General features: G+C 35.6%; 13 protein-coding genes across 23 annotated transcripts; 7 read left to right on the top strand and 6 right to left on the bottom strand.

The window, feature by feature from the left end:
* Positions 1–16630: 16630 nt before the first annotated feature.
* On the top strand, positions 16631–17358 carry PSB27 (photosystem II family protein). Its single transcript, XM_088221207.1, has one exon. The coding sequence runs from the start codon at positions 16725–16727 to the stop codon at positions 17256–17258; it is 534 nt and encodes a 177-aa protein (XP_088077333.1). The 5' UTR covers positions 16631–16724; the 3' UTR covers positions 17259–17358.
* A 3957-nt stretch (positions 17359–21315) lies between these two features.
* On the bottom strand, positions 21316–21663 carry LOC148266141 (uncharacterized). Its single transcript, XM_088220564.1, has one exon. The coding sequence runs from the start codon at positions 21661–21663 to the stop codon at positions 21316–21318; it is 348 nt and encodes a 115-aa protein (XP_088076690.1).
* A 3606-nt stretch (positions 21664–25269) lies between these two features.
* LOC148266140 (uncharacterized) lies at positions 25270–25617 on the bottom strand. The gene has a single exon (XM_088220562.1). The coding sequence runs from the start codon at positions 25615–25617 to the stop codon at positions 25270–25272; it is 348 nt and encodes a 115-aa protein (XP_088076688.1).
* A 39464-nt stretch (positions 25618–65081) lies between these two features.
* On the top strand, positions 65082–69461 carry LOC110816891 (putative protein phosphatase 2C 52). Of its 7 annotated transcripts, XM_088221203.1 has the most exons (8): positions 65082–65247; positions 66270–66356; positions 66509–66601; positions 66667–66985; positions 67072–67419; positions 67523–67640; positions 67719–67942; positions 68736–69461. In XM_088221203.1, the coding sequence occupies exons 4-8, from the start codon at positions 66725–66727 to the stop codon at positions 69201–69203; spliced, it is 1419 nt and encodes a 472-aa protein (XP_088077329.1). In that variant the 5' UTR covers positions 65082–65247; positions 66270–66356; positions 66509–66601; positions 66667–66724; the 3' UTR covers positions 69204–69461. The 7 variants fall into 7 exon arrangements, with proteins under 7 accessions (XP_088077329.1, XP_088077328.1, XP_088077332.1 ...); XM_088221202.1 differs by lacking the exon at positions 66270–66356; XM_088221204.1 differs by lacking the exons at positions 65082–65247; positions 66270–66356 and adding an exon at positions 65265–66016.
* Positions 69462–69982: 521 nt separating this feature from the next.
* Positions 69983–75578, bottom strand: LOC110816984 (NADH dehydrogenase [ubiquinone] 1 beta subcomplex subunit 3-B-like). Of its 2 annotated transcripts, none has more exons than XM_022045373.2 (2): positions 75188–75578; positions 69983–70259 (listed from the first exon to the last, which is right to left on the bottom strand). In XM_022045373.2, exon 1 carries the CDS (start codon positions 75410–75412, stop codon positions 75203–75205), a length of 210 nt encoding a protein of 69 aa, XP_021901065.1. In that variant the 5' UTR covers positions 75413–75578; the 3' UTR covers positions 69983–70259; positions 75188–75202. The 2 variants fall into 2 exon arrangements, with proteins under 2 accessions (XP_021901065.1, XP_021901064.1); XM_022045372.2 differs by having other exon boundaries at positions 75182–75574.
* A 1184-nt stretch (positions 75579–76762) lies between these two features.
* On the top strand, positions 76763–77721 carry LOC110816995 (cell wall protein precursor). Its single transcript, XM_022045381.2, has one exon. The coding sequence runs from the start codon at positions 76822–76824 to the stop codon at positions 77410–77412; it is 591 nt and encodes a 196-aa protein (XP_021901073.1). The 5' UTR covers positions 76763–76821; the 3' UTR covers positions 77413–77721.
* Positions 77722–81891: 4170 nt separating this feature from the next.
* Positions 81892–86361, bottom strand: LOC110817038 (uncharacterized). 2 transcript variants are annotated; one of them, XM_022045432.2, is made up of 7 exons: positions 85841–86361; positions 85401–85541; positions 85167–85280; positions 84905–85078; positions 84166–84281; positions 82554–82638; positions 81892–82331 (listed from the first exon to the last, which is right to left on the bottom strand). In XM_022045432.2, exons 1-7 carry the CDS (start codon positions 86249–86251, stop codon positions 82326–82328), a joined length of 1047 nt encoding a protein of 348 aa, XP_021901124.2. In that variant the 5' UTR covers positions 86252–86361; the 3' UTR covers positions 81892–82325. The 2 variants fall into 2 exon arrangements, 1 of the variants encoding a protein (XP_021901124.2); XR_015819495.1 differs by lacking the exon at positions 81892–82331 and having other exon boundaries at positions 84166–84297.
* Positions 86362–99996: 13635 nt separating this feature from the next.
* On the top strand, positions 99997–102254 carry LOC110816890 (Pentatricopeptide repeat (PPR-like) superfamily protein). Its single transcript, XM_022045238.2, has one exon. It carries the CDS (start codon positions 100081–100083, stop codon positions 102049–102051), a length of 1971 nt encoding a protein of 656 aa, XP_021900930.2. The 5' UTR covers positions 99997–100080; the 3' UTR covers positions 102052–102254.
* A 1736-nt stretch (positions 102255–103990) lies between these two features.
* Positions 103991–107343, bottom strand: LOC148266139 (uncharacterized). Its single transcript, XM_088220561.1, has 4 exons — positions 107268–107343; positions 106710–107183; positions 104319–104358; positions 103991–104228 (listed from the first exon to the last, which is right to left on the bottom strand). Exons 1-4 carry the CDS (start codon positions 107341–107343, stop codon positions 103991–103993), a joined length of 828 nt encoding a protein of 275 aa, XP_088076687.1.
* Positions 107344–109204: 1861 nt separating this feature from the next.
* Positions 109205–117985, top strand: DFL2 (Auxin-responsive GH3 family protein). 2 transcript variants are annotated; one of them, XM_088221194.1, is made up of 6 exons: positions 109205–109358; positions 109914–109951; positions 114557–114926; positions 115287–115388; positions 115686–116521; positions 117256–117985. In XM_088221194.1, exons 3-6 carry the CDS (start codon positions 114580–114582, stop codon positions 117792–117794), a joined length of 1824 nt encoding a protein of 607 aa, XP_088077320.1. In that variant the 5' UTR covers positions 109205–109358; positions 109914–109951; positions 114557–114579; the 3' UTR covers positions 117795–117985. The 2 variants fall into 2 exon arrangements, with proteins under 2 accessions (XP_088077320.1, XP_021901012.2); XM_022045320.2 differs by lacking the exons at positions 109205–109358; positions 109914–109951 and having other exon boundaries at positions 114150–114926.
* Positions 117986–124597: 6612 nt separating this feature from the next.
* LOC110816889 (F-box/kelch-repeat protein At1g67480-like) lies at positions 124598–125750 on the top strand. The gene is made up of 2 exons (XM_088221197.1): positions 124598–124658; positions 124771–125750. Exons 1-2 carry the CDS (start codon positions 124649–124651, stop codon positions 125607–125609), a joined length of 849 nt encoding a protein of 282 aa, XP_088077323.1. The 5' UTR covers positions 124598–124648; the 3' UTR covers positions 125610–125750.
* Positions 125751–126775: 1025 nt separating this feature from the next.
* Positions 126776–131454, top strand: LOC110816946 (uncharacterized). Its single transcript, XM_022045328.2, has 2 exons — positions 126776–127396; positions 131000–131454. Exons 1-2 carry the CDS (start codon positions 127109–127111, stop codon positions 131174–131176), a joined length of 465 nt encoding a protein of 154 aa, XP_021901020.1. The 5' UTR covers positions 126776–127108; the 3' UTR covers positions 131177–131454.
* Positions 131455–133327: 1873 nt separating this feature from the next.
* LOC110810678 (lipoic acid synthase 1) lies at positions 133328–139201 on the bottom strand. 2 transcript variants are annotated; one of them, XM_088221196.1, is made up of 5 exons: positions 138642–139201; positions 137914–138125; positions 137368–137747; positions 136195–136302; positions 133328–135854 (listed from the first exon to the last, which is right to left on the bottom strand). In XM_088221196.1, exons 1-4 carry the CDS (start codon positions 139070–139072, stop codon positions 136195–136197), a joined length of 1131 nt encoding a protein of 376 aa, XP_088077322.1. In that variant the 5' UTR covers positions 139073–139201; the 3' UTR covers positions 133328–135854. The 2 variants fall into 2 exon arrangements, with proteins under 2 accessions (XP_088077322.1, XP_088077321.1); XM_088221195.1 differs by lacking the exon at positions 133328–135854 and adding an exon at positions 135856–136114.
* Between the last annotated feature and the right edge of the window lie 4978 nt (positions 139202–144179).

Raw genomic sequence — 144179 nt, 5'->3', positions numbered from 1 at the left:
TTGAATGACTGAAAAACTGATACTGTATGTTGTCTGTTTGGTATGAATTACGATTTGCTTGTTTAAATGTGAATTGATGATGCTGATTGAGGAAAAGGAAAAATGAAAGATTGTGTAAACTGATAATTGTATTATGGGGGTCAGCCTGACTAGATATCCTGGGAGATGGTGGACGGACCGGGTCCGTAGGGAACCCTACCGGGATTGTGGTCTCACATGCCGGACGGGGTATGGAGATCTTATGGTTTTGGCGCCCATACCGGACGGGGTATGGGGACGGCCCGTTTCACCCTCATACCGGACGGGGTATTGAGGTTCATGGTTTTGGCGCCCATACCGGACGGGGTATGGGGACGGCCCTGGAAACTGATTATGAATGTTAAAGGTTAACGGGTAGCGGAACCCCTATGGACCCCCACGGATACTAGTAGGCTGGTAAATGAGAAAAAAAGATATGTTGTACAATGATTGAATTACAAGAGGCGTGATAAGTGTTATGTTTTACAGCTTAGATTATTCAATGATTATGATAATGTTATTGTTTTTCTCATATTGTTTTTCATAAATTCCACCAAGGTAAGTGGATGGTAAAAGTTTTATTATTGATAAAAGGTTTTGTTGTTAATAAACGAGTTTATTGTAAATTATGCTCCATTGGTCTTTTTGTGGTTTTCTACCCACCTTTATCTCCGTGACGGTGAGATATCGTGATGTTCTTACTGGGCTAGTGTAGCTCACTCCTTAAATTAACCATTTCAGATCAGGAAGACATGGTTCCCGAGCCCGTTCCGCAGGAGGACGACGAAGGGGATGCCTAGAGACTCTGTAGTCATACGCATAGTTTATTTTCGAGTTTTCTTTCTTAGTTAGTTTAACCTTTTATATTTTAAGTACGTTTGTTTGGTTTTTCGTGTAAGGGATGTTAAATGAAATTTTGATCTCGCTTCCGCATTTGATATATTTAAATACTCATTTCATTTTAATATTTTCCGGGGCCGTTACAGTTTAAGCCAACCCGGACGTGATATAGGACATGTACACTATCTGTAATCACCTTGCACATATTTTAATTGATATTGATGCTTCACATTCTTTTTGTTTTGCATGTTTTTGCAAAAAATTGAAGGTGTTACTTGAAAATCTTGATTATGTGTTATTTGTGTCACTCCTGGGAATGAGACACTACTAGAGGATATCATATACAAAGCTTGTATCGTAGAAATAGCTGGTAGAAAATTGAGTGTAGACTTGATAATATTAGATACGGGGGATTTTGATACAATTCTGGAGATGAGGTTAGTGGCGTATCATGCTGCCGTAGATTATTTTTATAATATCCGAGCCCAAAATTTAGTCCGATATCAATTTTGATATTTTATAAATAAATAAAAAAATTAATTATAAATTAATTTCATTTAGTTTTATTAAATTATTGAAAAAAATAGATAGGGATGTATTTGAAAGCAATTTTAAAAAAAAGAGGTGAAAATTTGAATTCAGCAGGTGTTTTTGAAAGGAAAATTAGAAATAGGGGGTCAAAGTACAAATAGAGAAAGTTTGACCATGTAGGACCGCCTAGTTAGTAGCTCTGATGAACTGGAGCACGCCGTGTGGCAAAGCACGCTGACGTTGATGCGACGCGGGAGGCCATGCAAGTGATCTACGTGCCCCATGAACGAACACCCAGGATTGATCCCGAACATGTGGATGACTTGAATTTATTTTTTCCTAGAGTGTGATTGGACGATCGAGATCAATCGCGATAGATGGTTTAGATTTATTTTTTTCTTAAGCACGATTGGATGGATGAGATTAATTGTGATGAACGGTCCAGATCGACGCGGGATGAGTATAAATACTTCACGTCACACGGAAACTCAAACTTTAGCCGCTAGCCCCTGCCGAAAAAGAAGAACCGGGAACCGAAGAAGGAGGTTGACCACCGACTGTTGTCGCATTGGAGCTACCGCCAGCCGCCAAAAATGATAAAAATTCTCCATACCTGCTTGAAATTCGATTCTGAGTACCCCTGTGGCCAAATCGAAGTAAGAGGATGGTGGGTGAGCCAGAAACCGCGAGTAAAGCCTGGCAGAGCTGCCACGACCAAAACTCCAAAATCCCTCCGATGAGCCCTTTTTTGATTCTCGTTTCACATAATTTTTTTATTATTGTGTTCTCCGTCTTTTTCTATGTAGGTTAGCTAAAGAAGAAATCTCAGCCGCGAAGAAGGACCGGTGGTGCCAACATATTTGGTGACCCCTGCTGGTAGATTTGGTGTTTTTGGTATTTTTTGGCCAATTGAGGCCCTATAACGGGTTTTTTCACAGGAATAAGTGTAAAGCTAGCCAAAACCAGCCAAAATTGACCTGACCGAGGTGGATTGCCGTCGTGGGCGGTTGAGTCAGCATCGAAGTACGACGGCGTCTCCGTGCCAGAACCCCAATTTGGTCGGAAAGAGTTTTGGATATTGATTTTAGATTTTTGGGGTATTTTCAGGTACACAATGAATGTTTTGAATTCTGCAAGAAAAATTTAGGAAATTCGGTACTCGTTAGGAGGCGTGGTAGACAGCACGACATCTCAAAATATCAGTCCGAGTAAGGATCCCTCACCCTATTCTCCATTACGGTAAATTAGGACTTAACGATGTATAATTTTATATTTCTGTAAAAAATTAAAAAATCCTAAAAAATAATTAAAAGTTACTAGTAGAGCCGAAATCGGTTAGTTCACAATTGTCTTGATTTTCGTTTTATTTTCCTGTACTGTCCTACTTGTCTGAATTTCATATAGTATATGTTCTTAATTTATAGTTCAATTGTCTTATCAACTTATCTGTGTATTTTGGTTATATATTATCAGTATGAATGTAGTTTAATTGATCTGTGAATGTGATATGAGATATTGGTATGAGTTTATTGGTTGTTTGTTGATAAAAATTTGCATGTGAAAGATTTGCTGGTTACCCAGAGAAATGATAAATGGGTCCGGTACATAGAAAACCCTACCATGAATATTACCTTAGTCAGACGAGACTGAGAAGTCTCTTACCAGAAAGGTTTGGGAGATATGATTTACTCTTATATCGGACGGGATATCGAGGTAGTAGAATATTTGGCACTCATTACCAGACTGGGTATGTGGATGGCTGGTCAGTTGTAAAATTGGATATTGGGTTCACAAGTAGGGAGGACATCCCTATGGACCCCTAGGGGTACAAGTAAGCAGGTAAGAAAGGAAAGTTATTGTTTCTTATTCTCCTATGCGTGAAAGTGAAAAGTAGTATGGATATGGGTCTTCATAGGTCGTTTTAGAAAAATTATTATTGTAAGTATTAAACAAATGTCTTTAAGTTTAAATATATTTAAATAAAGCAATGGCTCTATTAGTTATTTTTTTTTTAAATTTTTACCAACATTCAGTTTTCCATATATGTGATTAGTGTGATATTCTCACTAGACTAGTGGAGCTCACCATTTTATTAACTATTTCAAATTAAGAGGACCAAGATCCAGATCCCTATTAGTAAGAGAGTTGTGAGAAATTCACTATCTGGACTCCCTTCAAGTGCTAGTAAAAGTTATCATAGAATGTTTAGTTATTCACTCTTCGTTTTATTTCTTTAATTACCATTTGTCTTTTAGAATAAACATTCCTTTAGTCCTATTGGACATTCAAAATTATTGTGTAAGGAATGTATACCATAACTCTATTAATCGCTTCCGCATTTAATTTTATGAATTCATCTCTATTTAAGTTCCGAGTCTTTACAGTTGGTATCAAAGCCGCGTTCTTCAGAACCATTCCTTATACAAAGATTTAAATAATTTAAATATAACTCGACTCTCAACCCTTCGTTATGAAAAATAGGTACAAGAACATAAGAAGGGGAAGACCCCCACTGAACAGGACAACCCGAGATGGGTCGCTTTGAGTGGATGTCGATTGGCTATTTGAGATGTTAGAGATACTCATCTCTTCCCAGCAAGTAAGAAAAGAGAGGAGGGAGTTGTTTGACCCTCCACCATTTCCATAATATGAGCCATCCCTACAACGAGCAGATCTAGTGCCACTTCAATACGACCCTGCCCCTCCATTGTATTATCTGACACTGTAACAGTACAATCCAGTGCCCCACCATACAATCAGGTGCCACCATAGGGTCACCTGGTCCCTCACCAGCATAATCCGGTTCCTCTTCAACAGGACGTAGCAGGACTTGCCAACACCACAACAAGGACCATGGGGACCGACCCCACTATCGCCTCAACAACACCTGCCACATTTGCGAAAGTGCCCAGCATTACGCGAGAGAGTGTCTGCGAAATCAAAAATCAGGCCAAACCTCCAGTTCAGGGCGTAATCTATACCTTCACCCCGCAAGATGCTGAAGTCGACTCGGACGTGATACAGGATGAACTTAAGAGAGAAGTTTACATTCAAGAAATCCCCATGGTTCGAGAACTTTCGGATATATTCCTGATGAACTACTCGGACTGTTAGTAGACAAGAAAATTAAGTTCACCATAGACCTTTAACTTGATACCCAACCTATCTTAGTTGTCCCTCACCGCATGAGTCGTATAGAGATGGAAGAATTGAGGAAACATATTAAGAAATTACATAATAGTGGGTTCATCTGAGATAGTGCATCTCCTTAGGTGCTGGAGTCACGTTTGCAAAGAAAGGGGATGAGACCCTAATATTATGCATTGACTACAGGGGATTGAACAATTATTCTCTCTCCAGAATTGATGACCTTTTTGACCAGTTACAAGGTGCACAAATTTTCTCAAAGATAGACTTGCATTCAGGTTACCATTAGGTAAAGATTAGGGTAGAGGATATTCCTAATACAACTTTCAAAACCAAGTACGAATACTATGAGTTTTTGGTCATGCTATTTGGGCTAACCAATGCACCAGCCATTTTTATGGATTTAATAAATATGATTTTTAGATAATTCCTATATCAGTTAGTTCATCATTGTGTTTATCGATGATATCCTAGTATATTCAAATAGCAGAGAGGAACAGGCTCACTACCTGCCTCAGGTTTTACAGGTTCTCATAGAAAAGAAATTGTATGCAAAATTGAGCAAGTGTGGGTTCTGGCTCAAGTAGCCTACCTTCCTAAGGCACATCATATCAAGGGATGAAGTATCAATACACTCTGAAAAGGTTAAGACGGTAATCAGTTGGGAGAAATTAACCTCGACTAAGGAGATTCATAGCTTTGTGGGAATGACAAATTATTACCGCAGGTTTGTGGAAGGATTTTCTAGTGTAGCCGCTCCTTTGACCTGACACACAAAGAAGAACATTAAGTTTGAATGGAACATGGACTGCGAAAGGGGTTTTACAGAACTCAAGAAGCGGTTGACTACTGCACCCGTGTTGGCTTTATGAGTGGGACAAGTGGATATACAGTTTATAGTGATGCCTCATACCTGGGGTTGAGATGTGTTCTAATGCAGCATGGTAAGGTCATAACATATGGGTCCAGATAGTTGAAAAGTCATGAAAAGAATTACCTCACCAACGACTTAAAACTTGCTGCTATTATTTATGCCTTGAAGACCTAGTGCCACTACCTCTATGGAGAGACTTTTGAGATTTATACTAACTATAAGAGCTTGAAGTACATATTCACTCAGAAGAAACTCAACATGCATCAGAGGCATTGGATAAAGCTTATCAAGGACTACGATTGTAATATTTATGTCACCCAAACAAGGGCAACGTAATAGCTGACGCGTTCAACAGAAAAAGTGCAAGTATGTTAGCTCACCTAATAGTTTCTGAATGCAGGGTAATAAGGGTCGCACAATAGATACGAATTCAAGACTTGAAGAGAGTTATATGCTTGGCCCACCTAACTATCCAACCCGAATTGATCCAAAGAATAAAGGAAGTCCAATTAATCGATTCCACTCTAGCAACTCTCAGGAAGGATGCAGAACAGGAAGTAAATTCAGAATTTCGAGTATCTACCGATGAGTTGCTCAGATTTCAGTATAGGGTGTGTGTTTCAGTTGACAGTGAATTGAAAAGAGATAACATGACAGAGGCTCATAGTTCAAGGGTCGCCATGAATTCTGAAAGTACTAAAATATATCAAAGTATGTGTCATCAATTTTAGTGGAGTAGGATGAAAAGAGAAGTAGCTGACTTTGTTTTCAAGTGTCTAGTATGTCAACAGGTTAAAGTATATCATCAAAGGTCAAGTAGATTACTTTAGTCATTACTAATCCTAGAGTGAAAGTGGAAATATATCACAATGGATTTTATGACAGGGTTGCCCAAGGCATGCTCAGAACATGATGTCATTTGGGTAATTATCGACTAGCTCACCAAGTCTTATCACTTCTTGGCTATTAAGATGACCGACCCCTTGGACAAGGTAGTAAGAATGTATATATGGGAGATAGTCAGGTAACATAGAGTTCTAGAGTCAGTAGTATTCGACAGAGACCTCAGGTTCACTTTTTAGTTTTGGTCTAGTTTTCAGTAAGATATGGGAATGAAACCGTCCCTTAGTATCGCATTCGGCCCTCAAACTGATGGACAATCAGAGAGGATGCTTCATACACTGGAGAATATGCTCTAATCTTGTGTTCGCTTACAATAACAGCTACCAGGTAAGCATCGGCATGACCCTATACAAGGCATTGTATGGCTACCCCTGTAGGTCGCCGATCTATTGGGAAGAGGTGGGTGATAGAAAATTATTCAGTCTAGATCTTATGGAGGAGACTACAACCAAGATAGTTAAGATCAGGAAGAACATCTAGACAGCTTAAAGTAGGCAGAAGAGTTATACAGACACCCAGAGGAGGGATTTGGAATTTGAGAAAGGTGATTGAGCATTCCTCAATGTCACTTCTTTCAAGGGAATTAGTAGGTTTGGCTAGAGAAGAAAATTAAATCCCTGATTCATTGGACCATTTGAGATCTTAGACATAATTGGTACGACCACCTACAAACTGGTACTACATCTGGAGCTATCTAAGGTTCATAATATGTTTCATGTATCCATGCTATGCAAGTACAACTTGGACCCCTCACACATTTTGTGCCACGAGTTCCCTTCACTCTAGAAAGATTTATCCTATGAGGAGGTACTAGTAGGCATTGTAGACAAAAAAAGTAGAGTACTCCGCAATAGAAAATTTTCATTTGTCAAGATTTTGTGGCAAAATCACACACAGAAAGAGGGCACATGGGAGCTAGAATAGAACTTCAGAGCCCAATATCCCAAACTATTTGACTAAGTGAGAGGGTGAAAAATTTTAGGGACAAATTTCTTCTTAAGAGGGGAGAGTTGTAATACTCGGGCCCAAAATTTAGCCCGGGATCAATTTTGATATTTTATTTAGTTTTATTAAATTATTACAAAAAAAATAGGGATGTAAGTGAATGCAATTTTGGAAATAAAGAGTGAAATTTTAAATTTTGAGGGTGTTTTTGAAAGAAAAATTAGAAATAAGAGGTCAAAGTACAAATAGAAAAAGTTCGATCACGTAGAACTCCCTAGTCAGCAGCCGCGATGAACCGGAGCATGCTGCATGGCAAGGCATGCTGACATCAGTGCCATACGAGAGGCCACGCGAGCGATCTGCATGCCCCACAATCAGATGACCCAAGATCGATCCCGCGCGCGTGGACAACCCGGATTTGTTTCTTCTTTAGGCACGGTCAGACGACCAAGATCAATCGCGATGGACGATTCAGATTCATTTTCTCCTTAAGCGCGATCATACATATAAGATCAATCGTGATGAATGGCCTAGATCGATGCGAGATGGGTATAAATACTTCATATTACATGGAAACCCAAACCTTAACTGTCAGCCCCCGCTGGAGAAGAAGAACCAGGTGCCGGAGAAGGAGGCTGACCGCCAACCGTTGCTACACTAGAGCAACCGTCGACCACCAAAAAAGGTAAAAAAACTTCCTACCCACTCAGAATTCAATTTTGAGCACCCGTGTAGCCAAATTGGAGCAAGAGAAACGATCGAAAACTATGGGCAAAGCCTGGCGGAGCTACCGTGAATAAAACTCCAAAATCCTTTCGATGAGCCCCTTCTCAATTCCTGTTTCATGCAATTTTTTTGATCATTGTGTTCACCGTCCTTTTCTGTGTAGATTAGCCGAAAGGAACCCTAGCTGCGAAGAAGGACCGGTGAGCCGACGCACCCGATGACCCCCCATCGGTAGGTTTGGTGTTTTTGGTAATTTTTCACCCGACTGAGGCCGTATAACGTGTTTTTCTATAGAGATACGTGTAAAACCAGCTAAAACCAGCCAAAATTAGCTAAAATCGGCTTGACTAAGGCAAACCGCAGCCGTGGGCGACGGAGCTAGCATCGGAGCATGACGGTGCATCGTGCTGTAGCCCCCAATTTTGTCAGAAAGTGTTTTGGACACCGATTTTAGATTTTTGAGGTATTTTCAGGTATGTGATGTGTGTTTTGAATTTTGTAGAAAAAATTTAGAGAACCTAGTACTCACTAAGAGGCGTGATAGACAACTCGACGTCTTGAAACACCAATCCAGATAAGGATCTATCACCCTATTCTCCGTTACGGTAAATTGGGGTTTAATAATGTATAATTTTGTATTTTTGTGAAAAATTATAAAACTCAGAAAATAATTACAAGTTATTAGTAGAGTCGAAACCGGTTAGTTCACAATTGTCTTAATTTCTTATTTATTTTTCTGTACTGTCCTACTTACTTGAATTTCGTATAGTACATGTTTTTAATTTATAGTTCAATAGTTTTATCTACTTATCTAGTTATTTTGGTTATATACCGTCAGTGTGAATATAATTTAATTGATATGTGAATGTGATATGAGATATTGGTGTGCATTTGTTAGTTGTTTGTTGATAAAAATCTGTATGTGAAAGACTTGCTGGTTATCCAAAAAAAGGGTAGATGGGCCCGGTATATAAAAAATCCTACCGTGAATGTTGCCTTAGTTGGATGGAGCTGGGAAGTCCCTTATTAGAAAGGTTTGGGAGATATGATTCACTCTCATACCAAATGAGGTATCAAGACGATGGAATATTTGGCACCCATTACCGGACGGGTTATTGGGACGACGGTCAATTATAAAATTGGATATTGGGTTCACTGAGTAGGAGGGACATCCATATGGACCCCCAAGAGTACAAGTAAGCAAGTAAGAAAGGAAAGTTATTGTCTCTTGTTCTCTTATGTGTGAAAGTAAAAAGTGGTATGAATATGGATCTTCATAGGTCATTTTTAGAATGGTAAGTATTAAACAAATGTCTTCAAGTTTAAATGTATTTAAATAAAGTAAGAGATCTATTAGTTATTTTTATGATTTTTACCAATCTTCAGTTTTTCGTATTTGTGATTAGTGTGATATTCCTACTAGGCTAGTGTAGCTCATCCTTTTATTAATTATTTCAGATCAAGAGGACCAAGATCAAGATCCCAATCAATAAGAGAGTTGTAAGTGGTTCACTATTTGGACTCCCTTCAAGTGCTAGTGAAGGTTGTCTTAGGATGATTAGTTATTCGTTCTTTATTTTATTTCTTTAATTACCATTTATATTTTAGAAGAGACATTCTCGTAGCCCTATTGGGCATTCAAAATTATTATATAAGGAATGTAAACCCTAACTCTATTAATCGCTTCCGCATTTAATTTTATGAATTCATCTTTATTTAAGTTCTGACTCTTTACAGTTTTCATAAGAAGCTTGTATTCAATCTGTCTAATGAAGCGCCATTCACAAATTAATAAAAATTTTAGGTATAATTCCTTCATAGTAACTACATTGTTTATATGATACTTTAACTCAGTTGTTCCTTTCTACATTAGGCAAGCATAAGAAAGAAATTTACATTTAAGAGATTCTTGTGGTCCGAAAATTTCTGAATGTATTTCTTGATGAACTATCTGGACTGCTGGTGGATAGGAAAGTTTAATTTAATATAGATCTTTAGCCTGAAACCCAGCCCATTTCAGTTGCCCCTTATCATATGAGTCGTGTGGAGATGGAAGAACTGAGGAAACAGATCAAAGAATTGCAAGATAGTGGGTTAATCTGACACAGTATATCTCCTTAGGGTGATGGAATCACATTTGTAAGAAAAGGGGATGGGACCCTGAGGTTGTATATTGACTACAGGGGATTGAATAGAGTCATTATAAAAAATAAATACCCCTTCCCAGGATTGATGATCTTTTCAATCAATTACAGGATGCTCAGGTTTTCTCCAAGATTGACTTGCGTTTGGGTTACCATCAAGTAAAGATTAGAGCAGAGGACATTCCCAAGATGGCCTTCAGAATATAGTATAGATACTATGAGTTTCTGGTCATGCCATCTGGGCTAATCAATGTGTCAACCATTTTTATGTACTTGATGAACATGGTTTTCAGGCAGTTCCTGGATCAGTTCGTCATAGTGTTTATTGATAATATCCTGGTCTATTCAAAGAGTAGGGAAGATCATGCTCAGCACCTGACTCAGGTTCTATAGTTTCTCGGAAAAAAGAAGTTGTATGCAAAATTGATCAAGTGTGTGTTTTGGCTTGAGCAGACTACCTTCATGCACATAATATCAAAAGATGGGGTGTCAGTGAATCTCGAAAAGATTGAGGCAGTACTGGGTTAGGAGAAATTAACTTCGGTTAAGGAAATTCATAGCTTTTTGGAGATGACAGGTTATTACCGCTGGTTTGTGAAAAGGTTTTCAAGCCTAGCCGTTCCTTTGACCTGGCTTACGAAGAAGAATGTCAAGTTTGAGTGGAATAAGGATTGTGAAAGGAGTTTTACAGAACTCAAGAAGCGGTTAACTACTACACCAGTTTTAACTCTGCCAAATAGGACAGGTTGATATATAGTGTTTAGTGATGCTTCCTATCTAGGGTTGGGTAGGGTTCTGATGCAGCACGGAAAGGTCATAGCCTATAGGCCCAGACAATTGAAAAGTCTGAAAAGAATTACCCCACCCACAACATGGAACTTGCCGCTATTAACCAAGCATTGAAGACCTGGCGGTACTACTTATATAGGGAGACTTTTGACATTTATACAGACCATAAGAGCTTAAAATATATGTTCACCCAGAAGGATCTCATCATGCGTAAGAGGCGTTGGATAGAGCTATTCAAATACTATAATTGTAAGATTTTGTATCACCCTGGCAAGAACAATTGGTAGCTGACACGCTCAGTAAAAAAAATATAAGTATGTTGGCTCATTTAATGGTTTTTGAATACATGGTAATAGGGGTTGCACAACATATATGACTTCAGGATTTGAAAAGGGCTACATGCTTGACCCATCTAGCAGTTCAACCTGAACTGATTTAGAGAATGAAAGAAGCCCAACTGACTGATTCCACCCAAGTAGCTCTCAGAAAGGATACAGAACATGGTATAAATCGAGAATTATGAGTAGAGGCCAATGGGTTGCTCAGGTTCTAGGATAGGATGTGTGTCCCAGATGACAATGAATTAAAAAGAGATATTATGACAGAGGCTCATAGTTCAAAATTCACCACGCATCTCGGAAGTATTAAGATGTATCAAATCATGCGACTCCGATTTTGGTAGAGCAGGATAACAAGGAAAATTATTGATTCCGTCTCCAAGTGCCTTGTATATCAACAGATTAGGGTAGAGTATCAACACCCAGGTGAACTATTTTAGCCATTACAAATTCTGGAGTGAAAATATGAACATATCACTATAGATTTTGTAGTAGGGTTACCTAAGGCACGCTCGGGGTATGATACCATTTGGGTAATAGTTGACCGACTCATCAAGCACTCTTATTTTCTGGCAATCAGAATGACATACCCCTTAGACAAGCTAGCAAGAATCTATATTCGGGAGATAATTAGGCTATATGGAGTTCCAGTGATAGTGATATGTGACAGGGACCCTAGGTTCACCTCTCAATTTTGGTTAAGTTTTCAGCAAGCAATGGGAACAAAATTGTCCTTCAACACATTATTCTATCCTCAAACAGATGGACAGTTAGAATAAACCATTCGTACACTGAAGGATATGCTCAGAGCTTGTGTTCTAGACTTTGAAGGACATTGGGACAATCACTTATCTCTGATAGCGTTCTCTTACAATAATAGTTATCAAGCAAGTGGCGGCATGACTCCATATGAGGCATTATATGCCTGACCCTGTAGATTGCCAATCTGTCAAGAAGAGGTGGGTGATAGAAAATTGATTGGCTCAAATCTTGTAGATGAGACCACAACTAAAATAGATAAAATCAAGAAGAACATCTAGATAACCCAGAATAGGCAAAAAAATTATACAGATACCCGAAGGAGAGATTTAGAATTTGAGAAGGGCGATCGAGTGTTTCTCAAGGTCATCCCCTTTAAGGGTATCAACAGGTTTGGAAAGAGGAAAAGTTAAACCTCCGGTTCATCATATTGTTTAAGATCTTAGACAAGGTTGGTACGTCAGCCTACAGACTAGCACTACCTCTAGAACTATCCACAGTCCATAATGTATTTCATGTGTCTATGCTACGCAAGTACAACTTAGATCTCTCACATATCTTGTCTTATGAGCCACTTCCAGTCCAGGAGGATCTATCCTATGAGGAGGTACCGATAGATATTTTGGACCAGAAGAGTAGAGTGCTTCGTAACAGAGAGATCTCCTTCATCAAGGTCTTATGGTAGAATCACTTGAAGGATGAGGCCACTTGGGGCTAGAATCGGACTTCAGAGCTCAGTACCTCCAACTGTTTAACTAGTGAGAGAACGACAAATTTGAGTGACCAAATTTTTTCTTGAGGTGGGGAGAGTTGTAACACCCGAGTCTGAAAATTTGGTATGAGATAATTTATTATTAATAAAAAAATAAATTAAATTAATTTAAAATTTAATTTTTATGATTAAAATTGGATTTTGGATGCATTTAAAAATATTTTCAAAAATCAGGGTTAAAGTAGAAATAAGGGAGGGCCTATTTGAAAAACAATCTAGAAAACTAGGATAAAAATAAAATTTTCAAAAGTTTGGCCACGCGGATCGCCACATCAACAGCACGACAGTCTCTATGCACCGCGTGGCAGACACGTGGACACATGTCCACATGGGCGATTTGCATGCCAGCAGATCCAATGGGCCAGATCGCATCCCACGTGCACAGACGACCCAATATGTTTTCTCTTTAAATATGATTAGACAACTGGATTTGATCGCGATAGACTATCCAGATTTGCACACGGATTGACCTAAACGAGCTTCGAATCGGACAGCTCTCCTTACTCTATGTCAGTGCGAATGGACAGCCAGGATCAGGGGAAGAGAGGTATTTAAACCTCTCTTCAGTCGGCTCCCAAAAACCCTAGTCGACACCCCTAACCGGAGAAGAAGAAGAAGAAGAAGGGTAGCTGGAGGAAAGCTCAGCCGTCGGAGGGACACCTTCACTGCGCACTAGAGCCACCATCGATGCCGAGGAGGTAAAATTATTTCCCCTTATGCTTAGAATTGAATTTCGAACCTCCCTACACCCATATCGGAGTCGAAAGTTCGATGGGTGAGCTGGAAAATGCGAGCAAAGCTTGGCTGAGCCACCGTGGCCGCAACGCAAAACCCCCTCTGATGAACCCCATCCTGTTTTCTATTTTTCTCGATTTTTTGACTATTGTGTTCCCTATTTCTGGAGCAGGTTAGCCGAAGAAAAATTATGACCGCAAAAGAGGAACGGCAGAGCCATCGCATCGAGAGAACCCTATGCTGGTAAGGTCTCGATTTCCCCTTTTTTGGGCTGAAAGAGACTCCCTAACCTTATTTTTTGCAAGTTTCCATGCAAAACTGGCCAAAACCAGCTGAAAACAGCTAGCTCGAGAAGAACTTTCATTGTGCCGGAACCCTAAACTGGCCAAAAATTTTTGAAAAACACTTATTTTGGCATTTTTGATGTATTTTTAGATACGTCGTACGTATTTTTATTTTTCACAGAAAAAACCTAAGAAACTCAGGAATTGCCAGGAAGTGCATTGAAAAGAACAATATTTCGTACACCGATCCGGGGTAAGAATTCCTCACCATTTTCTCTCGTTACAATAAATTAAAATCTAATAATCAATGAATGGTGTGTTTTGTAAAAAAATAAAAATTCTTAAAATAATTATAGGTCGCTACTGGAGCCGAAACTGGTCAGTGTATATTTACCCTAGTTTGGTTGTTTATTTTCTCTTATACTGCCTAAAATGCTTACTGTTACATCATGTGCTTTAATTTATTGAATTTAATTGCTTTTTCGTTTATTTAGTTTATCTACCCGTGTTGTCCTCATCTGTTGATTGGTTTGCAATAAATGCCTTGATCACGTCTTCCTTAATTACTAATATATTAATTTATACTACTTGTGTAATTATCACTCTATTGTTCTATAAATATGGAAGAGTTCGTTGCGTGTGATTTGTGGCGGGGGAATGATGTGAATATGTATACTAAAGGACTTTGGGTACCCTGGGTATGGGTGTACGGATCCGATGCATAGGAAAACTCTACCGTGGACGTTACTTCAGTCAAACGGAACTGAGAAGTCCCATACCAGAAGGGGTTGGGAGGTATATATTAACTCTCATACCGGTCGATAAATCGAGGTGGTGGTATGTTTGACGCTCATTACCAGCCGAGGTATGGAAACAGTGGCTTGATTAATAATTTTGATATTGGATTCATACGTAGGGGGACATCCTTATGGACCTCCAGATGTACTGGTAAACAAGTAAGAATATAAGTTTATTGTTATTGTTCATTTGAATTTGTAATAAAAATGTTATTCCGGTTATTGTTTTCATAGGTCGGTTTTGGAAACTTATAAAAGTAAGTATGAAATAACAGTTTTTAAGTTAAACGAATTGATTTAAAAAGAAATAATGGCTCCATTGGTTATTTAATAATTTTTACCAATCTTTTATTCTTCGTGTCGGTGTTAAGTGTGATATTCTTACTGGGTTAGTGTGTTTCATTCCCCTTATTTAACCATTTCAGATCAGGAAGATCAAGATCCAAATCCTGAACTGTAAGAAGGTTGCAAATAAAAGCTGCCTCCTGCATCCAATCAGAGTTGCCTAGTGGAGGTTAACCCAATAGGATCTTTAGTTGCGTCTTCTTTTATTATTTATTTCGTTGTTGAAACTGCCTAAAATGAGCATTTCTGTTACCCTATTGGACACTCCAAATTTATTATGTAAGGAATGTACACCATAAACTCTAAATTACTTATGCTTATAGTTACTTAATTCATTATTTTCATTTTCTTAAGTTCTGGCTCTTTACAAAAGAAAAAAAAAATAAAGACAACTGAATTAACAAGTTATTTTAGTCTACGCAGTGTCAAAACTATCAAGATAAGGTAATTGGTTAAATTCTTTAGATTATAGAAAAATCTTATGGTGCCCCTAGACATATGGTAGCTCTGGTAGGCACAATGGTCAATATAGAGTTTTTCTACCCGATGTATGTGAGATATCTTCATATCCCAATTATGAGCCAACAAGTTTTTGAATTGGGATGACAAGACTTTATCAGACTTACCTGAGCCACTTGACTCGGACAAACATGAAGCGATGAGAGAAAATAAAATTTTTATCAGATGATGTGCAGGACATGTACGAGATAGATAATTTGCAAACCCAATATAACTTAAAATACGTTTAAAAAATTAAAATCAGTATGGGTTCAATCTAGTTTTTAGTTTATTATACCAAAAAGTAGGACATGTTCAGATTCGGTAATATCTATCCCAAATTGACTATGTTGTCCATTCCTAGTATGAACTTACAATAATTGTCTTGACTATCATGAGCAATTCTGCTAGCAATCGCACTACCAAGTTAATAATTTCTTTTTTCCACATAGAACTTTTTCTATTTATTTTGTCATTCCAACACGACATTAGTCTTCACATTCCACATTTAACATGCGCATTGTTCGGTCCCTTTAATTGTGTACGTAGATTCTGTTATGTTTATCATTTTCTACTTTTTCGCTATCACCCTCTCATCTAGTTTTTGAATTATATGAAAATTTGTCTATTCTACTAATATTCTATTTTTAAAATTTTAATGAAACATAAATGATAATGTTACTTTAAGGTCAAACTTATTTTATTATATTTTCATATAATTATTAGATTTTAATTATTTAATATGTGTAAGTCTATGATAATTTTCACAATTTAATATACAATTAAATCAAATCAATTTCGTTAGTTAATTCTACTAATTTTATATTCATATATGTGAAGGAAATAATTAACAAACTCCTTAATCGAAAGTGGACATAGACTTAATTTAGAATAAAATATTATTTTTATCTAAATTTCTACTTTATTTATATTATATTTTATTTAGAGTCCGTAAAATTAGAATTTAAAATTTAAGTTTTGAATTTAAGTTATGATATTAATATATACTATATTATATTAAAAAATAATTAAATTATTATTAAATTCCTCAAAATTATTTTTTTTTATTATTATTTTTTAAAAAGTACACTTGAGCCGGAGATCTATCAAGCTAAAATACCATTGGGTCTTCTCTCATCCAAAATACCAAAACTGAAGATAAGGCGATAAGCCCCTGTCCACGTGTCAAAAACCCATTTCCCCCTCCTCTTCCCCCTACTACTACCTTCCCTCTCCTTCCTCACAACTCCATTTCCTTCTGCAAAAAAGAAAACCTCCCATGGCCTCATCACCATCACTCCTAACCCCTCCAACAACCTCCAAGCCCACACCGTCACCTCCCCGCCGCCGCATTACTCCATCTGCCGCCGCCTCACCATCCTCGCCATCGAAACAACAGCCTCTTCGCCGGCATTTCCTATCTCTAGCCACCACTGCATCAGTCATCTCTTCAGTGTTCCCCGGAGTGATATCCCCTGCGCCGGCGTTGGCTGCTTTCGACGAGGAATACGTGAAGGAGACGGAGGAGGTGATTAACAAGGTCCGGAACACGATCAAAATGGATAAAAGTGACCCGAACGTGGCGGCTGCGGTGGCTGACTTGAGAGATAGCTCGAATTCATGGGTGGCTAAGTATCGGAGAGAGAAGGCTCTTTTGGGTAGAGCTTCTTTTCGTGATATTTACTCGGCGTTGAACGCCGTGTCCGGCCATTATATTAGCTTCGGGCCTACTGCTCCGATTCCGGCGAAGAGAAAGGCTAGGATTCTTGAAGAGGTTGACACTGCGGAGAAAGCTCTCTTGAGAGGAAGATAAGATCAGCTGCTTTGTTTTTTTGTTTTAAATTCTTTTTTTTCTTAAATTTTAAACGCTATTTTGTATTTTAGTAATTATAATAATAATATAATTAAGGTGAGAGATCCTCAAAATGGATAATTTCCTAGAAATTATAAAAAGAAAAATAATTCCTCCGAACAAAACTATTAGAAATGTTAATTGTTTGATGCGGTAATTAAGAGAAGTTATGTAATTTTTATTTGTTGTCCTTTTCCAATAGTTTACATAATAGTTTTTCAGCAAAATTATGATAAATAATTAGTAATCATATGTATAATTATATGTATATAAATAATTCCTACACATATCTAAAAAGAGGAACCATAAGAAATATTATAGCAATCCTTCCAAATTTGCTCGCCATTAGCAAGAATTTTAGATCTTTCGCCTTTAATAACGCGATTGTTGAGAATGTCTTGAATAAATGCATCGCGACAAGGTTTATCCATTGCTACCAACTTAAAACAACAAACAGGAGTAACTGTTCCTTTGTCAAACAGACTTGAATAGATCTCGTTTCCGCAAAATGCATTCATCGTTGACGTACATCCGTATTTTTCTATCAATTCTTCTTGCGTAAGTACACGAGAAATTAGTGTTAAAACACTTGTGAGAAATTCTTCTTGTCATATTTGGTAATTAGTTAAAACTCTATTTTTCGTTACATTTTTGTTGTTTGTTATAATTGAGACACTCGAAATTAATAAAAATAGAAATTTATTTATATATGACAAGAAATCATAAGATTTATTTAGCATTAATACTTTCAGTTTCTTCTTCAATGTTGATATAAATGAATTCGCTGCAATTAATAATTTCTTAATAATATTAATTGTAATTAATAAGGACTTTATATGCCTTTAAGTTCAGATTTGTTTACATAGATTTACTCACAAATTTACACAGATAACTAATTATATGTATATATATCTATCTCAACTTTGAAAAGTTTTAACAAAAACAAAAATTAATAAAAAGTTAAACAAAATTTAAATTCATTGTGACAATCACTTGAGAGAACTTATTGTTTAAAAATGACAAATATCATCTTCAATCTACATATATTATATACATTAGTTAATAATAAGATAGACGTTAATATTTATAGTATATTAATCACAGTGACACTAACATTTACATAATTATAATGTAACGAGTTTCAACAATAGAATATTTTAAGATTTTCTTTCATTTCTCAATTTTAAACTTCCACAATTGTTAATGATTTTGTGATAACCTCCACTTATAAAAATTTCAATTGATAGGGTTCTAATGTTAGCTACAACTTGCAATTATAACCAGATATATTCAAGGCTTCTACAGCCATCATGACGGGAGTTATAGTCCTTTCTATTGAACATGGTAAATGATTATTTGCATCTATGACTACAGATATTTTTTTTAGTGCTATACTACTTAGGCTTTAATGAAGAGAGATGGTAACGGGGCAAGCCCGAGGTGGGGTTTTACCAAAATTAGACTCATCTTGATAAAGAATAGTTTACCATGAAACCTTCCTGAACTCGAGGTAGATTTTTCAAAATTAGTTTTTTTTTTCTTTAACTGCACAAGTTTATAGTGAAATCCAACTTGCCTCGTCGTGGTTACCTAAAGATGAAGATGGAAGACTCTCTGGCAAGTCGCAAGTATGAAGATGGAAGATTCTCTAGCAAACAACAAACTTGCAAAGATGGTGCAAAGGATTGTCGGGTAGGCATTAGAGTGCCGAGCGTAAAGCTGCAAAGGAAGTTGTGAATCTCATGAAAACCTTTCGATTTGTGAAGCTAAAGATGAAAATGATTAAAGGAAAAAATATAGATGATGCCATAAAAGGAAGAGGATATAGATGATAAAATGAAGAAAAAAGATGATTAAATAAAGATGGAAGGAAGAGGATATTGATGTCGTGTGTATCACTATAATCTTATATCCCCACCACTATTTTGAATTTTTTAATGATATTTATATACATTAACCATAACATTTTTTTTAATAAGGATGGTAAATTTTGATTGAATATGATTATGTATTTAGCTTGATTTTTTATATCCCCACCACTATTTTGATTGAATTTTACTTAAATGGTTTACGATAAAGTATAGTTTTACTGTAATCACAAGCCTCCTATATTGAGAGAGAATTCAAAATGAAAATGCTTACGACTTCACCATAAAAAAATAGATCCTAATCCTTACCAATAAGCTAACACTCACTTATCAGTAGACTGATCCCTTACTAACTTATCTTAGAGAAAGAATAACATATTTTTACATGCTCCATCTACATGCAAGTAAACATATGCTTGCAATTTTTTTTTTTTGGCCGAACCTTCTTGTGACTTTAGATACTCTAATGACAGATATGAACCAAAAACTATGGATAATGTCATCACATATATAAGGAGATAATTTTGCTTATTAATTTCAACCCACCATTTAATTGACTCAGAGAGATAATTTGCTAAAAACTATAAAAGGAAAAAGAATTCTTAAGAGTAAAGCTATCATGAACTTTAATGAATTTTAATGGTTTGATCTAATAATTAAAAATATTTTTTGTAAGAATTTTACATTATTTGGTAAAATTTTAATAATCAGTTGTTGTATATATATAAAATAAATAATTTACACATGTATTTAATGAGGCGAATTAGCAGCAATTAAAGCACAATCTTCCCAAATTTTCTTGCCATTTGCAAGAATTTTAGACCTTTTTCCTTTGATAGTAGGGTCATCGAGAATTTCCTTAACAAAAGCATTGTGACAGGTTTTATTCATTTCTACGAGGGTTAAACAACAATCACCACTAATTGTTCCTATGTCAAGTAGACTTGTATATATCTCATTTCCACAATGTGCAGTCATCCTTGATGTACATTCGTATTTCTCTATCAATTCTTCTTGTGCAAATACATGAGAAATTAATATTAAAATATTTGTGATGAACAAAATCATATAAAAAAATTTGAGTTGCGTCCTGCCATTGTGATCGGGCATAATTGCAAATTTAGCTTGATTTCTAATTGTGATATGGATTTATTTATACTTCAGTGGTTTACAACAAAGTATAGTATTACAATAGTCACAAATAATCCACCTTGAAACAAAGAATTCAAAATCAAAGTACTTAAGACTCCAGCAAAAAGAAATTGCACCATAGTTTTGACCAATAAGTCAACATTTGCTTATAAGTAGATTTATTCTCACATTTATGTAGATAATGATCTGACATTGGAGATGCACAATCTAACTTAAAGAAAGAATAATATATTTTTACATAACCCATCTTGATGCAAATAGACATACACTAGTGATTTTTTTTTTCTTTACAATAACATCATAAATATCATAAGATCATGCACACTCTGTAACGTAACACATATCATGCTTTTATATTTCAATCATCAGACAACAAATTTTCTCTTTTATCAGCCTATTAGTATCCATGGGGATCCATTGGGGGTCCCCGCTACACATGAACCATTCACATTAATAACTTAATTCCAAGGCCGTCCCCATACCCCGTCCAGTATGGGCGCCAAAACCATAAACCTCAATACCCTGTCCGGTATAAGAGTGAAACGGGCTGTCTCCATATCTCGTCCGGTATGAGCGCCAAAACACATAAAGTCTCCATACCCCGTCCGATATGAGAGACCACGTTCCCGGTAGGGTTCCCTATGGATCCGGTCCGTCCACCATCTCCCAGAATATCTAGTTCGGCTGTCGACATTATCCATTCAGATACTTTAGATACTTCAAAGATAGAAATTGATCAAAAACTATGAATAATGCCACGACACATGTGAGGAGATAATTTCGCTTATTAATTTTAACCCTATTATTTTCTGAACTCAGAGATATAATTTTTCTAAAAACTATAAAAAAAAAAAGAATTATTGGGAGGAAAACTATGATGAAATTTAATGATTCGATTAAATAATTAAAAATATTTTTTATAAGAATTTTACATTACTTAGTAAAATTATAATAATCAATTGTTGTATATATATAACATTGATAATTTATACACGTATTTAATGAGGCGAATTAGCAGCAACTAAAGCACAATCCTCCCAGATTTTCTTGCCATTGGCAAGAATTTTAGACCTGTCTCCTTTAATAGTAGGGTCGTCGAGAATTTCCTCAATAAAAGCATCGTGACAGGTTTTATTCATTTCTACGAGTGTCAAACAACAGTCACCGGTAATTGTTCCTATATCAAATAGAGCTGAATAGATCTCATTTCCACAATGTGCAGTCATCTTTGATGCACATCCGTATTTCTCAATCAATTCTTCTTGTGCAAATACATGAGACATTAGCATTAAAGCACTTGTGATAAACAAAATCATATAAAAATAATTTGAGCTGCGTCCTGCCATTGTATTTAATAATTAGCAAAACTCTAGTTTTGTCTACTCTTTGGTTGCTTATGATCTTTCAGATAGTTGCAATTAGTGAGAGAGAAATTCCATTTATACACGACAAGAAAGAACACAATTTATTTTAGCATTAAATTTTTTCAGTTTCTTCTTCAATTTTGATGTTAATTAATTCATTGCATTTAATAATTTCTTATATGTATTAGCATCAATTAATAAGGACTTTTCACATCTTAAGCACAATTATTTCCCTCCATATTGACTTACAACACACACAAGACAAATTGCTAATATATGGACACGTGTATATACGTATTATTTCAACGTTGGAGTTTTTTTTTTTTTTTTTTATATTGGAGTCTTGCACATACAATTTCTTAAATATATTGGAGTCTTGCGCATACAATTTCTTAAATATATTGGAGTTTTGTTCATAGAAAAGGCAGTAACAAGACTAGTGATAGTAGCAAACTCTAGGTTGAAGATGGTCAATTTCAAAATACCAAATGGATTACTAAATGCTTTGGTTAAAGGAACAGTGAAACTCACTGGTGTCATACTTTTATTTTGTACATTATTTAAATAGAAAAATAGAATTTTTAGAAGTAAATAAATATAAAATTAAATGAAAGTTTTTATGTAAAAGTCCAAACCGATACTTGAGATCCCGAGAATATAACCCAGAAGTAGCATAACAAAAATATACTGTAATTTATATTTTAGCATAAGTAATTTAGAATTTGGAGTTACATTCCTTACACAGTTTACTTTAAATGTCCAATAAGATTACGAGAATACCCTTGAAAAACTTAAATGAAATTGACTAATAAAGAAAATAAATGTGATCGACCTCTGCTCAAAACTGGGGAAGCAGAGAGGAAATCTCCTAACTAGTTTTCTTGTTGTTCAGGATCCAGGTCTTGATCGCCGTGATATGAAATTGTTAATAATAAAGGGTGAGCTAAACTAGCTCAGTAAGAATATCGACGACTTACCACTGATCCGAAAAATCAAAGGGCTGTAGAAAACATAAAACAACAAACGGAGTTCGTTCTTAATAAAACTCGTTTAACTGAAAACGTTAATATTTTCTCAACTCGCCTGTAAATTCCTAGATGTCATTTATTAAGGCAAGCATTCGAATAGGAAACTATAAACCAACACTTGCTTGTAAGTAGATTTCCTCTTACATTTATGTAGATAATGATTTGACATTAGAGATGCACAGTCTATCTTAAAGAAAAAATAATATATTTTTACATAATCCATCTAGATGCAAATAGACATATGCTTGTGAATTTCTTTTTTTTTTTTTTTTTTTACGAATCTTCTCGTGACTTTAGACACAATAATAATAGAAACTGGAAAAAAACTATGGATAATACCATGACGCAAGTGAGGAGATAATTTTGCCTATTAATTTCAATTCTATTATTTACTGGACTCGGAGATATAATTTTTCTAAAAACTATGGAAAAAAAAAAGAATTCTTGAGAGCAAAACTATGAAGAAATTTAATGATTCGATTAAATAATTAAAAAAAAATTTATAAGAATTTTACATTATAATAATCAATTGTTGTATATATATAACATGGATAATTTATACACGTATTTAATGAGGCGAATTAGCAGCAACTAAAGCACAATCCTCCCAGATTTTCTTGCCATTGGCAAGAATTTTAGACCTGTCTCCTTTAATAGTAGGGTCGTCGAGAATTTCCTCAACAAAAGCATCGTGACAGGTTTTATTCATTTCTACGAGTGTCAAACAACAGTCACCGGTAATTGTTCCTATATCAAATAGAGCTGAATAGATCTCATTTCCACAATGTGCAGTCATCCTTGATGCACATCCGTATTTCTCAATCAATTATTCTTGCGCAAATACATGAGACATTAGCATTAAAGCACTTGTGATAAACAAAATCATATTAAAATAATTTGAGCTGCGTCCTGCCATTGTATTTAATAATTAGCAAAACTCTAGTTTTGTCTACTCTTTGGTTGCTTATGATCTTTCAGATAGTTGCAATTAGTGAGAGAGAAATTCCATTTATACACGACAAGAAAGAACACAATTTATTTTAGCATTAAATTTTTTCAGTTTCTTCTTCAATTTTGATGTTAATTAATTCATTGCATTTAATAATTTCTTATATGTATTAGCATCAATTAATAAGGACTTTTCACATCTTAAGCACAATTATTTCCCTCCATATTGACTTACAACACACACAAGACAAATTGCTAATATATGGACACGTGTATATACGTATTATTTCAACGTTGGAGTTTTTTTTTTTTTTTTTATATTGGAGTCTTGCACATACAATTTCTTAAATATATTGGAGTCTTGCGCATACAATTTCTTAAATATATTGGAGTCTTGCGCATACAATTTCTTAAATATATTGGAGTTTTGTTCATAGAAAAGGCAGTAACAAGACTAGGGATAGTAGCAAACTCTAGGTTGAAGATGGTCAATTTCAAAATACCAAATGGATTACTAAATGCTTTGGTTAAAGGAACAGTGAAACTCACTGGTGTCATACTTTTATTTTGTACATTATTTAAATAAAAAATTAGAATTTTTAGAAGTAAATAAATATAAAATTAAATGAAAGTTTTTATGTAAAAGTCCAAACCGATACTTGAGATCCCGAGAATGTAACCCATAAGAAGCATAACAAAAATATACTGTAATTTATATTTTAGCATAAGTAATTTAGAATTTGGAGTTATATTCCTTACACAGTTTACTTTAAATGCCCAATAACATTACGGGAATACCCTTGAAAAACTTAAATGAAATTGACTAATAAAGAAAATAAATGTGATCGACCTCTGCTCAAAACTGGGGAAGCAGAGAGGAAATCTCCTAACTAGTTTTCTTGTTGTTCAGGATCCGGGTCTTGATCGCCGTGATATGAAATTGTTAATAATAAATGGTGAGCTAAACTAGCTCAGTAAGAATATCGACGACTTACCACTGATCCGAAAAATCAAAGGGCTGTAGAAAACATAAAACAACAAACGGAGTTCGTTCTTAATAAAACTCGTTTAACTGAAAACGTTAATATTTTCTCAACTCGCCTGTAAATTCCTAGATGTCATTTATTAAGGGAAGCATTCGAATAGGAAACTATAAGCCAACACTTGCTTATAAGTAGATTTCCTCTTACATTTATGTAGATAATGATTTGACATTGGAGATGCACAGTCTATCTTAAAGAAATAATAATATATTTTTACATAATCCATCTAGATGCAAATAGACATGCTTGTGAATTTCTTTTTTTTTTTTTTTTTTACGATTCTTCTCGTGACTTTAGACACATTAATAATAGAAACTGGCCAAAAACTATGGATAATGCCATGACGTAAGTGAGGAGATAATTTCGCCTATTAATTTCAACCCTATTATTTACTGGACTCAGAGATATAATTTTTCTAAAAACTATGAAAAAAAAAAAGAATTCTTGAGAGCAAAACTATGAAGAAATTTAATGATTCGATCCAATAATTAAAAGCATTTTTTATAAGAATTTTACATTACAATAATCAATTATTGTATATATATAACATGGATAACTTATACACGTATTTAATGAGGCGAATTAGCAGCAACTAAAGCACAATCCTCCCAGATTTTCTTGCCATTCGCAAGAATTTTAGACCTGTCTCCTTTAATAGTAGGGTCGTCAAGAATTTCCTCAACAAAAGCATCGTGACAGGTTTTATTCATTTCTACGAGTGTCAAACAACAGTCACCGGTAATTGTTCCTATATCAAATAGAGCTGAATAGATCTCATTTCCACAATGTGCAGTCATCCTTGATGCACATCCGTATTTCTCAATCAATTCTTCTTGCGCAAATACATGAGACATTAGCATTAAAGCACTTGTGATAAACAAAATCATATTAAAATAATTTGAGCTGCGTCCTGCCATTGTATTTAATAATTAGCAAAACTCTAGTTTTGTCTACTCTTTGGTTGCTTATGATCTTTCAGATAGTTGCAATTAGTGAGAGAGAAATTCCATTTATACACGACAAGAAAGAACACAATTTATTTTAGCATTAAATTTTTTCAGTTTCTTCTTCAATTTTAATGTTAATTAATTCATTGCATTTTAATAATTTCTTATATGTATTAGCATCAATTAATAAGGACTTTTCACATCTTAAGCACAAATATTTCCCTCCATATTGACTTACAACACACACAAGACAAATTGCTAATATATGGACACGTGTATATACGTATTATTTCAACTTTGGAGTTTTTTTTTTTTTATATTGGAGTCTTGCGCATACAATTTCTTAAATATATTGGAGTCTTGCGCATACAATTTCTTAAATATATTAGAGTTTTGTTCATAGAAAAGTCAGTAACAAGACTAGTGATAGTAGCAAACTCTAGGTTGAAGATGGTCAATTTCAAAATACCAAATGGATTACTAAATGCTTTGGTTAAAGGAACAGTGAAACTCACTGGTGTCATACTTTTATTTCGTACATTATTTAAATAGAAAATTAGAATTTTTAGAAGTAAATAAATATAAAATTAAATGAAAGTTTTTATGTAAAAGTCCAAACCCATACTTGAGATCCCGAGAATATAACCCAGAAGTAGCATAACATAAATATACTGAAATTTATATTTTAGCATAAGCAATTTAGAGTTTAGGGTTACATTCCTTATACAGTTTACTTTAAATGCCCAATAAGATTACGGGAATACCCTTGAAAAACTTAAATGAAATTGACTAATAAAGAAAATAAATGTGATCGACCTCTGCTCAAAACTGGGGAAGCAGAGAGGAAATCTCCTAACTAGTTTTCTTGTTGTTCAGGATCCGGGTCTTGATCGCCGTGATATGAAATTGTTAATAATAAATGGTGAGCTAAACTAGCTCAGTAAGAATATCGACGACTTACCACCGATCCGAAAAATCAAATGGCTGTAGAAAACATAAAACAACAAACGGAGCTCGTTCTTAATAAAACTCGTTTAACTGAAAACATTAATATTTTCTCAACTCGCCTGTAAATTCCTAGATGTCATTTATTAAGGCAAGCATTCGAATAGGAAACTATAAACCAACACTTGCTTGTAAGTAGATTTCCTCTTACATTTATGTAGATAATGATTTGACATTAGAGATGCACAGTCTATCTTAAAGAAAGAATAATATATTTTTACATAATCCATCTAGATGCAAATAGACATATGCTTGTGAATTTCTTTTTTCTTTTTCTTTTTCTTTTTTTTTTACGAATCTTCTCGTGACTTTAGATACTTTAATGATAGAAATTGACCAAAAACTATGGATAATGCCACGACGCAAGTGAGGAGATAATTTTGCCTATTAATTTCAATTCTATTATTTACTGGACTCGGAGATATAATTTTTCTAAAAACTATGGAAAAAAAAAAGAATTCTTGAGAGCAAAACTATGAAGAAATTTAATGATTCGATCCAATAATTAAAAAAAAATTTATAAGAATTTTACATTATAATAATCAATTGTTGTATATATATAACATGGATAATTTATACACGTATTTAATGAGGCGAATTAGCAGCAACTAAAGCACAATCCTCCCAGATTTTCTTGCCATTCGCAAGAATTTTAGACCTGTCTCCTTTAATAGTAGGGTCGTCGAGAATTTCCTCAACAAAAGCATCGTGACAGGTTTTATTCATTTCTACGAGTGTCAAACAACAGTCACCGGTAATTGTTCCTCTATCAAATAGAGCTGAATAGATCTCATTTCCACAATGTGCAGTCATCCTTGATGCACATCCGTATTTCTCAATCAATTCTTCTTGCGCAAATACATGAGACATTAGCATTAAAGCACTTGTGATAAACAAAATCATATTAAAATAATTTGAGCTGCGTCCTGCCATTGTATTTAATAATTAGCAAAACTCTAGTTTTGTCTACTCTTTGGTTGCTTATGATCTTTCAGATAGTTGCAATTAGTGAGAGAGAAATTCCATTTATACACGACAAGAAAGAACACAATTTATTTTAGCATTAAATTTTTTCAGTTTCTTCTTCAATTTTGATGTTAATTAATTCATTGCATTTAATAATTTCTTATATGTATTAGCATCAATTAATAAGGAATTTTCACATCTTAAGCACAATTATTTCCCTCCATATTGACTTACAACACACACAAGACAAATTGCTAATATATGGACACGTGTATATACGTATTATTTCAACGTTGGAGTTTTTTTTTTATATATATTGGAGTCTTGCGCATACAATTTCTTAAATATATTAGAGTCTTGCGCATATAATTTCTTAAATATATTGGAGTTTTGTTTATAGAAAAGGCAGTAACAAGACTAGTGATAGTAGCAAACTCTAGGTTGAAGATGGTCAATTTCAAAATACCAAATGGATTACTAAATGCTTTGGTTAAAGGAACAGTGAAACTCACTGGTGTCATACTTTTATTTCGTACATTATTTAAATAGAAAATTAGAATTTTTAGAAGTAAATAAATATAAAATTAAATGAAAGTTTTTATGTAAAAGTCCAAACCCATACTTGAGATCCCGAGAATATAACCCAGAAGTAGCATAACAAAAATATACTGAAATTTATATTTTAGCATAAGCAATTTAGAGTTTAGGGTTACATTCCTTACACAGTTTACTTTAAATGTCCAATAAAATTACGGGAATACCCTTGAAAAACTTAAATAAAATTGACTAATAAAGAAAATAAATGTGATCGACCTCTGCTCAAAACAGGAGAACCAGAGAGAAAATCTCCTAACTAGTTTTCTTGTTGTTCAGGATCCGGGTATTGATCGCCGTGATATGAAATTGTTAATAATAAAGGGTGAGCTAAACTAGCTCAGTAAGAATATCGACGACTTACCACCGATCCAAAAAATCAAAGGGCTGTAGAAAACATAAAACAACAAACGGAGCTCGTTCTTAATAAAACTCGTTTAACTGAAAACGTTAATATTTTCTCAACTCGCCTGTAAATTCCTAGATGTCATTTATTAAGGTAAGAATTCGAATAAGAAACTATAAGCCAACACTTTCTTATAAGTAGATTTCCTCTCACATTTATGTAGATAATGATTTGACATTGGAGATGCACAATATATCTTAAAGAAAGAATAATATATTTTTACATAATCCATCTAGATGCAAATAGACATATGCTTGTGAATTTCTTTTTTTTTTTTTTTTTACGAATCTTCTCGTGACTTTAGACACATTAATAATAGAAACTGGCCAAAAACTATGGATAATGCCATAACGCAAGTGAGGAGATAATTTTGCCTATTAATTTTAACCCTATTATTTACTGGACTCAGAGATATAATTTTTCTAAAAACTATGGAAAAAAAAAGAATTCTTGAGAGCAAAACTATGATGAAATTTAATGATTCGATCCAATAAGTAAAAACATTTTTTATAAGAATTTTACATTATAATAATCAATTGTTGTATATATATAACATGGATAATTTATACACGTATTTAATGAGGCGAATTAGCAGCAACTAAAGCACAATCCTCCCAGATTTTCTTGCCATTCGCAAGAATTTTAGACCTGTCTCCTTTAATAGTAGGGTCGTCGAGAATTTCCTCAACAAAAGCATCGTGACAGGTTTTATTCATTTCTACGAGTGTCAAACAACAGTCACCGGTAATTGTTCCTATATCAAATAGAGCTGAATAGATCTCATTTCCACAATGTGCAGTCATCCTTGATGCACATCCGTATTTCTCAATCAATTCTTCTTGCGCAAATACATGAGACATTAGCATTAAAGCACTTGTAATAAACAAAATCATATTAAAATAATTTGAGCTGCGTCCTGCCATTGTATTTAATAATTAGCTGAACTCTAGTTTTGTCTACTCTTTAGTTTCTTATGATCTTTCAGATAGTTGCAATTAGTGAGAGAGAAATTCCATTTATACACGACAAGAAAGAACACAATTTATTTTAGCATTAAAATTTTCAGTTTCTTCTTCAATTTTGATGTTAATTAATTCATTGCATTTAATAATTTCTTATATGTATTAGCATCAATTAATAAGGACTTTTCACATCTTAAGCACAAATATTTCCCTCCATAATGACTTACAACACACACAAGACAAATTGCTAATATATGGACACGTGTATATACGTATTATTTCAACGTCGGAGTTTTTGGAGTTGCTTCTTGCAAAGGTACCATGGTCTTTTGGTTCTTCTCTTCAAAATATGGAAAGAAATTGTAAGCATTTTCTTGTTTTTTAACTCAAATCCTAGTAGCTTTTTTCTTTAAATTCAACATCTCTATTTACAATGATCTTGCCATTGCTTGGATTATACAATTCATACCCTTTTGAGTTTGTATCATACCCAATGGAAATATGTTTGACACTTCGATCATTGAGCTTAGATCTCTTTTGTTGTGGATGAGCATATGCAATACTTCCAAAAACTCACAAATGATTGACATTAGGTTTCATTCTGCTCTATGCTTATTTGGGAGTCATGTCTTTCAAACTTGATGATGGAGATCTATTAGAGAAATACACTGCACAAGAAATTGCTTCAGCCCAAAATTCTTTGGGCATGTTTTTTGTTTTCAACATGCTTCTAGCCATATTAAGAATAATTCTGTCCTTTCTTTTGGCAACTCTATTTTGTCGTAGTGATATTGGAACCGTTAAAGGGTGACGAATTTCATTATATTCACAGAAATTATGGAATTCTTCGAAAGTAAATTCACCTTCTCTATCTGTTCTCAAAGACTTTATTTTACAACTATAATCTTTTTCTACAAGATCTTTGAAAATTTTAAAAGTAACAAAAGTATCTGATTTTTGCTTTAAAAAATATACCCAAGTCTTTCTACTAAAATCATCAACAAATAGTAGAAAGTATTTGTTTTTACCAAATGAGAGTGGATTGATTGGCTCACACACATAGGCATGCACAAGTTGAAGTAGCTTGGTTGCTCTTATAGTAGCTTCTTTTGGGAACTCCTTCTTGAATGCTTTCCAAATAGACATTCTTCACATAATTGATTAGGATGGTTGATTAATGGCATCCCTTTCACCATTTTTTTCTCCCATCGCCTTTAGTGCGCCAAAGTTCAAATGGCCAAATCTCATATGCCAACATCATGTTTTATCTTCCATACTAGCCTTCAAACATCTTGCTTCAATAGTTTTGAGATTCAAGATAAACATTATATTCTTTAACATGTGCACCTTTGTAATCAAATTAGCACTTTCATCTCTAAGCCAAAGACAATAATTTTTCATATGAATTTCATATCCATTTTCAAGAAGTTGGCCCAAACTCAAAATATTACTTCTTAACTTTGACACATAGTAAACATTAGTAATAAGTATATGCCCACCATTTTTTGAAGAGATTAGAATTGTACATTTTTCTTAAATTTAAACTTTTGAAGAGTCTCCAAAAGAAACATTACCATTAATCTTCTCATCAAGCTTCACAAATTTTTCTTTATTGACGCACATGTGATTGCTTGCTCCATTATCCAAGTATAATGAATTATGTATATCACTATTTCCTTCTTTACATGCTAGCAACATAATTGTTTCTTTCTCATCTTGTTTATCATTGACAAAGTTTACTTGTTCGTCCTTCTCATTTAAAGTGTTACGATATTCCCAAGCATAATGTCCATATTTATGACAATTGTAACATTCAATATTTGATTTATTAGAATTTCTATAATTACTTGTTCCTCTTCCTCTTCCTCTTTCACGACCTCTATTTGATGGTTGACTTTTGTCTTCGTTATCGACATCATCTTGAGTTTCATTTCTTTTAAATTCTTGACCATGACCACGACCACGATCTCTACCTCTTCCTCGTCCTCTTTACTTTCCACCATCATTCAAAGATGCCTTTGATTTGAGAACTTGTTCTAAAGACTTTTCTCATCTTCTCTTTATTTTTTCTTCATGAACTCGTAGAGATTCCTCTAATTGTTCAAATGTCAAAATGTTTAGATCATTTGATTCTTCAATGGCACAAACCACATAGTCGAATTTTGGTGGCAATAATCGAAGAATTTTCTACACCACACGAACATCTTTTATCATCTCACCAAATCTCCTCATTTGGCTTACTATAGACTTTACCATTGAGCAAAATTCAACATCCTTCATTTTCAAAGCTTCAAACTCGCATCGTAAAGTTTGGAGTCATACCTTCTTCAACTTGTCAACTCATTGGAGGGAATTCTTCAAAATCTCCCAATCTTGCTTTGCGTTGGTAGCATCGGCCACCTTTAGAAACATAGATTCATCCAAACCTTGATGGATGAGTGCGAGAGCTTGTTGATCCTTCTTATTTGTTCTTGCAAAAGCATCATTCTCATTTTGAGTTAAGGATCCTTCATCTTCGAGTGGAGTAAAGCTTCTTTCTATAATATCCCATACATCTTGTGAGCCAAGTATGGCTTTCATACGAAAACACCAACTCTCATAGTTTTCTTTTGTAAGACTAGAAAATTGGAAAGAAAATAGATTATTGCTAGCCATTTCTAGAATTTTAACAAAAAAACTAAGCTCTGATACCACTTTGTTAGAGATAGGAGGAAGAGATTAGAGAGACTAATGAGAAAACTTAAGATTTTTTATTATGGTTCTTTTTAAAAAACTTCAAGTACATGCCTATTTATAGGCACTATTACAACTACTAGAATTAATTATAACCACTAACAAACATAATAAATCTAATTTATGACTCACAACTTCTACCCAACCTAAAGATATGTATAAACTCTAATTTATGAAGTTCAACTACGGACAAACTAATTAATTATATTCTAATTTATAAATTAATTTTTAACAAATCTCACTCTCAGAAATTCAAGTGATGGGGAAATGAGATCAATTCCAGAGACTCAAGGGTTTGGAAATGGACTGTGTTTGGTTGGGGAAGAAGCGGGAAAGAACCATCCATCCATTTTACACGTGTTTGCACCCACAGATTTTCATAGTGGAGGATGAATTCTAGCCGTTGATCTTTGGTTGCTTATTATCTTTGAGATAGTTGCAATTAGTGAAAGGGAAATTCTATTTATACACGACAAGAAAGAACACAATTTATTTTAGCATTAAATTTTTCAGTTTCTTCTTCAATTTTGATGTTAATTAATTCATTGCATTTAATAATTTCTTATATGTATTAGCATCAATCAATAAGGTCTTTTCACATCTTAAGCACAAATATTTCCCTCCATAATAACTTACAACACACACAAGACAAATTGTTAAGATATGGACACACATGTGTCGGCTAGGGTTTGGTTTTGGTTAGAAGAGAGGTTTAAATACCCTCCCCTCGATATGGGCCGTCTATCCCGGCCCGTGTTGAGCCTCCTAAGCCTTCCAATCGCGTTTATTAAGAAAAAAGATCTGCGTCGTTTAATAGAAGGCATGTGGGCCGTCCGATCTCACTTTTTTGGGAAGTCAATCCAGGTCGTTCGTGCGATCGAGAGTGGCACAAGCCGTTTGATTGCTTGGCATGGGGATCGCCCGCATGGAGCCCGTGCCAGCGTGTCTGCTTTGCGGCGAGTTCTAGCTCACCGCGCTATTGATGTGGTCGTCCTACGTGGCAGTAATTTCTATTTTTGCGATTCGGCCCTTGTTTTTAAACTTTTCCTTCAAATACGCCTTGCTTTTATTTACAATTTTTCTATGTTTTTTAAAATTATTTTCAAACTCATCCAAAATCCATATTTCTAAAAAAAATTTAAAAAAAATTAAAACTAACTATTATTATTATAATTAAAAAAATTAGATTATGTCATCCCGAGCCTAGATTCTGAGGTTCGAGATATTACATTTTATTTTATTTAGAATAAAAAAATATATTTATTCTTTTTGTTATTATCATTCTATCAGTGATAAAAGAAAATAAAAAGAAATTGAAAAAAAGGGAGCTTTTTCTCTTTTTTAAAAAAATAAAAAAGAACATCAAGCCAAAATTTTTAATTGCATTTATTGACAAATTCAATTAAGTTATCTAAAAAAAGGAAGCCCAATTACAAAAACCAAATTTAATGAAAAATTAAACATATTGGGAAGGCAGCTTGACGCTTAAATCCACGTGATAATTACTTGAAACTCATTGTTTACTTGAGAACAAATATTATCTTATATCGACATATATATATATACATTAATTAAAAATAAGATAGAAGTTAACATTTATAATATATTATTCTTTTATAAAGGACATTCTCGTATCCTTATTGGGCATTCTAAATTATTGTGTAAATAATGTAAGCTCTAATGTTTCGCTTCCGTATTCAATTTATGTCTTTATCTCCTTTTAAGTTTCCGGGTCATTACAACAAATATTAAGATGGAAGATCTCTAGCAAGCAACAAACTTATAGAGATGTTGTGAAAGAGTGTTTAGTGTGAAGCTGCGAAAGAGGTTGTGAATCTCTTAACAACCCTACAATTTGTGAAGCTGAAGATGAAGATGATTGAAGAAAAAATATGTAAATTATGAGATAAAGGAAAAGGATGTAGGTGATGAGATGAACGAAAAATATGATTAGATGAAGATGGAAGGAATAAGATAAAGGAGGCGACTCACCTACTATTGGTTGTTGTTATATGTATATTGATAGCATTAAGATGTGGAGTTTAGAGCAGTTAAGTGTTTTAAAGTTTTTAATTTTTCTTATATATTTTTTTATTTTTTAACTAATAAACATGTTGGATTGATTCAAACTAATTTTTTTCAAATTAAACTTGTTGCTATACAAATTTCAAAAAACCACTTCCATCCAATGTGGTTCAATTTGGTTTTGGTTTAAATCCACAATGGTCTATATTAGGAAGGATAGTTTTGACAGGCAATAGATTTTTTGCCACCCTTCAAGATGAAAGAGGATTGAATAATCTTGGATATTATCTCATCTTGTATGTATTATTATAATCTTACATCTCCTAGAATATTTTGAATTTTTTACGTGGCCTTTATATACATCAATTATAACTTTTTTTAACAAGGATGACAAACTGTGATCGGGCATAATTGCAAATTTTGCTTGATTTCTAATTGTGATACGGATTTATTTTTACTTCAATGGTTTACAAAAAAGTACAGTATTACAATAGTAACAAATAATCCACCTTGAAACAAAGAATTCAAAATCAAAGTACTTAAGACTGTAGCATAAAGAAAGTGGATCCATAGTTTTGACCAATGAGCCAACACTTGCTTATAAGTAGATTTACTCTTACAGTTATGTATATAATGATTTGACATTGGAGATGCATAATCTATCTTAAAGAAAGAATAATATATTTTTACATAATCCATCTACATGCAAATAGACATATGCTTGTGAATTTCTTTTTTTTTTTTTTTTTACGAATCTTCTCATAACTTTAGATACTTTAATAATAAAAATTGACCAAAAACTATGGATAATGCCACGACACATGTGAAAAGATAATTTTGCCTATCAATTTCAACCCTATTTTTTTAATGGACTTAGAGATATAATTTTTCTAAAACTTATTAACAAAAACTCTTGAGAGAAAAACTGTGATGAAATTTAATGAATTTTAATGATTCGATTCAATAATTAAAATTATTTTTTATAAGAATTTTACATCACTTAGTAAAATTATATTAATCAGTTGTTGCATATATATATCATAGATAATTTATACACGTATTTAATGAGGTGAATTAGTAGCAATTAAACTACAATCCTCCCATATTTTCTTGCCATTCGCAAGAATTTTAGACCTTTCTCCTTTAATAGTAGGGTCGTCGAGGATTTCCTCAACAAAAGCATCGTGACAGGTTTTATTCATTTCTACGAGTGTCAAACAACAGTCACCAGTAATTGTTCCTCTATCAAACAGAGATGAATAGATCTCATTTCCACAATGTGGAGTCATCCTTGATGTACATTTGTATTTCTCAATCAATTTTTCTTGCGCAAATACATGAGAAATTAGCATTAAAAGACTTGTGATACACAAAATCATATAAAAAGAATTTGAGTTACGTCCTGCTATTGCATTTAATAATTAACTAAACTCTAATTTTATTTACTCTTTGGTCGCTTATTATCTTTTATATGGTTGCAATTGGTGAAAGAGAAAGTCGATTTATACATGACAAGAAAGAACATAATTTATTTTAGCATTAAATTTTTTAGTTTCTTCTTCAATTTTAATGTTAATTAATTCATTGCATTTAATACTTTCTTTTATGTATTAATATCAATTAATAAGGTCTTTTCACATCATAAGCACAAATATTCCCTCCACAATAACTTACAATAGACACAAGACAAATTGCTAATATATGAACACATGTATATATGTATTATTTCAACATTGGAGTTTTGTGCGTGTATCAGTAGTGAACTATAGGTTATAAATAATCAATTTCAAAGTACTAAAAATTTTGGTTAAAAATAACAGTGAAATTCACTAATATCGTACTCTAATTTTGTACATTATTTAAATAAAAAATAAGAAAAAATAAATAAAATTTCAGGATTAAATAAATAAAAAAATTTATTTAATTTACATAAAAAAATAATATACTAAAGGTATCAACTTTCTTATTATCATCGTATCACTAAAAAAAGAAAATAAAAAGAAGTTGAAAAAAGAAGCAATTAAATTTTTAATTGCATTTTCTTAGCAAACCCAATTACATATTTTTCCTCTTCATTTTCTAAAGACAACAACCCAAAAACTTTTTAAAATCCTAATTTCATCCCAAATTTATTCCTTAATAGCAAATCCACCCCATTAAATCCAGTTCATTTAAGCCCATCTAACCAGCCCAAAACCCTTTAAGAGCTTAGCGAAATTCTCAAACCCGTACGCCCATTCGGCCCATCTCATCACCAGGTGAAATGACGTCGTTTTGAACCTTCCTGTTAAAACTTCTTTGTTTCTCGGTCGCAGAACAACACAGAGCTAAAGTAGCAAGAATGCATTAGGAAAGCAAGACAAGCAATCGGTGGCTTAAATTATGAAACGAGTCACATCAACACGTAACGTAAATGACCTGATTGAATATTTGAATGCAAGATCCGACACAAGCAAGCCAAATCTCAAATTCATGATCTATGCAGAACTAATTTTCAGATTTACAGTCAATAAACAACATATGAGAATTCCAAATCTTAAAGCTACGAAAGCTCTGCGACTCCCACCTTCTTCGCCTCACGACCAAACCACAAGCGAAACCCAAATCCAAATCTCAAAGATAAGAAAGCTCTGCGATCCCCCTTACATCAAAACCTATACTTTCAAACACCTTCCCTCGTTCTTGATCCGCTCTTTTCACTAATTTTCCCTACTGCTTCTAAACCCTTGTCAAAAAACCAGGATAATTTGTGCAACGTTCATCGCAATCTCGTTTTCTATCAATTTTTGTCGATTCGATTCAAAAAAATTTAGGGTCAATCTGGGGAAGGTGAGGAACAGAAAAAATGGCGGAACAAGGCGGCACTGTTCCCACTCTTCAGTAAGCTTCTATGTGAACCCACAAAACATTCCCTCCTAATTTCCGCGCGCATGTATAAATACATTGGCGGACTTCAGATTTTTTGCCACCTCCAAGGATGAAAGAGGATTGAATAATCATGGAGATAATTTCTTCTTGTGTGATTTTTAAAATCAATTAATATGAATATCAATGGTTTTGATTCAATAATTAAAAGCCTCGTTAGTTAGAATGTTACATTTTTAAGTAAAAATTATAATAATCAGTTGGTGCTTATATATGACGTAAATAATTCATAAATGTATTTAATAAGGCGAATTTGTAGCAATTAAAGCACAACTCTACCAAATTTTTTTGCCGTTAGCAAGAATTTTAAACCTTTCTCGTTTAATAATAAAGTCATCAAGAATTTTCTCAATAAAAGCATCGTGATAAGTTTTATTCATTTCTACGAGTTTCAAACAACAGTCATTGCTAATCGTTCCTATATCAAGTAAACTTGAGTAGATCTCATTTTCACAACGTACAGTCATCTTTGATGCACATCCGTATTTCTCTATCAATTCTTCTTGCCCAAACACATGAGAAATTAGTATTAAAACACTTGCAATAAACAAAATCATATAAAAAGAATTTGAGTTGTGTCATGTCATTGTATTTAATAATTAGCTAAACTCTACTTTTCTCTAATTTTTGGTTGCTTATTATCTTTGAAACCTTTGTAATTAGTGAAATGATCTGTTTATTTATACATAACAAGAAATAACGCAATTTATTTAGCAGTAATACATCAGTTTCTTCTTCAATTTTGATATAAATGAATTTATTAAAGTTAACAATTTCTTAATAATATTAATTCTAACTAATAAAAACTTTATATGTCTTAAGTTCATACTTTTTTACAAAGATTTACTCGTAAACACACCCAAATGCACAAAGATATAAGGTTGACTGACTCATATATGAAGATATATATATTTAAACTTGAAATAATTTTAACAAAAATAAAATTTAATAAAAACATAAACATATTAGGAAAGCAGCTTTACACTTCAATCCATTGTGATAATTACTTGACAACTTGTTTAAAAAATATATATGTTATCTTAGATCGACTTATATTAAATACATTAATAAAAAGATAGAAGTTAACATTTATAATACGTTAATCACAGTGGCACTGACATCACATAATTATAATATAATGAATTTCTACAACATAATGTTTTAGGACTTTCTTCTTTTATTTCTTATTTTTAGACTTCCATAATCATTATTAAATTTGTGATAAGCTTTACAAACAAAAATTTCTATTCTCGAGGTTTCAACTTTAGTTACAGCTTACAATCATAACCAGATATTGTAACGGCCCCGGAAATTTAAAATGGAGTGTATATTAAAAATATCAAATGCGGAAGCGAAGTCAAAATTTGAATAACATCCCTTACACTAAAACCAAAACGTGCTCACAAAATATAAAAGATTAAACTACCTAAAGGAGAAACTTGAAAGTAAAAACTACGAATGTGACTATGGAGTCCTTAGGCGTCCCCTTCGTCGTCCTCCTGCGGAAGCGGCTCGGGAACGATGTCCTCTTGATCTGAAATGATTAAATAAGGAATGAGCTACACTAACCCAGTAAAGACATCACGATATCTCACCGTCACGGAGGTAAAGGTGGGTAGAAAAACACAAAAAGACCAATGGAGTATAATTTATAACAAATCCTTTTATCGAAAATAAAACCTTTACCATTTACTCACCTCGGTGAAATTCATAAAACAATATATGAAAGTAATAACATCATCATCATCATGAAAATATATATGAACTGTATAACATAATACCTATCACACTCTTCGTAATTCAATAGTTTCACAACATATTTCCCTAATTCACCAGCCCACTAGTATCCATGGGGGTCCCTAGGGGTCCCGCTACCCGTTAATCCTTAACACTTGAGATCATATTCCAGTGTCGTCCTCATACCCCGTCCGGTATGGGCGCCAAAACTGTAAACCTCAATACCCCGTCCGGTATAAGGGTGAAACGGGCCGTCCCCATACCCCGTCCGGTATGGGCGCCAAAACACATAAGATCTCCATACCACGTCCGGTATGAGAGACCACAATCCCGGTAGGGTTCCCTACGGACCCGGTCCGTCCACCAGCTCCCAGGATATCTAGTCAGGCTAAACTCATTATACAATTTCCATTCACATAATCTTTCATTCGCCTTTTTCCTCAGTCAGCATCATCAATTCGCATTTAGATAAGCAAAACAGTAATTCATGCCAAACAGACAACATGCAGTATCAACACCTCAGTCATTCAATCCATAATCAATAAAACAGTACAATATGCATACGAAACCATAAAATGAAAACATCGAACCTCATGCTGCATTGAAGACTGTAAAACAGGCCAAATAACAGTTAACCTACAAATACACTAGACTCGGGCTCCATTAGCGACCTTAAGCAATTTCACACATTCGTTGATTCATGAAATACCGTTTTATCATTTATTGAACTTTAAAACCGTGATAGGAAATAGAGTGAGGGGTCCTTACTTGTTTCGGGGTCCGAACACGGCTTCACAGTGCGCCTACAGGCTGTCCCTAATTTTCTCTGAATTTTCCACGGGGAACTGAAACGCAATACTGGTACCTGCACTTGTTCCAAAAAAATCCCAAATTAGGCCCAGGGCCCCTTTTGGCCCAAATCGCAACTCTGGCACGGCGGCTCCGCCGTGCTACAGCGACGGCCAGCGGCGGCGATTCGCCTCGGGTTGGCTGTTTTCGACCGTTTCCGGCCGAATTCGGCCCCACTCGCATCGGTCCCTGCGAGAAAACAACCCTAGGGCCCTCAGGGGGCCAAAAAATCACGGAAAAATGGAGCTTACCGGCGGCGGCGCTCTCGGGTGCGGCGGCTCTCTGGCGAGGTTCGTGTTTTGGTGATTCGGCTCCGGTCAACCTGTAGAGAAAAGAGTGGTGATCACGGTGATATAAAATTTGCATCAAACGGAGGCCGGGAAGGGCCTCATCGGAGGCAAAAACCGAGAAGGGCGCGGCGGCGCCGCTGGGCTTCGGCCGTGCATTCCGGCCGTTTGGCCGGGATTTTGGCTCCGATTTGGCCACAGAAGGAATCAGCGTGGAAAAACGAGTCGGGGTACGAAATTTACCTCGATCGGCGGTCGGAAGTTCCTCCGGTGCGGCGGCGGGTGGCGGCGGCCGGCTTCTGGTTCGTCTTCTCCGGCGAGCGGCAGGCGGCTAGGGTTTGTGGTCTGGTGTGGGGGTTCTATTTATAACCCCTTGCCTTTTGATCTCAGCCGTCCATTTTGTTTTAATCTGGGCCGTCCGTTTTTGATTAAATCTGGGCCGTCCGTGCGTTTAAATCTGGGCCGTCCGATCGTACGCTTGATCTGGGCCGTCCGATCGCGCCCACGTGGATCGCCAACGTGGTCCTTTTTTGGAACGACGTGGTTTTGCCACGTGGCAGGTCCCGGTTGGCCGGGACTGCTGACCGAGCCTGCTGACGTGGCTGCCGACGTGGCTTTTTTTTTTTTTCCTTCTCGGTCCGGGCGCTACAGATATAGTTATGGCTTCTATAACCATTACAACTTTAGCTACAATTTTTTTTCAGTGAAGATGGTACATAGTTACTAAATATTGTTACATATTTGGTTTGATTTGCGTCTATGACTATAGATGTAACACCCATTAATTTTATCATTTTTATTATTATTATTATTAATTTTTAATTTATTTTATTTAATTTATTTTGTAATTATTGAATTTTAATTGATTTATGTAATTTAATATAATTTAATTTAATAAAAATAAAAATGATAATAATGATAAAATTGGGTAAAAATATTATTTGGATTTAATTGAAATTGATTTTGGAAAAAATAGGTGAAAATTTAGATTCTAGGGGTATTTTTGAAAAGAAAATCGGAAATCGGGGGGTCAAAACGTAATTTAGAAAAGTTGTGCCCTGTCAGCGCCAAGTCAGCAGCCACGTCAACGGCCCAGTCAGCAACCCTGGCCAACCAGGACCTGCCGCGTGGCAAGGCCACGCCGACCCGGGAACGGGCCACGTGGGCGATCTGCGTGCACGCGATCGAACGGCCCAGATGTGTCCTCGTGCACACGGACGGCCCAGATGCACGCGCACGGACAGCCCAGATTCAATCAAGTACGGACGGCTCATATTTAATCGCGATGGACGGTCCAGATTTAATTCAAATTAAATCGCGATCGAACGGTCCAGATTAAATCAAGATGGATGGCTGTGATTAAAAGGCAAAGGGTATAAATAAACCCTCCACACCTGACCACAAAAACCCTAGCCGTCAGCCCTCGCCGGAGAAGACGAACCAAACGCCGGAGGAGCCGGCCACCGCCACCCGCCGCCACACCGGGGAGTTTTTCGACCGCCGATCGAGGTAAATTTCATACTCTCAGCTCGTTTTTCAATGCTGAGTTCCCCTGTGGCTAAATCGGAGCCAAACTCCCGGCCAAACGGCCGAAACTCAGCGGGCTGCCGCGTCCCTCCTCGATTTTTGCCTCCGATGAGGTCCTTCCCGGCCTCCGTTTGATACAATTTTTATATCACCGTGATCACCATTCTTTTCTCTACAGGTTGATCGGAATACTTTACCGTGAACTCACTCAAAACCCAAGACTAATTTTTAAAAAATTAGTTCTTTTTGCACCGTGTGGGTTTATGGTCAAACCCAACTCGGCTCATCCCATTAGTCAAAGATGAAGATGGAAGACTCTTTGGTGAGTCACAAATTTGAAGATGGAAGATCTCTAGTGAGCAACAAACTTATCGAGATGTTACAAAAGAATGTTGAGTGTGAAGCTATAAAAGAGGTTGTGAATCCCTTGACATACCTGTAATTTGTGAAGATGAAGATGAAGATGATTGAAGGAGAAAGATATAAATGATGAGATAAAGGAAGAGAATACATATGATGAGATTAAGGAAAAAGATGATTAGATGAAGATGGAAGAAATAAGATGAAGGAGACAAGTCACCTTTAATGGCTACTGTATGTGTATTGGTAGGATTGGGAAGTGGAGCTCGAGTAGTTGAGTGGTTTAGAGTTTTTAATTAATAAACAGTGTTAAATCAGTTTTAACATATTTTTACAAGTTAAACATAAACTTGCTACCATATAAATTAGAAAAATACACTTCGATCCAATGCAGTTCAACTTGGTTTTAATTTAAACCCACAATGGTCTATATCGGGAATGACGGTTTTAGCAAGCTACAGATTTTTTACCACCCCCTAAAGATAAAAGAGAATTAAATAATCATTGAAATAATTTCATCTTGTCTATTTTATTATAATCTTACATCTCAATGAGTATTTTGAATTTTTTAATGACCTTTATATACATCAATTGTAATCTTTCTTCAATAAAGATGCCAAATTGTGATTAGACATTATTCTGATTGTGATATAGCTTCATTTCTACTTCAATCTTTTGCAACAAAGTATAGTATTACAGTGATCATAAGTCATCCACGTTAAAACAAAGAATTCAAGATGAAAATACTTACGATTTTACCATAAAGAAAGCAGACCATAGTTCTTACTAATAAGTCAACACTTGCATATCAGTAGATTGACCTTTTATAGTTATATGTATAATAGTTCAACATTAGAGATTCATAATTTATCTAAAAGAAATAATAACATATTTTTACATAATCAATCTAAATGCAAAGAAGCATATCCTTGTGAATTTTTTTTTTCTTTATGAGCCTTCCTGTGACTTTAAATACTTTAATTATAGACACGAACAAAAACTATAGATAATGCCACTGCACATGTGAGAAGATAATTTTACCTATTAATTTCAATCCCACAATTTAACTAACTTAGAGAGAGAATTTTCTAAAAACTATGAAGAGAAAAAGAATTCTTAAGAGTAAAACTATGATTAAACTTAATAGATTTTAATGGTTTGATTCAATAATTAAAATTATCTTTTATAAGAGTTTTACATTTTTTAGTAAAATTATAATAATCAATTAATGTATATATATAACATAGATAATTCATACACGTAGTTAGTGAGGCGAATTAACAGCAATTAAAGCACAACTCTCCCAAATTTTCTTGCCATTCGCAAGAATGTTAGACTTTTCTCCTTTGATAGCAGGGTCGTCAAAAATTTCCTCAACAAAAGCATCATGACATGTTTTATTCATTTCTACGAGTTTCAAACAACAATCATCAGTAATTGTTCCGATGTCAATTAGACCTGAATAAATTTCGTTTCCACAATGTGCAGTCATCCTTGATGCACATCCGTATTTCTCAATCAATTCTTCTTGCGCAAATACATGAGAAATTAATATTAAAACACTTGCGACAGATAAAATTATATAAAAAGAATTTGAATTGTTCCCTGTCATTATATTTAATAATTATCCAAACTCTATTTTTCGTCGCTTTCTGGTTGGTTATTATCTTTAAAACATTTGCAACTAGTTAGAAGAAAAAGTATATTTATATATAACAAAAAGGAACACCATTTACTTTAGCATTAAATTTTTCAATTTCTTCTTTAATTTTGATATTAATCAACTCATTGAATTTAATAATTTCTTATACATATTAATATCAATTAATAAATACTCTAAATTTGTTTCGGAAGCAAATAAATATGAAATTGAAAATAAAAAATCGAGCCAAAATTTTTAATTGCATTTTCTTGGCAAACCCAATTACATATTTTTCCTTTAAAAACTTTTTTAAATTCCTAATTTAACCAGCCCAAAACCCTTTGAGAGCTCAGTGAAATTCTCAAGCCCATACACCCATCTCATCACCAGGTGAAATGACGTCGTTTTGAACCTCCCCGTTAAAGCTCCTTTGTTTCTCGGTCGAAGAACAACACAGAGCTCTTTCTTTCTGCCTTTCTCGCGTTAAGCCACGGTAAGAAGCAAGGTTCAAAGAGGAGAAGATGAAGCGACAAGAAGGCAGAGGAGAGTAGGAAGCTCGAAAGGGGAAAGTTGCAGAGGCCATGGCAGTAGAAACCAGAAGCGACCCGATTGCAGAATAGAAAGGGAGAGGGTTTCAGTTTCTTGGAGCTTCACAACCAAAGGTGTTATCTTTGCTTCCGTCCTTATCTTTGGTTTCTCCTTTTTAAGCATCTAAGCATGATTGAGAATATGTTTATATATACCAACTACACGAATGATATCTCAACAAGACTCGTAGTTGTATACTAGCTTGGAGACCATGAAGTGAAACCCTTAGTTTGTCCAGTTGATACGTGCTGACTTCTATAAATTTTCAGTATATATAGGTATAGGTATTAATACAATGCTTAAAATTCTTCCATATATATATATATATATGTTAGCTGCATCCTGCAGGTAATTATGGATGGTGGTGGTTCTCATGCATACTTACACTTGTATTATGAGTAAGCATACTTTATTTCATTTCTTTGTCATACCATGAGACATACATATGAAAATCTTTGGATGGACAGGTTAATAATATATGTAACCATAAACATATATAGATATATATATAATTTATTTTTTTTGTTAATGAATAAAGGCATTTGCCATCTTGGAAACAAAAGGTATATTTTCTTTAAAAGAAGATAATATATGAAGACTTGTCCCTTCACTTCTTTTAATCATGTTATTTTGTATTATCCAATTAATAATACTATAATATCAAAACACCTATTGACTAAATAAAATAAATTAAATTAATTATAAAAAAAAAACAGATTTTGTTTTTTTTTAAAAAAAAGAAAAATAATTTTTCTTCCATTTATTTACCTTATAATTGATTAAATTGTATGAAATAAAACTTATAATTATAAAATTAAAATATAAATCCTATATTTTTTTAATACAAAATATTTATACATTCATTTATATTCAAATTAAAATTACTTTAAATTAAAAAATTGTATAAATTAATTTGACTTAGAAATAAATAAATAAAATAAAAAACATTGACTTTTGAAGACGCAATTGGACATTAAATTACTTTTAAATAAAAAATTAAATACCAAAAAAGTAAGTGGCAATCCGTGACTATTTGTCAGCTTTACTTGAGCCGGAATATTGTGGGAAAACTTTTATATTTTTTAAATCAATATAATTATATAATAATTAAAATTTTATATTTTATTTAAAAATTATGAATCTAATAACTATTTTTATTTTATAAGTATATTATAAGTTGACAGTAGTTATTGTCTTGTAACGTTTGATTCATTTAAAATAAAGATTTAGTTTACTAATGTATTAGTAAAATTATAATTATCAAATTAAGATAATTTTTAATAAATTTATGACATTTTGAAACAAAAAAAATATATATTTTATGACAACTACATTCTTTTAGTTATGATCCTTGTAATAAATTAAAAATATAATATAATTTTTTTAGTTTTAAAAAAAAAATTAAATTGAACTTAATATTCTTGAAATAATAAAATTTAGAATATATTTTTTAACATTTAATTAGTTTTATCTCAAAAAAAAATCATAATTCTTTTCTTCTCTTTAATGTTTTGGTAATAATATGAGTTTTTGGATAACAAATATTTCACTTTAATTTAAAATTCATCCTTTTTTCAAATGAGGGAGGAAGTTATCAACCTAAGATTATTTTAAATTCTCGAGTAGAAGATTATGGGTTTGTATCTAACTATCAAATTCAAGATCTTATTCTCAAATTATTGATCACAAACTCAATTATTATAACGGCTCGGAATTTAAAAAAAAATAAAATCATAAATTAAATGCGAAAACGAAATAATAGAGTTAAGGTTTACATTCTTTACACAATAGTTTTAAATACCCAATAGAGTTACGGGAATATCTCTTCAAAAAAGAAAACAAATGAAAATTAAAGAAATAAACGAAAAGTAGACAACTAAGCATTCTTGGACTACCTTCACTAGCTTTTGAAGGAGTTCAGGTGGTGAATTATTCACAACCCCCTTGTTAATTGGGATCTAGGTCTTGGTCCTCTTAATTTAAAATAGTTAATGAATGTATGAGCTACACTAGCCTAGTAAAAATACCACACTACTTAACGACACAAAAATTGAAGGTTAGTAAAAATCATAAAACCAACCAATGGAGCTCTTAATTTAAGTAAATTCATTTATCATAAGTAAAATCATTTATTGCATACTTACCGTTGCGAGATTTTTAAAACCAATTTATAGAGATAATAATTCAAATAACATTTTAATCTCATTTTTAGTAAGCAAGAATAACAAACTTCTCTTTTTATTTGTCTATTGGCATCCATAGGGGTCTATAGGGATGTCCCACTACGCGTGAACCATTATTCAATATTATCAACTAATTAGTCGTCCTCATACCCCGTCCGATATGAGTGTTAAGAATATCATCCCTCAATATCTCGTCCGATATGAAGGTAAAACGGGCCGTTCCCATATCCCGTTTGGTATGAGCACCAAAAATACCAATCTTGGATACCCCTTCTGGTATGAGGCGACGTTCATGGTAGAGTTTTCTATGTACCCGGTCCGTCCACCATTTCTCAATATATCCAGTAAAGTTACCATTCATTCATGCACTTAACCAATCAATTTTTTGTTTACATTTAATTTTTAGTTTTACAATTTAACCGTAAATCAACACAAGACAAACAATACATGTATTAAGAAAACACAACTAAATTATTTTACCAATTCCAGTATGTTATCATGCATTTAAAGTTGTAAAATTAAAGAATCAGTTAAACAGGACAAACAATAATAAATAATTGGTTCTTACTCCATTAGTAACTTGTAATTAATTTTCGAAATTTTTTAAATTAGACTTCATTTCTATAATAGAAAATAAGGTGAGGGATTCTTACCCGAATCGGTGTCTGAAATACTGAACTTTCAGTTGCGCTTACTGACAGTCCAGTATGTTATCATGTATTTAAAGTTGTAAAATCAAACAATTAGTTAAACATGACAAACAATAATAAATAATCGGTTCTGGCTCCATTAGTAACTTGTAATTAATTCTCGAAATTTTTTAAATTATACAAAATACTGTATTATTGATAATTAGACTTCAATTCTATAACAGGGAATAAGGTAAAAGATTATTACCCGAATCAGTGTCTGAAACACTGAACTTTCAGCTGCACTTATTGACGGTCCTCAGGTTTTCTGAATTTTCTTGCCAATGTTAAAACACACTTCACGTACCTAAAAATACCCCAAAAAATCCAAAATTGGTGTTAAAAACCTTTCCGGTCAATTTTGGCATTCCGACACGGCAGCACCACCGTGCTCTGGAGACAGCACCACCGTCCGCAGTAGTGGTTTACCTCTGCCTAGCCATTCTTAAATTGTTTTGGCTCGTTTTGGCCAATTTTATACTCATCCCTGTGAGAAAACACATTAGGGAACCTTGATTGGCCCAAAAAAAGTTGAAAAATAAAAACTTACCGGCGGCAAAATTTTTCGATGCAGCGGCTCCTGGCTCACCTTCGTGGCTGGGTGTTTTTCTTTTGTCAACCTGTAGAAAACAAAATAATAAATACAATGATGGAAAAATTGCATGAAACGGGAAACGAGAAGGGGCTCATCGGAAGCAATTTTTAGTTTTTCCTGCAGTATTACCATCGTGCTTTACCCGCAGTTTCCAGCTCATCCACCATTTTTTTACTTTGATTTGGTCGTGGGTGTATTCAAAATTAAATTTCGAGCGAATAAGAGAAATTTTTATCTATTTTGGCGGTCGGAGGTGGCTCCGACGCAGCGACAGGCAGCGGTCGGCTCTCTTCTCCTACGACTGGTTCTTCTTCTCCAGCGGGAGGCTGGCGGATAGGGTTTGGGGGGTTCAATGTGAAGTGAAATATTTATACCCGTCTCCCTTAAATCTGGACCGTTCATTACGTTTGATCTTGACCATCTGATCGCGTTTAAAGAAAAAATAAAACTGAACCATTCATCATGATTTGATCTCGATCTTACGATTACGTTTAAAGAGAGAACGAATTTGTACTGTTCATCGCATTTAATCGTGATCGTCCGATCACGGCTGAGGAGGGAACGGATCCAGACCGTCCACGCGCACAAAAACACATCTGGGTCGTCCGATCATAGGAACGCAAATTGCCAGCGTGGCCTCCCGCATGGCACCGAGTCAGCATGCCTTGCCATGCAGCACGCTCCGCTTCGTCGGGACTGTTGATATCGTCCTACGTGATGCGTTTTTTTTAATTGCGTTTTCACCTCAGTTTCTGATTTTTCTTTCAAAAATATCCTCCGAACCCAAATTTTCATCTTTTTTTTCCAAAATTATTTCTAATTTCATCCTCTACCTATTTTTTCTTAATTTTACATTAAATAAAAATCTATAAATTTAAAAATTATATTTTTATATATATTTTTTTAATTTTATAATTAATCTCGGGCCAAATTTCGGGCCCGGGTATTACAATTATTACTTAAGGATTTTAGAAAAAATATCTTAAAATTTCTTAATTTTTCGTCTAAGTAGGTTACTTTATTACTTCTTTTTAAGAAATCAAAGGTTTGAGTATTTAAAAGTATATCATTCATGTAATGAGCGTTTAAACAACAAAGATATTGAACTTTTGTATTTGAAAAATGTTTCAGTAGGGATCTCTGAAGTTGATGAGGGTTGATAGAATAATTTTTTATCATAATCTCTAGTATGTGTACTGCGTACAAAAAGGAATTATGTATTTTGTAACATCTCGAGTCTGAAAATTAGGCCCGAATGATGTAATTTATTTTTTAAAATAATAATAATAAAAACTGTAGGATTTAATTTTAATTATTTTTTTGAAATATATGTATTTTGGACGAAATCAAAAATAATTTTAGAAAGTATGGAAAAACTGTAAATAAAAATGGGTATATTTGAAAGAAAAAATTTAAAACATTGGTCAAATCGCCAAAAAAAAAAAATACGGACCATGTAAGATGGCCATGTCATTAACACGACAAGTTAGGATGCGCTGCGTGGTGGACATACTGATACGGGCTCCACTCAGGAGCCACGCAGGCGATCCGTGTGTGCTAGGGCGATCGAATGGCCTGTGCCTACTCCCGCGTGCACAAACGGTCCAGATTGATTTTCTAGATAAGCACAATCGAACGGTCTGTGTGTCTTCAATTGAACACTCCAGATTTATTTTCCTAATAAACGAGATCAGACGGCTGAGGATGATCCATACGAGCCCGAATAGACGACCCAGATCGAGGGAAAATGGGTATTTAAACATCGCTTCAGATGACCTCCAAAAACCCTAGGTGACGCCTTTCACCTTAGAAGAAGAATAAGGGCAGCTGAAGGAGAAGCCTAGCCATCGAATGACAGTTGCACCGCCGCACCAGAGACCAAAAAATGCTCTGGTAAGCCGTATTTTCTTCCGGTAAGCCGTATTTTCTTCCTGTTCTTCCCGTTTCTCCGCCCTTTAGCTGGTTACCGCATCTTCAATGCAAGGTGACCGAGAAAAGCCGCAAACCACGAGGGAAGAATGGTGGAGCTCAGCTAAGCCGTTGTACTGGATGACCGAAACAGCCGATAAGCATATATTTTTCTCCTCCTTTCGCCGAGAAACACCTTTTAACCATTATTTAAACATATTTTCACCAAGAATCGGCCAAAAATGGTCTGGCCAAGAGGAAGAGCCGCCGGAGAAATAGGACCAGGCGGCGGAGCATGGCGGCGCTATTGCGTCGGAACCCCAACTTGACCCCCAGTGAGATTTTTTGTCTTTTTTCATCGTCCTTCACATATTTTCATGCTATTATGATGTACGTTTCAATCTTATCAGAAAAAACTAAGAAATTCAATAACCAAAAATCGTCAAGAAACGCAGTGAAAAAGGCAGTGTTCTAGATATCGACCCAAGGTAAGAATTTCTCACATTTTCTGTAAAGGTCCAAAACTTTAAAGGAAATGAATTTATAATTTAAATACATAAGCGAATAATAGAGTTAAGGTTTACATTTCTTACACAATAATTTAGAATGCCCAATAGGGCTACGAGAATATTTCTTATAAAAGATAAACGATAATAAAAAAAACGAATAAATTAGCATCCTATGACAACCTTCACTAGTACTTGAAGGGAGTCTGGGTGGTGAACTACTCACAATCCTCTTACTGATTGGGATCTGGATCTTGGTCTTCTTGATCTAAAATAGTTAATGAAAATATGAGCTACACTACTCCAGTAAAACGAATCTGGGCTGTTTATCATGATTGATCTCATCCGTTCGATCGCGCTTAATGAGGGAACAAATCTGAGCCATTCACGCGCACGGGATCGAATCTGAATCGTCGGATCGCTGGGCACGCAGATTACCCGCGTGGTCTCCCGTGTGGCGTCGACATTAGCGTGTTTTGACACGAGACGTGCTCCAATTCGTCGGTGTTGCTGACTGACCCGTCCCACATGGCTGAATTTTTTCTTTTTGTACTTTAACCCCTGTTTCTAATTTTTCTTTTAAAAATACTCCTTGAACTCAAATTTTCATCTCTTTTTTCCAAAATAATTTTCAATCTCGTCCCCAATTTATTTTTTCTCAAAAATTCAATAAAATAAAACTAAAATAAATTAATTAACTATTTTAATTAAATAATTTCATAAGAAAAAATTATTACGGGCCGCTTTTTGGGCCCAGGTATTATATTTTCTCATGTTATGGTTAAGTTGAAGTTAAATTAATAATAAATAGAAAATTATAAATAGTTGGTGATCCTTTGATTAATTGAATACAGGTTACTAATGAGTCAGTAACTGGTCAGTCTTTGTTTGTCACTAGCTTATTCGTGTGTCTATTCTTATTTTATCTTATTTGCTTATTCTTATTTCATTTCATTTGTTATACTTTATTTTATTTTTAATCTATTCAGTTAACCTAACCCGTTTTCATCTTTCTTCTGTTATATCAGTTTAAAATCATGTTTTAATCACACTTTTTGAATTGTTGGATTTTAGTTCATTTTCTTTCATTATTATATTCTACTCCACCTTAATTGATCATTTCATTTTACTATTTATGTTATCACAATGTATGATGTCTATATTCTATTATAATATTAAATTTTATTTTTACTTACGATCTTATCTCTTAACAAGTATTGAAGCATGGATTTCGTTTTCTTATATTTTCAAAATATGAGTCTTACACGTTATTGGTGGCTAGATAATAATAGAAATTATGCATGCGTAAACCAACATTGTTGAATTAAAGGGCCTGCTAGGTGTCATGGGAAAGGGTATACGGATTAAATATGTAGCACCCGGAAAGGAGGAGGAAAAAAAAAAAAAAAAAAAAAAAAAAAGGGGGGGCCACGTCAGCAGCCACGTCAGCAGGCCCGGTCAGCAGTCCCGGCCAACCGGGGCCTGCCACGTGGCAAGATCGCGTCACTCCGAAAGGAGCCACGTTGGCGATCCGCGTGGGTGCGATCCGACGGCCCAGATCAATCACGCGATCGGACGGCCCAGATTCAATCAAAAACGAACGGCCCAGATTAAAACGAAATGAACGGCTGTGATCAAAAGGCAAGGGGTTATAAATAGAACCCCCACACCAGACCAAAAACCCTAGCCGCCAGCCGCTCGCCGGAGAAGACGAACCAGAGGCCGACCGCCGCCACCCGCCGCCACTCGCCGCCGCACCGGGGAAATTTCCGACCGCCGATCGAGGTAAATTTCATACCCCCGACTCGTTTTTCCCCACTGATTCCTCCTATGGCCAAATCGAAGCCGAAATCCCGGCCAAACGGCCGGAATACGCGGCCGAAGCCCAGCGGCGCCGCCGCGCCCCCTCTCGGTTTTTGCCTCCGACGAGGCCCTTCCCGGCCTCCGTTCGATGCAATTTTTATATCACCGTGATCACCATTCTTTTCTCTACAGGTTGACCGAAGCCAAATCACCAAAACACGAACTTCGCCGGAGAGTCGCCGTACCCGAGAGCGCCGCCGCCGGTAAGCTCCGTTTTTCCGTGATTTTTTGGCCCCCCGAGGGCCCTAGGGTTGTTTTCTGACAAGGACCAATGCGAGTGTGGCCGAATTCGGCCAAAAACGGCCGTAAACAGTCAACCCGAGGCGACTCGCCACCGCCAGCGGCGGCGCCGTCGCCGGAGCACGGCGGAGCCGCCGTGCCGGAGTTGCGATTTGGGCCGAAAGAGGCCCTGGGCCTAATTTGGATTTTTTTTGGAACCCGTGCAGGTACTGTTAGCGTGTTTCAGTTCCCCGGGAAAAATTCAGGGGAAAATTAGGGACAGCCTGCAGGCGCACTGTGAATCGTATTCGGATCCCGAAAACAAGTAAGGACCCCTCACCCTATTTCCTATCACGGTATTAAAGTTCAAAATGATAAAACAGTATTTCTTGAATTAACGCATGTGTGAAATTGCTTAAGGTTGCTAATGGAGCCCGAGTCTAGTGTGATTGATGATTTACTGTTATTTGGCCTGTTTACAGCTTTAAATGCAAAATGAGGTTTGATGTGTTCATTTTACAGATTTGTGTGCATGTACTACGTTTTTATTAATTATGGGTTGAATGACTGAAAAACTGATACTGTATGTTGTCTGTTTGGTATGAATTACGATTTGCTTGTTTAAATGTGAATTGATGATGCTGATTGAGGAAAAGGAAAAATGAAAGATTGTGTAAACTGATAATTGTATTATGGGGGTCAGCCTGACTAGATATCCTGGGAGATGGTGGACGGACCGGGTCCGTAGGGAACCCTACCGGGATTGTGGTCTCACATGCTGGACGGGGTATGGAGATCTTATGGTTTTGGCGCCCATACCGGACGGGGTATGGGGACGGCCCGTTTCACCCTCATACCGGACGGGGTATTGAGGTTTATGGTTTTGGCGCCCATACCGGACGGGGTATGGGGACGGCCCGTTTCACCCTCATACCGGACGGGGTATTGAGGTTCATGGTTTTGGCGCCCATACCGGACGGGGTATGGGGACGGCCCTGGAAACTGATTATGAATGTTAAAGGTTAACGGGTAGCGGAACCCCTATGGACCCCCACGGATACTAGTAGGCTGGTAAATGAGAAAAAAAGATATGTTGTACAATGATTGAATTACAAGAGGCGTGATAAGTGTTATGTTTTACAGCTTAGATTATTCAATGATTATGATAATGTTATTGTTTTTCTCATATTGTTTTTCATAAATTCCACCAAGGTAAGTGGATGGTAAAAGTTTTATTATTGATAAAAGGTTTTGTTGTTAATAAACGAGTTTATTGTAAATTATGCTCCATTGGTCTTTTTGTGGTTTTCTACCCACCTTTATCTCCGTGACGGTGAGATATCGTGATGTTCTTACTGGGCTAGTGTAGCTCACTCCTTAATTAACCATTTCAGATCAGGAAGACATGGTTCCCGAGCCCGTTCCGCAGGAGGACGACGAAGGGGATGCCTAGAGACTCTGTAGTCATACGCATAGTTTATTTTCGAGTTTTCTTTCTTAGTTAGTTTAACCTTTTATATTTTAAGTACGTTTGTTTGGTTTTTCGTGTAAGGGATGTTAAATGAAATTTTGATCTCGCTTCCGCATTCGATATATTTAAATACTCATTTCATTTTAATATTTTCCGGGGCCGTTACAAAATACATAAGGTGAATCCTACTGTAGACATTACCCTTAGTCGTAGGGGTTGGAAAGTCTCATACCAGGTAAGGTTAGGAGTTTATAAGTGTCGCTCATACCATACGAGATATTGAAGCGATTTTTAGTTGTGGCGCCCATTACCGAACGGAGTATGGGGACGAATGTTTGATTTCAAAGAAAGTATTTGTATCCATGTGTAGCAAGGATCCCTATGGACCCCCAGTGACACCAGTAAAGAAAAGTAAAATGATAGAGGAGTGATAGATATGGTTAGAATCTGGCTTTGAAAAAAAAAAATAACGAAGAGCCAAATGTTATACGTTTTTAGTATGGATACTGTTACATTGTTATTCTGATTTTTATCTTAATGTATGGCATTTGAGAAGTTACAGATTAGTTGAGAAAATACTAATATTTTCAGTGAAACAAATAATGAATGCACTAGCATTCGAGTTTTATTAAAGAATGAGCTTCATTGGTTGTTTTATGTTTTTTACCACCCTTTAATTATTCGTATCAGTGGTAAAACGTGATATTTTTATTGAGTTAGTGTAGCTCACCACTTTTTTATTAATCATCTCATATCAGAACGATCAAGATCCGGATTCTGAACAGTAAGAAACCAGTTAAGGAATTACTTTTTTTATTTCGTCAGTTTCGAGTAGGGTTAACCATATTTGTTTTTTTTTTTATATTTTTTCTGTTGAATTCCAAAAACATTCTCGTAACCCCATTGTATATTTTAAGTAAATATGCAAATAATGTAACTTTCAAACTTTAATTGTTTCTGCTAAAATAATAAATTTCATTATTATTATTTTACTATTACTGATTATACGCTAAACATTTTTTATAAGAGTTTGAGCTTTAACATATTTAATGTGTGTTATAATTTTAATTTTAATCCACGTGGGATACAAAATTTTTGCATTTATATAACTATTATAATATATTTTTTATTTATTCAGTTTTAGATGCCATAACAAAAAATATTTCTTTATTACTCGAATTTATTAGGAGATCTTTAAAAAAAATGGCTTCAAAATCATGCAAATAAATAAATAAATAATTAATTAATTATGGGTTGATGGGTCCAAAGTCTTGTGAGTAAGTTTTTATTTCTTTCAGAAAAGAAAATTCATGAAATCCAGATATACGGAGGCAAGATAGTGGGTGGGCAGAATCATGGAGACAGGGGCCTGGCTTATCTTTGTCTCTCAACTGTTAGGCCATAAAAAATTCAAGAAAATATATATTTAATATATAAATATATTAATTAATTAATTAATTAAAAATAAATATCCAAGAAAAAGAAAATTCAACTTTTAAATTGGAATTTTTTTAAACATATTAATGCAAATTTTCAAATTGGCATATTAAATTCAAGGCTAATTTAACAAAGGGTTATTGAATTTTTAAAAATTTTATTCTATTCACAATTAAATTTATTATTTTCAAGAACTTGTAATTTAATTATTATAATTTAAATAAATATTATAGCTCATAACTTTAAAATTATTATTGAAGCATAAATTAATCTTTTTTCAATAAGAAAAACACACAAGAAAACAAAAGTTTTAACGAATTGTCTTTCTAATTTTAGTCATAATTCTTCAATTTATTTAAGACTAGTTTCTTAAAAAATATATATGTCTTAACATTAATTTTAATTTTCTATTTAATTAAATTATAATGCTTCAAAAAAAAAACATATAATTTTTTTTAAAAAAATAATAATAATTGATTTAACAAAAATTAGACCCAGAATTCAATGATTTCCTAATAATTTACTCTAATTTTTTTTTAAAAAAAATGCAATTAATTAATTAAATATATATTATAGAAAAATAATTAAATAAATTTGGATATAAAAAAATAATAAAGTATGGGAGATTTTTGTAAAGACAATAAATAAATAAATAAAAAGGGTGGGGGAGGGGAATATCACATGGCCACTCAAAAATTGAGTTTTAATTGTGAGTTGGCTGGCAGTAGCACCAAATTGAAACGGATCGCTTGTGACAAACACACATACCTATATTTAATTTGCCAGTGAGGTCTAAGGTGTCACCTTAATTAATTCCACCTATACATATATTTATATATCTAGATTTATATAAATACCCATTATTTTTTAACTTTATAAATTATGGGAAATTATTATTTTGAGTGGCTATGGGGGTTTGCCTGCACTGATTATAGCACAAGTATATGGAATTCATACATTTCTATTGAATATTATAATGTTGTATACACATATATATATATATGTACAGATTTGTTAGAATAAAAAAAAAATAAAATAAGTAATTAATTAAAATTTATTATAATAAATTTGTATTAAATTAATAAAAAGTTAAATCATTATTTTTATTAAATTAAATATTATAAATCAATCATCATGAATATTTTATAATTATCGATTAATAATATTTTAAATCTGTCCGTTGATTCAAACACGTGCTAAGATATGCATCGTGATTAACAATTACAAAAATTAAAAAGTTTAGAGATTAAATTGTAGAAAATTAAAATGGATTATTTGAAAACTACAATAATAATAATAACTTCTTTTATGATCAATTTCATATATATACATATATATATATATATTTATATATATATATATAATATAGTAGTCATCTATTTATTTGAAGAATCATTACACCTTCAGCTAACTCACCCCTAAAGTTGGTTGAATAGTTGGGAGATATTTTTCTATCTTCTTTTAATTTTTTAAATTTTAATTTTTAAATGTGTGATATTTTTTAATTGATTATTCGTTCATAACATTCGATGTAAAAAAGAAATATATTTATTGAGATTTTTTAATAATAAAATGACAAAAATTAGAGAAAGAAATTCAGAACACTAAAATATAATAATTCTAAACTAATCATAATTAAAAAAATTACATACTGTTATAATTATACATATAATTATAATTTTATAATTATCCTGAAAAAAAAAAGAACAAATAAATTAATTAATTGAGAGTAGACATGAGCAGAAATGATTATGTCATAACTGGCATGTATTTTACTTGGAGACATAAATCTCAAAAGTTCCACACAAAAAAAAGAATATATATATATATATATATATATATATATATATTCCTCACACAGGGCAAAAGACCCACCTAGAGGACCTATACTTTCTCCAACATTATAACATACATACCCTCCCTTCAACAAAAACAAAACATATACTATTTATTTATTTTCGAATAAATTATTATTTCATTTCTTCAATAAATTATTAAATTAGTTTTTGTGATACAAAAAATTATCACCGTTGTTACTCCAATTGGCATTTACATTGAAGCACATATCTATTTTATTTTAGAAGTACATTTACTTTTTCTTTTAATTTAAGACTAAGTTTTCGGTACCATTAAATAAAATATTAAAATTTGATTACTGTTAATTTTATAATATACTCATAAGTTAATAAATTTTGTATATTAAGTAAGAGTTGAATTTGTAATTTTTGAATACGATATAAGTGGATTAACTATTAAACCATTGTGTTGTAATACTTAAGCACATAATATTTGAACATTATTTCAATAAAAAAAAAATATGACATGTAAAATGTGTAGAGATCTTGAACTTAAAAGAAAATAAAGTCATATCTTGAATGTGGAAGCGAAATTGTAACGCCCGGAAAATATGGAAAAAAAAATTGATTATTTTATTTTAAATATTTTAATTAGGTTTAAAAAAAAAACAAACAAACAAACGCCACGTCAGCAGACCCAGTTAGCAGTCCTGGCCAACCAGGACCTGCCACGTGGCAAAACCACGTCGATCGGGGACGGGCCACGTTGGCGATCCGCATACGAGCGATCGGACGACCCAGATCAAGCGTGCGCACGGACGGCCCAGATGCAATCGTACGGATGGCCCAGATTCAATAAAAAACGGACAGCCCAGATTAAATCAAAATGGACGGCTGAGATGAAAAAGCAAAAGGGTATAAATAGAACCCCCACACCTGACCACAAAAACCTTAGCCGCCTGCCCTCGCCGGAGAAGACGAACCAGACGCCGGCCGCCGCCACCCGCCGCCGCACCGAAGGAACTTCCGACCGCCGATCGAGGTAAATTTCGTACCCCCGACTCGTTTTTCCACGCTGATTCCTCCTGTGGCCAAATCGGAGCCAAAATCCCAGCCAAACGGCCGGAATACACGGCCGAAGCCCAGCGGCGCCGCCGCGCCCCTTCTCGGTTTTTGCCTCCGATGAGGCCCTTCCCAGCCTCCGTTTGATGCAATTTTTATATCACCGTGATCACCATTCTTTTCTCTACAGGTTGACCGGAGCCGAATCACCAAAACACGAACCTCGCCGGAGAGCCGCCGCACCCGAGAGCGCCGCCGCCGGTAAGCTCCGTTTTTCCGTGATTTTTTTGCCCCCCGAAGGCCCTAGGGTTGTTTTCTCACAGGGACCGATGCGAGTGTGGCCGAATTCGGCCGAAAACGGCCGAAAACAGCCAACCCGAGGCGACTCACCGCCGCCGGAGCACGGCGGAGCCGCCGTGCCGGAGTTGCGATTTGAGCCGATTGAGGCCCTGGGCCTAATTTGGGTTTTTTTTGGAACACGTGCAGGTACCAGTAGTGCGTTTCAGTTCCCCGAGGAAAATTCAGGGAAAATTAGGGACAGCCTGCAAGCGCACTGTGAAGCCGTGTTCGGACCCCGAAACGAGTAAGGACCCCTCACTCTATTTCCTATCACGGTTTTAAAGTCCAATAAATGATAAAACGGTTTTTCATGAATCAACGAATGTGTGAAATTGCTTAAGGTCGCTAATGGAGCCCGAGTCTAGTGTGTTTGTCAGTTAACTGTTATTTGGCCTGTTTTACAGTTTTAAATGCAGCATGAGGTTCGATGTTTTCATTTTATAGTTTCGTGTGCATATTTTACTGTTTTATTGATTATGGATTGAATGACCGGGATATTGATGCTATATGTTGTCTGTTTGGCATAAATTATCGTTTTGCTTGTTTGTATGTGATTGATGATGCTGACTGAGGGAAAAGGAGAATGAAAGATTATGTTAATGGAAATTGTATAATGTGTTCAGCCTGACTAGATATCCTGGGAGATGGTGGACGGACCGGGTCCGTAGGGAACCCTACCGGGATTGTGGTCTCTCATACCGGACGGGGTATGGAGATCTTATATGTTTTGGCGCCCATACCGGACGGGGTATGGGGACGGCCTGTTTCACCCTCATACCGGACGGGGTAATGAGGTTTATTGTTTTGGCGCCCATACCGGACGGGGTATGGGGACGGCCCGTTTCACCCTCATACCGGACGGGGTAATGAGGTTTATTGTTTTAGCGCCCATACCGGACGGGGTATGGGGACGGCCCGTTTCACCCTCATACCGGACGGGGTAATGAGCTCTATGGTTTGGCGCCCATACCGGACGGGGTATGGGGACGGCCCTGGAATATGATTTCAAGTGTTAAGTATTAACGGGTAGCGGGACCCCTATGGACCCCCATGGATACTAGTGAGCTGGTGAATTAGGAAAATATGTTGTGTAACGATTGAATTACGAAAAGTGTGATAGGTATTATGTTATACAGTTCATATATATGTTTCCATGATGATAATGATGTTATTGCTTTCGTATATCGTTTTATGAATTTCACCGAGGTAAGTAAATGGTAAAGGTTTTATTTTCGATAAAAGGATTTGTTGTAAATTATGCTCCATTGGTCTTTTTGTGTTTTCTACCCACATTTACCTCCGTGACGGTGAGATATCGTGATGTCTTTACTAGGCTAGTGTAGCTCATTCCTTATTTAATCATTTCAGATCAAGAGGACATCGTTCCCGAGCCGGTTCTGCAGGAGGACGACGAAGGGGACGCCTAAGGACTCTATAGTCACATTCGTAGTTTTTACTTTCAAGTTTCCCCTTTAGGTAGTTTAATCTTTTATATTTTGTGAGCACGTTTTTGGTTTTAGTGTAAGGGATGTTAATCAAATTTTGTCTTCGCTTCCGCATTTAATATTTATAATATAATTTCCATTTTGAATTACCGGGGCTATTACAGCCGATCGAGGTAAATTTCATACCCCCGACTCGTTTTTCCACGCTGATTTTCCCTGTGGCCAAATCGGAGCCAAAATCCCGGCCAAACGGCCGAAAAACACGGCCGAAACCCAGCGGTGCTGCCGCGCCCCTCCTCGATTTTTGCCTCCGAGCCCTTCTCGGGCTCTGTTTGATGCAATTTTTATATCACCGTGATCACCATTCTTTTTCTCTACAAGTTGATCGGATCCGAATCACCAAAACACGAACCTCACCGGAGAGCCGCCGCACCCGAGAGCACCGCCGCTGGTAAGCTTCGATTTTTCGTAATTTTTTGGCCCCCCGAGGACCCTAGGGTTGTTTTATCGCAAGGACCGATGCAAGTGTGGCCGAATTCGGCCAGAAACGGCCGAAAACGGTCAAACCGAGGCGAATCGCCGCCGCCGTGCCAGAATTGCGATATTGACCAAAAAGGGGCCCCGGGCCTAATTTGGGATTTTTTGGAACACGTGCAGGTACCAGTAGTGCGTTTCAGTTCCCCGAAAAAAATTCAGGAAAAATTAGGGACAGCCTGTAGGCGCACTGTGAAGCCGTGTTCGGACCCCGAAACGTGTAAGGACCCCTCACCCTATTTCCTATCACGGTATTAAAGTTCAATAATGATAAAACGGTATTTCTTGAATCAACGAATGTGTGAAATTGCTTAAGGTCGCTAATGGAGACCGAGTCTAGTGTGTTTGTCGGTTAACTGTTATTTGGCCTATTTTACAGTTTTAAATGCAGTATGAGGTTTGATGTTTTCATTTTATAGTTTCGTGTGCATATTTTACTGTTTTATTGATTATGGGCTGAATGACTGAGATACCGATGTTGTATGTTGTCTGTTTGGCATAAATTACTGTTTTGCTTGTTTGTATGTGAATTGATGATGCTGACTGAGGAAAAGGAGAATGAAAGATTATGTAGATTGATAATTGTATAATGTGGTCAGCCTGACTAGATATCCTGGGAGATGGTGGACGGACCGGGTCCGTAGGGAACCCTACCGGGATTGTGGTCTCTCATACCGGACGGGATATGGAGACCTTATGTATTTTGGCGCCCATACCGGACGGGGTATGGGGACGGCCCGTTTCACCCTCATACCGAACGGGGTATTGAGGTTTGTAGTTTTGGCGCCCATACCGGACGGGGTATGGGGACGACCCTGGAATCTGATTTCAAGTGTTAAGGGTTAACGGGTAGCGGGACCCCTATGGATCCCCATGGATACTAGTGGGCTGGTAAATGAGGAAAATATGTTGTGTAATGATTGAATTACAAAAGGCGTGATAAGTATTATGTTATACAGTTTATATATGATTTCATGATGATGATAATGTTATTGCTTTCGTATACTGTTTTATGAATTTCACCGAGGTAAGTGGATGGTGAAGGATTTATTATTGATAAAAGAATTTGTTGTAAATTATGCTCCATTGGTTTTTTTGTGTTTTCTACCCACCTTTACCTCCGTGACGGTGAGATATCGTGATGTCTTTACTGGGCTAGTGTAGCTCATTCCTTATTTAATCATTTCATATCAGGAAGACATTGTTCCCGAGTCCGTTCCGCATGAGGACGACGAAGGGGACGCCTAAAGACTCCATAGTCATATTCGTAGCTTTTACTTTCGAGTTTCTCCTTTAGGTAGTTTGATTTTTTATATTTTGTGAGCACGTTTTTGGGTTTTAGTGTAAGGGATGTTAATCGAATTTTTAACTTCGTTTCCGCATTTTGATATTTTTAATACACATTTCATTTTAAATTTCCGGGGCCGTTACAGAAATAATAAAGTTAGTATTTACATTTCTTACACAATATTTTAAAATACCCAATAGAACGATGGGAATGTCCATTTTAAAAGAACGAATGAGAATCAAAGAAATAAAAAAAGTAAACAACTGAGCATCATAGGACGACATTCACTAGTTTTTGAAGGGATTCCGGGTGGTGAACTATTCACAATTCTCTTGTTGATCGGGATCTGGATATTGGTCCTCTTGATATGAAATAATTAATAAAATGGTGAGCTACACTAACCCAGTAAGAATATCACACTACTCACCGATACAGAAACTGAAGATTGATAAAAATCATAAAAATAACCAATTGAACTCTTGATTTAAGTAAATTCATTTATCATAAGGAAAACCATTTATTTCATATATTTAATGTTGCGAGATTTTCAAAATCGATCTATAAAGACAATAACTCAAATAACATTCCAATCTCATTTTCAAGTGAGCAATAACAACCACTTTCCCTTTTTATTTGCCTATTGGTATCCCTGGGGATCCATAGGGATGTCCCACTACGCATGAACCAATATCCAATATTGTCAACTAATCAGCCGTCCCCGTACTCCGTTCGATATGAGCGCCAAAATATCATTCCTAAATATATCGTCCGGTATGAGGGTGAATCAAGTCATCCCCATACCCCGTCCGGTATAAGTGCCAAAAATACCATTCATCGATACCCCATCCGGTATGAGACAACGTTCACGATAGGGTTCCCTATGTACCCGATTCGTTCACCATTTCTCAAGATATCCAAAAAGGTTACCATTCATTAATTCACATGACCAAATAATTTTTCGTTTGCATATTAATTTCTAATTTCACAAATCAACCATAAATCAAGCAAGACAAACAATATATATGTTAAGGAAGCACAACTGAATCATTTAACCATTTCGGTATATCATCATCTATTTAAAGCTGTAAAATCAACAATTAGTTATACATGGCAATAAATAAATGATTAACCGATTTCAGCTCCTTTAGTAACTTGTAATTATTTTCAAAATTTTCTAAATAACATAAAATACTATATTATCGATTATTAAGTTTCAATTCCATAACAGAGAATAAAGTGAGAGATTCTTACCCGAATCAGTATCTAAAATACCAAACTTTTTATTATGTCTACTGGCGATCCCTAGATTTTTTGAATTTTTTTGCAGAGATTAAAACATGTTCTATGTACCTAAAAATACCCCAAAAAATCCAAAGTTGGTGTTAAAATCATTTTTCGGCCAATTTCAGATTTTCGGCACGGCTGCACCGCCGACCACAGCGACAGTTTACCTCAGTCTGGTATTTTTTTTTTAGTTTTGGCCTATTTCGGTTGGTTTTATTCTCATCTCTGTGAGAAAACATGTTAGGGGATCTCGATTGGCCGAAAAAAGTCAAAAAACAAAAACTTACCGACAACGAGATTTTTCGGTGCGGCTGCTCCGCCGGCTCACCTTCGTGGCTGGGTGTTTTTCTTTAGTCAACTTGTAGAAAATAGAACGATGAATACCATGGTGAAAAAATTATACGAAACAAGAAACGAGGAAGAGCTCATCAGAGGAGGTTTTGAGTTTTGTCCGCAGTTTCCGGCTCATCCACCATTTTTTTTGCTCTGATTTGGCCATGGGGTGCTCGAAATCAAATTTCGAGCGGATAGAAGAATTTTTACCTTTTTTGACAGTCGGAGGTGGTTACGGCGCGGAGGCGGTCAGCTCCCTTCTTCGACAACTGGTTCTTCTTCTCCAGCGGGAGGCTAACAGCTAGGGAATGGACCATTCATCCTGTTTAATCATGACCGTCCGAGCGCTCCTGATGAGCGAATGGATTTGGACCGTCCACGCACGTAGGAACGCTTCTGGACCGTCCACGCACGTAGGAACGCTTCTGAACCGTCCGATCGAGGGGCACGCGGATCGCCAGCATGACCTCCCGCGTGACACTAAGTCAGTGTACCTTGCCACGCAGTGCGTCAGTCCGTCGGGATTGCTGACTGGACAATCTTACGTGATGCAATTTTTCTTAATTATGTTTTGATTCCCAATTTCTGATTTTTCTTTTAAAAACACCATATGAACCCATATTTTTACTTATTTTTTCCAAAATTATTTTTAATTTCATCATCAACTTATTTTTTCTATAATTTACATTAAATTAAATTTTATAAATTTCAAAATTAAATTTTTTATATATTTTTTTAATTTTAAAATTAATTTCGAATTTTGGACCCAGATATTACATCATATTAAATTTTTTTTTAAAAAAATATAATAGTATTACTGAGATTTAGTTTAATATGTTATTTTAATTCTTTAAATAAAAGATTATATAAATTAGCTACAGACAATTTATAATATATTTATAAGATGATAAATTATACGTTTTAAATGAGAGTTAGACTCATTAATTTTTGAGTATGATACAAATATTTTAAGTGAAAAACTATTGTACTTTTAATACATAATTCTTTAAATCTTATTATTTTTATTTGATAGTTCTTAATTAGTATTTTTTATTAAAAAAATTATGAGTTAGAATCTAAGTTTATATTTTTATTTTAAAAAATTAATGATAATTACTATTATAATGAATATACTATCACACCCTTAATAAAAGTACAACAAAAGTTCTAGACTACTCCAAAATAAATTATTATTTAATTTTTGATAAAATTTGAGGAATAATTTTCCAAAATTATTATTTTAAAATATTAATAAAGTATTTAAGAATTTAAAAAAAAAATTATAAAACAAGTAGCAATAGGATTAAAAAAATGATTAATTGTCAGTTTTGTGGATTAGCTATAATAAATAATAATTAAAAAAAGTAAAAAAAGAAAATGGGAGACAGTAAAAATGCAGTGGTGGATACGTTAAAATTTTAGCTTGGGTTGACACGTCGCGTGCCGTTAACTCTCTGTCAGATTGGCGTGTCCTTTTTTTTTTTCTTCTTTTTAATTCTCTCTTTCTTTCACTCTCTCTGCCAGCGCGTCTCCATACCTCCCCGTTTTTTTTTTTTTCTTTTTCATATTACATAATTTTTCAACAGGATGTTTATAAATTTTTAGAAAATAATTTAAAATTTTTGAGTAAAAAATAAAAATTAGAACAGGGTAGAGATAATTATTTTTCCGTAGCGTGTAAGGCACGTGCCATGAAAGAGGGTGGTAGAGGAAATGTCAAAAGTCATAATTTAGGATTTGGGAGTGCACACTAGCATAAGCACTCTGCCTATTATCCGAATTTAATTATTATTATTAATTTTCACAAATTTAAAATTTATTTATTAAAAAAAAAAAAAGAAATCTCTCTCTATCTATCTTCTTTATTGCATTGTTTCTTTTTCACTTCCATGATTTCCATCTTCTCTCTGTTGCTTTTGCCATTAATGAAAAGCACCCATCTTTACTTTACTTTACTTCTCTTTGAAAATCCCCTCTGTTTCTCACTTCCAAGTCCACCATTTTCGTCCCAGAAAAGTTTTTGCTTTGTTTAAGCTGCAGAGGTATTGTTACTCTCATCCTCAGTTTTCATGAATTTTTCACTTGGAATCCTCTGTTTTCTTGAATTGTCTCTGGGTTTCTTCTTGTTGGAGTTTATATGAAGTGATCTTCCTTTTCCATCCTGTTCTCTGTTTTAGCTTCTGGGTTGGCGTGAGCTTGTAAGATCTGCGTGTAGATTTCTTCTCATTGCAGGAAAAGAAAAACAGAGAGTAAAACTCGGCTCTGTTTGTAGTGGAGCTGAGTCAGCCTCACGCTTTGCTCTGTTTCTATGCATTTTGTTTCCAAGTTCATTGACTGTGAATCGAGTCTTGCTACAGTTTCTGGTTTTGTCTTTTTCTTTTTTTTTTTTGCTGGTAATTTTCTGCATAGTGTTTACCTGAGCTCTTGTTCTTTTTTTTTTCTCTTTCTATGTCTATTTTTGATTCTGTGTTGACAAAATGTTTCCTTTCTTTCGTCTTTTTCTGCCTTTTCTTTTTCAAACAAAATAGAATCATCTCTATGGTTTTCCCTCAACTGGGTTAATCAAAATTTGAATCTATTTTTCTTGCCCTCTCCCCTTCTCTCTCTCTCTCTCTCATGCCAACTATGTACTTTTTCCCTGTTTGGTTTCTCGGAAAGTGAAAATCCTTTCTCCTGTACATGGCTATACATTTTCCCGTATAGGGTTCCCTTCTCAAACCTCTTTTGCTCCTTCATGGCTTCGATTTGTTTTTTCCTTTCATCAACACAAATAATAAGTTGCTGTTCTATTATTAATTCTGGGCTGATAAGGTAAAAGGTTCAAGCATGATCTCCATATTTCCATTATCATTCTTAATTATTATAAATATGTTTATGGTCTAATTTGATGATTTACAAGTACTTTATGTGTCAACAAAGTTTTGTTTTGTTTTTTTTTTTTCATGGTTGAATAGTTTTTGAGAAAGATGATTGCGGGTATTTACTCTTTTTTTTTTTTTTCCCTTCTCTCCCCCTCTGGGTCTTCTTTGTGTTTGTTTAATAAGTGGCTTGTGGATTAAAATAGGTAGAATCTCAGCATTTGATTTGTATGGATGTGAATCCTGGCAATTGACAAATAATCAGGCAGGCTTCAGGCATATTCTATTCCCAGGTCACATGGAAGCTTTTTTTGTTTTGTTGTAAATAGTAGTTTTCTTTACTTATAGGTGCAGGCATTTCTTGGTTGTAGAAAACTATGTAATAAACAATTGAGATTGACAAATGGCTTCTTGTTTTGTTCGGATGGTTTTATTCTTGATTCAGGTAAAACGAATTAAGTTTGACTACCTGAGAGTGCTCTACTTTGTCATGTAAAGCAGGCCTGTGGTCTGATGTGTGGGAATCTTCAGTGTTCAGGTAGCCTTTTGCTTGGTTGACTATTTCAGCGATCATCGAGTTTCAAGTGAAATCTGTTATTGTAGGAGGAGGAAACTTGGGTGTTTGTTAAACTAGATGTCTTCTTTGTGGAGCTGAAAAAATATGGGGGCTTGTGTTTCAACTAGTAGCAAGAGTACTTGTAGTAACAATAGCAAGGGAGAGGCACCTCCTCCGTCATGTATGGGCCTTGGATTCTGTGGGCAAAAAAGGACTAAGAGAACATTCTCCGACCATGTTGTTACGATGCAGCATTTACCCTCCTTGCCCAACCGGGTTTTCACCAATGGAAAAAGTCGAACTTCTTGCATATTTACTCAGCAGGGCCGTAAAGGGATAAACCAGGATGCTATGATCGTATGGGAAGTGAGTTCCATTCCTTTATTTTGGTTTTTTATTTCAATTTTTTTTTGCTTGGGTACTAACTGCTGCTCGTGATCTTAATCTTCCAGGATTTCATGTTGGAAGATATGACATTTTGTGGTGTCTTTGATGGTCATGGACCTCATGGTCATCTTGTTGCCCGTAAAGTAAGAGATTCCCTGCCTATTAAGTTGCTATCGTTCTTGCATTCTCATCAATCAAAGCAAGATGGTTCAAGTGGGACTTGCTTCAAACGAAATACGAAGAAATCTGATGGCGGAGATTATGATAAAGATGTCTCAGCTGAGGATAAATTGAATTCCTTGTGGAGAGACGCATTCTTGAAATCATACAAGGCTATGGATAAAGAGTTGAAGTCCCATCCTAATTTGGACTGCTTCTGCAGTGGTAGCACTGCCATCACCATAGTTAAACAGGTATTGCAGGAAGCGCTGGATCTATTCTTCTTTAATTTTTCTTTTTCCATCTTTTGAAGGCTTTCTTCTAAGCTGTCCATTATGTTTAATGTGTGATGTGCAGGGGTCCAATCTTTTCATGGGATATATTGGGGATTCCCGGGCAATTCTGGGATCTAAGGACAGCAACGATTCCATGGTGGCAATCCAGTTGACTATTGATCTAAAACCAGACTTGCCAAGTAAGAACTTTTAAGAGTTTTGGTTGAGTGTATATCTTAACAAGCATAACTTAAATGGTCTAAATTTAAATGTTGTAGGAGAAGCTGAAAGGATTAAACGATGTAAAGGTAGGGTCTTTGCATTGCAAGATGAGCCTGAAGTGCCAAGAGTTTGGTTGCCATTTGATGATGCCCCTGGACTAGCAATGGCTCGAGCTTTTGGTGATTTTTGCTTGAAAGAATATGGAGTGATCTCAATACCTGAATTTTCTCACAGGGTTCTCACAGATAGAGATCAATTCATTGTTCTTGCTTCAGATGGGGTAAATTTCTTCTCCAATCTTCAGTTGTCTTTGTTTCTAAATCAGGAATTCAATTGAGGAATGTTACTTTTGAGTTGGGATTAACACCTAACTGGGAAATAAGAGAAGACTGCTTGTAGTCATGAGAGAATATTTGAACTATCTGATGAAACAAAATAACCAAAGCATCTGCTTTGAAGTTAGAACTGGTTTTATTTTTTGGATGTTCCTCTCTCGTGTTTATCATACACGAAAGGAAGTATAACCACATTGTTTTATGAATTTCTTTAATCTTTTACCACTAAAGGTAAGGGGAGGACGGATTATTCAGGATGTATAAAGAATAATCTGTTCTATGGGCTTTTACCAGGAAGAGTTTTAGTGTCATTCTCGTCAACATAAGCTCCTTGATTATGATATTGTGGTGTAATTTGCATGTTGTTCTAAGTGATTCCAGAGTTGGAGCTTAAGCAAAGGTCAGTATCCAGACTTTGGCAGCTGTAAATAATTGGTGAAGACCACTAAGACTCAAAATCTTTGCTTAAGCTATTCTAAGAATAGTATCCTAACTATTCTTCATAGGAGTCAAAATCTTTTCTTTGATCATTGGTTGGGAAGCTAAAGGGAAAAATAATGATTTTGCTCAAAATGACATTTACCGAGAGCAATATATTGGCCTTCTTTAATGGTTTGATCAGCAGTTATTCTTTTTGTGCTATAGGCTATGCATCTTTTAGGAAATAAAGTTCCTTTATAATGTGAAAGTAGATTGAAAGATAGTTTATACTCATAATCAGGTTTTATGTTGTTTCAGGTCTGGGATGTATTAAGCAATGAAGAGGTAGTTGAGATTGTCTCCTCAGCTCCAACCCGGGCATCAGCTGCTAGGATTTTGGTGGACTCAGCTGCCAGGGAATGGAAACTCAAATACCCTACTTCAAAGATGGATGATTGTGCAGTTGTTTGTTTATTTCTGGATGGCAAAATGGATTCTGAATCTGATTATGATGAACAAGGCTTTTCTTCTGCAACTCTGCATAGTAATTACTCTGGCAATGTAGTTGAATCGGATGATGGCCAGAAATCTGAGCCATCTTTGCAAAGGAACTTCACTGTTAGATCAGCAGATGAAAATGATGCTTATGGACGACTACCAGTTGAGGTTGATGGAAGTGAGGAAACCGGAGTGGATGATCAGAATTGGTTGGGCTTGGAAGGCGTGACACGAGTAAACTCACTTGTTCAGCTTCCAAGATTTTCCGAGGAAAGGCCAAACCCTTAACTCTTTTATATTGTTGAAAAGAGAACTGGTGTTGTTGTTGGCCGTATCGTTTTAAGCCTCATGAATCCAAGGGAAAGAAAATGCCCCTGGATTGTCGGTCTTTTATCGAAATTCTTTTGCAGGAAAATTATTGCCAAAGTCATTAAGTTATGCTGTACTACCTCCCAAAAAGGGGGGGGGGGAACCAAAAGGAAGAAGAATATCAGGTTAAAGGATTGAACTAAGTTATGTTAATATGATGATTTGGTGCTCTGTGAATATTTTGAGTTCTGTCATCAACCCAAAGCTAATTGAGTTTATAATGGAGTCTTGCAGGGTGTTTGGAAGATTATGTTTTTGTTAATAAGTTGGATTTGAGTAAGAGGGTGCATGGCTTACTCCTATAGTTTTGGTCAAAGGAGTTCATAAATTTCAAAATTATATTTATTAATTTTATTTTATTATTAGTAAAAAATTACAATTTCAAGAAAGAAAAATCACATGAAGGAATACCAATAATAGGGCCTGGATTTCTTTTAATCAATCTCCTAATTTTTTCTAACCCTCAGTAGGGCATGGAAATGCATAGCGCATCCCATAATCCACTATAAAGGAATACCAATATGCCTTAAATCCAGGAATCAATTGATTTACTGGAAACTTATCCTAATTGATTCAACAATTTATATCATATCAGTTTTATCTCATTTACCTTGTAAATCTCTAGAACTAATTGATTCAATTAAGAAAATATTGGGACTTAATACACCAATAGCGAGAAAAGAAAAAAGAAACCACACTAGGGCAACAAGATTTCATAAGAACTAAAGGTTATTGACTTATTGGGAAAGATACACTGAAGACAGAATGTGATTGATTATAACTAAAACATTCCAACAGGAGAAGAAAGTGAATAAAACATCCATACATCATCTCTTACAAGTATCTTATTTTTCCAACTTGCTAGAAGGTAAAATTACCAGCCACAAGTCTCACATTGATTTAACAGACCAAACCAGTCCACCCGAAATGGAACATATTAAGGCCTAAAGCTTAAATCTTCCGTAAAGCAATCATCTGCAGGGGCCAAATAACACACTAAGATCAAAGTATGTTTTTGGAAATCAGGATGAAATGAGATTATGGTGCTTCTGACCAATTAAATATGCATGTAAGGATCCTAACAATGCTTTTTATGAAATCTCAAGTTTTGTTTTCAACAAATTTAAAAGAAAGTGATACGGGCAAATCAACCATCTATTTCACAAGAGAATGACAGCAGTATTCTGAGAAGTCTTGCACCTATTTTAGTCCTTGCTTTCTACTATAATACTTTAAGTTGAAATTGAAAGTCCATGCTTCTGCCATGAACTCAAACATATTGGGAAATCAAAATTAATAAAATCATATGGACTGTTAACAGGAATCTTGGGTACACATAATATTTGCCAACACAATTATACACTATGTGACACAATAAAAAAAGGTGCATCTGACCATAAAGGCAGCATACACTGTGTTGTATCCAATCAACAACCCGTAAAGAATTATAAGTTATCTAAATTCCCATTTGTAATCCTTTCAAATATTACCCAACAGTGAAAGTTAATCAGGAGGACGCATATAGGATCCATACACAGTTCCTCATAATGTCTCTTGTCCAATCAACAATCCCTAAACCAAAGCATCTCGTAATATCTAATTCACATTTGTAACAAATTCACATATCAAAACCACATAATATGAGTTTATCAAAAGGAAGCATCAAAGATTCACACGATTTTAAGTGTCAGCTTATACAACATGATGTACTAAAAACGAGGATTAATTTGTCTACAAAGGAAATTAGGTAAAAGTTTAGGTATTCCTAGATCTCATTAGGAAGATGGAGGAATTTAGAGTTCAATGTTATGTTTCACAATTTGGGTAAAACAAAATAGAGTTGTCAAAGAAGATAAGATAGAGAGGAGATGGGTAGGGTAAGAGGCCAATTGATTGTTAGAATATACTACTTAATTACGCAAAATAGAATATACTACTTTCTGCAAAAATGAAAAAATAAATAATTACTTTATTCATTAGCATATTACTTTTTAATATTAATAAAATAAACATTTTCACCCCTTGTCCACTTACTTTATTATTTTTCCCTAGATCCAGTCTCCATGGTTTCCAACACCACTGCCATTAATATATCAAAAGAAGAACACCACTGCAATTAACATGTCACCTGACCATGCTTATCCACAAGTCCTCTTACTTCCTTCTCCATGGTTAATCTCAACAACAAACTCTTCATGGACATAAATGCTCCTTTCATGCCTCCAATCACCCATCCGTGCAACCCATTCAGTTCTGGCTCCTCTGCCCGTCCAAAATAACTATAACATTATTGTTTTATTCTTTCTGAATCTTTCACCACCAAGCCCTCCACTACATCCATTGCCAACACCTTTTAGTGGTGTTGACATCAATAGTAACAACGCAGAAAACCTATTGCAGAGCAAAAACATCATTAAGGCAAATGATTGTGCAAAATCAAATGTGAGTGGGAGATGTGATGGTGGTAGGCAGCCATTGTTACCATGGCAGAAGGCGAATTGAGTAGTGATCTCTTAATGGCAGTGATGTTGGTAGTATTAAAAAGATCTTGATAAAAGAATAGTGATAAGAGATTATGCTGGTTGTTTATTTTATTTTTCGTTAAAAAAGAGATTATACTGGTTGTGGTAAAACAGTTGTGAGAGTTGGGAGGGTAACAATTACTAGAATGCAAGGAGATTTTTTAAAAAATAAAAAAAAAAGATATTTGAAAATCCCTCATATGTTCCTTCTGTTTCTCTTTTCTCTCTTCCCAGTTCTCGAACCCGAGAGGTCCAAATCTACCACAACAGCTCCCAACCAGATGAAGTTCCATGAGAACCGGTATCGTGCTATCACAAGGAGAAATTAGATAACTCTCCAAGCTGCAAGTTGAAAAATGCTATCTCCCCCGGGGATTGTGGTATGTGCTTTAAACTGTTGATCTCACAATGACCTCTTGCTACATTGTGACTAGTCATAGAGACTCAGGAACAGGTTATTTGGTACTTCAGTTTTACTTGGTTTTCTTCTCCACACCTTAAGGGGTTTATCTGGTTCGTAGCTTATCCGGTTGGACTCCCTATTTTTTCTCCTTTGGAATACATTGTTTTTTCAGCATCTCCGGGTTAAGGCACAAAGATATTTTAAAGAGAGTTGTCTGTATTGCATAGAGATTGGCCATTTTCTTTTAAGCTTTAGTTTGTTAACCCCCCCTCACCCCCTTTGTTGTTTTCCTTCTTTTGTTCTCTTCTTTTTGGAGGATATCTAATCCTCTGTTTTTGTATCTTCCATTATCTTTTATATATTTTTAAATCAAAAAAGGAGATTTGAATAATTTTCTTAACCTACTCAACCAGATAAAGCTTACTTGGTACATAAAAATATTTACCAACATATTGTCGGATAGGGCCTCTTACCCTACACATCTCGAGACACTAAGACTGACATAAAAATAACAAAAGTAACGATTACACCTAAGGTGAAGAATTTAGTTGCATCATACAATCATTCAGAACAAGTCTCTAAAGAAAATTCTCTAAATATCTCCATTATTATGGAAGACATCATATAGTACTCATAAACTATCTCAATCCTATGTTAACCAAGACTAGAAATCCTTATAGCAAGTTAGAAGAATTAAAGCATAAATAAAATTCTAATGCTACTAAAACTATACTAATAGACCTCTAACTACTACAATAAAATTTAGATTTAAAAAAGAATACATTTCTGAATATATTTGGAAAACCGAGTCAAATACATTCTACATCACAACAAAAATTCTAATAATCTTCATTAACAAAGGCCACATGGAAATTGCAATATTTAAGCATATGCATCTTTCTAATCCTAACATGTACTCCACAGTAGAAAGATCTTCATAATAGTAACATGTACTGCACGGTAGAAGAAAAATAGAACCAATAGCAATGCACAATAAGTAAAAATCAGGAAGCCAAAACATAAAAGAACATACTGACCCAGGCAAAAAACAGTCATATCATTGGTAAATAGTAGAATAACCAGCATAAAAAGGTAGGTCTGCAAGGTAGTTCTGCTTTTTAATAGAAGGATCTACTCATTTTCTTCCCAAAACAACCGAATTATCATATCCCCCCAATAGCAGCAACATACCACCAGAACCAATACCAGATTACTGATCACTAGAATTACCAGCATCCATTTCACATGAACAAACATGAGACGAAGAGAAACTGAAACTTCCATACAAATGCCAAATTTAGAAACTTGATGCGTAATCAACTCAATCTCCAACAGAATCATGAGATCACCAAAAGAAAAGACCAAAGCACATCCATTTGCAACAAAAACTCACATCCATTTGCAACAAAAACTAAGTTACCAAATACAAGAAAAATAAGACTACCCTAAGGATGCGGTCAGAGCACATTCATTTGGTCAAGTGGGATGCCATTAGACATCCTGTCTATGAGTGTGATTTAGGCATCTGAACTTTTGTCACGTTCAACAAGGCACTTCGGTTTAAATGGCTGTGGAGTTTGTTACTGGTAAGATCTCTATGGTGAACAGTCATTGGAGCCCAGGGATCTAGCCTCTGGCAATGTGTCATGAAAGAACACGCCAGTATATGTGATCTTATTCATTTTAAAATTGACAACAGTCAAAGCCTAACATTTTGAAAGGATGTGTAGAATGGGAAATCTTCCAATAATATTAGACCTACTTTTGTATAAAGAAGCAACAGCAAGGGGCTATTACATCCAAGTGGGAGGGACTACATCATCACTCGTTGCTCTTACTAGGAATCTTGTCTGAGAGATGAATATGTAAATCTTCTTACTAAACTCAAAAATGTCTCTGTGAAAGCAACTTGGAAGGGCATCCTTACTATGGACAATCTAAGGAAGAGGGGTTTAATTCTCATCAACAATTGCCCCACTTTTCCAAAACGACAATGAATTCCTAAAGCATCTTCCTTTGTTGCGTACAATTGGAAAGAAAGCTTTGGTATTCAACTTTTACTCTTTGATTATCAAGTTGGTGACAGGCAACTTTGATTATGAAGGAGCTTTTAGCAAGAAAAGGTCTGATCTGGCATATATGCAAGAAAATGCTTGTCGCTCGTATCTTCCATTCCATTTTTTGGACCATATGGCAACAAAGGAATGGGAGAATCTTTTATTACATTGTATCTAACTTCGCAACTATTAGGGACCTGACGGTTCTACACCTATGTACTTTGTTTAAAGGTCATTCATCCTCCATGAGGAAGATCTAGCAGGGTTGATTGATATTTTGGCTGAGCCCCGGCTGCAACATTCTGCTATATATATTCTTGTACAGGGGTAGCATCCGTTTGGTACCTCTTAATACTAATCTATTTTTTCTTCTAAAAAATAATATTGAGAATAAGACAACCAGATTTCAGAAAAATGGCAGGAAAAATTAACATACTGTATTTTCCTTTCCTTAAGCACATTTTCTACTCAATTTCCAGTACCCCAAACTCCGTAAAAGAGAGAAAGGATTGTGAAACAATCAAATTTCAGTAGCATCAAATCAAATGCATTTTACAAAATATGGCAAAGATACCAGTTAACTTCCCAAATTACCGGAAGGTTAAGATGACGCTAAATTCAATAATAAGATTAAGGGAACAAGAAATCACATACAAACAACAAAATAAAACAAAAGGACGGTGTAATAACCAACACAAGGGCAATATACCTCCATATCCAAAACCAAATGCGAGACTGTCAAACACCAGATGATAAAAGCATAACCATTTATGATGAAATCGAGCTACCACCAAATCATAAAGAACGATACATCTCCATTCACTAACTCAAGAAAATCCCTAGGACATAGAGAACCAAATGATTTAAACAGACCCGATATAATATGAAAAAGGGATCGGAATTAGAGGAAATCACCTCCACCTGAGTGAAAATTTATCAGTGCGATTGAGAGTGAGAGGCGTGGTGAGAAGAAGGAGCATAGAGCTTGTTGTAGACTTGCTCGCCAACAAGGTAGACGCCAAAGGCGACGAGTGCGATGCCGAGACCTGGAGCGGCGTGTCGCAGCTGGTTGGCGACCATGGGATGCTTTCTCCACTCATCCCTCCTCTTGAAGAACTCTCCTGTGTGTCCCAACGGTTTCGCCATTTCCAACTCTCTTTCCTTCTCTTCCTCTGCCTTTTTCAGAGCACGGCCTCGGTCGGCTTCTATACTCGCGAGACGAAAATGATCGGAGATGTATATAACTATCAGTGGGTTTGAATCAGAGAGGCGTTGGGCGAAATCTCAGCAAGAAGCACTAGCCCAAACCCAAGGGGAGCTGCGATTACGGCTTGAGGTTTGGGTAAAAGAAAAGCAAGATAGGGTTTGTTCTGTGTGGGCTTGATGGGCTTTTAATAAAAGTAATATTTTTAAAAAAAAATAAAAAGAGCGTTTATTTAATTTTAATTTTTATAATGACTTAATTAATTTTGTAATTATAAATTAAATAAAATATCATTAAAAGCAGATTAGTATTAATTAAATTTGAGAATGTTTATATTTATTAATTATACCATATAAACCAAATCCATATATATATATATATATATATACATCATCAACCTTATAGAATTCTTATGATTTTTACGAGTAAAAAATTTATTTAAATTTTAATTTACATTAAATAGAGTATTTTTTATACATTATAAGTAAAATAATTTATTTAATTAACATAATATGAAATTATGAAGAGTCAATTCTCACAAATAGTTAAATTTCTAGAAAATTTTAACCCTTCGGCCCCTCGTTTTCCTTAACCTTTACTTCAATCAGTTGTAAAATGAGAAGAAAACAATATACAAATTATTCGAATAGTTGGTATTTCGCCTTCTCGGTAGAGACTGAAAATTCGAATTCGAGTATATTTATTTACTTCCATGCATTCTCGTATCCATATATACCAACAAAATAGAGCATCAACAGAGAGCTTTAAGGATCAGAAAAAAAGGACATGCATATGTATTTATATACATGAAGGTACATATGGTAAGAGTGTTGCAGTGTGTTTTAATTAGCCGACAAAGCAGTTGATGAAAACAAGAAGATTAAAATGGAAAGTTGTGAAGTAACAGTCCAGTAAAGCATTGAACAAATTTTACATTTCAAGAAACTATTTACTAATATGATTTGCTACTCCTGTACATAAGGGACCCCTTTTGGTTCAGAAATGAAGTTTTAACAGATTCTTTCAAGAGTAAAATTTTCTTAGGAAGGATAAATATACAAGTAATCTTAAAAGATTCTTTTACCATACATGGGTAAAAAAAAAGTTACCTACCCACTTACTGGGAAAGATTTCTTAACCAAAACATGCCACTCTATCTACTTTTCTTTCCTTGCATGTCTGCATTTGTTTCTGCTTCATTTATATCTTCCTGTGTAAGAAAAACTGCATCTTAACTCGCCGCCAAAGTTCACTCAAGTAACCACAAGTTCACCGATATATATATGAGAAGCCATCTTAATTCCTCTACCAACAAACAAGCTCATCTCTTCTTCCTAAAAAGTCTCAAGCAATGGCCTACAAACTTCTTTCTTCTGTCCTTGCTATGGTTTTTCTCTTTACCATTTTGCTTGCTGTAGCTGAGCAAGTGATTGGAATCCGTGACATTGGTAAAATGCCCAAGAATGTGGATGTCAAACAGCCTGAGTGGTTTATTAAACCTGACCACAACGGGGTCATCCCAGGCATTGGCCCTGTGGTGCTGCCACCAGGATGTAAGTTACATCCCTTCAGTCCATATGGTGGGAGTGTAGGAACTGGACCAGGCAGTTTAGGAGCAGGGTCAGGCAGTGGACGCAGCATAGGAGCTGGGTCAGGCAGTGATGGAGGCATAGGAGCTGTGCCAGGTAGTGGAGGCAGCGTAGGAGCTGGGTCAGGCAGTGATGGAGGCATAGGAGCTGCGCCAGGCAGTGGAGGCAGCACAGGAAATGGGTCAGGAAGTGGTGGAGGAATAGGAACCAGGCCAGGCAGTGGTGGAGGAATAGGATCCGGGTCAGGCAGTAGCTATGTTCCAGGTGGTGATGATACATTTATCCCAAATCCTGGGTTCGAGGTCCCAAGTCCTGGCAGTGGTGGTCAGGTTCCAGCAGAGCCTCATCCATGAGTATGTTCAATCATCAAATTCTGGAAATAAGCACGACAGATGCAGATGCCATAGCCTCTTTGAGGACAAGGCCTGAGTCTATTTTGCTCCTTAATTCTAGAAAGCATTTCCTAGATGTATTTCTTAGTCATTATGATGCTGCCTGAATCTATTTTACTTTCTCAAAGTGTCAGTTTGTAGTAGCCCACAAGCCCATATAATATAAAGCAGTAGATGCATGCTCAAATCTGAAATCCTAATGAGTCCATCGTGCATCCTTATATGAAGATGCATCCTCAAGTCTGAAATCTATGAATCTTTTTATGTGCATCATTTGATTTCAGTCTAAATTCTAAAGCCACTATTGCACTATCCAGTTGTATAAAAAAATTATATATTTCTTTTCCACGCCAACTGCCAAAAATACAAATGCTAATCAAATCCAAGCTAGGCCTTCCACTAAGATTACGAATATCTGATAGAATAACTCACAGGAGTTCAAACACGAAAAAGAACTTAGTACTATACCAAACTCCGAAACTTCCTGCATCTTGAAGTGTGTTCTTGCAAGTTAACCATGGATTATAGCAACAGAAGAAAAAAAACACCTCATTGCCAAGAATTGATACACCAGAAGTGGATGCCAGCTACAATCCAAGAAGTGGGTAAAAGAATAAAGAGAAAAGCAACTAGGTATGTTATTCCACATAAATAAGAATGGACTGATTTTATACTTGAACATATTCTGCTGTCCCATTAGCTCAATAGACAAGCTAAATGAAAAGCACATGAATTAACTTCAAAGCTTCAAAGAAGATCAAGTTTCTGCTTGTTGGGCAAGGTGCACCTTTGGAGATGCTAACGAGAACAGTGCCATAGTCAGACAAAAGTGTATTTATGACTAATACCAAAATCATTGTTTCATCAGTTCTAATGACGAATTTGATCAAAGCAAATGTTTTATTACATCAGACAATTAACAGTAAAAGCATTAAGGCTAGGGAACCACTTCAATACATATATACATGTGGTCTATCTTTGCATCAATTTATCTTCATAGCTTTAGGGTCCATAAGATTAATTTGAACGTTTATTTTGTTACAGCAAAGCTAACTGCGATGTTAATGAAAAAAAACGTTCAGCAAAGGCTGTATTGAAGGAAACCATTCTGATTACAAAAGAAACATTAAAATTGAACTGAAAAGTTAACTCTACAAAATTATTAGTATATTACCAATCAGAGTCCAGACTCCATTACCCTTATGATAATTTGAGTAAAATAATTTTTGAAGAAGAAAGATTTAAAATTTGGTGTCAGAGGTACCGATTGAAATTCAGTAAACTTCCATTTAGGCCGATAAATGAAACAAATTTCCAACCAAGCAGAAAGAACGGATAAAGGGAGAATTGATCAACAAAGAAGCAACTCAAGTAATTTCATTAATGAATTCATGCTTAAGCATGTGTGTAATAACTTACATGAGAAGCTGGTAAGGACAACAGAAAAGAAAAAGATATATCACATACAAAAAGTTGTTTGTTACTATGGTCAATAACTCCTCAAAATCAACACCCGAAATGTCCCAAATCCTGGAAGTCGGCAACAGGGAAACCTCGACATCCTGCATGGAAAAAAATGTTTCAACTAAAGTGTCTAACATAACAGACCTGGAACCCAGCAGCTGAGAGCTGCAAATCTGAATCTATAGGCAGAAAGCACCATATTACATATAATGTGAATCACCTCATAAGAGCTAATAATATCAGATCATTAAAGGTGATGCAGATTCCCAATTTACGATAAGAATCATGAGTCCTCATAGAACTTACCGAAGATAGTTAGAGAACTAAAGAACCAAACAACAATACATAAGAAAACACCAAAAACACCCATCAACAATGATTTTTGTTTCAGATACTAACAACCATGAATAAAGAATTAACTGCACTGGACAATATTTACTACCCTTAAAGCTATCTTACTGTCTCAATTGTTGCTTACACAATCAGCCTGGTTGCTTGAACCATTATCATGGTATTATCATAGTCTTATACATAATGACAATATATATATATATATATATATATATGATGAAGCTCATAAATACCAACAGACTAAAAATACCCATTAAATTTCCTAAACAAAATAAAGCGATTCATGCATAAGTTGCCGTCAGGATTTTCAATTTTCACAACATGATTATAAGCATCAATATTTAGCAGTTGCTGATAAGCCCTTTAAATAAATTTCTAAAAAACCCAAAAGAGAAGAGAGAAAAGAAGAAGTACCTAAATGCTTGGTGGATTGATTAGAGTAGAGAGAAAAAACGGAATCAATGACCGACAATTTTGGATACTACGAAACAAAGGAAACCAAGGAAAACGAGAAGGAAAATGTAATCGACGAAGACGAAGAAATTTGTGGAGCCATGGTTCCTGTTCTTGTTCTGCTTCTTATGGTTGGGTTCATCAAGTGCTTGAAGGACCGCCATTGATTGCAATTGTGAACACCCGGCAGAGGTGTTGTGCAGGTAGAGGAGAGAATTTGGGGATCTGGGTTGTGATTCTCTCTCTTCTCCCTCGCTAGTCTCGCTTCAAAACAGAGGGAGATCGCCTGGCTGAACTGCAAGCCGGCTCCGTATTATACCAGACGACTGAGAACTCGGGCCCAATTATTTTCCTATTTTGGAGAGGCTATTTTAATATTATATTAAATTATAGGATGTTTTTCCTAAAATTAAATTTATTTTAAATATATTTAATTATTGAAATAGCATCAATATACATTTTTTTTAATGAAAAGATAGAAAATGAAAAAGAAAAACAGGAAATCTTCGTTTAATTGTGGAGATTTATATTTTAAATATTTTCAATACAAACAAAATTTAATTATAAAAAAAAGTAAAAATAAAAAGACATAAAATATTAAAATATTCAATACAATATAAATAATGTATATAAAAAAAGTATTAATATGATAATCAAGAATAGAACACAACAGGTGGAAAGATCATTTTATGTTATTATTTACTTTTGAACATATTCATATATTTATTATATAACTAATACACATACACAAATTATAATACAATATAAATAACTTTTAAACAAAATCATACACGAATTCATAATCTGTCTTGAATCAATAATTTTTTTTATAAAAAAAATAACATATCAACTATTTAGTTAAATAGTAATTTTGTCTCCACCGAAAACTCCCATTGAGTTCCGGCCAAATTAAGGAGAAATATCCTCAATACACACAAATCAACAATGGAAGAGAAAAAAACACTAACATTAATCATGAAACCAACAATCCAACCACCAAAGTAATTACAAATGACATCACTGGGTGTAGCAAGATTGAGATTACCATGAAGAGGGCAGGGCCATCAATGTCCAGCAAGATCCAGATTAACAAGCAATTACTGGATTTTACCATATCACCGAAACTGAAATATCGAAAACAATGCTCCAATCAAGCATGCTGAGAATACCAAACCAATATCTAATACTCATCTCCACCTAACATCCATTGAAGACTTGAAGAAACAATGCCAACTCGGATTAACAAGCAATTGTTGCCAACTAGCCCGCACTCTACAACTGCGAAGAGCATGGAAAATGGTTTCTCTTGCATTCAGGGAAACTGCTTGAGCCGATGAGGTGTTTTCTCCTTTGTTCCATGCTAGTCATCAGGTAGTTGCCATGGACCAACCCACATGAAGTTTCCAACCCGAAACAGGATCTCAAACTCCAAATGAGCTTTCATATCAGATTGCAACTAGAAAATTCACTATAAGTGAGAGGTGTAGGCAGAATCAAAGTAAAAACTTCCCATTGGCAGAATAAAACCAATTGATGCAATTCATCACATGATGGGGCATATTCACCCTAAGGGAGTAATTTGCAATAAGATAAGCGAGGGGAGAAGGAACCTAAATTTCCGAGCATAATTCTCATCAATGGCAATAATCGACTCAACTCAGTAACAAAATTATTATTAACAATACAAAAGGTTGTCCGCCTAAAGATCAATTCAAAGTCTGACCCTCCTACTATCACCAAATACTCCACTTACCTTTCTTCACCTTCTTGAAGCAGCTAGAGATGGCACGCCATGAAGAGGAGACCCTGCTAGACCATGATATATATGCATATTTTCATAATTTCATTTCAGATCAGCGTTCATGATATATATGTATATTTCAGGCGCATGCACATATAATATGAGTATATTTTACCGGATGTATTTGTGAAGGCACTAGGTTGAAAGGTTACTCTGCAGGTAGATAAATCTTTTGTTCTCTTGGCATAACAAACACAATTTATCCAACCCTTTTAATGCCCCTACTTGAGTTACAAGCTTAAGTTGCCAAGCTTGGCTTTGTCATTCAGTTTTTGTGCCTTCTAAATTCTCTAACTTCTACTAGTAGCATACATCCAAACAATCAATACCATAACCAAAAATACAAGATTTATCCTCTTGCAAGTTGCATATTTGCAGAAACAGCTCAAGATAATAATAGCTCATTCACATGTAAATGTGTATAAGACATTGGCCAAAAATAAACAGAAGGTGGAAAAGATAAGAAAGAATGTTGATTTTGAATAACTATATACATTTGTCATAACCTTTCCCGATAGGATGAAAGTAAACTTTTACTGATATTTTGAAGGAATACCGCAGACACGATACTCAGAGATCTCATTCACAATCCAGGCTTTTGCTGCAAACCGTTGATGCACGTGTCTTCTCTGCATTGTCATCTAAAACAAATATCGCAATGTGGAAATCTTGTGTAGCTTGATTTTGATGCAGCTGTTCATGTACATTATCGTCTCCGAATTCTTGATTTTAGGTTGCAATAAGTCAATATTTTGTTCACTTTCCTGATAACTATCAGGTGCATTTCAGCCAAAATCTCAATCACTTATTCCTGGCAGGAGAAAAAAATCAACCAGTTAGAAAAGAGTAGGAAATTATGAAACATAGAACAAGAACTGAAGACAAAATTCTAGTTAGTAGTCAGTCCATTGTTTGGTATCACTTATTGCACAAGAAAATCAGTTCCAGGGCTATTAGTATCACTGGGGCTTTTACGAAATATCCTAGAATATTCAATGAATTCCAGAACTACAACATTGAAAATGTGAAAAACCTTGAGATGGCTGCTTGAACTAGAAATGGACTTCCCCTCTGAAGTTTCCTCAGATATGCGTGCTTCTGATTTTTCATTCGAATAACTACATAGGAAGAAAAATTCAGTAACAAGTTTTGATGAGCAATCCATTCAGGATGTTAGAGACCATATTGAATGTAAAACAAGTGAAAAACTAGACAGCATGAATATTTATTGCAAAAAAGTGCAGATAATGTCATGATGTACTTCATATTTTCCTTGACAAGAATAACATTCAGGAATTGATGCAGAACTGGAACAAGCTAAGATGAAAAAAAATTTAGTATTAAAAGTCTTTTGCAATAATTATGTCATTTTTTTATATATGTACATCATACGGCCCATCTAGGACATAAGTGGGCTACTTAAAAATATTATGAAGATTTATGAGTTATTTTTGTTGTATCTTTTTGGTTCATTTTCTTTAGGATGAGGTGACGTCTTACTAGTGGTGATTACAATGATATAGCACCTTAGTTTGTAGTGGTCCTTTAAGTGCTCGAGTTTGAACGGCTCAAAGGAGGTGGCAACATTTACGTTGTCAACTTGTGCCTTCTTGTGGTGGTCAAAGGAAGTGGTAATCATGAGTAGCAAACTTTTGCCCTCTCATGGAACTAGAAATGATAGCCAAAAGGATGACAATCATAAATTGCTAACTTGTGTACTCTTCAGTTTAGAGATGGTAGTTAAAAGAGGCGATAATCACAAATTGTTAACTTGTGTCATCTCGAGTTTAGAGATGGTAGTTAAAAGACGTGATAACCACAAATTGTTAACTTGTGCTCTCCCATGGATCTAGAGATGGTAGCCAAATGAGGTGACAGCCAAAAGTTGCCAACTTGTGCCCTCACAGAGGCCTAGAGATGGTAGCCAAAGCATGTAACAACAACAAGGTGTGTCTACTTGCCAAAGTTCCTATTGGCTCCTTTGGCTTTTCCTTTTGCCTATATAAAGAGATTGGTTGTAATGAATATGACAATTGTTATTGGGGAGAATTGAAGCATTTCCTCTCTGAATTCTGGTTTCTCTCCCATTCTTTCACCCATTTCTCTTCTTCCGTTCCTCTTTTCCTTCTCCCCTCTTTCCTCAACTTTCTCTTTTCTCTCTTCCCATCTTAATATTTTATTCTTCTCCTTTAAAACTTTACTGAAATAGTGAAGGTCATTATCATTACCACTGATTTGAAGTTTTCCAAGCGCGTCCTACATCAGGAACATTAAGAGAAAAAGTGACATCACTGCAAACTTGATAGAGTAGTGTTGATATCCATATCAAGGTGGCTAACAATTTTTGGATCAAACAACATATCAAAAGTGTCAGGAAAAATAAGTTAGCATGAAGAACCCACGGAATAGCATGTTTTGAAAAGTGAACAGGAAATTTTCATTCTTCTGAAATCTAAGCATGTTTATATAATTTGCAGGTCGTTCGGCTGCAAGAATGTGGAGCACTAGAGACATCAAAGGAAGGGAAGAAAATAAAAGAATCACACTTTTTGAGCTCTAGAATGAATTTAACTCCCACGAAAATAAAAGTTTGCTGCAGAAAACATAAAGTTTCTCTACAAATGAAAGAGGTGCTAGGAACTCACGTTGAAAGTATTGTAACCCAGATGAGTTCCACACAGTCCACCCAAAGAAGCCTTTGCTCAACAGGGATTAAACCATAGGTGATCAAATGAGCAAATGGCCAAAGTTTCCATCCTGCCTGTAAAAGCAAATAACTGCCAGTCATAATTAGCACTTCTAATAAGGGATTTAATAGTGGATCAAACATATTTTCATTAGAATAACATGAATCAATTAGCTATCAAGGCCCATTTTGTGCTTTTCCAGATCTTCTTTTGTTGGCGTCTAAAAAGCTTGAACTGTTTTTTCACTTTTCAGTAAAGGTTTTAAAATCTGGTTTGATATTGGACTCAAGCCTCTCCAGTAGCCACTAGAAGGGGCAAAATCAATCATTGCAATTCAGGGTTTGTTAATTTGTTAAGGTTTCAGAGATAGAAGATTGCGAAATCATCAATGGATCAGGGTCATAGGGTAAACTCCTAGTTCAACCCCAGCTCACTTTTGAGTTTCTACGTTCCTAAATAAGAACACTCAATCCTGCACTTCAACTTCCTATGGAATGGCAGGTAACCAGCTGAGAGCTAGGCCAATTACACACAAAGACTTGGGTTAAACTAATACTATGTCCAAGAGCTAACAAATTGTTAATGTATTAAACAATAATCTAGATAGCACAATTAAATCATGCAGAAAGAGAACTCATAATTAGAAATTACTTAATGAATTAAAGATGATAATGTATGAACAAGAAAAGCTTCTTACAGTCAGCATGGGCCAAAATGTTGCCCGAAGTTCGCTAACAATATTGCTCGAGGATTCAAAACGTAAGAACCCCAAAATCACAAAATAAATGCTGTTCCAAATGGCTGACCAAACTGTCTGATCAAAGGCAACTTTGGCTGGGACCACCCACCAACCTTGGAAAGGAAAAAGAGCCTGAAAATTAAAGCAAATGATTTTAGCCATCAACAGAACAATGGCAGATGAGCCAGCAGAATGAACAAATATGAACCACAATTATCACCTCACAAAGTTGGTAATAAAAATGAGAAAGGGATCCATGAAGAGTAAATCCAACAAGGCCTGATCTGAACATTCTAGTCCGATCAAACTCAAAAAGAGGTTTTCCTTCATAACACTGCAAATTCACCAACAACATAACATAAATATATAAAAGGAGGTAAGAAAAACAAGCTGACAAGTTGAAACAAGAAATTTGCAATATACAGGCCAGAAGGTTGTCTGAGGGGCTGCTTACTTGTGCAATCCAATCACCAAGAGTGTATACAATCCCGCTTATTGCCATTTTCGCCAAGATAGGATTTGCTTTGAGAGCTTGTTCATATGCAATCCAATTGTGCTCTGGAAGATACCTTAATACCTCATAAAGAGTCCATCCCTGTGTTGTTAAAATAAGAATCATAATTTTTTTACCTGAAACTTTCTTAAGAAGATTAGGAAATCTAAATTCTTATATCTTTCAAACATCCCCTTGTAAAATTTTTCTCCAAACAAATATTTCTTTTCATACAAATCAGCAGGAACAAATTTAACACTCCATTTTCGTCAAATATTTATTAATTTATTCCTCCACTACTAAATTTACAGACAGAAAAATCTCAACATTATGTTAGTTTCATCTCAAACACACCGAAGAAAAACATAAACCATAACTTTGAACGCATAAACATCGCTTACATGCCAGTAATCATGATCAATTGTCAGCAATTTAGTGACTGCAAGAGTACCCGCACTCAGAACTATAGCAGCGTTGATAAACCTATCGTTCTCATGATCATCCCCTTCTCCTTTCTGATTACCCGAAGACGAAACATCCCCAAAATCCTTAGACCCGTTCACCAATGCATCCTTGAAGCTCTCATTGTTAACAGGAACAACTTCTCTGTCCTCTGTAATTGACCTTACAGCCCAACTTCTTCTCTTTAGGGTTAATAACCCTAGGTCCCTCGATGATTTGTTGGATTTGCTGAATAAGAGAGCGGAGAGGAGGATCGGTGTGGAACTATAGCTCGGCTTCGATGATATGTTGATGGCGTTGGTTGGGAGAGACTGTTTGCTTGTGGCGAGACTGTAAAGCATAGTCGCCATGATTGACAAGCTGAAGAAGGACAAGGTTCGATTGTTAGTGACATGTCTTTGCCGTGTAACGTTAAGACTTGAGAGGTGATCGTTTGATTCGTTTCAAGGTTTCATCAAGATCTGCAAGCGTTTCGTTTTTAAATATTTTAATTAAATTTAATATAATTAATTTTAATTTATTTTTAAACAATTTTTAATTTAAATTGTATAATATTTTAAATGATTTATGTAAAAGCTCAGACACATTTCAAGAATATAACTCATAAATAGTAGAATAAAATAATATTTAAATTTATAATTTAGTAAAAATAGTTTAGAGTTTATGGTAATATTTCTTGAACAATTTACTTAAAATGTTCAATACATATACCAAAATGTATTAAAAAAAAATTAATAAAAAAAGTAATAAAGAAAATAAATATTATCAACTTCTGCTCGAAACTGGAGAAGTGTAAAGACAGTGTCCTAACTAATTTTTTTGTTGTTTGAGATTCGGGTCTTAATTGTTCTAACTTGAAATGATTAATAATAAATTGTGACTTATTTTAGCTCAGTAAAAATATCAACGTCTTATCACTAAAAGAAAATTTAAAGGGTTGTAAAAAATATAAAACAACCAATGAAGTTCATTATTAATAAAATTCATTTAACTGAAAACGCTAATATTTTCTCAACTCACCTATAAGTTCTTAAATATCATTTATTAATGTAATAATCATAATAACAATCTATAATACGTATTCTAAAAAACATATAGTAATTAACCTTACGTCATTTTCCTAAAATTTGATTCCTTACCATATTCATCTCTATCATTTTACATTTCCTATTGGTGTCATTGGGGATCTATAGGGATCCCCACTATACGTGGACACGAACATTCTCTTTTTGATCAAACGGTCGTCTCCATACTCCGTCCGGTAATAGATGCCAAAACACATAATCGTCTCAACACCCCGTTCGGTATTAGTGTAATTAAAATAATTTACAACTCATTCCGGTACGAGACTTCTAAACCCCGTATGACTGAGGGTAACATCCACTATAGGGTTTATCTTATGCATTAAGTCTGTACACTCTCTTCTGAGACACCCGGTAGGGCCCTTTCATTCAACACCATTGATTCATACATATCTTTTCTTTTTATTTACTATTTAACCTTAAAAGACACGTATATCAATATTTTAAACAATACATAAGTACGGAATTCATATTTTTGCGTACATACGTAAAATAAACATACATTATACCGACATAAACATATTATACATACAATAGAGTGACTGAAAAATATAAATTAAGAAACTTTATCACGTTAGGCATAGACTTAAAGTGAATAAATTAAAGTAAGCTGAACAATAAATAGATAAGCATAATAAACAGTTGAAGAAATAATTACTGCAATTGGAACTCAAAACAGATGTAGACTGATTGGTTACTTACTTCATTAGTCATCTGTACTTAATTAATTAAAGAACTGCCAATTAACTAAAATTTTCATTTATTATCAGTTTAAGTTCAATTTAATCGTAACAGAAAAAATAGATGAGAGATTCTTATACTGGGTCGGTGTACAGAATACTGCATTTTTTATTATGCTTCTCGACGATTCACAATTTCTAGATTTCTTGAGTTTTTTTTTGTTCAAATCAAAATATACGTCAAAATAGCATGAAAATACACACAAAAAAATGGCCAAAAGGACAAAAAAATCTCACTGGGGGTTGGGTTGGGGTTCCGGCGCGTCGCCATGCTCCGCCGCCGGGTCCTCCTTTTCCAGTGACTCCTCCTCTCAATCAAGCCGTTTTCAGCCGATTCTCGATAAAAACCTGTTTAATTTATTATTATGAGGTGTCTATCAACTGAAAAAGGAAAAAAAATCAAGGCTTACCGATGTTTTTCGATCTTCGGTGCGGTGGCTCAGCCGAGCTCAGCCGTTTTTTCCTTACGATCCGTGGTTTTTTTAGTCACCCAACATCATAAACAAGTTATACGGCTGAAGAGCAGGAAAAATGGAGTAAACGGGAAGATGATACGGCTTATTGAAGTGTTTTCTAGTCTCTGGTACAACAACTCAACTGAGCTTTGTTGTTCCTTCCTCGCAAGTCACTGCTATTTTCGACTAATCTGCATAAAAAACGTGTAACAGCCCCGGAAATTCAAAATGAAATGTATATAAAAAATATCAAATGCGGAAGCGAAGTCAAAATTTGAATAATATCCCTTACACTAAAACCAAAAACGTGCTCACAATATAAAAGATCAAACTATCTAAAGGAGAAACTTGAAAGTAAAAGCTACAAATATAACTATGGAGTCTTTAGGCGTCCCCTTCGTCATCCTCCTGCGGAACTGGCTCGGGAACAATGTCTTCTTGATCTGAAATGATTAAATAAGGAATGAGCTACACTAGCCCAGTAAGGACATCACAATATCTTACCGTCACGGAGGTAAAGGTGGGTAGAAAACACAAAAAGACCAATGGAGCATAATTTACAACAAAACCTTTTATCAATAATAAAAACCTTTACCATTCACTTACCTCGGTGAAATTCATAAGTCAATATACGAAAACAATAACATCATCATCATCATGAAATCATATATAAACCGTATAATGTAATACTTATCAAGCCTTTCGTAATTCAATCGTTACACAATATATTTTTCCTCATTTACCAGCCCACTAGTATCCATGGGGATCCATAGGGGTCCCGCTACCCGTTAACCCTTAACACTTGAAATCATATTCCAGGGCCGTCCTCATACCCCGTCCGGTATGGGCGCCAAAACTATAAACCTCATTACCCCGTCCGGTATGAGGGTGAAACGGGCCGTCCCCATACCCCGTCCGGTATGAGGGTGAAACGGGCCGTCCCCATACCCCGTCCGGTATGGGCGCCAAAATACATAAGATCTCCATACCCCGTCCGGTATGGGAGACCACAATCCCGGTAGGGTTCCCTATGGACCCGGTCCGTCCACCATCTCCCAGGATATCTAGTCAGGCTGACCACATTATATAATTACCCATTTACATAATCTTTCATTCTCCTTTTTTTCCCTTAGTCAGCATTATCAATACACATACAAATAAGCAAAACGATAATTTATGGCAAACAGACAACATTCAGTATCAATATCCCAATCATTCAATCTATAGTCAGTAAAATAGTAAAATATGCACACGAAACTATAAAATGAAAACATCAAACCTCATGCTGCATTTAAAACTGTAAAACAGGCCAAATAACAGTTAACCGACAAACACACTAGACTCGGGCTCCATTAGCGACCTTAAGCAATTTCACACATTCGTTGATTCATGAAATACCGTTTTATCATTTATTGAACTTTAAGACCGTGATAGGAAATAGGGTGAGGGGTCCTTACACGTTTCGGGGTCCGAACACGGCTTCACAGTGCGTCTACAGGCTGTCCCTAATTTTCTCTAAATTATTCTCGGGGAACTGAAACGCACTACAGGTACCTGCACGTGTTCCAAAAAATCCCAAATTAGGCCCAGGGCCCCCTTTCGGCCAATATCGCAACTCCGGCACGGCGGCTCCGCCGTGCTCCGGCGACGGCGCCGCCACTTACGGCGGCGGTTCGCCTCGGGTTGGCCGTTTTCGGCCGTTTCCGGCCGAATTCGGCCACACTCGCATTGGTTCCTGCAATAAAACAACCCTACGGCCCTCGGAGGGCCGAAAATTTACGGAAAACCGAAGCTTACCGGCGACGGTGCTCTCAGGTGCGGTGGCTCTCCGGTGAAGTTCGTGTTTTGGTGATTCGGCTCCGATCAACCTGTAGAGAAAAGAATGGTGATCACGGTGATATAAAAATTGCATTAAACGGAGGCCGGGAAGGGCCTCATCGGAGGCAAAAACCGAGGAGGAACGCGGCGGCGCCGCTGGTTTCGGCCGTGTTTTTCGGCCGTTTGGCTGGGATTTTGGCTCCGATTTGGCCACTGGGGAAATCAGCGTGGAAAAACGAGTCGGGGGTATGAAATTTACCTCGATCGGCGGTCGAAAATCCCTCCGGTGCGGCGGCGGGTGGCGGCGGCCGGCTTCTAGTTCGTCTTCTCCGGCGAGGGCAAGCGGCTAGGGTTTGGGGTCTGGTGTGGGGGTCTTATTTATACCCTTTTGCCTTTTGATCTCAGCCGTCCATTTTGATTTAATCTGGGCCGTCCGTTTTTGATTAAATCTGGGCAGTCCGTGCGATTAAATCTGGGCCGTCCATGCGCGCGATTGATCTGGGCTGTCCGATCGCACGCACGCGGATCACCAACGTGGCCCGTCCCCGGTCGACGTGGTTTTGCCACGTGGCAGGTCCTGGTTGGCCAGGACTGCTGACTGGGTCTGCTGACGTGGCGCGGGCCTTTTTTTTTTTTCAATTTCCCGGGCGCTACAAAACGTGTTAGGTGATTAAAGGGCGGAGAAATGGGAAGAAAAATCGCACTCATCGGCGTGATTTGGGTCTCAAGTGCGATAGCACCGGTGGTTGGGCTTCTCTTCCGGCCGCCCTTCTTCTTCTTCTTTGGCGAGCGTGCGTGCTGCTAGGGTTAGAGTTTCGGTGGAAGAAGCGCTTAATTACTCCTCTTCTCTCTATCTGAGCCGTCCATCTGGGTCCGCGTGGTGCTTCCTCAGCCATTCAATCATGCCTAATAGGAGAATAAATATGGACTGTTCGATTGAAGACGTACAAATCGTCTGATCGTGCTTGTCTGGGAAGTCAATCCACACCGTTCGTGCGCGTGGAAGTGAGCACGAGTTGTTGGATCGTCCAGACACGCGGATCACTTGCGTGGCTCCCATGTGGAGTTCGTGCCAGCATGTCCGCCACACAACACATTCTGACTCGTCGTGTTACCGACATGGCTGTCCCACGTGGCCATGTTTTTCCTTTTTACGATTTGACTCACGTTTTTAAATTTTTCTTTCAAATATACCACACTTTTATTTATAGTTTCACTATATTTTTTAAAATTGTTTTCAAATTCATACAAAATTCATATTTATAAAAAAATAAAAAAAAATTAAAATTAACTCTTATTATTATTATTAAAAAAATTAAATTATGTCATCTTGAGCCTAAATTGCAGGCTCGGAATATTACAGTTTACATTTTATTTCATCATATTTGCTATATTTTGTAAAAAAAGTTATAATTTTATTCATTTTATAAAATAAAAATTACAAAATAAACAATAAAAACTGTAATAAGTAGAAAATAAATAAAATAATAGTGTTTTATTAATTATTAATTAATTAATTTTGTCTTGGAAGGAAATTAATATCTTTTTTATAATATTTAAGGTGTATATATATATACATATATATATATATTTGTATTTCAAATTATAAAGTAACATAAATAATTGAGGTTTATGGTTTTGGCGCCCATACCGGACGGGGTATGAGGACGGCCCGTTTCACCCTCATACCGGACGGGGTATTGAGGTTTATGGTTTTGGCGCCCATACCGGACGGGGTATGGGGACGGCCCTGGAAACTGATTATGAATGTTAAAGGTTAACGGGTAGCGGGACCCCTATGGACCCCCATGGATACTAGTAGGCTGGTAAATGAGAAAATGATATGTTGTATAATGATTGAATTACAAAAGGCGTGATAAGTGCTATGTTTTACAGCTTATATTATTCCATGATTGTGATAATATTATTGTTTTTCTTATATTGTTTCATAAATTCCACCGAGGTAAGTGGATGGTAAAGATTTTATCATAAATAAAAGGATTTGTTATAAATCATGCTCCATTGGTCTTTTGTGTTTTTCTACCCACCTTTACCTCCGTGACGGTGAGATATCGTGATGTTCTTACTGGGCTAGTGTAGCTCACTCCTTATTTAACCATTTCAGATCAGGAAGACATGGTTCCCGAGCCCGTTCCGCAGGAGGACAACGAAGGGGATGCCTAGAGACTCTGTAGTCATACTCATAGTTTTATTTTCGAGTTTCTCTTTTAGTTAGTTTAATCCTTTATATTTTAAGTACGTTTTTGGTTTTCGTGTAAGGGATGTTAACTTAAATTTTGATATCGCTTCCGCATTTTATGTGTTTAAATACTCATTCCATTTTAACATTTTCGGGGTCGTTACAGTTGGTATCAGAGCCGCGTTTCCTCGGACCCATCCCTTACATAATAGTGGCTTAGATAAATACTCACCGATATATCGTTACTCAATCATTCCTTGTGAATGCAGGTACACGGGAATGAGGAGAGGAAGGCCCCCACTAAACCGAGCGACTCAGGATAATTCCCTTCGGGAGGATCTTGATAGACTGTATGAGATGGTGGAGGCTCTCGTAGCTGCCCAGCGAAGGCAAGAGGAGAGAAGGGAGTTACCCGGACCTCCTCCGCTATAGCAGGTTGAGCCCCCGCTACAGCAGGCTGATCCCGTACCACCCCGGCAGGAGCCTGTTCCTCCACAGTACCAACCGGCACCACAGCCGCGGTATGACCCGGTACCACAGCCACAGTACCAGCAGGCGCCGCCACAGCACTTTCCAGTACCCCCACCACATTAGCAGATTCCACCACAGGGTCCCCCAGTTCACCCTCAGCCGGTCCCAGTCCCTCTACCTCGGGACCCCGCTCCTTCCTTGATCGATCCCGGCTTCATAGAGAGGTACAGAAGACTGAACCCTTCTACTTTTGCAAGGGGATCCTCTTTTGAAGAGGCCCAATATTGGCTGGCAGAGACTGAGAGAGCCTTCGAGACCTTGGGAGTAGTTCCTGAGCAGAGGGCTGCCATTGCCTCCTACATGCTGGTAGGGGAAGCAGTACGCTGGTGGGAGCTCAAGCGGGCCACCCTGCCTACACCAGTTACTTGGGAGCAGTTCCTAGCGGCCTTCCATGCGGAGTATCTCCCTAAACACATCCAACATCTAAAGGAAATGGAGTTTGCTCAATTGGTCCAGGGAAATATGACAGTGTCGGACTATGCTCGTAAGTTCCTGGAGCTGGGCCGACATGCCCCGGAGACATTGATGGATGAGGGCCGAAAGGCCAGAAAATTCCAGTGGGGTCTCCGCCCGGAGATCAGACAGCACTTACTCGTGATGGAGCTCGAGACGTATTCGGCAGTCTTGGCTAAGGCGCAGATCATAGAAAGGAGCTTTGACACCCGCCCTCAGCTAGCGGGAAGTTCTCGACTCTCAGCCCCGCTCCGCAGGCCAGCACCTATCATGCCTGTCCAACCCAGTAAGAGGCCCAGACCTGCCGTCCAGGCCCCTCCTCAGGCTACGGGGGCAGCACGTGGGAAGATCTGCCAGTACTGCGGCAGGGATCACGGCGACTGACCCTGCTACCGCCTCAACGACACCTGTCGCATATGCGGCAGTGCCCAGCACTATGCAAGGGAATGCCCCAGGAACCAGAATCAGAGAAGGCCTCCAATCCAGGGCAGAGTTTACAACCTTACCCAGAAGGATGCCGACGCAGACCCGGACGTGGTACATGGTATGTATACAATCTCTGGCCATATTGCTCATGTTTTGTTTGATACTGGTGCATCACATTCTTTTATTTCACATGTTCTTGCTTCCAAAATTTGTGTACCACCTGATAGACTTGATTCATTATTGCTTGTATCTACCGCTGGGGGGGAGACATTGCTAGGAGAGGTTGTCTACAGGACATGTGTCGTGGAGATAGCAGATAGGAAATTGAGGGTAGACCTGATAGGTTTAGACACGGGGGATTTTGATGTAATCCTAGGAATGGATTGGCTAGTGGCGTATCACGCCATCATAGACTGCTTTAACAAAAAGATTGTATTTAATCCTCCCAACGAGGAGCCATTTACAAGTTAATAAAATTATTCAGTACTGATTTCCCAAATGACAAGTTTTTCTTGATTTCTAGTGCCTTAATCTTGTATTTTCTCTAACTAGGTAAACCCAAGAAAGAAGTTTGTATCCAAGAGATTCCAGTAGTCCGAGACTTCCCAGACGTATTTCTGGATGAACTGCCCGGTCTACCAAGGGACAGGGAGGTCGAGTTCACCATAGACTTACAGCCAGGTACCCAGCCCATCTCAGTAGCTCCTTACCGAATGAGTCGCATCGAGATGGAAGAACTAAGGAAACAGATCACTGAGCTACAAGACAGTGGTTTCATTAGACACAGTGTTTCCCCATGGGGTGCCGGGGTTACTTTTGCAAGGAAGGGAGATGGAACGTTGAGACTGTGCATTGATTACAGAAGGATAAACAAGGTAACAATCAAGAACAAATATCCTCTTCCTCGGATTGATGACATTTTCGATCAGTTGCAGGGTGCACAGATCTTTTCTAAAATAGATCTACGATCAGGTTACCATCAGGTCAAGGTAAGAGCAGAGGATATCCCCAAGACGGTATTCCGAACCAGGTACGGACACTACGAGTTCCTAGTTATGCCGTTTGGGCTAACCAACGCCCCGGCCATCTTTATGGATCTAATGAACAGAATCTTCAGAGAGTTCTTGGATCAATTCGCCATCGTGTTCGTCGATGATATCTTAGTCTACTCAAAAAGTAGAGAAGAACATGCTCATCATCTTGCCCAAGTCCTACAAGTACTCAGGGAAAAGAAGTTGTATGCAAAATTGAGCAAGTGTGGGTTTTGGCTCGAGCAAACCGCCTTCCTAGGACATGTTATATCGAAGGAAGGGGTGTCAGTGAACCCCGAAAAGGTTGAAGCGGTACTTGGTTGGGAAAGGCTGACAACAGTTAAGGAAATTCGCAGTTTCCTAGGGATGGCAGGTTATTACCGCCGGTTTGTCGAAGGGTTCTCCAGTCTAGCGGCTCCTCTAACCCGTCTCACAAAGAAGAATATAATGTTTGATTGGAATGAGAACTGCGAAAGGAGTTTTTCAGAATTGAAGAAGCGACTGACTACTGCACCCGTGCTGGCTCTACCGAGTGGATCAGGGGGATATACAGTTTATAGTGATGCCTCCTATCTGGGCCTGGGTTGTGTCCTGATGCAGCATGGAAAGGTTATAGCATATGGGTCTAGACAGCTAAAGAATCATGAGAAGAACTATCCTACCCATGACTTGGAGCTTGCCGCAATCATACACGCCCTGAAAATCTGGCGCCATTATTTGTATGGAGAGACCTTTCAGATCTACACCGATCATAAGAGTTTGAAGCACATCTTCACCCAGAAGGATCTCAACATGCGTCAGAGAAGGTGGATGGAACTCCTCAAGGACTATGATTGTGACATCCTATACCATCCAGGTAAGGGCAACGTGGTGGCCGATGCCCTCAGCAGGAAAAGTGCAGGCACCCTGGCCCATCTGATGGTTTCAGAATGTAGGTCTATTGGGGCTACGCAGCAGGTTCGCCTGCGAGACCTGAAGAGAGTCACATGTTTGGGCCACCTAGCAGTCCAACCCGAGTTAATCCAAAGAATAAAGGAAGCCCAGTCAAATCGACCCCGCCCTAGTAACCCGCAAGAAGGATGCAGGACAGGGAGTGAACTCAGAATTTCAGATCTCCGCCGACGGATTGATTCGTTTCAGGGACAGAGTGTGCGTCCCAGACGACAGTGAGTTAAGAAGAGACATCATGACAGAGTCCCATAGTTCAAGGTTCGCCATGCATCCAGGAAGTACGAAAATGTACCAAACTATGCGACCTCGGTTCTGGTGGAATGGGATGAAGAGAGATATAGCCGACTTTGTATCTAAATGCTTGGTATGTCAGCAGGTCAAAGCAGAACATCAACGCCCGGGCGGGTTACTTCAGCCTTTACCGATTCTAGAGTGGAAGTGGGAACATATCACCATGGACTTCGTATCGGGACTACCCAAGGCACGATCGGGACATGATGCTATATGGGTAATTGTTGACCGACTCACTAAGTCTTCCCACTTCCTGGCCATCAGAATGACTGATCCCTTGGACAAGTTGGCAAGAATGTATATCCGGGAGGTAGTCAGACTACATGGAGTTCCAGTAACAGTGATATCCGACAGGGATCCCAGATTCACTTCTCGGTTTTGGAATAGTTTCCAGCAAGCTATGGGAACAAAGCTGTCTCTTAGTACTGCCTTCCACCCCCAAACCGATGGACAATCAGAGAGGACAATTCGTACGCTGGAGGATATGCTCCGAGCTTGTGTCCTTGACTCCGGGGGCCATTGGGACGACCACCTACCCCTGATAGAGTTTGCTTACAACAACAGCTACCAAGCAAGCATCGGCATGGCCCCATACGAGGCGCTATACGGGCGTCCGTGCAGGTCGCCGATCTGTTGGGAGGAAGTGGGCGATAGAAGATTGTTTGGCCCGGATTTGGTAGAAGAAACCACGTCCAAGATAGTTAAGATCAAGAAGAACATCCAGACAGCTCAGAGTAGGCAGAAAAGTTATGCCGATACCCGGAGAAGGGACCTGGCCTTTGAGAAAGGCGATCGGGTGTTTCTTAAAGTCACCCCCTTCAAGGGAATTAGCAGGTTCGGCAGGAGGGAAAAATTAAACCCCAGATATATTGGACCCTTTGAAATCTTAGACAAGATTGGTACCACTGCCTACAGACTTGCACTGCCTCCTGAGCTCTCCCGGGTTCATAATGTGTTTCATGTATCTATGCTACGTAAGTACAATCCGGACCCTTCTCATGTCTTGGCTCACGAACCGCTTCCACTCCGAGAGGACTTGTCTTATGAAGAAGTACCGGTCAGTATCACGGACCGAGAAAGCAGAATACTCCGCAACCGGAAAATATCATTTGTAAAAGTCATGTGGCAGAACCACACGCCCAGGGAGGCGACTTGGGAACTGGAATCAGAATTTAGGGCTCAGTATCCCCATCTGTTTGATCAAGAGTAATGAGGCAAATTTGGGGACCAAATTTCTTTATGGGGGGGAGAGTTGTAGCGCCCGGTCCGAGAAGGAGAAGGAAAAAAAAAAAAAAAAAGCCACGTCGGCAGCCACGTCAGCAGGCCCAGTCAGCAGTCCCGGCCAACCGGGGCCTGCCACGTGGCAAGACCACGTCGCTCCGAAAAGGGGCCACGTTGGCGATCCGCGTGGGTGCGATCCGACGGCCCAGATCAATCGCGCGATCGGACGGCCCAGATGCAATCGCACGGACGGCCCAGATTAAAACGAAATGGACGGCTGAGATCAAAAGGCAATGGGTTATAAATAGAACCCCCACACCAGACCACAAACCCTAGCCGCCTGCCGCTCGTCGGAGAAGACGAACCAGAGGCCGACCGCCGCCACCCGCCGCCGCACCGGGGAAATTTTCGACCGCCGATCGAGGTAAATTTCATACCCCCGACTCGTTTTTCCACGCTGATTCCTCCTGTGGCTAAATCGAAGCCAAAATCCCGGCCAAACGGCCGGAATACGCGGCCGAAGACCAGCGGCGCCGCCGCGCCCCCTCTCGGTTTTTGCCTCCGACGAGGCCCTTCCCGGCCTCCGTTTGATGCAATTTTTATATCACCGTGATTACCATTCTTTTCTCTACAGGTTGACCGGAGCCGAATCACCAAACCCCGAACCTCGCCGGAGAGCCGCCGCACCCGAGAGCACCGCCGCCGGTAAGCTCCGCTTCTCCGTGATTTTTTGGCCCCCCGAGGGCCCTAGGGTTGTTTTCTTGCAGGGACCGATGCGAGTGTGGCCAAATTCGACCGGAAACGGCCGAAAACAGCCAACCCGAGGCGAATTGCCGCCGTGCTGGAGTTGCGATATTGGCCAAAAAGGGGCCCTGAGCCTAATTTGAGATTTTTTGGAACACGTGCAGGTACCGTTAGTGTGTTTCAGTTCCCCGGGAAAAATTCAGGGAAAATTAGGGACGGCCTGTAGGCGCACTGTGAATCATATTCGGATCCCGAAAATAAGTAAGGACCCCTCACCCTATTTCCTATCACGGTATTAAAGTTCAAAATGATAAAACGGTATTTCTTGAATTAACGAATGTGTGAAATTGCTTAAGGTTGCTAATGGAGCCCGAGTCTAGTGTGATTGATGATTTACTGTTATTTGGCCTGTTTTACAGCTTTAAATGCAGTATGAGGTTTGATGTGTTTATTTTATAGTTTCGTGTGCATATATTACGTTTTTATTGGTTATGGGTTGAATGACTGAAAAACTGATACCGTATGTTGTCTGTTGGCATGAATTACGATTTGCTTGTTTAAAATGTGAATTGATAATACTTACTGAGGAAGAGGAAAATGAAAGATTGTGTAGACTGATAACTGTATGGTGGGGTCAGCCTGACTAGATATCCTGGGAGATGGTGGACGGACCGGGTCCGTAGGGAACCCTACCGGGATTGGGGTCTCACATGCCGGACGGGGTATGGAGATCTTATGTGTTTTGGCGCCCATACCGGACGGGGTATGGGGACGGCCCGTTTCACCCTCATACCGGACGAGGTATTGAGGTTTATGGTTTTGGCGCCCATACCGGACGGGGTATGGGGACGGCCCTGGAAACTGATTATGAATGTTAAAGGTTAACGGGTAGCGGGACCCCTATGGACCCCCATGGATACTAGTGGGCTGGTAAATGAGAAAAGGATATGTTGTATAATGATTGAATTACAAAAGGCGTGATAAGTGCTATGTTTTACAGCTTATATTATTCCATGATTGTGATAATATTATTGTTTTTCTTATATTGTTTCATAAATTCCAACGAGGTAAGTGGATGGTAAAGGTTTTATCATAAATAAAAGGATTTGTTGTAAATCATGCTCCATTGGTCTTTTGTGTTTTTCTACCCACCTTTACCTCCGTGACGGTGAGATATCGTGATGTTCTTACTGGGCTAGTGTAGCTCACTCCTTATTTAACCATTTCAGATCAGGAAGACATGGTTCCCGAGCCCGTTCCGCATGAGGACGACGAAGGGGATGCCTAGAGACTCTGTAGTCATACTCATAGTTTTATTTTCGAGTTTCTCTTTTAGTTAGTTTAATCCTTTATATTTTAAGTACGTTTTTAGTTTTCGTGTAAGGGATGTTAACTGAAATTTTGATCTCGCTTCCGCATTTTATGTGTTTAAATACTCATTCCATTTTAATATTTTCGGGGTCGTTACACAAACAATTACACTTTAGATACAAGTAATTGAAGGGTAAATATTATTAATTTTCTATGTAATTTTGAGAACTAATTAAAGTTTTAATTAAAAAATATATTTAAAAATATATATTATTTTTAGTGTATATTAGAAAAATATTTAAATATTATTTATATTATATTATTTTTAGTGTATATATATCACATCATTAATGAAACGCAGTATAGTGAGTATGAGAAGTGTAGGCAGAAAGTGTGTATATTGATTTTTAATTGATATATGTTCATTTTAGATTTTTAATATGTATATAGTATAGGATATAATTTTAAAGAAATTATATAAATATAATTTTACATAAATAGAAGAAAAAAATTAGCATACACTTTTTTTTTTTTTGAAAAAAGAATCTTTATGATTATATATAAAATGTAATAAATAAATAAGTAAATAATAATAAATTTATGTGATGTACAATTTTATAGTTAGCAATAAATAAAAAATTTAAGGAAATAAATATTATATATATTTGTAATAAAAAAATTAACTTCTATTTACCAGATTCAAATAATAATTTTATTTATAAAATTTATAAAATAAAATAAAATAAATTATATAGTGCATAGTTTTATTTATTATTTTTTCGTATAATAAAGAATTATTCTTTTAATAAAAATTAAACTACATAAACTATCAAAAACTATAAACCGTGACTGAACACTCCAAACTGAAACTGAACACATAGTTTATCTCGTAGAAGCTCCGGTTCCCAAAAGGCCAAAACCCCTGATGAGAAGAACCCTACGGTTGAGACCTTTCTCTGCAACCTTTCTCCATCCTACCCGCAGCTTTCTACAACCTCTAAATCCGTACAAACATGGTGGGTCAGCACCAAACCCTCCAAAACGGTGCGCAGCATCAATCCCCAACCCAAACTTCGGGTGGGTCTTCACTGGGAACTCTGTTCCTCCTCCCGAGTGGATAGAGCCCTTCAGTGACGTTTCTGATTTAGTACGAAGCACACAGAATCTGCAACCATCTCCATGGGTAAGCCACATTCTTAATCTCCTTGATGGATCATCTGACATGGAGTTCAATTTAGATTCTTTTTGCAAAAAGTTCTTGGTCAGACTATCGCCAAACTTTGTTTCGTTTATCTTGAAATCAGTCGCGCTTCTTGATAAACCTGATGTTGTTTTGAGGTTCTTTTGCTGGGCTGGTAGGCAAGAGAAGTATGCACATAAGCTTGAATGTTATGTCTCTTTGATTAGTGTTTTGTCTTTGTCTGGCGATTTGGATAGAATCAGGTATGTTTCTAATGAGCTGAAGGAAATCGAATTTGTGATGACTGTTTCAGCAGCAAATTCTTTGATTAAGAGCTTTGGAGTGCTTGGGATGGTGGAAGAGTTGTTGTGGGTGTGGCGTCGGATGAAGGAGAATGGAATTGAACCAAGTTTGTATACATATAATTTTCTGATGAATGGGTTGGTAAGTTCCATGTTTATTGAATCTGCAGAGAGGGTTTTTGAGGTTATGGAGAATGGGAGAATTGGAGCTGATGTAGTGACTTATAATACTATGATTAAAGGGTATTGTAAAGCGGGGATGACCCAAAAAGCAATTGACAGATTCAAAGCTATGGAGGCAAGAGATATAAAACCGGACAAGATAACCTACATGACTTTGATACAAGCATGTTATTCGGCAGAGGACTTTGAGTCTTGTTTGAGTTTGTATCATGAAATGGAGGAGAAGGGTCTGGAAGTTCCGCCTCATGCTTACAGTTTGGTGATTGGAGGGCTCTGTAGAAATGGTAAGTGCCTTGAAGGGTATGCTGTTTTCAATAATATGAATCGCAAGGGGTGTAAAGCAAACGTGGCAATCTATACTGCTTTGATAGATGGCTATGCAAAACATGGAAGTATAGAAGAGGCAATAAAGCTCTTCGAGAGGATGAAAGTTGAAGGGCTTGAACCTGATGAGGTTACTTATAGTGTCATTGTTAATGGTCTGTGTAAGAGTGGGAGAGTGGAAGAGGCCATGGACCTTTTTCATTTTTGTGTAGATAGTGGGATGGCAATTAATAGCATGTTTTATTCTAGTCTTATTGATGGCTTGGGAAAGGCTGGGCGAGTCGATGAAGCCGAGAGACTTTTTGAAGAAATGTTTGAGAAGGGTTTCCCACGGGATTCATATTGCTATAATGCTCTTATTGATGCCCTTGCTAAGTGTGGGAAGATTGATGAAGCCTTAGCACTATTTAAGAGAATGGAAGAAGAAGGTTGCAATCAGACAGTATATACATACACAATACTTGTTAGTGCGCTGTTCAGAGAACACAAGAATGAAGAGGCACTAAAGCTGTGGAACTTGATGATCGATAAAGGCATTACACCAACTGCTGCTTCTTTTAGGGCTCTTTCATATGGGCTCTGTCTTTCAGGGAAAGTTTCCAGGGCTTGTAAAATTTTGGATGAGCTAGCACCCATGGGTGTTATTCCTGAGACAGCCTTCGAAGATATGCTATATGTGTTGTGCAAAGTAGGCCGGATCAAGGAGGCTTGTAAGTTGGCTGATGGGATTGTCGATAGGGGTAGAGAAATACCAGGAAAACTTCGTACAGTTCTAATAAATGCTTTGAGGAAAGCAGGTAATGCAGATCTAGCCATGAAATTGATGCATAGTAAGATCGGCATTGGTTATGATAGAATGGGTAGTGTTAAAAGGCGAGTGAAGTTTCGGATGCTACTTGAAACTTAATTACATGCCAGGTTTTACGTTCTGTGATTGAGCAAATTGCTTTTTTTTTTCTTTTATATACATATATATGTATATATATAACTCAAAGGTGGCTGCACATTCTTAATATATAGATAGTAGTGCAGATGATGAACTTTTGATTGATCCTTATACTTTATGTAACTCAGTTCATGTCTAAGCTTATGAAGAATTTTTTTACAGAACTTTTTTTTTCTGAAATCAAAAGAGTATAATCCCATTACTATAAGCACCACGGAGGTGCAAAATTCATGTATAAAAATATTTACAAGTTAATCATCATCTCTATCAAATCATCAAAGTCCTCCATGGAGTATAGAAATTGACTCATTAAAGAAAAACCTAGGGTCTGAAATCATTTCGCTCTAATTTTATCAATATCCTCTTCTTTCCCATCGAACATCTTCCTATTTCTTTCTTTCCAAATAACCCAAAATATTGTCAACGATATGAGTCCCAATTGTTTTTTTCCAACTAGTGATGCCCTTCTATGCCCACATTTCATCTCTTATACTACCTCCCATAACCCTACTATATCCTAATATCCCCATGTGCTATTGTGTATAAACTATAAGCTATTGGGCATCGGAGTAGGATATGATCACAGGTCTTTTTTGCTGCATAAGTCACCATGACCTTTCCCCTTCTCCTCAACTTGTCTATGATTAGGATACATCCAGGGGTTGCTTTCCAAGCGAAAAAAAGCGATCCTGGGAGGTACATTTACCTTCCCGATTTGCCTGACTGGGAAATTGCTTCCGGTATCCTAGTCTTTGGTTAAATGCCTATATAAAGAATCAACCATGGATTTCCCTTTTACAAGAATTTTTTTTTCTTTTTTTCACATAACTGAAACTATATCAATTCATATAACGTATTGCAACCATGGATTTCCCTTTTGCAAGATTTTTTTTTTCTTTTTTTCACATAACTGAAACTATATCAATTCATATAACGTATTGCCGTTAATTAGATTATGCACTATTCTTATCAGATATTAATCAGTTGCTCTGGACGTTCTAATTTTTTTTTATTGCAGTTGAATGAATCTTTTACCAGTATCCCTAATATGAGTTTTGCCCCTAACTCCTTTATGTTCTAGTTATTGTTCGATATGCATTTTCCTTGTCATTAGTTGCATCATTGATAAATCATGTGCATAATTTCTCCTTGAAAGGTAACCTTGAAGATATCTTCAAAGTAAAGTGAAGTTTGTGCCAAAGATCTTACTATTTACAAACATGTTTAGAGAAAAGTGAGGGTTGGAATAACCTTCTAGGAGCTCAGGAAACTTCAAATGCTCACACAATATAGCAAACACAAACCTAGGTGCTGTTGGTTCTGTTATTCAAATTACTGGAATATTATTTACTAAATTATAATTTTGAATTTATGCAATTTATAGAGTATCAAAATCTAACCAGAATTTTCATATAATTGAAACTATATTGATTCATATCACGTGTTGCTGTTAATTAGATTAGGCACTATTCTTATCAGTTATTAATCAGAGCTTCTCTAGACATTCTAATTTTTTTTTATTACAGTTGAATGAATCTTTTATCAGTATCCCTGATATGAACTTTGCCCCTAACTCTTTTATGTTTTAGTTATTGTTCAATATGCATTTTCCTTGTCATGGGTTGCATTATTTTTTATTTTTTGAGATAAAAAGTGTGAATATACATATATATAAATAGGATACCAACAGGGTACCACCCATATACAAATTTACAAAGTTATTAGGGTGTCAATAACATCTCCAAAATGCTCATCTCTAACGATGTCATGACCCAACACAATGTTACCAAAATAATTAAACCATACATCTCTTAGTCTATTAATCTCCCTTTACATACCATCAAATGCCCTCTTATTCCTTTCTTTCCAAATGGCCCAAAAAAAGGTTAAAGGGATGATTTTAACAATATTTTTTTTTCAGATCAATCCCACTCCAAGTCCAGATCTCATCAAAAACCGAATCAGAAATGACCCAATTGATTCCAATCAGTCTATAAATCTGGCACCATAACTCGTGGACCACCTCGTAGTGAAGAAGTAAGTGACAACAAGATTCCTCGGCCTTCTTGCACATGAAACACCCATTAACCACAATCTGGCCTCTAGTCTTCAGCTTATCAAGTGTCAATATACTTCCTCTTCAAGCCTCCCATGCAAAAAAAGCGATTTTAAGCAGGCCCCTGGAATTCCAGATTTGTCTTGAGGGGAAAAGGGGAATGTTTTCCTACCCAATTCCCACCAGCTGTTGATACAGCAAATCTGTAATACCTGGAATTAATTTTAAAAAAATTTAAAATTAATGTATAAAATATAATTTTTTTAATTTATGAATTTTTACTTAATGTAAAAATTAGAAAAAATAAATAGATTTGATGAAAACAATTTTGGAAAAAATGGGTGAAAATTTAAGTTATGCGGGTGTTTTTGAAAAGAAAAATCAGAAATTATGAATTAAAACGTAATTTAGAAAAAATGTGCCACGTAGGACTACTCAGTCAGCAGTTTCGACGAACCGGAACGTGCTGCGTGGTAAGGCATGCTGACGCGGTGCCACACAGGAAACCACGCTGGCAATCCGCGTGCCCGCAATCGGACTGTCCGGATCTGTTCCCTCCTCAGGCGCGATCATACGGTCCAAATCAAATTGCAATGAACGGTCCAGATTCATTTCCTATTTAAATGTGATCGAACGGTCGAGATTAAACGCGATGAACGACCCAAATTAAAGGGAGACGAATATAAATATCTCATTTCATACCAAATCCTAACCCTAGCGGCCAGTCCCCCGCTGGAGAAGAAGAAATAGTCGCGGGAAACGAGCCGTCCGCCGCCCGCCGCTGCACTGGAGTCATCTCCAATCGCTAAAAATGTATAAAAAAATTTTTATTCGCTCGAAATTTGATTTTGAACGCTCCTATGGCCAAATTAGAGTAAAAGAACCGGTGGATGAGCCGGAAACTGCGGGTAAAGCCTGGTGGCGCCACCGCGGAAAAAATAAAAAAAACAGCCTCCGATGAAACCCTTTCCGATTCCGGTTTCGTGCGATTTTTTCACCATTATATTCACCATTCTGTTTCTCACAGGTTGGCCAAAAAAAATGTCCAACCACGAAGGTGAGCCGGCGGAGTCGCCGCACTAGAAAATCCCGCCACCAGTAAGCTTCTATTTTTCGATTTTTTTCGGCTAATCGATGCCCTTTAACGTATTTTCTCATAGAGATGAGTATAAAATCGACCAAAATCAATCAAAATTGACCGAAAACGGCCAGTTCGAGGCAAACCGCCGCTGTGGGCGGTCGTGCCGATGCCGGAACAAGCGGTGTCGCCGTGCTGGAATTCCGAAATTGGCTGGAAGAAGGTTTTAACATCGGTTTTGGGTTTTTTAGGGTATTCCTAGGTACTTAGAGTGTGTTTTAATTTCCGAAGAAAAATTCAGAAAAGTCGGGGACTGCCAATAGGGGCAGCTGAAAGTTTAGCATTCAGACACCGATTCGGATAAGAATCCCTCACCCTCTTCCTTGTTATGGAATTGAAGTTTAATTATAAATAATGTAGTATTTTGTACAATTTAGAAAATTTTGATAATTAATCACAGGTTACTAATAGAGTCGGAACTGGTAAATTATTCACTGTTTATCCTGTTTGATTGATTTAACAGTTTTAAATGCATGACAATACGTTGGAGTTAGTAAAATGATTCAGTTGTGTTTCCTTAATGCATATATTGCTTGTTTTGCGTGATTTACAGTTAAATTGTAAAACTAGAATTAAATGTAAACGGAGAATTGTTTGATTAAGTGAATGAATGAATGGTAGCCTTACTGGATATTATGCGAGATGGTGGACGGATTGAGTGCATAGGAAACCTTACCGTGAACGTTGACTCATACCAGATAGGGTATCGAGAATTGGTATTTTAACACTCATACAGGACGGAGTACGGGAAAGACCCGTTTCACCCTCATACTGGACAGGGCATTGAGGGATGGTATTTTTGGCGTTCGTATCGGACGGGGTATGGGGACGGCCGGTTAGTTGACAATATTGAATAAGGGTTCACGTGTAGTGGGGATATCCCTATGAACCCCCATGGATACCAGTAAGCAAATAAAAAGGGAAAACTGTTGTTCTGGTTAATTGAATATGAGATTATGATATTGTTGTGCTATTGTCTCTATAGGTTGATTTTAGAAATTTCGTTACGGTAAGTGTTCAATGGATGATTTCACTTATGATAAATTAATTTACTTAAATTAAGAGTTTCATGAGTTGTTTTCATGATTTTTACCAACCTTTATTTCTGTATCGGTGAGTAGTATGACATTTTTAGTGGGTTAGTGTAGCTCACTTTTTCATTAATCATTTCAGATCAAGAGTATCAATATATAGATCCCGATCCACAAGAGGGTTACGAATAGGATGCCTAATTGTTTACTTTCCATTTATTTCTTTGATTTTTTGTTACTCTTTTAAAATGATTATTCCCGTAGTTCTATTGAGTATTCTAAATTATTATGTAAGGAATGTAAAGTTTAACGCTATTATTTCGCTTGCGCATTCAATTTATAATTTATTTTCCTTTCAAATTTTGGGCCGTTACAGAGTCAACTGTGAATTCACCTTTTTTGAAAGGTTTCCAACGACTCTGGTCTGCTTCACCACTAATTTTACATTGTGAGACCGGCCTCAAGACCTCTTCATAATCAGAGAGCTCCCAATCATTCAGATTTCTAGAGACGCTCACTGTCCAAGACAAGCAGCCATTTTCCATTGCATATGCCTCCTCAACTCTCGTGTTTTTCGATTGAGCTATGGCATATATTCTAGGAAATCTGATTTTCAAGCATCCACCTTCCAGCCACTCATCATGCCAAAACCTAATACAATTTCCCATACCCAATTTCCAGTTGATGCATTCTTTAAATCTTGGCCAGCCTTGTTTGATGTTCTTCCATAAAGCCAAGCCATGGCCCCTGCAATCACGGAAATTCTCCACAGCAAAATCAAGCCTGCCCCATTTAGCAGCTATAACCTTTCTCCAAAATCTGCTTTCTTCCTCAAAAAAATCTCCATAGCCATTTGCCTTGAAGAGCCCTATTCATATGAATCAGAGATCTGATATTTAAACTGCCTAAGCTATGAGGTTTTTTAACTTCCGACCATCTCACTAAGTGATACTTTCTTTTCTCAATGCTGTCCCCCCAGAAAAAGCACATTGAATTGATTCCAATCTTTTTGCAATGCTAACCGGCATAGTTAGAGTAATTAGATAGTAGTTAGATAGTATATTGATTCCAATCATGGTTTGCATTATTGATAAATCATGTGCACGATTTTCCCTTGAAAGGTAACTTTGAAGACATTTTCAAGGAAAGTGAAGCTTGTGCGAAAGATCTCATTATTTACAGACATGTTTAGAAGAAAGTCAGGGTTGGAATAACCTTCTAGGAGCTCAAGAAACTTTAGATACTCACACGATATAGCAAACACAAACCTAGCAGTTGTTGGTTCTGCTATTCAGATTACTGGAATATTATTTACTAAACTATAATTTTAAATTTATGCAATTTATATAGCATCAAACTCTATGTAAATAGGAAGTTTGATATGGCTACTGATTTACCAGAGGAAATTGGATCATATCATGCTAGGCAAAGTAACTTCCCTTATTTGTAATTGTTACATGAAATGTGCATCGAGCATTTATTCTCGAGAGTATGAGACCAATTTGCTTTTGCTAATGAAGATTTCTCACATTGGATGATTGAGGAAATAGAACCTCTGTGGCCTTGTTCCATATTATTGTCTTTGACTACGTTTACTATCAAGTGATTTAAATGTTCATGGCAATAAAAGTGATGTTTATGGTGATGTGGAGCTTTGGTGCGGGTTGGTTAATGTCAGAATTAAATGATCCTTTATAGAATGGTATTAGCAAAAACCAGGAGCCCAAGCACATGGACTAACGAGACTAATTGGTTCTGCTTTCTGATAGTTTACTAACAACTATTTACTTGCAGGATCCAAACATTATTGCCCGATGCTGCTTGCTCGACTTTACATTCTGTCAGACTACAGGCATGCCTTGAATAGATGTGTTGTACATTGGTTTCTCTGGGTATTCATAGTATATTCTTTTGTGAATTTTAGTTTTTTATAGTATTATTTGTTAGAACTAGTAAATGTGAATCTAAAATTTGATTTAGAAATTCTTGCCATCTAGTGTTTTCTCATATCCAGGGGCAAGGAGATGATATAATTATTAAGAAATTGTAGTTAACCCTCCGGTGAGCTATAAAATTCCGGAGCTGAGAACTAAAAAAGCTCCAAACTCTAGGGATGGCAGCTAGGAGAAATTGTTTTACTCTGAAATTACTTGTCTTCACATGGTGAACAATTGAGAACTATTATGAAAGAAAGTAACATATTATTAACTAAAAAGTTCTTTATAAGCTAGAATGTCGTGAAGACTAGGAACTGCATTAATCATCGTTACTGTTGCTGTGGGAATTTTGATACGGTTATTGTTCTGAAGATTTGTATTTATTCTTTCTGTCAAAATCCAGAGTAGTCCCAAGAAATTTGGTGATGTGATTGTGCTGGTTGAGATGTTTATCTTCAGTTGAGACTTGAAAGGAAGATAAGGTGTCCTTTTACCGTTCTAAATAAGATAGTTTTGTTGCTAGCAAATAAAAAGGAAAAGAATTCTTTTAGAATATAACTAGCATTAGGTCGGATAATCTAATAAAAGCAGTAAAGTTTAAAGTTGTATAGATTCTTAGATTTTCTCCCCAAGGCATTAAACTATTTATGTGACAAGGCACCTATAAATCATAGAGTAGGAGTGGATCATGTTAACCTGTGATCGTGGTGTTTTAGTCGTTAATGCTTGGAATTGCTAATGTGTATCGTAGCAGCAACTAACAAATAATGAAGAGAGAGAAAATATCTTTCTTAATCCATGGATCAAGTTATTGTCATGTAAAATAGTGCCTCTCTTGTCATATCTGTGTATTTCTTTTTGTTAATTGTTGTTAATTCCTCTACTGCTGAATATCTAATTCCAGTATCCTCTGCTTATCTTACTTTTTTAGTAGTGAAAATTGAATATCAGCCACGACAAGCAGCATTTTAGAAGGTAACATGTTGCATTTTACTTAGAAGGGAAGCGTCTACGTGAAGAACCAAGCTCGGATGGCAATGTCCATTGAGCAGTAACAAGCAATTGACTTCACATCGAAGAGGCAAAACTCCATTCTTAAAACAGATAAGCTCTCTCTAATTTACATGACCTTGTTTCATCAATGGAAGTCATTGTATCTGGTAGTTGATTTGCTTAAAAACAGTCTTTAACACATGATTAAGAAGTGGTCCCGTTGAGTGAGTGGTGCTGTCTTTATTGGGTAGTCCTTCTGAACTGTCTTTGTCCTTGGATGTAAGCCAATTCCATTGCAAATTGCAAATTGCAGTGGTGCTTTCTTTTATTTTTCAAGACCCACCAAGGCAGAAGTTTCATGAGGAGCCATGGCTTTTTTCTTGCACTAATCAGATCTCCATTGTTAGGGTCACCACAAGAGTTTGGTGCAAATATGAAAGCAACTTGACATATTACAACAGTTTAATGTGCCACCAATTTCCTTTCTTTACCTTTCATATGAAAATTAGAGAGAGATGGCAGAACTGTTCACTAGTTTGGCTTTACTTCACAGTTCATAAATTGTATAAAGCTTCTTGTGGATGGTTTCTAAACTTTTACTATCTTTTTCATGTACAGATTTCGAAAGAAAATCTTCTTATTTCTATTTCGTTTTTTTTTTTCCAAATTTCAGGAACTTTCTCGGTTTAAGGACTACGGAAGAAAGGTAACATTTTTTTGTCCCTTTATCCCTGTTTATCCTTGTGTAAGCAGGTTTACTCATAAATTTTCTTGCACCATAAATAATTCTAAGGGAAAGTTTTCATTATTGTAAACCGCAAAGAAGCCAAAATACATAGAGGCAAACCTAGAGTGGCATAGAACAGAACATAAATTAAAACAGTACATAAAAATTTATAGATACTGACATATGTTGACATGTAGGGTATTTACAACTTTGGGGAATTGTACTTGCCATGTGGAAGATGATCTAAAGTAGGATTAGTAAAATTTCTAATTACATCAAGTAGAAAATGTATACATTAATTTATGTATTTGATGTATAAGTAAAATAACTTCTCCTCTATTCATCAAAAACTTACGAAAACATATAACTTGAATTGAAGTTTGTATTTCCTTGGAAGTATGGTACTATTTTTCGATCAAACTTTTACCTCATCGTGCATGATGTTTTCGTTACGTATTGCATTAAAATTAAAATTTCTATGAAATCCAACCTTACCATGTTTGTTAGAAGTGAAAGTTTTAAGTAGAAGTGAGTCCAAACAATTGGGTTTCCACAAGGGAGCATTTGTCTCAAATGCACTTATGATTGATTACATGAATAAAAGACCAAACCAGAGAGTTTAATTTCCCTGCCATTAACTTTTGACATGTGGAGAAGATTTTTATTATGTACAATAATTAGAAATGTCTTGAGGAAGGTGGGCCTCAAGCTTACAATTATTGTAGGAAATGGAAAGATAATTGACCTTGCAAGACTTTGTTTGTACAATAATTAGAAAGTTTTCCACTGGGTCATTTTGGTTTTACTTCTTGGTAATGGGTATTTAGTAGGTTGAAATTTTGATAAAATAATTATATTTTATAATAAGAAATTTTGGTAAAAGACAGAAGATAAAATAGATTTTTTATTAGATAACTTATAAGACACACAAAAATTAACTTATTTTAATAGTTTTTTAAAAAAAAAAAGTAAAAACAAATGAGCAAAACAAACATCGTCGTTTTTTAATACATAAAATGAGTTTATAATTTTTTTGAGAGAGAAAAAGCGGCCATTAGCATCAATGAAATGTGATCTTGCTCCGACTAGGCTAGCAAGAATTCGTGATGACTCGTGATGAACAATGGTCATGTTAGGTAATAATGAGATCTCTTAAGATAAGGTAGTAGCCATGTTATTACAACGTCTAGAGCTCTAATTTGCTAGAAAGTAACTAAAAGAAGTTGTAAAAAATAAGACATTATTAGACGATAAATGAAATTCACTAATATTACTGGTATTTATAGAAAACAAAGTGAAAAAGGACTTTGAATCTCTCGTAACCAAGACATGTATCCTCTCGGCCATTACAATTTTTGTACCATAGGCCTCTGTTTATGTCCATGATCATATGTGTGTTAATATTCTTTATTCCTATAAAAACTATCTATGTATTCCAATCCTTAAATGCTACACTAAATCTCATCCATATAATCCAAATTGAGTCATTAAAATTGGTAGTGTGGATTCTACTTGATTGTGGTAACAACATACTACTTGTCACAATGTTTACTATGTTGTCATCCCTGTCTTAAAAAGACAAGGCCTCCTCCTTTAGAAATTGATGCTTGCATGTTCAAATCAAACCATATGGTTCAACATGTACATTCTTATGAGTTTGTTGATGATGCAATTGCTAAATTCTCCATACAAACTTATGAACGAAAACCCCTCTACGTCATACTCTTTGTAGAGATATCCTTGTACAATCATTCATAAATATGTAGTTGTAAGGAGCTTGTATTTCAAAATGGGCTTAGCTTATACAAGGTATCTACATATCCAAAATATTGAAATACGTGACGAGCAGTCTCGTCATCTTTTCCATACATCGTACATCTTGTATCCACAAGCACTCGTTTCCTAATAAATTCGATCTCATAAGTGTTATATTCTTATATAGCCTCCATACCATATGTTTCACCCGAGGAAGGTAGGCATAGACCATATTTTTCTCCATATTGATAAATCTTCCCCCAATGATGATCTTCTGTTGTTCTTATAGTTCTTTTTTCATGTTTGGTAATATCTAGATTTCACTATGTATTTCTCATTCTTTGTGGGAGCATAAACATGTTTCTATAATGGCAAATTGAAATACTCTATGTTAGTCTCATTATGTGAAAAGAAAGAAAAGACTATGAATATTCCACCAATACCATATGGCATCAGTTGTAGGGACATGTACTCTGGACCCCCAGTATCTTGTGGAATCCGCAATTGGGGCATGTACTCCACATACTCGCCTTATAATTTTAATGGTCATTCTCGATTCTCTAGTTTACCTAATACCCATTTCTCATGTCATATATGGATCTGGAGGTTGTCATCCACCTCACCTTGATCCATCTTGCAACATTCGAAAGCATAAAGAGAGAGTAGTAAGGTTATTTATCTATCTCTGTACTTGCTTGGCTAGCATCGCTAGGTTGAAGTTGTGGAAGTCTTTTAAACCTTATTCCTCATTCTAAGTTAGAAAAACACATCCTTAACCAGACAATCCAATGGATTCCTTTTTCATAACCATGCTTACTCTATTAGAACTTTGGTACAGTGGCCTAAATTTGATAGCAAACATTTCTTTATTGATAAATAAACACTCATAAAATAGTTCGAGATTGCTTATGCAATAGCCTTGAATATTATCTCCTTAACTACTTTTTGATAGCTTTAATATTTGCTAACAATGTATTTGTTATGCAACTCAGTCTATCAGTACCCCAAGAGTACTGATCAAACACTTCCAAGGATTGTCTGTAAATTAAGATATTTTATGTATTTTTTAATATTTTAAAATTAATATTTTCATCATTGTTTTTATTGTAGATAAGTACATAAAAAAATTTAAAAAATAATAAATGTGAATATTAACCAATTAAATTTTTAATTTTTTTCCTATCTAACAAAGCTCTCTTCTAACAAAATATATTGATCATTAGGTTAAGGTTACACTTTTTTCAAATAGAGATTTTGGTTTTGTTGAAAAAAAAAAAAACAGTGCATATAAGCCTCTTATATATTAATAATCAATCTCAAATTAATTAATAATTATCTTAAATATTAATAAAATGAACCAACATATAATATTAGATTAAATATAATTGATAATAATAAATTTGAATCATACCTCATGATAGCTTTTGCTATGTAACGTACGTAAGATTAAATATTTCTTAGTTAAATCACTAATTTTTTAATCAATTTCCTATTTCACTTTTCATAGAAAAAAAAAATCATATCACAAAACAAATACTTAGAATAATCGCATATATTCTCAAATATTAGAGATTACAACATGGTGGATTTGGATTTTATTAAATTTTAACTCGATCAGTTCTTATGAAAACTAAATTCAAATTTTATCCTAAAATCAGGACGGATTTGATTTTTTTTTTTTTTAATTTTTTTAAACTGTATCGAATTTACAAGTTATTCGACTTAAATACGATTTTATTATTTTATTATATTAATGTAACAAAATTATATTTATATTTTAAAAAATTAAAACATATTTATTAATTTAAATATAAATATATTTATAATAGGTCGTTTGAATTAGATTAAATGGATTTGAATTTAAATTTAAATTCTCATCCATCCTATTAAATAAAAAACAAGAATTGGTAAATACCTAAATTAATTTTTTTTTTTAAATAAATTTCACACCCTAATCAACAATGTTCTTATTTAAAATTTTCATCAATTATTTTTAACAACTTTTTTTACAATTTTTTTTTATAATATTTAATTATTTATTATTCTCGAACTTATGAATCTTACTCGAAGATAATACATAAAAAATATATATATATATATAATTCAATTTATAATTTACTATTTTTAATTTGTCAATCATGCGACATAACATTGAGTTCTCAATATTATGGTGGGAGTACTATTTTTATTTTCTAAAATTAAAAGAAAAATAGTAACATGTCATAAATGTGGTGGGACAAGGAGTTTTTGAGAGTGAAATAGAATGTTGGCATATGGCAAAAACATCTTCCAATTAGATAAGAACTCCGTTGATCACCCATATAAATATTTGCACCAATATTTAGTAATCAGTACATACAACCCCCCCAATATATATACATATATATATGTATAATCACATTTTAGAGATACCCAAATCCCAAATATATATGCAGAAAGCTGAATTCCACTGTTTGCAAGATCCATAACTACATAAATTGATAGCATATAGAGAAAAGCAATATAATATTATATATATATATTTATATGCTGGTGGCTTGTGGTGATGATCTGTTTGGCACATTCTTCTTCGTATATCTTTTCAAACAAGAATCTATCTCTCTCTCTCTCTTTCCATATCCTGTGGTGTATAAACCATCGTACCATTCCACCGTGAAGCTTCTGCAACATTAGAAGGTTTATTCAGCTTTTCAATTTTCCCAACAACACACTGCAAAAACTTACTGTATAATTACCCATAATATATATAGACACATATATGTGAAAAAACTGTAAAAGTCAACATCTTGGTGGTGTATTAATATATATATATATATATATTGTTTATAGCAAGCCACAGAGAAGCTTCTTCAATGGAGTTAGGAAGAGGCGTTAGCAATGGAAACCATGGGGACGGCGACATTATCAGGTGGTTCGAGGAGGTGACGGAGAACGCCGGCGAGGTTCAACGGGAAACACTTGGCCGGATTCTCAAAGAGAATTACGGAGTTGAGTATCTGAAGAAATGGATTGGAGAAGAAGAAGAAGAAGAGATGGTGAAGAGAATACAAGAGATGGATATAAATGCATTGGAATCTCTTTATACATCTTTGGTTCCTCTTGCCTCCCATGGCGATTTAGAGCCATTTATTCAAAGAATTGCAGATGGGGACACCTCTCCTCTCCTCACTTCACAACCCATACAAAATCTCTCCCTCAGGTACATACATACATATATATATATATAACTACATCTATATCTAAATCTATGTCTACAAACTTATGTATGTATTTATGTATGTAGATATATCCATGTTTTTGTTTATGACATTATAAATTAACTTCATTTGCTTGATCAAGTGTTTTTTGTTGAGAATACATATAAATACACTTCTATACATACATAATACATATATATATGTATGTATACATATCTAGACATGTCATTTTGATTTGAAAGAAAATACCCAGAAGCTGCTATTTTGTTGCAAAGCTCAAAACCACTCTTATCTTATTACATGTATATTTCTTTATTGTTTTCTTCTTCTTTATATATATACATACATATATATATATATAGCTCCGGCACCACTGAGGGAAGACAGAAGTACGTACCGTTTACTCGGCATAGTTCACAAACTACTCTTCAGGTTTTCAAGTTAGCAGCTGCCTATAGATCAAGGTAACAAAATCTTAACCTAATCTCTCTTTTCTTCTACACCAAACATTTTCACCTTTATATATATATATATATATATATATATATATATATGTTTATGTTTATATATGTAATTTCCAAGATTTGCAATCTTGTGTTAGACCCATTTGAGATCCATTAATTAGTTAGTCTTTTCAGTCATCCATTCACTATATACACACACGCACACATACATGTATATATACAAATTTGCTCTGTTTTCCTAGCGTATATATGTGTGTGTGTGTGTATATATAAGTTGTTTGTATATGATATTTATAGGGCATATCCAATAAGGGAAGGAGGAAGGATTCTGGAGTTCATATACAGCAGCAAACAATTCAAAACAAAAGGAGGATTAACCTCTGGAACAGCCACAACTCATTACTACTCGAGCGAAGAATTCAAGATCAAACAAGAACAAACCAAAGCCTTCACTTGCAGTCCAGAAGCCGTCATCTCCGGCGGAGATTACAAGCAATCCACCTACTGCCACCTCTTGCTCGGCCTCTACTTTTCCCATCAAGTCGAGTTCATAACCTCCACTTTCGCCTACAGCATCGTCCAAGCCTTCTCCACTTTCGAAGATCTATGGAGAGAAATTTGCAGTGATTTGAAAACCGGAAGTCTCAGCTCAAGAATCACCATTCTTAAAATGAGAAAAGCTGTTTTAGAGATTATCAAGCCAAACCCACGTTTAGCTATGGAGATTGAAGAGAAGTTGGAGATGGGAAATGGTGATTGGTTTGGTTTGATTCCAAAACTTTGGCCAAACGTTAAGTACGTTTACTCAATCATGACAGGATCAATGCAACCCTACGCGAAAAAGTTAAGGTATTATGCAGGGAAGATACCTTTGGTTGGTGCTGATTATGGGTCAACAGAGAGTTGGATTGGAGTCAACGTTGATCCTTGTTTGCCTCCCGAGAAAGTTACTTTTGCCGTCATACCAACTTTTTCTTATTTTGAGTTCATACCACTTTATAGGCCGGAAAAGGAAGACTATTTTAATGACAGTTCGCCGGCAGCCATTGATGACTTTGTAGAAGGTGAACCTGTTCCACTCTCGCAAGTCAAAGTTGGTCAACAGTATGAAATTGTCCTCACAACTTTTACTGGTAATTAATTACTACTACAGATTCTTTTTCTTTAATTCCTTTTTTTGAGTCTATATATTTTTTTCTTACATATATATATATATATAACTCATAATTATGCAACTCAACCCATAATTAATTCATGACGTCCGTACATAGCTGTCATGATATAAAGGGTCTGATTAGAACTATATATATATATATATATATATATATATATATATAACATCATAGCTTTCTCCCTCAAGAATTAATTCACTTGACTTTGTTTTGTATCTTCTCGGAATCTAACCTATATATCCTGTACATATATCTGCGCGCACACACACACATATGTATTATAGATATATCGAATTAATGAAGTAAAAAAAATGGAGGAAAAATTAATTCTGACATAATTGAGCATTTCTAGATGCAAATATCTGATAACATATCAGACATGTTTTTTTTTTTTTTTTTCAATATTTTGGGCCCGTTAATTATTAACATATATATAATCATGGCGTATAGATATAACCTTTTCTGAGAACAGTGAGTTAAATTTTGTAGGTGCACCCATTATTGTTTTGTCCTAGGATGAGCCAAGAATCAATTTGACAGCTCAAGATGTTGACTGTCAACTATTTGAATGCTAATAATCATATATATATATATATATATATATTTATATTCATACAGAATTCAACTTAGTGAATTTGGAGTGTGTTGATATGTAAATATTGATTTACTGGGTTTGTTAACATATATATTTTCAGGGCTATATAGATATAAATTGGGAGATGTAGTGGAAGTGGCTGGATTCCACAAGAAGACACCAAAATTGAACTACATATGCAGGAGAAAGCTAATATTAACCGTGAACATTGACAAGAACACAGAGAAAGATCTTCAACTAGTGGTGGAAAGAGGGTGTCAGCTATTATCGAGCCAGACCCGAGCCGAGCTCGTAGATTTCACGAGCCATGCCGACGTGGTGAACCAACCGGGACATTACATAATCTATTGGGAGATCAAAGGAGAAGTGGAAGAAAGGGTTTTAGGTGAATGTTGTTGTGAAATGGATGCTTCTTTTGTGGATCATGGCTATGTGGTTTCAAGAAGAAGCAACTCAATTGGCCCTCTTGAACTTTGCATTGTGGAAACAGGAACTTTTAAGAAGATTTTGGATTATTTTATAGGGAATGGAGCAGCTCTGAGCCAGTTCAAGACTCCTAGATGTACAACCAATAAGGTTCTACTTACAATTCTTAATCTTTGCACCATTAAAAGATTCCGAAGCACTGCCTACGGCTGATTATGACCTGGGAATCGCGAATAACTCTACCATGTTTTACAGACTTATATTATTAGAGGTAGGAGTACGGGTCTATTTTTGAATAGTCATTTTCTTTTTTTTTGTAATATAAGTATTATATTAGTTAAAGAACAAGTAGTTATTTATGAGATGTTATAATTCTTAATAAAAATTATATAATACTTTAGATATATATATGTTATATCGTGATAAATATATAATCCGAATTTAAATTTTTTTTTTAATTTTATAATAAAAACACTGTCATTTGAATTATAAACTCTTTAGAATGAAATATAATAACTTTTTTATAGATAATTAAACAATACATACATGCATATCATAATAACACAATTTTGTAAAAAGAACACAAATAATATAATATTTTTTAAAGAAGGTGTAGGATAAAAAGTTTATAACTATAACCTACGTTCTTACAAATAACACAACTGTCTTAATAAGGATACGTATAACTTATATACATACCAATGATAACATAATCTTTTAATAAAAACACGTGTAGAATAACTTTCTAATAAAAATATACAAAACCGAAAACTTGTACTTAAATCTACAATTTTATAAAAAATAGTCGGTATATCGGACAATTATTAAGAATATAATTAGTTTTGTTGGTTCTTGAGTTAATTTTTAAGAGCATGTATGTATTGCATGCATGTTAAATTTGACAAAAAGCCAGAATCATACACAATGGGGTGATGCATTGTAAAGGCCGTAGATATGTATATGTGTGTGTGTGTGTTGGGATAATATCTAGATAATATTAGTAGCCAGGTATAGGGACAGAGTAATATGTAGCCACACATTGTTTTATATATATCTATTTTTATTTTATATCATGACTATGTCTTTGAAAACGCAATAAAAAGACAAAACGTTTCATTATATATTCGGATTGACAATTGTGTGTTTGTATATTTGGAATCATCATGATCATATATATATATATATATATATATATCAACAAAAGTGATTATATATATATACATATATACACACATAAATGTATACATACGTAGTTCGGGGATATAGATCAAACTCTTATTTTTCATAAGTTTTTTTTAGTTTTACAATAAAAACACTGTCATTTGAATTACAAGCTCTTCAGAATGAAATATAATAATTTTTTTATAGATAATTAAACAATACATACATGCATATCAATAATAACACAATTTTATAAAAAGAACACAAGTAATATAATATTTTACAAAGATTGTATAGGATAAAAAGTTTATAACACAACTGTTTTAATAATGATACGTATAACTTATATACATACCAATGATAACATAATCTTTTAATAAAAACACGTGTAGAATAACTTTCTAATAAAAATATACAAAACCGAAAATTTATACTTAAATCTACAATTTTATAGAAAATAGTGAAAATATCTATTATTTAGTTAAAAATAGTCGGTATATCGGACAATTATTAAGAATATAATTAGTTTTGTTGGTTCTTGAGTTAATTTTTAAGAGCATGTATGTATTGCATGCATGTTAAATTTGACAGAAAGTCAGAATCATACACAATGGGGTGATGCATTGTAAAGGCCGTAGATGTGTGTGTGTGTGGGGGGGAATATCTAGATAATATTAGTAGCCAGGTACAGGGACAGAGTAATATGTAGCCATACATTATATTATATATATCTAACTTTATTTTATATCATGACTATGTCATTGAAAACGCAATAAAAAGACAAAACGTTTCATTATATATTCGGATTGACAATTGTGTGTTTGTATATCTGTAATCATCATGATCATACACATATATATATATATATGTCAACAAAAATGATTATATATATATACATATATACATACATATATGTATACATACGTAGTTCAGAGATATAGATCAAACTCTTATTTTTCACGTGAGAAAATTTACAAAGTAATAGTCTTCATCATCATTATTAGTGATTCTTACAGCATTTCTAAGTCATATCTCTTACTTTTATATATAACTAATGCATACACAACATATATATTATATAATTATCTCGACAGACGTATTTTTCTATAATAACTTTTCAGCATAAGTATGTGTATATATCATATTCAAACAAACGCATATATATATATAGAAGGAACCAGAATTAAATGGTCCGTCTAAGAAAATAATATTAAGGGGATATTCTGAGATGTTGGAATCAATATATACACATATAACATGTATATATATATATATATATATATGTACACGTACTTAAGTATACAGTGATTATATGGACCCGAATTCACATGTACCTGTTTGATGAAAAGGATTTGAACGAGTAATTTGAAATACATGCGACAAATTAATTCATTTGGGAATTGGACCAAGTATTAATTGGCCCATTACTCAGTATTTGTCCATTGCCTAGCTAACTAGGTTGGTCCAACAAATATATATATATATATATATATATGTATTTATTGGATTTTGACGTTACTATATTGAGTCACATCATTATTTTTATTGATATTTTTAAATTTATTTAATATTTTTCTTTATTACATAAAAAAAATTTATTGAAAATTATGACTCTTATTTATATGAAATAACATTTTATTGATATATACTAATTATATCAATATGACTATATATATTAAGATAAATATAACTATATTAATCGTAATAAAATATTAAAAATATATACGTAGATGGTAGGTTAAGTTCAAGAAAGATTTTGAAACACTAAATCGAAACCGGCCTCTTTTTTATTTGTTTTTGCTGGTCCAAACTTAATTTCGGATCTATATTTTATAAAATAATAACATCAACGTATTTAATCAGATTTAAACATTTCAATATAAAATCACATCCCTATAGGTAGGTTTTCTATTATTTTGCACATTATGTTTAAGATAAAACGGATGAAAATCCGTAATTAACAAAATATCATTTGAGCAATAATAGAAAGTAATAAACCCGAAACAAGTATGATATATATATATATAAATAATATTAATTATATAATTAATATAATATGATTGAAGAATCCTTTTTGGGCAAATAAAAATTTATTTTTGGACTCTTGGGGCCTATCCAAATTTTATATTTTCAAATGGTCCAAACATAGAGATTCAAGGGCTTATAAAAAATGTACATGTCTTACAATCTCTTATTACATTTTCAAACTTGCAAATACAATTTCATATATCAAATTCAATTGGGCCTTTTAAACCCAGATGAATTGACAGACCAAAAATTCATACCCTTCGGTTCATCTTCATTCATCATTTTCTTATCAACCCTAAATTTTACACACAAAAAAAAAAAAAAAAATTGAAGGTTTATTAAATTTAATATTTGAATTATTAACTATTTTACTTTAATCCTAAACCCTTTTAATTTTACTTTATAAAATGAAAGCATCATTTTTTTTTTTTACTAAAATCATTTTCATTAAGGTTGATTTTTAGTTGCTATAACTTCATAATTTTATTTTAAAAAATACACATTTTATGTCGTTTTTCTGCCAAAATTATTATAAATTATATAAAAAAAATTATGGGTTGAAATAATTTTATAAATTTGATAACTAAATTATAAAAAAATTCCCATAATATATAATTTTAAATTTGTGGATAATTCAATAACTAAAATTAAATTGTGTAGGAGCAAAATGAAAAAAGCTACCAATTTATATGCTCGTGGACTGGATTTAAACTGTAACAGCCCCTGAAATTTAAAATGGAATGTATATTAAAAATATCAAATGCGGAAACGAAGTCAAAAGTTCGATTAACATCCCTTACACTAAAACCAAAAACGTACTCACAATATAAAAGATCAAACTACCTAAAGGAGAAACTTGAAAGTAAAAGCTACAAATATGACTATGAAGTCTTTAGGCGTCCCCTTCGTCGTCCTCCTGCGGAACTGGCTCGGGAACAATGTCTTCCTGATCTGAAATGATTAAATAAGAAATGAGCTACACTAGCCCAGTAAAGACATCACGATATCTCACCGTCACGGAGGTAAAGGTGGGTAGAAAATACAAAAAGACCAATGGAGCATAATTTACAACAAAACCTTTTATCAATAATAAAACCTTTACCATTCACTTACCTCGGTGAAATTTATAAGACAATATACGAAAGCAATAATATCATCATCATTATGAAATCATATATAAACTGTATAACGTAATACTTATCAAGCTTTTCGTAATTCAATTGTTACACAATATATTTTCCTCATTTACCAGCCCACTAGTATCCATGGGGATCCATAGGGGTCCCGCTACCCGTTAACCCTTAACACTTGAAATCATATTCCAGGGCCGTCCCCATACCCCGTCCGGTATGGGCGCCAAAACTATAAACCTCATTACCCCGTCCGGTATGGGCGCCAAAACACATAAGATCTCCATACCCTGTCTGGTATGGGAGACCACAATCCCGGTAGGGTTCCCTACGGACCCGGTCCGTCCACCATCTCCCAGGATATCTAGTCAGGCTGACCACATTATACAATTACCCATTTACATAATCTATCATTCTCTTTTCCCTCAGTCAACATCATCAATCCATATACAAACAAGTAAAACAGTAAGTTATGCCAAACAGACAACACACAGCATCGACATCCCAATCATTCAATCCATAATCAATAAAACAGTACAATATACACACAAAACTATAAAATAAAAACATCAAACCTCATACTGCATTTAAAACTGTAAAACAGGCCAAATAACAGTTAACCAACAAACACACTAGATTCGGGCTCCATTAGCGACCTTAAGCAATTTCACACATTCGTTGATTCATGAAATACCGTTTTATCATTTATTGAACTTTAATACCGTGATAGGAGATAGGGTGAGGGGTCCTTACTCGTTTCCGGGTCCGAACACGGCTTCACAGTGCGCTTGCAGGCTGTCTCTAATTTTCATTGAATTTTTCCCGGAGAACTGAAACGCACTACTGGTACCTGCATGTGTTCCAAAAAAATCCCAAATTAGGCCCAGGGCCCCTTTCGGCCAATATCGCAACTCCGGCACGGCGGCTCCGCCGTGCTCCGGCAGCGGTTCGCCTCGGGTTGGCCGTTTTCGGCCGTTTCTGGCCGAATTCGGCCACACTCGCATTGGTTCCTGCGATAAAACAACCCTACAGCCCTTGGGGGGCCGAAAATTTACGAAAAACTGAAGCTTACCGGCGGCGGTGCTCTCGGGTGCGGCGGCTCTCCGGTGAAGTTCGTGTTTTGGTGATTCGGCTCCGATCAACCTATAGAGAAAAGAATGGTGATCACGGTGATATAAAAATTGCATTAAACTGAGGCCGGGAAGGGCCTCATCGGAGGCAAAAATCGAGGAGGGGCGCGGCGGCGCCGCTGGCTTTCGGTTGTGTTTTCCGGCCGTTTGGCCGGAATTTTGGCTCCAATTTGGCCACTGGGGAAATCAGCGTGGAAAAACGAGTCGGGGGTATGAAATTTACCTCGATCGACGGTCGGAAATCTCCCCGGTGCGGCGGCGGGTGGCGGCAGCCGGCTCTGGTTCGTCTTCTCCGGCAAGGGCAGGCGGCTAGGGTTTTGTGGTCTGGTGTGGGGGTTCTATTTATACCCTTTTGCTTTTTGATCTTAACCGTCCATTTTGATTTAATCTGGGCCGTCCGTTTTTGATTAAATCTGGGCTGTCCGTGTGCGCGATTGATCTGGACCGTCCGATCGCGCGCAAGCGGATCGCCAACGTGGTTCGTCCCGGATCGACGTGGTCTTGCCACGTGGCAGGTCCCGATTGGCCGGGACTGCTAACTGGGTCTGCTGACATGGCTGCTGACGTGGCCCCTTTTTTTTTTCTCTTCTTCTTCTTCAATTTCCCGAGCGCTACATAAACTATATGAAAAGCCCAATTTTGAATTAAATGAAAAATAATAATAATAATAATAATTTTAAAAAAAACATAAAAAGTAAAAAATTAGGGATTAAAGACCAAAAGAGTATATAATGTGCTTGAGCACAATGGACAAAGTTGGTCAAAGGTCAAATGCCCCTTTCCCTAGAGGGGAATCTAACCCTCTGGGGAATTATATATATATATATATATATATATTTATATTAAAATTTTAATAATATATTATGTATTTATACATTGACCATAATTTTTATAATGTACATTTTTTAAAATAGTAAATTCCAACTATAATTCAATAAAATAAAATTATATATTTTTTCTTTTTTTAAAAGAATCGCTAGTTAATCCTATAATATTATGATTGAATTTTTATTTTTACTACTTAAATTACACCCATGAAATTCAAGGAGGTATAGACAAGTTTCTTTTTTTTTTTAATTTAATAATTAACATTAAACAATTTAATGATTACCCATTGCAATAATCTCCAAAACCAAAGCTCTTTTGTCACAATTCACAAAGAAAAGACAAATATATAATTCTATATGTATAAACACATTTTAGGTATTCACCCCCACTAAGAAACATACAATTAAACTCTCTTAGATTTGTTCACCCAAAATTTTGAGCACTTATGCCTCATTAGTTTCACCAAATAATCAATCATTACTTATATATATATATATATATATATATATATATATATATATTCTTCTTTGCTTTAGCTTTCTCCGCAATTTCTACTCTATATCTTCCAACTTATGCCACACTAAGCAATTCCCCTCTTTACTCACACATTTTAATTCAATTACCCACTTTAATTCTTCATGGGTTCTGTTTCTCCTCATACTTCTCCTCAATCCTTGCTTGAGAATTCTTCAAACAATTTACGAATATATGTAGCTTTCTCTCGTAGAGATTCTTCATTGAGATCCAATGTATCTAATTGGATTGAATGCTACAATCCTTCAAATAATTTATGGCAAAAGGTAAGTGTTATTCCAGGATTAATTGATAATCATATGCTAAAGGGTTTCTCTATGGTTTCAATTAGTGATTCTATTTATATAATCGGTGGAAAGCTTGTTTTGAAAATTATAGGGAGTGATCCAGATAATACTATTACAACTGATGTGGACATGAAAGTGGTTTCTTGCGTGCTTCGTTATGATACAAAAAATGATGTTTGGTCCAAGTGTGCATCTTTACGTGTGCCACGTTTTGATTTTGCATGCACAGTGTGCAACAATAAAATTTATGTAGCTGGAGGACAATCTACATTGGGGAGTGCACGTGGAATTTCTTCAGCTGAAGTTTACGATCCAGCACTAGATGAATGGCAAACACTACCTAACATGAGTGCAATGAGATACAAATGTGTCGGGGTAACATGGCAAGAGAAAATTCATGTAGTTGGAGGGTTTGCTGAGAGAGATGATCCGAGATTAACACCATGGAACACAAAAGAAAGAAGCTCAGCTGAGGTATACGACTCGAGTAATTCCAAATGGGATCTAATGTTAGGAATGTGGCAATTAGATGTACCACCCAATCAAATAGTAGTCGTAGATGATAAACTCTTTAGCTCAGGAGATTGCTTAAATGCTTGGAAAGGTCATATTGAGGCATACGACGGCAAACTTAACATATGGAATGTGGTTGATGGCTCACAGTTACAAGCTTTAGCTTCACCCATTTCTAATATGTCACAAACTTATTGGCCTCCAACCCCACAATTACGACTCTACCTCACTATGGTTCCTATTGGAACCCACTTATATTTTTTGGCAGGCTACAAAAAGTCTGAGGATTATTATAAATCCACGTCAATTGTTCACATATTTGATACATCAGCAAATAAAGACGGATGGACCAGTTTGGAGCCAATAGAAGAGGAATGCGAAAAAGAACTATGTAGCCACTGTTGTGTGGTCAAATAAACTTAAAAAATATAATATAATGAGAATATATAAACATTATTAATTATTTTAATAATTTGAATGAATGAATCAACTAGGTATTAAAGAGTCTTATTACCCTTGAACTTCATCTTTCAACTATAAATCTTTACTTAGCATATATTTCATCCAATTTTCATTTTATTTTTTGTTTTTTCTTTTTCTTTTTCTAATGCATTGTAATATAAATGAAGACTTGAATAAAATATTATCTTTTCTGTTTTTTTTTTTCCCATTTGATTATGGTAATTTGGTAATTTTACTTTTTAATAATTTATTCCTATTATTTATTTTAATTAATTAAATTATCACTCCAATTATACTAAAATAAATATAAAATATTTATAAAACAATCTAAAATGCACGTAATCATAGCTCATGTCAGAGAAAAAAATATAATTACGTATTTAACACCTCTCTCCATCCACTGACGATTACCGTTAAGACCCCACCTGACACTAAACGGACAGTCCATCAAAGCCTGAGACGTTAATGATATAATTTGGAAGGCGTGTGCCAGAATGACAGTCCACTAAAATCTCACCACGTGGCTAATTTATATTCGTTCATGTTACGTTACACGTGTTCACAGTGGTCCATTGGCACGGGAGAGACGTGAGTAGTACGTGGGGACCACGTGCACCGCTCAGAATCCAGTATCCATGCAATCATTTCCCTTTTATAAAAAAAAACATAATATAACATTATAGTTTGATTAATTATATAATAAATTTTTAATTTATAAATTCTATTGATAAATTTAAATTTTTTATAAATTAATAAAAATATTTTTGTGAACTTTATTTTCTGGGAAATAGCCTTACAACTAAATAATATAAAAATTATTTTTTTAACATAAAATATAATTAAACCGAATATGTGATCAAGAGTTTACATAAATATATAATTCTAAAATTAATAACCGAATAAAAATAAGTTACATAAAAATATAATATACATAAAATTATTACTTATAATTATTACATTGGTTTTACTTTAATATATAAAAATAAATAATTTATTGTATAAATATTAATATTAAATATAAAATTATATAAAAAATAAGAAATTTAAACGTGTAAATTCATATACATAATATATGTATATATATATTGATTTCAAACCTTCAGAAACTCACAATCAAAAGGTTTGTTGAACCTCTGCCCCCCCCCCTCTCTCTCTCTCTCTCTGGCACGCGCGCAGAGCACCAAACTTCTTCTTTTTGGTAACAAACTTTCCATGAGAAATCCTTTTATGGAGCCATGTCCATCGTCCTCAGTCCTGCTATTTACATCAAGTTCTAGTCGCCATAAACAATATTAACCCCCAAATGATCACTTACTCTCTCTTTTCTTCTTCTTCTTGCTTCACCAGCTTTCTGTACACGCTAAGTTGCTAATGATCAGAGAAGAAAATATAGCTGAGTTGTCATATACATACGTACATATAATCAATTAGCTGTTGAAGCTAGGGTTTGATCAATGAGTGGTGAAGGGAACAGCTGGGCCACGGTGCCGCCACCACTGGTGGCTCCGCTGAACTTGGAGAAGGAAGACAACTGGAAGCATTTTGATAACTCGGTCAATGCGGTGTCGTTTGGATTCGTAGCCACCGCCATTCTCATTTCAATGTTCCTTGTTATGGCTATTTTCGAGAGGTTTCTCCGACCAAGATCCTTGCAGCCTTCCTCTGCTACTTCCACCTCCCGTTCCGATCTCGAGGCTCAAATTGTTGCGTTCAACTCCAAGCTCCATTCACCTTCCCACAAGGTACCTACTCTCTCTCTCTCTCGTTCTCGCTCTCTTTCTCTACGTATCTGTGTCTGTTTTATATCATAGGCATTTTCAGGCATGCGTGTTTATTTTTCTTCTGATTTTCCTCTGTTCTATGAGTGTGGCAGGGTTAAAAATGAACTATTAATTTTTAGTCTGCTGAGAAATTTTAAATTCTGGTGAAACATAGCAACTCTCTGTTTCTTCTTTCTTCTCCTCTTTTTTTAGTACAATTGCAGTGTTTTTGTTTTGTTTTTATCTTTCTGAAGACTTACATGCTGAGAAATTGTGAATTGAATGATGGAAATAGCTCTTTTACATTGCAGTGTTTTTTCTTTGGTCTTCTTCATCTGTGTTATCGTCTGCAATTGCGATGAGTGAGTTGCAGGCATGATTGTGACGGTTCCCTTTTACTTTTCTTTTTGTGTGTAATCATGGCTAATTTATGCATCTTTGACTCTTTTTTTCCTTTGTTTTTTCTTTTTAAGCGCTTCACATGACTCTTTCTGTTTCTAAATTTGTCATTTACAACAAATTGACATAATGATCAAGGCATTAATTATTACAAATTACTCTTTAATTTACTAAATACTCTATTTAATTCCAAAATCATTTCTAATAAATTTAATTACACATAAAAATACAATAATTAACTTAATACATTAGAAATTAATCATCTTACATTTTAATTTAATCCAGTGATTGTAATTATAGCTTTCTTCTTCTCGCTGAAACTCTGGTTTCCCTGCCAAATTTTTTGTTCTATTCCCAGAATTATTTGCTGGAATTGAACCTAGAAATAATTTAAGAAATACCCGCGATAATTAAATTAGTATTTTTTTTTTCATTTCTTTTCTGCCTACAAAATTTGAATTCACTTGTTCGTGAAGACAGTTCAAAATGGTAATGATAATCCAGATATGGTGGTGGCAGATTTGGTTGATACTAGTGACAATTAGGCTTAAGTTTATTAAATAACGGTAGCTTAATTTGTGGAGAGAGGTCATATTTCATTAATTTAATAATTCAATTTAGCTCAAGGAGGGATTGCTTCGTGCTATGAATGCAGCAGCTTCTATAGTGGGCTGCACTATGCAATCCTACATTATCATATTAGCCTAAAATATTATATTGTTACGGCGCCCTAACGCAACCTGACTTCATTACTAAAATTTTTAGTGTCCCAATGCAGTTGAAGCCTAATTTCAGTGTTTTCTTACTACTAATCTTCATAAGTTTTGCAGTTATTTTGTCTGATTATGAATAGGATGGTCCACTGTTAGTGAACTTACAAGATTAGTTTTAAGCACCAGTTTGTTTAGTTTCTTGAAAATAAGTTGAATTGAGGAGAAAAATAATTGTCTAAAATTGGAAGATACTATAACTATCCTACCGATATATAAATATATATATATATACTTGTGTGTGTGTTTCTGATGCAATTTCTTGCCATTCTTCATGAACTATGCTGTCATTTATTTGGTTATACATATTTTTCAAACTTAAAGCAATTTACCAATGCTTAAAAATGCCTTTAATATGGATATTCCACTCATGGCAGCCTATCATAGATGATGCTTTTCTGTGACGTTCCTCAGATTTTTCCTTTTTTGTTTTTTTGTGTGTTTGCAATTGTTAATAAGAAACAGTTTTGTGATTGTGGATGAAACCTTTTCTACACAGTTTTTGGATACTCTCCTCTGAGTCCTCTCTGATGCCTACTCCGGTTAGGGAAAATATGGGTTCCTATATTTGTCATCATCATGTGAACTTTGTCTCAACTTCTAATAAATGTCGAATTGTACTCGCCAAAAACCACTGGCTTTTAAGGTTTAGGCTAATTGGTAGTGACCCTTCACAGAACTTTCTAAAGCAGAATCCAACCGTTGCCAAAAGCAATGTTGTTACTGTTGTCGTCTAGGAAATTTCTTACATTGACTGACAACTATGAGGTTTGCTATTGACAACTATGAGTTATCCTCCTGTTGTATAATTTAGTAGCTCAACACTATCAAGCAAAAAAACAGAATGAAAAATATTATGAAGGTTAATTCCATGTATGATCTTGCAGCGTATAGAGAAACATAATATATAAAGCATATACATGCTTAGATTGGTTGATCAAGGTGTTACAAAACATATATGCTTAGATTGTGAGTGAAACATTATTGAACTATGGGATTTTTATATTTGGCATCGATTCAAAATCTTTAAAAATTATTATTGGTTTGACGATGATGGCCTTGTGCCATCTAAAGGTTTGTCCTATGCCATTAACTGTTATCCAAACATGTCTAGACACAATGGTCGAGCCTGCTTTAATTGTTGCTAGGTTGCCCTTTACTTAATATAGAGCAACACCATCACCTGATGTGTTTTCTTGTTAATATGCTCTTGGTTTTGCATTTCTCGATATCTTCCTTTCTCTAGCTTTCACAGGGCAGAGCTTCTTCCTATGTTTCTCAACTAATTAATTATATAGTCCATTTATTATTTATTTATTCCTAGAAGTCCTTGATTTATGGGAAGAGGTTTGACATTCAGCAGGCACATGTAATTTTAATGGGTTTAAATACTTTAGTAGTTAGGATTTTTTTTATTGTTCATGATCTGCAATAACTTGTCTCCTAGCTAATATTATATAAATCTTAAGAAACACTAATAAGTGTTTTATTTTTTCTGAAAATTCATATGTCTCATTAATTAGATGACACTTATTAATAATAATACAATCTACTAATAGTGATACACACAATACTATCTTTTATTAAGAACACATAAGATGCACAATTCATAACTCAAATCTGCATCCTCATAAAAATTAGCAAAAGTAACTACTATCTACCTAAAGAATAACTAGTTAAGAGTGAATGGTATTTTGCATTGTATGATTTAGTGATGAAAATCAGAAAAACCAATCATTTACTTCAATATCAAGTTTGAAGTTCAAATATTTGGGAGTAGGACCCAAAAATTATAAATTAGTTATCCTTCATCGGAAATAAAATATCTAGATTCATTATGTAAAAACTAATGCCAATATACTGTCATCCCCAGAAAAATTACTGATTAAATCAATCATATAATTAATAGTTTGCTTTTTGTTTGTGGGTTCTCTCTCTCTCTCACCTCCATGGTTGTTTGTCTTTCTTCATTGTAACATCTAATGTCTATCATACAAACTGCGTATTCACGAAACTTTTCACCATTCACCACCAATTCTTCACTTGACTCTAGTGAGAGTTAAAATGGCTTTCACACAGCCAATAACTGCAAACATATGTTTTACATAAAATTCTATAATGCCTATGAAGTACCTTGTTTCTCCAAGTTCCAAGCATTGAATCAAAAAAAATAAAAATCTGTCTGTTGATTTCGAATTTGATCCGACAGTTATGAACTTGGGAATTGCATACAGCATTTCAGAGATGCCATATTAGCACGGATTTATTGAAATGCACTATTTTCACTCCTTTTGTTTACCTTTATACTTCTCTGATCTTTGTCAGTAACTCATTCCATAAATGGTGTAGCAACAGTGAAGATATAAACATTGATATCCATTTAATTCTATGGGTTGATTTTTATTTGAGGTTGCAGATGACAATATATTCTAAAGAGGTATCAGTACTAATGCCTGGGGAGGAGATGCCAACCTTCATTGCACACCCTGCACCTGCACCATGTCCTCCAGAGCACATCTTAAAACCTCCCCATCACCAGAAAAACCCTTCTGATCTTCATTTCTCATCTTCAAGCTCTGTGATCACAAGCTAGAAGGTAACTTAATTTGACTTGAAAATACTTGAGCAGCCAATCACAAGGTGTCTTGGGCTTTGATTTTCACCGAGTTTTTTAGTGATTGTGTGATGCATGCATGTCATCAATCAACCTAGGATGCCATGTCAATAATGTGGAGGCCATATGGTTATGTCCGTGTCCGTGTCCATATTTGTATATTTTTGGATTTTATGAAAATTCCATGTTTTTGCTGTGCTTGTGCTGCCATGAAAACATTATTGCTAGAAGAACAGAGCTCTAGCACTTCTTCTCCATTTCTTGCAGTGTCATGATTCTTCTTCAATATTGGCGGGGAATCAAAACATCACTCGCACATATATATACATACACATGCCCGGATGCCCAGTTATCCTAAAATCTTAACACCCATGAACAAATATAAACAAGTCCATGTTGGTATATGGTAAAACAAATATATCTCACACACATGCATAGACATATGAAAACATTCATGGTAATATAATTAATTAGATGACTAACTAACCTAAAATCTATCTCAACTTAAGAAGAAATTACTCAATATTTTGTTTATGGATATGGAATAAGACATGTATAAACAATGCATATATTTAGATTTTATGAAAAATGCCATACTTTATCTGTGCCTGTGCTTCCATGGAAACATGATGGCAGAATGTATTTCACATACACATTTATTTCTTGCACTGTTGTAATTCTTCTTACCATGGGTGTGAATTAAAAAAACAGTGTTTCACATCCACATATATACCGCCGTATATATGAACATGCACAATAAAATAATAAATCAGGTGACCAAACACGTCTATAATTGTATATTTTTGGATTTAATAAAACTGCCATGCCTTGGACTGTACTTGTGCTTCCATGAGAACATTATTGCGAGAAGAACAGAGGTCTAGCACCTCTGGTCAATTTCTTATACTCTCATGATTCTTCCACATGGGTTTGAATTAAACCAATACTTACACAAATACATACAGACATATATATATATATATATGCACATGTACTACAGGATAATTTGATAGTGTTATTTATCCTATAATCATTTATACCACCGAAATGGCTCAATTTGTTTTTTAAGATTAATTAATTAAACTTGGAAGTTGGAGACAAAAGGTTATAACTTGTGCAGAGACCAATATGGATTCAAAAATTCAGAAGTAATACACAGAGACGGGACTGTCTATCACAAACATCTTAAAATGGTAACTCTTTGAGATATACACATGTATATATATATATATATCATTATAAAACTTTACTACATACACTTAATAAGAATACCAAGTTCAGTTTTCTAATTAGGAAGATAGGACGTTTTGTTTTAACAGAACAGATGAATATTTTACATGAGTTACTTACATAGCTTTACTTTTAACATTTTGGTTCTAAAATATTTTACAAGAATATGTTTTTGTTTGTACTAGTTAGAAATTATGTTTTTACTTGTATTATTATTTATATTCATGCATCAATAATGATGAATTATAAATTTTTATTAAAAAATTTATAATTCATCATTATTGATGCATGAATATACATTATAATACAAGTAAAAACATAATTTCTAAACTTAAATGATTAATTTTATTAATAATTTTATTATTCAAGATAATTACGATTTGACCACAGTTATAAAAAGTCATTTATATAATAAAGATGATTTATTAAATTAGTTTAAACATATTTGTCCTAGTGAAACTAAAACTTGTGGTACTGTTGAAATCGTGCAGTGAGCAGTTGGCGTGCACACTAATCACGAGGAGCGGAAAAGGAAAGGAAGTCTGACTAACCTCCTGCCTCCATCCTCCATTCCTATAAAGAAAAGACACGACAGGATGTTGCTTTTATGACGGTCGGTCACTTCTCTTTTCTCATCCCTATACTTACATTGCATACCCCACATATATTTACATGTATATAAATACATACACATATTGGAAACTCTAATTAGTTCTCCAATAAATTTTCATATACTTGGTTTAGGCTTTAAGCCCGACCCATAATTTAAAAACGTATAACCTACGTTTCCTTAAATAACTCTTTAATGTGATTAAAAAATCATCGTATACACATATATGTCAAGAACCCACGTCATATATATGTATATATACATATATATTAAGAACCCACAAAAAGAAATGAAAGAAATAGTAACTCTACTCTACATTTACATTGCAATTTACAAGAAGCTTTCTTCAAAGTCTAGATATGAAAACGAAGCATTCAACAAATACATCATGTTTGTTTGACAATGAGATAACGCGTTGACTAAATTTTCATAGAAAAATGAAGCATTCCAAAGACACAAGAGGGTTTTCAAGAGACTCAGTTGGATGCTCTAAAACGCCGTCGTTTTCTTTTGTCTCCTCCTTCCTCAACCTACTACCACTCCCCACTCCGTCGTCTTTCTCCTTCTCCACTCCTTCTGCAACTCTCTCAACCTTTCCAACACCCTTCGACGGACTCCTCGTAATCCTACCACTCCCCACTCCTCCCCCTGTCCTCGTCGCCGGAGATCTCGACCGCCTAACCGTCGTTTCGCCGGAATCTGGCCGAGCTAATGGGGAACCCACATTCTGATTCCTGTTTCCTACCTTGCTCGGCAAGTTTCTCCCGCGGACCGGTCTTGGTCCACCAACCCTTTTCTCTGGAGCCTTTCCGGCTCTTCTCGCCGGAGATTTAGGAGCCGTATTTCCCCTCACTCTTCCGTGGAGCTCGCCGCCCGTGTACGGACGCTTCCTGGGTACCTTAGCAGGAGATCTGTTGTTGTGTCGTTTCATTTTGCTCATCGCTTCATCTTCTCTCTTCTCCGTGACTGTTGTTGCCGTTGTCGTGGTCGTCGCCGTCGAGTAACTTTCGGTGACGCTGCAAATCTCCGAGACTTGAGAAAGCTCAGGGGTTTTGTCTTCATCCTCGTTTTTCTTGAGGGATTTGCATTCTTGATTCGTTATCGCCGGGATTGAGGTGGCCTTGGGGAGTGGTTTTTGGATTGGTGTTTCAGAGAGTACCAGTACTTCCTTCACCGTTTCTTCTTCAAATGAAGGCGGTGGACCTCTGTTAATGGCGGCTGGTTTGGATGGAGAAAGAGTAGGGTGTTGTGGATCTGAAAGAGATGGGTCTCTTTGGGTGCTAATGCAGCAACCCATCTGCAAGTGCAACGGATTATAATCAACGAAAGAAGAATCAAACGGCTAAAGGAAGCAAAAGAGAAGAAAAGCTAAAGGAAGCAAGAAAAACTGGTAGAGCTTTAGAAGCCGCAGCCATGACTGGCTAGGTGATGCACAAGAATGTTGGGGGGAGGATTAAGGTATTTAATGAAGATGGGTAGATGAGAAAATAATTGGAGAGTGAGAGACACAGATAGGATGAGGGATTGAGTGAACTGTCTACTCCATTAACCTCTAAAACAAAAAAAGATTAAAAACAGAGAAATGAGGAAGATGATGGGTTTGATTATATTGTGAAGCTTTACAGGGTGAGAGAGAGAGAGAGAGAGAGAGAGACGAGGGCATTTGTTTATTCAGAAGACACTTGAGAAGGACAACTACACTGTTTTTTCTTTTTTAAGGACGACTCTCTCGTATATTTACTCATTCACCCCTAAAATGTAACATATATGTAATTAATTAAATTACAATTAGTGGTAATCAAACCTCATAATGTTTTTTTTTTAATATTGCTTAAATTTGAACTCATAATTATGAGCTTAAAACAAAAGATGTTGGGGAGTACTAATTCTCTAATATAAGTCACAAGTGACTATTACTTCTAAACAATGCATTAATATAATTACTTCAATACTCAGTATTTTAAATAATATAGGTATTAAAATTATTCAGTGAGAACGTAAAATTTATCACTTTATAAATATATTTCCTTTCCTTCTCCTTCTCCACGTTCTAGAATCCATTAAATTTAATTTGAAACCCTTTTTCCCCATAAAAATAATCAATCCACAAAGAATTACATTGTTTGAATTTGCACAAACTAATCCGTCAAAATGTACTTTATTTAAAAACAAAAAAAGTAATAAAGGTCTCAAGTGTGTTTTATGCAAAAAGTTGATCCATGGTGCTCGAAGTTTCTTGTTGGGGGAGAAGCCTAGGCCTCTAGACAAATAATTTACATACACTGTTTGTAACATCTCTTCTTTTGAGGATTTGAATGGACCCATTCTCGCATGCTTCTGTTACTTAATAACTCTAGATTTCTTAGAAGAAGAATCTTGCTCAATTTCACATATGTCCCATCTATGGGAACTTTTATTAGACCAAGTTAACTGAAGTTTTTACTTTCACTACCCATGAATTAACTCTACACAATTTGCAATCTATCGTAACTTTAAATTTTTACTTTTACTACCAAGTTACTGCTACATTGTATAGGCAATACGCAGCCTGTGGAACCAATAGCATCAACCCGGAAGGAAAAACCATTTGAATGATTACCATTTCTCTAGTTATCCACCAGAAGGAAAGAAAGAACATACAACTATGAATTTGATAAGCTAGGGACAGTAACATAAATAGCTATTCAATCAGGTTAAACAAAATTTACCACTACAATATAGAAAAGAGAACAGTAAGTTTACCGTACCAATTAGATTATGGCAGCATCCGACAGTTTGTACCAGTTAAACTGCACACACATCTTATTCTGGAAAAAACTGCGGTAAACATGCATAGATCATGCCTCTGAAATGTTGCAAAATAATTTTGAAGATTCAAATGTAACACCAGCAAACAAAAAATAGTAATTACAGATATACAATGGAACCAGCTACAAATTGAACAATACAATTGGTTCCAAAGTGCAACAGGCTGACGTGGTTGATCCCTAAAGTTGAAATTTTCATTCTCTTCTAAATTTAATCGTTAACGGCAAACATGAGCTGAGCTCATTGAGATTGTTGTTGGCAGATTATCGCTTGAACAATAAGAAAAGTAAAAGTATTAAGGAGACCATGTGGAATAAACAATGAAAGAGATTTTAAAAGTGATAGGAACCTATGAAGAAGATGCAGCCCGATCTGATTCTATCATGGACTTGATGTAGAATTCGCCTGCCTTGTATGATGACCTGACCATTGGACCAGATGCAACATACCGAAATCCCTGTCCCATTCAAAGTTAAAATTTTGGATTATACACAAGTGATTAACAGATGACACTGATCCATCACAGAAAAAATCATGGAAACCAATTAACAAAATTTAATTGTAAGAGATGGTATCAACACATATTCATTATTTGCTCATCAGTTATACTGATCTGATGTAACTCGGAACTTCTCACTTATCTATTACAAACCAACTCTAGTGGAGTTGGTTCATGTCCTCCACTTCACTCAAAGGCTGAGGGTTTAAGGGCTATTGCAAGCAGCTTTCCATGAACAGAGTGAAAAATAGAAAGAAACTCCTCACTTACTTTTGAATAGTTAATGCGCAAATATAAGAACCATTTAGTTAACAAAGTAAGACAAGATCTACCAATGAACTAACAAGATTTGTACAAAGTTCTAACTCATATTCTTTTTTGTTTTTTCTTCCAATCTAGTTTACTCATTTTTAAACAAAAAATAATAATCTAGGGGATAATCACAGTCAAAGTTTGCGTGCCCTATAAATAAATAGCAATGTTTCAGAGTAAAACTTAGAAGAAGTCAAACTAATAACATACAATCAACCAACCAAAAGTCAGCCAAAGATGATATCACAAACCAAACCAACTAAGCTTAACATAAAAAACTCTTAAAATTAAATAGAAAGACAATGAAAAAGCATTATCATCCTCACAGGGTTTTTCTTTTTGAAATAATCATCTTCACATCGTTATGAAACACGATTTCTCAAATAACATATATGCTATCTAGTGAGCCACCAAGATGCCGCAAACTTTACATTTTATCTTCAACATCTAACACTTTAAATTTGCACCTCTGACCAACTCTTCCCTTTTGCACAAAAAAAGAAAGAGAAGGTGATAATATTAAAGTTATCTCGCAGGCCTTCATCCATTTCACAGTTTGCTTCTTATCCCACAGTAATCTAAATATTTCCTAATACATAGACAAGTCATGTTGTAACTACAAAAAAAATAGACATGATGACACATGCATGAAAAAAGAAAAAAGTCAGGTCCCTGCAATTAGAGTTTTTAGAATACAGGGTTAAAATGTACCATTTCCATGCCAAGTGCTCGATACTTCTCAAAAGCCTCAGGCGTAATATATTCAGACACTGGCATGTGACGCTTTGATGGTCTCATGTACTGTCCAAATGTCATGACATCAACACCTGCAGCTCTCACTTTTTCCATGGTCTTGACAACTTGATCAGGTGTTTCTCCACATCCTAGCATTATCGAAGTCTTGGTTAGTGTCCCTGCTGGAGCAGAGTCCTTGGCCATCATTAAAACATCCAATGATTGCTTAAAGTTAGCACGGTGATCACGTACAACCCTTTGAAGCTCCTCAACAGTTTCAATGTTGTGAGCAAGGACATCTAGACCTGATTTGGCAACTTTCTCAACACATCCAGCATCTCCTCGAAAATCAGGAACTATACAATCAATAAAGAGCAGACAAGAGAAATTAAAACAGACGAAGCGGGGGTAGCATTTACTAGTTTTAGAATGTAATCATCTCATGTAAGTACCATACTCCTTGTATATCTTATTTCACGGGAGGCTGGAACTCTTTAGAATAACATAACAAATAATTCATACCCAAGGCTTCTATCAACATCTTTGGCTTCAATGCCTTCAACTTCTGAACAGTCTCAGCAAAATGCCCACTTCCTTGATCAGCTAAATCATCTCTATCAACACTGGTAATCACGATGTAATCCAAACCCCACGATGCAATGGCTTCAGCCACATTGGAGGGCTCATCTGGGTCAGGTGGTGGAGGAGTGCGCGATGTCTTCACATTACAAAATCTAACATTAAAAACAATCAACACCAATTAATAAGCTCAACTCATTTCAATCTCAATAAGTTTAACAGTGTATAAACCATGAGTGCAAGAACTAACCACATAGCAAAAACTAAACCATAAAACCAAGTTAGTAAGAAATTCCACACCATAGTTATCTAGCCTCTCCATATTAACATTTCTATATTTCTTAACTGGTTAGTTCAGGGAACACAGAGAGAACGAGACACCGAGAGAAACTAGAAAATTGAGAGCCATTGTTGATCATCCACAACCAAGTGAACCTCTTAAGCCATTAGAACAGCAGTGGATAAAAATCCTTAAGTTCATACCAGGTTCTAGAATAACCCGCATTTCATTTCCATTAAATCTCATCGATAAACATAAAGCAATAAAACTACAAGCTTGGACTCTTACGCCATATCCTCTCAGAGACTTCAACAACGAACAACCACATAATACACACTCACATATACAAACATATTGGACGAGAGAGAGAGAAAGAAAGAGAGAGAGGTACCGGCAGCCTCGGGTGCAAGTATCACCCAAAATCATGATAGTGGCGGTGGCAGTCCCCGTCTCGCCACCGGACCAGCACTCGCCGAGGTTAGGGCACCTAGCCTCCTCACACACGGTATGAAGCTTGAGCTCCCTTAGCTTCTTCTTGATCTGGACGTACTTTTCACCGCCGGGAACAGACTCTTTCATCCATTTAGGTTTGGGACGGGGATTTTTCTTGGTTCCAACTTCCACGGAGTACTTCTCATCGTCCTTCAAACCGATGAAGTCCGTGAGCGATGGCGATTCGGCGGCAAGGCGAGCACGCAGACCGGCTAGGTTTTGTGGATAATTGGAATTGATGGATTCAATTGAGGAAGACGAGGAGAATAACCTAGAGGCTTTGTTTAAGGGTTTGATGAATTGAGAAAATGACGTCAAGCGGAATTTCATTGTTGTTTCGTCCGCTTCCCTGATTCACCCTCTGAATAGGAATCAGAGAGAGGGAAGATGGAGATGAGGGAAGTCAGGTCAGTGTTTGGTTGGCGATGGCCGGTGATGATCAGCTTCAGATTTTTCCTCTTCGTCGTCTTCTTTGAAGTTAATGGGTCTTTATCTCTTGGGCCCAAAAGCCCATCGGCAAAGCAATTGGGCCGATATTTCTGAAATATTTTTTTAAAAAAAGAATCTCTATAATTCTCCAATAAGATTCCATTTTAGCCCCTAACTTATTGATAATTTACCATTAAGTCCTTGATATTTTTCATTATTATTCCCTTCTTACATTTATAAAATTATTATTAATACGTGTTTTAAGCCGAAAACAACAAATGAAAAATATTTATTATCTTACAATTGTCATTCGAATTATAAAAATAATTATAATTTAAATAACAATATTAACAATTAATAAACTTAATAAAAATAATTAATTTACTTTATTCGTAGGATACACGCAATAATAATATATATAATAAAAAATAAATTTATAGTAATTGTCTCTATTTTTTTATTACTATTTTTATTTCAAAATTAGTAGTGATAATTATTATTATTATCATTATTATTAATTAATTAATAATATTTAAAAAGAGAAATAAAAGATAAAGAAAAAATGATGCAACGGTAATGAATATCGATTACGTGTTGTACATGGATATAATGGATAAAGAATTACGTAATTGATTAAAACATGATTAAGTGGAATTCATTTTTTGCCTTTTTATATTACGACTAATTCTACACATTATAAATTTATGATTATCCAAAAGTCAAATAATATAGTTCACAGTCTTAATAGTATTAGATCTTCTAATATTATTAGCCTAATAATTTTTAAATATTAAATTATTAATTTTTTAAAAAAATTAAATTTAAAATAATTAGTTAAAGAGCAATTTAATTTTTTTTTATATAAATTCAAATAAAATATATTTTGTAATTCAAATTGAAAGTATTATAATTACAAATGGGCACACATGGGTAAATCCTTTATTGTAAGTACTCTTAAATTCGTACCTTGAATCAAACTACCCACTTTCATCGTTATCAAAATTAATTGATGACTTGACTCAAACATGCTCTTACTTTACTATTTCTTGTCATTTTTTAAATAAATAAAAAAAAGAATCTCTTTATATTTTTAGGAAAATAATGGGTGGAATGGAAATTTTTTAAAATTAAAGAAAGCTCATTCATGACTAATAGAGTAACGGCCCCGAAAATTTAAATGAAATATATGTATTAAAAATATTAAATACGGAAGCGTAATAAAAATTTTGATTAACATCTCTTACACAATAACTAAAACGTACTCAAAATATAAAGGAACAAACTAATTAAAAGAGATACTCGAAATAAGAACTATAAATATAACTATTAAGTCTTTAGGCGTCCCTTTCACCGTCTTCTTGCAGAACGGGCTCGGGAACAACGTTTTCCTAATCTGAAATGGTTAAATAAGGAACGAGTTACACCAGCCCAGTAAAGACATCACACTATCTCACCGCCACGGAAGTAAAGGTGGGTAAAAAATAAAAATGACCAATGGAGTATAATTTATAACAAACTCGTTTATTAACATAAAAACCTTTACTGTCCACTTACCTCAGTGAGATCCATGAAAACAACATATGAAAGCAATAACATTATCATCATCATGAAATCATATAAACTTTATAACATAACACTTACCACACATTTGCATTTCAATGATTAAACAACATATTTTCCTCTTTTACCAGCCTACTAGTATCCATGGGGATCCATAGGGGGTCCCCGCTACCCGTGAACCATTAACATTGCAATCTGATTCCAGGACCGTCCCCATACCCCGTCCGGTATGGGCGCCAAAACCATGAACCTCAATACCCCGTCTAGTATGAGGGTAAAACGGGTCGTCCCCATACCCCGTTCGGTATAGGCGTTAAAACACATAAGGTCTTCATACCCCGTCCGGTATGAGAGACCACGTTCTCGGTAGGGTTCCCTACAGACCCGGTCCGTCCACCATCTCTCAGGATATCTAGTCAGGCTGTCCACATTATCCACTCACCAATTCACATAACCTTTTTGCCATTTTCCTTGGTCTCAATCATCCAATCATATACAAATATGTAAACCAGTAATTGACACCAAACAAGACAACACAGTATCGGGTTAACCATAATATCAACCATAATAAAAAAAATCATGATTCATGCATACGAGACCATAAAATAAATACATTAGACATCATGCTGCATTTAATACTGAAAAATAGATCAAACAACAACAGACCAACACTGTATCAGACTCAGGCTCAATTGGCAACCTTAATCAATTATACATCTATAAAGTCACAAAGTACAGTTTAATTATTTATTTAACTTTAATACCGTGATAGGAAATAGGGTGAGAGATCCTTACTTGTTTCGGGATCTGAAATCGACTCTACAGTACATCTACGGGCTGTCCCTAATTTTCCTGAATTTTTTTATGGAAAACTGAAACGCACTACCGGTACCTGCACGTGTCCCAAAAAATTCTAAATCAGACCTAGGGCCCCTTTCGGCCAATATCGAAATTCTGGCACGGCAGCTTCGCCGTGCTCCGGCGATGGTGCCGCCGCCTGCGGCGGCGATCCGCCTCGGGTTAGCCGTTTTGGGTCGAATTCAGCCAAACTTGCATCGGTCCATGCGATAAAACAACCCTAGGGCCCTCGGTGGGCCAAAAAATCATGAAAAATTGAGACTTACCGGTAGCGGTGTTATCGGGTACGGCGGCTCCTCCGGCATGGGTCGCGTTTTGATGTTTGGCTCCGATCAACCTGTAGAGAAAAGAACGGTGATCACAGTGGTATAAAATTTGCATCGAACGGAGGCTGGGAAGGGCCTCATTGGAGGAAAAAACAGAGGGGAGTCGCGGCGGCAGCGCCGGACTTCGACGGGGTTTTCCGGCCGTTTGGCTGGTGGTTTGGCTCCGGTTTGGTCATATGCGGATTCGGCATCGAAAAACGAGCCAGAGAGAGAAAATTTACCTCGATCGGCGGTCGAAAACTTCCCGGTGCGGCGGCGGGTGGCGGCGACCGACTCCTCCGGCGTCTGGTTCTTCTTCTCCGGTGAGGCACTGGCGGCTAGGGTTTTGTGGTCAGGTGTGGGTGGGGTTATTTATACATTTTGCCTTTTAATCTCAACCATCTATCAAGATTAAATATGAACCGTTCGATCGCAATATAATTGGAATTAAATCTGGGCCGTCCATCGCGATGCAATCTGGGCCGTCCGTGCCTGATTGAATCTGGGTCATCCGTACGCGTGAATCTTGGTCGTCCGTGCGCACGCTTGATCTGGGCTGTCCGATCGCGCGCACGCGGACCGCCCACGTGACCGATCCCGTGTCAGTGTTTCCTTGCCACGCGATGTGTCCTGGTTGGCCGGGGCTGCTGACGTGGCACAACTTTTCTAAATTGCGTTTTGACCTCCGATTTCTGATTTTCTTTTCAAAAACACCCCCATAATCCAAATTTTCACTCATTTTTCCCAAAATCAATTTCAATTAAATTCAAATAATATTTTTACCTAATTTTATCATTATTTTTTTTTATTTCTATTAAATTAAATTAAATTAAACTAAATTAAATTAAATAAAAATCTAAAAAATTCAAATACAAAAAAGAAAAATAAATAAAAATAAAATAAAAAGAATAAAATTAAAAAAAAAATACTTGGGCGTTACAAATAGATAATTGAAAAAATCGATATTTTGTATAAATTACTTTTATCTATATAATGCTGAATATTTAATTTCATTTTTATTAACGTATTAAAAATTAATGTAAAAATTATAATTTATTTTTATTTACTAATTTAAATTTAAATTTTATTTTATTTTTTAATTATATTTATGTGTTTTCTAAAAAAATATGAAATTAATTAATAATTAACTCATTATTACAATAATATCATAAGTAAGTCCGTCCATACATAAAAGGTGGAATGAGAGTGGGCTTTCCGCACAATATTTTGCGTTATCATGTTAGCTTTCTTATTGTAGTAGTTGATATTTGGATTAAACAAAAAATTGAATTTATATATATACGTGTGTATATGGTAATAATACTAATAATAATAATATATAAACATAATTATATATATTTGGGGAGAGGAAGAGGGAACGGTGTCATTTGGAGAAGAAGAAGTGGACAGCTAGGATGAGTGTAGAGGGTGAGATGGGATGGACGGTTAGGATAAGAGGTAGGTGGGATATAAATAGGAGGAAGGAGAATAAAAACAAAGAAAAAAAAGAGGAAAAGAAGGAAAGAAAAAGTAAAAAACATAGAGGAGGAAACGAGGAAGAGAAGATTCGAGAGAGAGGGAAGCTGAAGCGGGAAGAAACGAGAAGAGAGAGTCAGAGAAGGAAGACGATGACGGTGTGAGCTACGGAAGTGCGGAAAGAAAAGATGGAGACTGGAAGTATAGTAAATTTAAATTTCAAGTGTAGGATGATGATAAAATTTGGAGTTGTGACTGTAAATGTTGAAGAAATGTATGAATAGCTAAGAAAATTGAGTAGGAAACGATGATAGATGGAATAGGAGAGTGGAAAGAGACTGTGAGTGGCAAAAACGTGGATTGGAGCTCTGAGTAGAGAGAAATAGAGGAAGCCGCAGGATGAGAGATTGATGAGTACGGTGAGTGAGTGAGTTACCATTAGATGAAGGAGTACGTTGATTGAAAAAGTGCAAGGGAGTTCGTAAAGAAGTGAGGTGAGTTGGAGTGAGTTTGGACGAACAGAACGCGCACAGGTGAAGAGTGCTGGAAGCCGATGCAAATGAAGAGGAGGCAAGAGAGGTATTGAGAGTGGAACGGTTAGAGTTAGAATGAGTATGGGAGGGTAGTAGGAGAGAAGCTGAAAGAGGAAGATAGGGAGAGGTAGAGTGCTGTGAGAGAGTGGTATTGTTAGGAAGAAGATAACAGGAAGTCAAGACAAACAAGGAGAAGGGAAAAGAGGGATGGAGAGTGGATTGGTTGCTAACAGGGAGTGTAGGCATGTAGGGGTGGAGTATGAGTATTTTGGAAAT

This window comes from Carica papaya, chromosome 5 (assembly GCF_054855325.1).
Source record: "Carica papaya isolate Zhongbai chromosome 5, ASM5485532v1, whole genome shotgun sequence".
Lineage (NCBI taxonomy): Eukaryota > Viridiplantae > Streptophyta > Magnoliopsida > Brassicales > Caricaceae > Carica > Carica papaya.
The sequence above is the reverse complement of the archived record's forward strand: the minus strand, read 5'-3'. Positions and strand labels throughout refer to the sequence as shown.

Coding starts and splice junctions, on each gene's coding strand:
- LOC110816891 (XM_088221206.1), top strand. CDS start 66,725: ATGGGGGCTTGTGTTTCAACTAGTAGCAAGAGTACTTGTAGTAACAAT. Junction 67,641..67,718: donor TCTAAAACCAGACTTGCCAA/GTAAGAACTTTT, acceptor TAAATGTTGTAG/GAGAAGCTGAAAGGATTAAA. Junction 67,943..68,735: donor TTGTTCTTGCTTCAGATGGG/GTAAATTTCTTC, acceptor ATGTTGTTTCAG/GTCTGGGATGTATTAAGCAA.
- PSB27 (XM_088221207.1), top strand. CDS start 16,725: ATGGCCTCATCACCATCACTCCTAACCCCTCCAACAACCTCCAAGCCC.
- DFL2 (XM_088221194.1), top strand. CDS start 114,580: ATGGAGTTAGGAAGAGGCGTTAGCAATGGAAACCATGGGGACGGCGAC. Junction 114,927..115,286: donor ATACAAAATCTCTCCCTCAG/GTACATACATAC, acceptor ATATATATATAG/CTCCGGCACCACTGAGGGAA. Junction 116,522..117,255: donor TGTCCTCACAACTTTTACTG/GTAATTAATTAC, acceptor ATATATTTTCAG/GGCTATATAGATATAAATTG.
- LOC110816995 (XM_022045381.2), top strand. CDS start 76,822: ATGGCCTACAAACTTCTTTCTTCTGTCCTTGCTATGGTTTTTCTCTTT.
- LOC110817038 (XM_022045432.2), bottom strand. CDS start 86,251: ATGGCGACTATGCTTTACAGTCTCGCCACAAGCAAACAGTCTCTCCCA. Junction 85,079..85,166: donor TTTATTACCAACTTTGTGAG/GTGATAATTGTG, acceptor TTTAATTTTCAG/GCTCTTTTTCCTTTCCAAGG. Junction 84,282..84,904: donor CATTTTGGCCCATGCTGACT/GTAAGAAGCTTT, acceptor TTGCTTTTACAG/GCAGGATGGAAACTTTGGCC.
- LOC110810678 (XM_088221196.1), bottom strand. CDS start 139,072: ATGAAATTCCGCTTGACGTCATTTTCTCAATTCATCAAACCCTTAAAC. Junction 138,126..138,641: donor ACTTGCACCCGAGGCTGCCG/GTACCTCTCTCT, acceptor TTTTAATGTTAG/ATTTTGTAATGTGAAGACAT. Junction 136,303..137,367: donor GAGCACTTGGCATGGAAATG/GTACATTTTAAC, acceptor TGAATGGGACAG/GGATTTCGGTATGTTGCATC.
- LOC148266141 (XM_088220564.1), bottom strand. CDS start 21,663: ATGGCAGGACGCAGCTCAAATTATTTTTATATGATTTTGTTTATCACA.
- LOC148266140 (XM_088220562.1), bottom strand. CDS start 25,617: ATGGCAGGACGCAGCTCAAATTATTTTAATATGATTTTGTTTATCACA.
- LOC110816890 (XM_022045238.2), top strand. CDS start 100,081: ATGAGAAGAACCCTACGGTTGAGACCTTTCTCTGCAACCTTTCTCCAT.
- LOC148266139 (XM_088220561.1), bottom strand. CDS start 107,343: ATGCCGGTTAGCATTGCAAAAAGATTGGAATCAATTCAATGTGCTTTT. Junction 107,184..107,267: donor GACAGCATTGAGAAAAGAAA/GTATCACTTAGT, acceptor TCATATGAATAG/GGCTCTTCAAGGCAAATGGC. Junction 104,229..104,318: donor CAACAGCTGGTGGGAATTGG/GTAGGAAAACAT, acceptor GGAGGCTTGAAG/AGGAAGTATATTGACACTTG.
- LOC110816984 (XM_022045373.2), bottom strand. CDS start 75,412: ATGGCGAAACCGTTGGGACACACAGGAGAGTTCTTCAAGAGGAGGGAT.
- LOC110816946 (XM_022045328.2), top strand. CDS start 127,109: ATGAGTGGTGAAGGGAACAGCTGGGCCACGGTGCCGCCACCACTGGTG. Junction 127,397..130,999: donor TCCATTCACCTTCCCACAAG/GTACCTACTCTC, acceptor TTGAGGTTGCAG/ATGACAATATATTCTAAAGA.